This window comes from Acanthochromis polyacanthus, chromosome 9 (genome assembly GCF_021347895.1).
Source record: "Acanthochromis polyacanthus isolate Apoly-LR-REF ecotype Palm Island chromosome 9, KAUST_Apoly_ChrSc, whole genome shotgun sequence".
Lineage (NCBI taxonomy): Eukaryota > Metazoa > Chordata > Actinopteri > Pomacentridae > Acanthochromis > Acanthochromis polyacanthus.
Window position 1 is genome coordinate 40,811,307 of NC_067121.1, and position 109,519 is coordinate 40,920,825.

General features: G+C 39.8%; 4 protein-coding genes across 11 annotated transcripts; all 4 read left to right on the forward strand.

Moving 5' to 3' along the window:
• The first annotated feature begins 9,971 nt into the window (after positions 1 to 9,971).
• Positions 9,972 to 67,286, forward strand: c9h5orf22 (chromosome 9 C5orf22 homolog). 5 transcript variants are annotated; one of them, XM_051952966.1, is made up of 11 exons: positions 9,972 to 10,236; positions 13,340 to 13,485; positions 14,332 to 14,481; positions 15,299 to 15,432; positions 16,329 to 16,642; positions 18,244 to 18,306; positions 29,149 to 29,270; positions 29,958 to 30,024; positions 30,600 to 30,739; positions 30,830 to 31,027; positions 66,026 to 67,286. In XM_051952966.1, the coding sequence occupies exons 1-10, from the start codon at positions 10,168 to 10,170 to the stop codon at positions 30,984 to 30,986; spliced, it is 1,362 nt and encodes a 453-aa protein (XP_051808926.1). In that variant the 5' UTR covers positions 9,972 to 10,167; the 3' UTR covers positions 30,987 to 31,027; positions 66,026 to 67,286. The 5 variants fall into 5 exon arrangements, 4 of the variants coding, with proteins under 4 accessions (XP_051808926.1, XP_022054450.2, XP_051808925.1 ...); XR_007944176.1 differs by lacking the exon at positions 30,830 to 31,027 and adding an exon at positions 64,692 to 65,052 and having other exon boundaries at positions 9,974 to 10,236; XM_022198758.2 differs by lacking the exon at positions 66,026 to 67,286 and having other exon boundaries at positions 30,830 to 32,246.
• LOC110954287 (interferon-induced very large GTPase 1-like) lies at positions 32,636 to 57,455 on the forward strand. Its single transcript, XM_051952961.1, has 10 exons — positions 32,636 to 32,694; positions 34,441 to 34,560; positions 34,688 to 34,707; positions 36,926 to 37,025; positions 37,184 to 37,765; positions 44,188 to 44,219; positions 47,388 to 47,493; positions 48,287 to 48,436; positions 51,189 to 51,226; positions 51,338 to 57,455. Exons 2-10 carry the CDS (start codon positions 34,497 to 34,499, stop codon positions 56,225 to 56,227), a joined length of 5,982 nt encoding a protein of 1,993 aa, XP_051808921.1. The 5' UTR covers positions 32,636 to 32,694; positions 34,441 to 34,496; the 3' UTR covers positions 56,228 to 57,455.
• Positions 67,287 to 68,160: 874 nt separating the features above from the next.
• Positions 68,161 to 81,515, forward strand: LOC110972540 (interferon-induced very large GTPase 1-like). 4 transcript variants are annotated; one of them, XM_051952963.1, is made up of 10 exons: positions 68,161 to 68,444; positions 69,247 to 69,350; positions 69,981 to 70,018; positions 70,401 to 70,500; positions 70,664 to 71,245; positions 72,267 to 72,398; positions 74,786 to 74,826; positions 74,997 to 75,072; positions 75,226 to 75,263; positions 75,374 to 81,515. In XM_051952963.1, exons 2-10 carry the CDS (start codon positions 69,284 to 69,286, stop codon positions 80,261 to 80,263), a joined length of 5,964 nt encoding a protein of 1,987 aa, XP_051808923.1. In that variant the 5' UTR covers positions 68,161 to 68,444; positions 69,247 to 69,283; the 3' UTR covers positions 80,264 to 81,515. The 4 variants fall into 4 exon arrangements, with proteins under 4 accessions (XP_051808923.1, XP_022078613.2, XP_051808922.1 ...); XM_022222921.2 differs by having other exon boundaries at positions 69,981 to 70,012; XM_051952962.1 differs by having other exon boundaries at positions 68,162 to 68,444; positions 69,978 to 70,018.
• Positions 81,516 to 82,000: 485 nt separating this feature from the next.
• On the forward strand, positions 82,001 to 93,241 carry LOC110954289 (uncharacterized; the record flags this gene model as incomplete). The annotated part of the gene is made up of 7 exons (XM_022198763.2): positions 82,001 to 82,166; positions 86,419 to 86,563; positions 86,642 to 86,737; positions 89,071 to 89,215; positions 89,294 to 89,439; positions 90,863 to 91,002; positions 92,774 to 93,241. Coding segments are annotated over 7 exons (987 nt in total), but the record flags the coding sequence as incomplete, so codon positions are not given.
• Between the last annotated feature and the right edge of the window lie 16,278 nt (positions 93,242 to 109,519).

Sequence of the window (109,519 nt, forward strand, 5' to 3'; positions counted from 1 at the left end):
CGGTCGTCGGATGCAGCGCTCCGTTACTCGGTCAAACAGAGACTGGAGGTGTTCTGGCTCATTGTCCTGCTGAAAAACTAATGATGATATGATACCATCAGAGCTCCAATCACATGGGATGGTGTGTTCCTGCAGGATGTTGTTGGATTTTGTTCCCTTGAATTATGATTAAATCTTCAAAGGTGTCATCAATAGGGATGTCTTCACTGAGAGCCGATTAGGGGAAATTTAACTCCTCAGTGTCAGCATAAACCTCTGTCTGATTCTTTGTTACAGCTGCTGTCACACAAACATGAATAAAGCCAGAGAAACAGACATTAGATGCTCTGCTGGAACGTAGAATCACTGTCCCTGTTTAACTGAATGTCTGAGGTCAGTAAGTCTGAAAGAAGTCTTCATAGCAGTGCTCCTTTACCAGCTAAACTCCCATAATGCTCTCTGTTTGCCTAAACAGATGTGACAATTTGAGATGGAAGCATCCTTCTGTTTCTTGTGTTTCGTCGGTCGGTGGTGGTTTCTTTGCAGAGCTTCTACCGTGAAGACCTGCTTCAGTCTGAGATGTTCTGCTGCTGCTGAAAGCTTTGCTCTGAGCTTTAGTGTTAGCTGCTGCTGGTTGTTGATTTCTGACACTTCTAACTCTAACGAACTTCTTCCCCACACCAGAGGGAACACTTGGTCTTCATATGCCGGTTCACTCCTCATGAAACCCAGTTCAATCACAGTATTTCATGTTTTTCTTTCAAGGCTGACTGGCCTTCATGTCTTTGAAGAACTCTGTCAGTCCTACCACAACATGGTAGCCTAGCCACGCTAGACAACCCACGGCAACGAATTTAATTCTCTGCCAGGGTGGGTCCAGTTACCCTCCATAAGGCTCGAGGCTGGATTCTCCTAAAACTGGCCGGACCAATCACCATGAAGTGTAGAGTCAGAAGGCGGGCGTAACTAAGTGACGACAGAGGCGCGACGATTCTGACAGAAACAACCGGAAACAATAAACAGTTATCTTTGGACTCGGCTTTGGCCACAGCCCTTAAAGATTTGAAGCTAAAATTCAACTTGAAAGATAAACAAAGGACGGCACTGAAGTGTTTCATTGAGAAGAAAGACGTATTTGGACTTATGCCGACGGGATATGGCAAATCCTTAATATACCAGTTGGCTCCGCTGGTTGGGAAGCTAACGGGACTTAGCCACAATCCGCCGGCGCTCTAGGAACTCCGTCAGCCTATTCGTTGCGCTGATTGGTTGTATACCTACCCAATTGCTGCAGAGGGATTTGATAGACAACCTTTTAGCCGCCTCCCTCCCTGTCGAGCGTTCCTAGACCCTTGTGTCTTCAGAAACATGGGGCTAGCACGGCTAGCCTAACAACATGGATTACTACAACTGAAAAAAAACTACCTGTCCCAACAATGAAACAATAACCAAACTGAAGATCTCAAACGCATTACAAATGCAAAAAAGTCCACCAGTTTCCTTTTGCCAGGACTCACCTGTTAGCTGTAAACCATTCTCAGTGACCTGAATGAATCCTTGAATGACTGTCCGGTACTTTGACTGGTGCCACAGACAAACAGAGAAAATGAGCAGATATGATGCATGCTCACATGAAGGTTAGCAGCATTCTGAATCTTCAGTCAGTGGCTTTGCAGTGATCTGCCTGTAGGTCCTTACAGCGAATGTTCTGATATATATTTGAGTGTGAGATCAGCGCTGGATGCATGTGGTGTTTGTGCTTTGTATTCCCCACAGTAGCTGTGTCTGCATTCTTTCATTTTTCTGTCTGATACACAGTGACTTTGAGCTGTTTTATTTACTGTGTCTCGCTGTGTTCATTCATTCGTGCAGCGCTACAATCACAGTGAGCAGGAGCAGGTTTGCATTGAAGTCACTCCGTTCATTACGTTCATTAATGACTTTCTTTCACCTCCATCTTGTTGTCTTCAAACTTTCCCGCTGTTAGAAACATGTGAAGAAAGCACAAGCAGCTGATCACAGTTCTGCAGCTCCAATGTGTGGCAGTGTTTTTGAAGAACTGCATGTCAGATGCTGCACAACCTCCACAGAAGAGTATGAACGTATGTCTGCTGGCTCACTGTTTGTCTCATAGATAATGACCTGATGCAATGAGTTTTATACTTCTTTTTGTTTATTTTCTTTTGTAATGTGCACGTGGCTACACAAACCAGGTCTGCTCCGTTGATCTGCTTAACACAGAACAGAATACGACGTTAAAGTTTGCTTAAAATGTGCTGAAAGTCTTGAGAAAACTTCTGTAATCCTCAGCATCACAGCTTTCAGTGTTCTTGGACGGTGCTGTTTACTTTTGCAGAATCTTGTTTGCAGTGATTTGATCCTTAGAAAATGCAATTATTCACAATGGCAACTGGAAATACTTAAAATGACCCCTGCACTGACACAAACGGTTGATTAAGAGACCAGAAAGAATCCAAGGATCACCACCAAAACCATCCTGATGATCTGGGCAATTCTGGCATCGGCGTCTCAAAGCAGACACTGCAGCACACATTGAACAAGGCTGGACTTTGTGTGCAAGGCAGACACACAAAAGCTTCTCTAGACTTTGTAAAAGCTCACCTGGCAAAGAAAGAAAGACAGAAAGAAGAAAGCTGCTGGTCATCAGTTTTGTGGTTGGATGAGATGAAAATGGAGTTGTTTGGACACAGAGACGTGGCTTTTGTTTGATGAAAGCGAGGAGAAGCGTTCAGCGCCAATAAAAACCAACCTTCTGGTCAGAGTGTAGGGAAAAGGACAGGAAAACTTGTCAAAGTAAATGGCATCATGAGAAACGATTTTGGAGCAAAACATTAAACAGTCTGCAGAAAACCTTTAACAGCATTGAGTCTTCCAGCAAGACAATGACGTGTAACCTACACATGGCTCCTACCATAACCCTAACCCTTGAAAATAAAACTTTTAAGGGAAACTTTGAAGGAATTATTGGAATTTTCTTCCTAAAATTTTTTGCAAATTTTCAGAAATTTGTGGAATTTTTTTGGCTGAATTTTTGGATTTTTTTTTTCAGACAAGGAAACAATATTTTTTGTTGCCTGTAAATGAAGACAGCAGGAGGGTTAAAGTCAATCCTACCTTAATGAGAAGGATTTTAGAGCAGTGTGTAGAACAATCGATGGGTTTGGTGGAAGGGCCCACCAATCCCAGGATTACTGACAATAACACAACTGATAAGCAGGTAATGTCACCATAAGTGCTTGTTGTTGTTGGTAGAATGACACTGGGTTTAGTCCATGTCATGAAACTAATAAACACGTCTCCGTACACCAACTAAAATCATTTCTGCTTCAAATGGTCTATATTTATATAGTGCTTTACTAAACCTGCAAGGTACCCAAAGCACTTTACCTGATACATCACATTCACACACTGATGGCGGAAGCTGCCACACAAGGCTCTAACCACAACCCACCAGGGAGACCTCAACATGAGCACGACGGGACGAGGATTGAACCGGCAACCCTCCAGTTACAAGACAGCCACTCTACCCACTGAGCCATGCCGTGCCTCTGCAGTGCATGTGTCCCAAGAAGCAAATGTTTGATTTTATTTGTGTGACCTGCAGGAACACAGGCTGTCATATGCGAGCTGTGTGGCACTCAGTGGGCCAGGTTCTATTTTTATTTGAAAGACTGTACATCCTGGTATGGTTCTCTAAGCAGAGGTGACAGCCCAAACATTGCACCAGCAGACAAAAAGTGAATCAGCCAAGGCCTCCATTGAAATCCGTCCCTTTGAACCCTGATGCCTGATGTTATTTTTCAATGGAAAATGATTCAGGAATTTCCAAATCTATGTCGCTCTATTCACTTCCAATCTAATGCAATCAGCAAAGCCAAGCATATCCCTGCTTTCATCCTTTTGATCAGAAGGAAAAACAATTTACACTTTTTCATTTCAGAGGCAGTGTGAAATGAAAGCAGAATAAAGGAGAGCCAGCAGAAAGGGCAAAAGACAGAGAGAGATGGGAAACGGTGGGGTGTTAGCCAACGGATGAAAAGCACTGAGCAAATTTCATTAAAGTGATCCATCACAAACGTGCCCGGCACACCACACACACACAGAATTACATGCCTCAGAGAGCCACTCAGTAGCTTCTAGGAGCAGATAAGTTAGTCGCTTTTCCTGTAGAGTACAATTGAATTCAGTCCACAGATTAAACACCAGCTTCAAACCTGGAAAGGACATGCAGGTATCATCATATTTATCCTGGAGCTTAGCCATGCGCTACGAGAACACCTGCTGGGAAGGGACCTTATGGAAAAAGGGTTTCTGTCTACATCCTACAATTACCATGACAATTATATGCTGTGGATTTAAAACACTACTGCATGGAAATTCAACATGATTCAACTTGAAATAGCACAAACATCCATTTTAGACACATGAGTAACTCAGGTCAGTTACGTAATTCTGTACAACTTTCTGCAAACAACATGGTCATCAGGTTCCACATAATTAGTGCAAACAGAAATGTTTTAAGTTCTTCACGTGCACACACAGTCTAATGCTTTCAGACCGCTGTGTGCACACATAGGACTGTCTTTGGGACATTTTTTTCTTCCCCCAGAGATGATTCTCAGAATAGGTGGTTGGCTATTTGGAACAAAGCAATGCAAGACTTATTATTTCTATCAACTGTCCCAGGTGTAAAGATCACAGAATTACCATATAATGTCTGTAATGTCCAGTCAACAAGACAGCAGGACTGGCCGTGGCTGATGTGAGGGTTAATACCGGTGTTTGATGCTGCTCTTTGTACCCCATCTGTCCATTTAGAGCAGCGACAAAGATCCCTCACCTGGACATGAAAAGAGGCCCCTCTGTTTCCAATTCCATCCCAGTCCTCAGCTGGATTGGGGTGGCTGCCTCCCACTCATTCAGATGCAACACCGTCTGAAGAAAGCCGGCCAAGGACACGATTTAAAAGCAGTGAAGTGACCCAGCTAGCCATCAGTTACCAGCAGTCAGGGGCCCTTTCCTCAGAAACGTTTTTGAGCCAGCTATCAGTAGAATAGAGGAGCACTGCCTGAGACAATGCTTGAGTATAAATGTTGTCCTCTATAAAATCCACCACAGATATTAGATCACATCCAAAGAGAAAAACCAGAACATGGCTGTAGACCCTTGGATGCTCTTAAACCTTGTGCAGCCTTTGTTTGTCAGACATGCCCTCCTAGACTGTTTTTTTTTTTTTTTTTGCTGTCTCTGTAATAAAAGGTGTACCTGAACGTTCTGTAGCAGGACTCTGCTTGCAAAGTGTTTATGTTCTACCATCAAACGTCCATCCAGAGTTTAACCCTCCTGTCGTCCTGTGGGTCAAACTGACCCGTTTTTAAAGTTTGAAAATGTGGGAAAAAATATATTTTCACAGTGAAGCTTCTGATGTCCACATTTTCAACATTTTTGGGAAATTTTTGAACATTTTTTGGTGGGAAAAAAAGAAATGTTAAAAATGTTTTTATAAGAACATTCACAATAAAATCGACCAAAATCCAGTGAAATTTGCTGGATTTCGAAAGGTTTTTTTTTTTTTTTTTTTAAAAATCCGAAATTTTGGCAAGAAAATTCTTGTAAATATTTTCAAAAAATGAGTAAAAATCTTCCCCAAAAAATATCTGAAGTGATTCCATAAATATCAGTAAAACTGCTAATATTTTCTTTAAGAACATTCACATAAAAATCAACCAAAATCCAGCGAAATTTGCTGGATTTTAGTTGATTTTTTTATGAAAGAGCTTAAGAATCATTTTTAACGTTTCTTTTTTCCACCAAAAAAAGCTCAAAGGTTTCCCAAAAATGTTGAAAATGTGGACATCAGAAGTTTCACTGTGAAAATATATTTTCTTTCCACATTTCAAACTTTAAAACGGGTCAGTTTCACCCGCAGGACGACATCAGGGTTAAGGTGCTCGATTGTGAACCAGAACAATTTTGTTGCTTTGTTTTGACCAGAAGAAATCGTTGCTATAAAAACCCTCTGCAAAGTGTTTGTTGGAGTAATGGAACAGCGTTTCTGGAAAGAGCTTTGCTGTTGTTGTTTTGCTCTGAGCGTCAGACACAAAATTACACTCACCTCCACTGTGTTGGGGTGAAGGCAGAGACAAATATCTCAAAATGTGCTCAAATAAAAACCATTTGTGAGGATAAACACCACTAAGACTGGAAGAGAGAGTCGAGGTTTCTTACTGGAGTAATTTGGTGAACTGACCCTTTATGGCAGATCTGAAAATGAACCCAGCTGAAGCCCAAATACTTCAGCACAGAGTTAGCGTCACCTCTACCCTCAGCTGAGCCTCTTTTTCCTCACATTCCCTGCCTTTTCTATTTGCTCCCATTACTTTTGTTCTTTCATCTCCAGCAAACCTCCTGCTGTGTTTTTGTTCGCCTCCTTCGGCCCCCTCACTTCTGCCCTCCCCTATCTACACCCACAGCGCTGCTATCCCTCCAATTTGCCCCCTTTTCTCTCTCTTTCGTTCTTCCTCGCTCCACTCGTCCCTCCTCTGTGTGTGCTGCTACCTCCATCCTCCTGCTGTCATCTCCTGTGGGCTGCGGTCCAAAGCAAAGGAAGAAGATCAAAGCTTCCCGTTTCTCTCACAGGCCACCGAGATCAAAGGGTGGATCTATAAGCAGACGGATAAATCCCATCACACATCTATACGGGAACGCTGGTCCACGATGAGGCGGTGAGGTGACAAAGAAGAAAGTGCTCTCAGAAGCTGAATCTTCATGTGTGATGAGTTATTGATGACACAAGCGGACGTCTTTTTTTCTTTTTATGAGATATTTATGTACGTTCTACCTGTTCTTGCCATGCAGCCTTATCATTTACACATCATTTATTTTCTGTGACCCTCAGAAACTTTCAGGCCATCAGTGAGCGTTCTTTTCTTTGTTCTGGTCCCTTTGGTTGCAGTGGAACAAGCTGTAGACACGACGCTGACATTTCTGGAGTGTCCGACCTTCACCAGATATCCACTCCCAGAGAGAAGAAGTGCCGAGTTTGTGGACGCTCACAGGCGTTAACCCTCCTGCTGTTCTCATTTACGGGCAAATTCCTGATTTCTGAAAATTTGCATAGCCTTCAGGAAGAAAATTCCAATAATTCCTTAAAAGTTTTATTTGAAAAAAAAAATTCCCCCAAATTTGGCCTAAAAATTCTTGTACATATTTACAAAAAATTAGTAAAAATCTTCCCCAAAAAAATCCTAAAAATATATAAAGTGATTGCATATATAACAGTAAAACTTCAAATAGTTTCTTTGAGAACATTCAGGAAAAAATCTATCCAAAAAATCAGCAAAAAAAACGTCCAAATTTAGAAAAATTCACAAAACCTTCAGGAATAAAATTCCAATAATTCTTTAAAAGTTTTCCTTAAAATGTATTTATTATTTAAAAAATCTCTCAATTTTGGCAAGAAAATTCTTGTGAATATTTTCAAAAAATGAGTAAAAATCTTGTAAAAAAAAAAAAAATCCTAAAAATATATAAAGTGATTACATAAATATCAGTAAAACTTCAAATATTTTCTTTAAGAACATTCACATAAAAATCAACCAGAATCCAGTGAAATTCGCTGGATTTTGGTAGATTTTTTGTGTGAATGTTCTTGAGAAACATTTTTAACATTTCTTTTTTCCACTAAAAAATGTTCAAAGATTTCCCAAAAATGTTGAAAATGTGGACATCAGAAGTTTAACTGTGCAAATATGTATTTTTTTCCCACATTTTCAAACTTTAAAACGGATCAATTTGACCAGCAGGACAATGAGGGTTAAAGCTACCATATGTAACATTTCTGTCTAAAACTGACGTGGAATAGCTCATTTTTTGTACAAACTCTAGGGCAGCAGTGCATGCTAAGCAGTGGTGTGCATGCAGGAATACAGGACTATGTAAATGTCCTGCACATGTTTTTATTTGCCAGTCTGCTGTTTCTCACTGCAGTCTTTGATTGTTATTATGATTATCATTATACTGTTGTTTATTGTTGCTATTGTTGCTTTACTGTAAGATGTGTGCTGCTGTAACATGGGAAATTTCCCCGGACACGGGAAGTAATAAAGGATTATCTTATCTTATCTTATCTTATCTTATCTTAACTGATGGGATCGAACCTAAAACCTTGTTTACCAAATGCCAGTCAAAAGGAAAGAAGAGGAAGAACACAAACCCAAATCTTACCCAGAAAGGCTTTGAGTGTATCAGGGTTCAGGCTGGTCTGATGTCAAACAGTCAAGAGCATGGAGGCTGTAAAGGAGACTTTTCACTTCTACAGATGGGGCCTTTCTGTTGGTCTGTGTATCTGCAGACTATTCTCAGGGTGTTGCCTTTAGGTTGTGGTGTCGTCACTGAAGCATAAAAATGGTCGTTGCACTCCATCATGTACACAAATCGAGCATGGCTGATGCAGGGAAGACCTCGGCTATTAAGCTTATCTGGAAGTGACGTCGTCTGGCTGCTGAATATTGTGTTTTTTTATCACGCATTTGGAGCGTTGTGTGTATTTTCAGTCAAACATCAGCACTGGCTTTACAGGTGTGTGTGGTTTTATGAAGTTTTGGTAGTTTGCTAAACATCCACATTCATGTTTTTTAATGGCAAAATCTTTTCTACTGAGCAAACAGTGTGTCTTATTCCTCCTTTTCTGCCCTTATCTCTGTTTGGCTGCAGGGTGGATGTTGGGTTTGGGTCTTTGAGGAGGCTTCCCACTGTCAGACCATCAGGTGCATGAGGGCTCTCTCACTGATGTTTTCAGCTCTTTGTGTGCACTTTCTGGAAGAGTGTATTTCTGCAGTGTGCCTGAGGGAATTACCCACAGTTCATAGTCTTGCGACATTAAACAAAGAGTTACCAGGGGAAGCCCGGAAGCATTAAAAATATAAGTAAACAAACAAGCATGGAGGAGCAAATAAATCTCAACTTTACAAGAAAAAAAGTTTACATGTCAGTAGAAACACAGCAGCAGTTTGTCCTGTGGTGGATGATGATGAATTCCTCATATGGTTCCCAGTTTAGTGGCTTGTAAAGAAAGTAAGTCCCAAACCTAAAATGGTGTCAAACATGCTTTGTACGCGTCATAGCAGTATATTTGGACATCAAAAATAGAAATTGGTTTTGAAAATAAAACCTAAATTGAAAAATAAAACACTGGAATTGAAATATTTGTATTGGAAAAATGTGGCATCAAACTGGAACCAAAAAAAGCCAAACATGGGATACATGTGCTTTATTTCACAAACCCATGCGCTAAACTAATTTCTATCATGTAGGAATGCGTAGGCAATTTTCTGACTCCTTTACTGAAAGGAAAGGGAAAACATCACTATCTTTACCTCCCTGTTTTTTTCATGACGTTGTGACTTTTTCTTACTTCTCTATTGTTTTTAGAGTGTTCTTATGTTGTTGCACAGCCTCGAGGAACAATCACTTTGCATCTCACTGCACACACTGTATGAGGATATGACTGTGTGTGTGTGTGTGGATTTAGTGAATAATAATAAAGAAATTCATATTTACTATACATTCACCTCTAAAGGTAAGTTTTTTCGTACAAAATTTATTTTTCTTCCGCTATTACATGTACATAAATAAGTGTATAATTAGAATTACAGTCAGAAACTTTATTGTCATTATAAGGCAGTGCAAAACATTTACTGTGTAAAATGTGTGTGAAGCAAAGAGTTCATAAGTACCTTGCAAAAAGTAAAAAACGATACAAAAAGACCTTGCAGAAAGGTCTATATCCTCTAGCAGCCTCAAAAGGTTACCAACAAGATAAGATATCTACTCAAAAAAAAAGAAAATAAAAGCCCTTACTAGGTGATGTCGGTTACATCTGTCAGATTTTAATGATCAGGATTTAGGATGGAAACTGGAAGTGGGTGAAAAAGAACGCTAGGAACATTTCACTCTTGACTCTTGTTTCCATCCGGACATAAAAACATTGCTGGTATTATTTCCGGTGCTGTCAGCTCCTGCATGTGTTTGGTGTTGAGATGTGACTTTTTCTGACCACAAAGTTACCAGAATGAGAGCCGGAGAAGGAACCGGGAGAACACGGCGTTAGTTGGGTCCAGTCAGACCGAATATTCCCGGTTAACGGACCGTTAGCTTCCTGTTAGCATGAGCTGCGTCCCTGTGAAGAGGTTCTACCAGGAGCTGCCTGTGTGGATCGTAGAGGACCACCACGATGTAAGAACACGCTGTGAAATATGTATTTATAACGTAATGTGATTTTAAGTTGCTTCTGAAGCCCCACCAGGCTTAACTAAACCACTGATTACAGGTTTACAGACGCAACTAGCTACAGCTAAGTGGTAGTTCCTAGCTTACCGCTGAGTTAACAGTAAACAAGTTGTGTTTGATTTGTTTGTTTGATTTAAACACACACAGTTTTGCATTAGTTGATTTTAAACGAAATTCAAGTTGAGGAAACTTAATGAAATTGTCTAGATAAGTCCCCTTTTTACCATGTGTAGATGATATAAGACCAATATTTAAAAATGCTTTTGATTTAAGAGGAAAATCTGTTTCCTTAACTCAGTGTAGTTTGTTTTCTGATCATTTCATTAGAGGTTGTCATTACTCAGAAAGATCTGTGTTTTGTAGCCTTAATATTATTTTTACAGCGCAGACACTAGAAATAGGAACCATTGCTTCAGCAGTCGTACTTAAAACTGTACACATGTTCTGTGGATTTGGATTATTCAGAGAAAGAAAGACGCTGTTTCTCCAAAAACACGTGGAAGCTGAATTTTCTGAATGTCGCCTTATACCACACCAGACCATGTACCTCTGATACCACAAACTAAACTCCAGTGCAGTGTTGGCTTTTCAAAATGTCTCAATATCCAAACTCATCCAGATAGAACCCAGAGCATTCTCATTTATATTTAAATTGTGTCCCTTGGATTAAACAGTTTGTTAAATGAATCTGAAGAAACAAACTAAAGCATGGTGAAGATCCAAAAGAAATGTAGTAAAGCCTGTACACAAATCCACTGCAGTGGCAAACGGTATTATTATTATTATTATCATGTTGTCAGAACTGTCTTTACATTGAGCCAGTCTGTAGTCCTTATAGGCTAGTATAATAAACAGTGTTTTCATTGGTGCTTTTTATGTGTTTCAGTGACCACATCAGGTCATGCTTCTACCACTTCTGAAAATCCTACTGCTAATACTGCTCCTGATAATAATCTGCTTCATACTGCTGGTAATGAAAACGTCTGGCCTCATGACGCTGAATTTATCCTGAGCAGTGATTTCCTGTAGAAACTGTGAATCTGTGCAGCCGCTCAGCTTTTTGTTTTGTGGAGAAGCATTAAAGAAGCCATGAAGGTAAAATATGTCAGTGACATGTCAGAAGGTGGAAATAATCAGTGAAGTCGTCTGCGGTGCCACAAGCTGCACACCACCACTCTGTTAGCTTTGCAGATGTTTGGATGCTGCTGTTTGTTTCCAGTGTTACTCGGTGTCTGAAGTAGAATTTAAAGAGTTTTCTGGAAACTGGTCAGTCACCATTTTTACAGAGACGGATGTTGTCACTTCACTAAAGCGTCTTGGCAGACTCTGTGTGAAGGTTCCAGCTGAATATCTCTGTAGCTTTTAGCAGATCTCAGAAAGGATTCTGGCTTTCTTCTGGATTAATTGTAATTTTGAGAGAAACATTAGCATGCTACCTGAGTTCAAACGCTGCTGAATAGTAATGACATTACACTGGGTCCAAATGCACATGGCTGTCATCCTTAGTGGTGTTTTTAATTCTATTGGTGCTTTTACTGCTGCTAAATGTAAAATATCTGCTTTAAAAGGGGTCTGCTTTTCAAAAACCGTATTTTTTATGTTAATTTTTAATTCCTCCTATGAAGGACTAATGGAGACCAGTCTCACATGTGAGTTTAACCCTCGTGTCGTCCTGTTGGTCAAATTGATCCGTTTTAAAGTTTGAAAATGTGAGAAAAAACACATTTCTACAGTGAAAGTTCTGATGTCCACATTTTCAACATTTTTGCAAATCTTTGAACATTTTTTGATGGAAAAAAAATAAATGTTAAAAATATTTCTTAAGAACATTCACAAAAAATTCACTGGATTTTGGTTGATTTTTATGTGAATGTTCTTAAAGAAAATATTAGAAATTTCACTGATATATATGGAATCACACTAGATATTTTTAGGATTTTTTGGGAGATTTCTATTCACTTTTTGAAAATATTTACAAGAATTTTCTTCACCAAATTTGGGGATTTTTTAAAAATTAAACTTTTATAGGAAGCTTTTAAGGAATTATTGGAATTTTCTTCCTGAATGTTTTGCACATTTTCAGAAATTAGGGGATTTTTTTTGTGGAATTTTTGGATTTTTTCAAATATTTTTGTAGCCTGTAAATGAGGACAGCAGGAGGTGAAGAAATAATCTTTGTCATGTTTTACAAACATTTGGTTTGTCCATTAAGGCTGCAGCTTACAAATGTGTTCATCATCAGTTAATCTGTCAATTAGTTTATTGATTAATCGATTGCTTATTCGGTCTAGAAAATGTCAGAAAACTCTATAAAACATCTATCAATGTTCCCAAAAACCCAATATGATGTCGTCAAATGTCTTGTTTCATCCACAACCCAAATATACAGCAGGGGAAAACGTTTCTTAAAATTTTACACAGCCTCTAATATTATCATGAAATATTTGTGGTTTTCTGCATTACTTTCCTTTTTATAATAGAAAAGTGAGCAGCTTTCCACTTTTTCACTTTTAATTTTACTGACAAAACACTGTCAGCTGATTGAGAACACTGTGAGTGAAAAATCATCAAAGTAATGATTAGTTGCAGGTTTATTTGAGGAAGCTAACCACGCAGAGACACGGCAGAGGTTTGAACTAATCAGTGGCACTAACGAGGCAGATAACGAGGATCTGCAACCGACTCGTTCTGTGCCAGGAATCTGAAGCGGTTTTGGGCAGCGAGCCAGATTTCTCCTCCATTAGTTGGAGGTAGAACATCCTGAACCTGCAGCAGTCTGAGCCCTCAATTACTCCATTAACCTCTGCAACCAAACTGCAATTTCTGCTTTGGCTAATTTCTGCATCTTGGATTGTAAGTGCTGCTTCTGCACCACGGTGTTGTAATTTTATGGCTGCTGGAGTCATTTCCATAGAAGTTTGTGTTTCCTGATGGCTGGGGACAGATTAGCTTCAAAGTGAGCTGCTTCACAGCTGTTTGTTCAGCTTTGTCCTCACATAACGGTGAGTCAAACGGCTGAAAATTGCTTCTTTTCCTGCATGTCGAGCAGGTGGTGTGCCACATCTACAGGGCCATTGCATCGAGGCACCTTCCACTGAAAAACATAAAGATGGTTCATTTGGACTCCCATCCCGACCTGCTCATCCCCGTCAACATGTCTGCTGACACAGTGTTTGATAAGGAGAAGCTCTTCAGGTACGCTTTGTGTCCAGCAGCTCGTCTCCTTCAGGCTTTTCCCTTCAGTTAAATCGTGAAGCTGCAGCTGTGAGTGTCCAAGCTGCAGCGGCTGATAACCGGAAGAAAGTGTGGAAAATTAGGATGAACGTGTTTTTCGTTTTTTTGCCATAACTCAGCAGAATTTATTCATCAGCCACGCTTTGGGCTCCGTTCATTGAGACAGCTGTCACCAGCAAAAAAACATCTGAGACCGCTTTTCCAAAAAGCATCTTAAGGCTGAGACGGTGTGAACTTCCCTGTTTGGTTCTAGAAGTGTTTCCCAGAAACAACCGAGGAAGCTCTTGGAAATGACTGAAGATGAACCACTGCTTTCTATTTATTTTAGCTTATTTTTTACATGAAGCCAGTGTTCTTTGTTAGTGTGATCTTTAAATTAGGAAATAAAACCACACATCAATTAGCCGCTGATTTTTAGGTTTGATGTGAGTTAAAACATTGAGCATTTTACTGAACTTCTGCTTGTTGTCTGCAGCTGTTTGCATGTATGATGGCTTCAGTAAATCCCTGCAGCATCACATGTGTGTTTCCACAGCCAGAGAAGAGCTGTTGGTGTTTTCCCACACGGCTCAGCAGCTCTTACCTTTTTATGGGTTACTGACTAGATTTAAAGTTAGCAGACAATGAGCTGTGCTGCAGTGAACAGTAAACTCCGAGGTCGTCCTCGGCACCCAAGAAAGTGAAATTCTGAACCATTTTACCTGGAAGTCCACATTGAATCTGCCAAATAAGAAGGTGTTGGTTCCCGCTGAGGGATGGATGTCTAACTGCCACATCCTGTTGGGTATTTCCTCTTTTCTCTTTCAGTGAGTTGAGCATAGAGAACTGGATCATGCCCATGGTGTATGCGGGTCACGTGTCCGGTGTGGCGTGGCTGCATCCATACTGGGCCCAGCAGATCAGAGAAGGAGAACACGTGATGGCCGTGGGCAGAGACTCCTCCACCACCACCATCAGGTAAGAACAGAAACAAGAAGAAGAAGAAGAAGAAGAAGAAGGCTGTTCACTCTCTGACCTGCTGGAAACATTGTTTCATAAGCTGTGAATGTTAAAAATGGATCTATAAAGTTTAGATTGATTTATTCAGACGTTTCCAGGATAAACTAAACAAACAGCACACTTTCAGCAGGACTTTTTGGGACTTTGAAGCTTGGTTTGGATTAGAAAATGAAAACTCTGTTATGTTTGGAGAACCAGTCTTCTGCTCTGCTTGGATTAGACGAGCTACAACTGTTAATCATGTTTTCTATCAGTTATGTAAATCCATCAAAGAATAACTTTTTTATTTGTTTTTTAGGTTTTTCTGTTATTGTGACACACAGCTACATTTGGCTCAGAAAATATCACGTTTTCATCTGCATTATTATTTTTATATTCATTTGTGGCCAAATATGAGACTTTGAATGGCAGCTTTAATTTTTTTGTCATATTTAAACTCATAATTAGAGATTATTTGATCTACTGGTCCAGTATGGCAGGTTTTAAATCAATGGTGATAAATATTAGTGAATCAGTTCAGGTTTTATCTTTTAGTTCCTGAAGTATCGTCATTCAAACATAACCTTGAAATTTTAATCTGCAAAAAGTGGCTCAACCAAGTGTGGAATATCACAGATACAGTTTAAACATCAGTAGTTTCTTATAATAAAAGTTTAAAGGAAATCAAAGATTGGTGCAGTAAAGGCCCTTTGAGATGGAATAAACCATTGTTTAGCATTCTCTCTGCTTTCTTTGACCCTCTGTCCTTCGTCTCCATCCTCTGGTTCCTGTGCAGGGTGACCAGTACAGACCACTACTTCCTCAGTGATGGTCTGTATGTCAGTGAGGAGCAGCTGGAGAACTCCAAACCTCTCCGACTGAACGTGGTCAGAGTCAATCCTGTCAAACCAGGTCTCAGCTCACTCACAGGTACGATGTATAGACGGCTTCCAGGAGGTGGTTTGAACCAGAAATAAGCTCATTTTGGAGGAAGACTAAACTGTGAAAGAAGCCAAAGTAGAGAATCAGACTCAGAAAAGCCTTTACTGCCGACTGAGAACACACGAGGAATTAGACGAGGTTTATAGAGTTACAGGATCTAGTAACAACAGCACACAGTAAAAGAATAAATATACAATTCTAAGTCTGAGAATTATACATAAAAATGTTGTAAGAAGTACAGGAAGTGCTGTGTAAAAAAAAAGAAAGACGACCAGGGTAATAAATACAATCTGGGCTTAGGAACCAGTTTGTTATCGGAATCCTCTGAAAGCACATTTTAAAGTATTTCAGTTGATCTGTGGACATGTGTTCATGTTTAGCCTAAAGGTGTGGCACAAACTGCACAGCTGGACCTTTAGTCCTGGTCTGTCTGTGACCCAGCAGCAGAAAAATGATTCTGATTCACTCATAAACTCATCATTCCATGTTAACATCCTATTCAAAGAAAGAACAGAAGTGTAGCTTTGTTATGATGCTGATCACATGTTTGTACTGACACAAGTAATAAATAAAGTCGTATCTCTGCTAACTTCCTCAGCAGTTTTCACCCCCTGCCTCTATCGTATATTCCAGATATATCAGTAAAACTAATATTTTCTTTAAGAACATTCAGATAAAAATCAACCAAAATCCAGTGAAATTTCCTGGATTTTATTTATTTTTTTTACTGTTGGTCAAAGTGCTTCAGTGTTCATGCTGTTTTTCTTCTTTTCTACAGCTTCTATTTTATGTGTTTTGTTTATATTGCTTATTATTTATATTGTTTGTGGTCTCATTTCCATCGTATCTAATCTGCTGCTTCTCTGTCTGACCTTTCATTGCAGGACATAAAGCAGAGGTGGACACAGACAGATGTTCTGCTAAGAGATCCCGAACAGACTGGAGTGGATGTGAGGAGGCCGGCTGCTCTCAGCTCCTCTCAGCAGGCAGTGCAGCTCTTCAGCCAGCAGAGGGCAGCAGCTCCACAGAAGAAGCTGGCAGCTGTGTGACCGGCCTGACAGATGAAGAAGATGAAGGATCAACCAGCTATGTTGTCCGGAGACTGTCTGCGTTTGTGAGCCAGGCTGAGCCTTACATCCTGGACATCGACCTGGATTTCTTCTCCTGTAAAAATCCCTTCAAGGAGCTGTACACACAGGTACTGCTGGTAGTTTTCTTACTTGTCTAACAACTAAAATCATGTATTTATTAAACATCTACAAATGCATGTCAGCTTCTCTGTGTATATTTCTTTTAATGTTGATTATTTTAATTATCTTTAAGGGAACTTAGCTTCCTGGAAAACAGAGTCAGACTAAAAATAGTTTGGAATCATTCATGAAGTCACAGAAAGTCCCTGTGGCCTTTAAAGGATCAGGCTTCTAAGTTCTGCACTGAAGCAAAAAGGGTCAAAGTTAAGACGGCAATAGTGGACATTTTTTAACCCTCTGAACCCCAAAAACCCTCCAGAGTGTTTGAAAAGGCGTGTTAGCTTTAAAACTGAAAACAGAAAGAAATGCTCGATGTGTAACATTGTGACTGGTTGAACAACTCTGATTTGTGGTTTTGTCTGAAACATCAACCAAAGCAAAGCTAAAATAGTGATTTCATAATGATGATCATTTCTGTGCTCCTCAGCACTAACGAGAAGTCGTACAGGACTCAGCTGTGATTAACTGACAGTTATTAGATGAACTGCAGGTTAAAAGCAGAGATGAGACATCCCAGCAGTAAACTGTAACATGCAGACTGTTTGTTCAGTGTTGCATCAGAACAATGATGGATGTGGGGATGGCAGCTTTATTCATTCAGTTTTTGTCAAATTCATCTTTTTTTCATTATTTATTCCATCTTTGTTATACTGCAGAAATAGCACACATCTTTAGTTCTCTATTCTTCTAGTCTTGGTTCTGCTGTTTCCATGGAGGTGCAGGACTTTATGCTGCAGTGACTTTTTTACAGTCAGTAGAAATGTGACAGGAGCAAAAACATGCCCAGAAAACGTTTGGTGCTCTGAGGGTTCATGTTTTCTGCTATTGTTAGATTAGATTTAGATCTTAAAACATATTTCTGCAGCTCTTAACCTGTAAATGTGTGATTCAGAGCTGCAGAGAGCAAAGATGAAGTCTGGGCAGATTTAACAGACATAGACTGTTCATGAACTGTTTTACTGAGACTTATGCTGCATTGAAAACGTTTTAATGTTAATTATAATCAGTGGTTATTTGTGTCATATGGTCAGTGTCTGGCCGTACTGTACGGTTTTCTGCAGTCAGCTGTAACTATGATTCAGTCTGCTTTGGCTTCAGAGGTGTTCAGACGGCTGACAGTGGAAGAGAAACACGTTCCATCTGACATTTGTGTCAGCGTCAGACAAGAGAAGATATTTAATCAGCGCTTCTTAGGACTTTGAAGACCTGCAACCAGCCTGTGATAAAGAAAGAACTGATGAGACGACTTTTTAAATTCCGTCATGCAGCAGACGGCTCCAAAGTGTTTAAGGGTTCCAGATCCACTCTGCATGTAAAACAAATGTTCTGTGATCATGTCTGAGGATGTTTAATACGAGTTTATCAGCACAGCATTCATATCTGCTGTGTTCAGTCTTTACCTGGATGTTCCCTTTTTACTAAAACACAGACTGAAGTACAGAGGATGTGTGCTGTATAAATCTGTGCATCTTCATAGAATCTCACTGTACTTGAACTGTGACATGAAGAATGTTTTCCTGGAATGACTTCAGCTCTGCGTTGTGTTCAGGAGGAATACTCCATCCTTAAGGAGCTCTACAACTTCAGAGGACCCGGTCTGAACGCTGCTCAGGTCAGAGTTTTTCTGTTCAAAGATTCCACGGCAGTCTGTCAGCTCAGGCAAACAGCTTCTAACATGTAGAGTAAAAACAGGCAAACAGCTTCTAACATGTAGAGAGTAGAAACAGACAAACAGCTTCTAACATGTAGAGAGTAGAAACAGACAAACAGCTTCTAACATGTAGAGAGTAGAAACAGGCAAACAGCTTCTAACATGTAGAGTAGAAACAGACAAACAGCTTCTAACATGTAGAGAGTAGAAACAGGCAAACAGCTTCTAACATGTAGAGTAGAAACAGGCAAACAGCTTCTAACATGTAGAGAGTAGAAACAGGCAAACAGCTTCTAACATGTAGAGTAGAAACAGACAAACAGCTTCTAACATGTAGAGTAGAAACAGACAAACAGCTTCTAACATGTAGAGTAGAAACAGGCAAACAGCTTCTAACATGTAGAGAGTAGAAACAGGCAAACAGCTTCTAACATGTAGAGTAGAAACAGACAAACAGCTTCTAACATGTAGAGTAGAAACAGACAAACAGCTTCTAACATGTAGAGTAGAAACAGACAAACAGCTTCTAACATGTAGAGTAGAAACAGACAAACAGCTTCTAACATGTAGAGTAAAAACAGACAAACAGCTTCTAACATGTAGAGTAGAAACAGGCAAACAGCTTCTAACATGTAGAGAAGAAACAGGCAAACAGCTTCTAACATGTAGAGAGTAGAAACAGACAAACAGCTTCTAACATGTAGAGAAGAAACAGGCAAACAGCTTCTAACATGTAGAGAGTAGAAACAGACAAACAGCTTCTAACATGTAGAGAGTAGAAACAGACAAACAGCTTCTAACATGTAGAGTAGAAACAGACAAACAGCTTCTAACATGTAGAGAAGAAACAGGCAAACAGCTTCTAACATGTAGAGAGTAGAAACAGACAAACAGCTTCTAACATGTAGAGTAGAAACAGACAAACAGCTTCTAACATGTAGAGAGTAGAAACAGGCAAACAGCTTCTAACATGTAGAGAGTAGAAACAGACAAACAGCTTCTAACATGTAGAGTAGAAACAGGCAAACAGCTTCTAACATGTAGAGAGTAGAAACAGGCAAACAGCTTCTAACATGTAGAGAGTAGAAACAGACAAACAGCTTCTAACATGTAGAGTAGAAACAGGCAAACAGCTTCTAACATGTAGAGAGTAGAAACAGGCAAACAGCTTCTAACATGTAGAGAGTAGAAACAGACAAACAGCTTCTAACATGTAGAGTAGAAACAGACAAACAGCTTCTAACATGTAGAGTAGAAACAGACAAACAGCTTCTAACATGTAGAGTAGAAACAGACAAACAGCTTCTAACATGTAGAGTAGAAACAGGCAAACAGCTTCTAACATGTAGAGTAGAAACAGGCAAACAGCTTCTAACATGTAGAGAGTAGAAACAGACAAACAGCTTCTAACATGTAGAGTAGAAACAGGCAAACAGCTTCTAACATGTAGAGAGTAGAAACAGGCAAACAGCTTCTAACATGTAGAGTAGAAACAGACAAACAGCTTCTAACATGTAGAGTAGAAACAGACAAACAGCTTCTAACATGTAGAGTAAAAACAGACAAACAGCTTCTAACATGTAGAGTAGAAACAGGCAAACAGCTTCTAACATGTAGAGTAGAAACAGACAAACAGCTTCTAACATGTAGAGTAGAAACAGACAAACAGCTTCTAACATGTAGAGAAGAAACAGGCAAACAGCTTCTAACATGTAGAGAGTAGAAACAGACAAACAGCTTCTAACATGTAGAGAGTAGAAACAGACAAACAGCTTCTAACATGTAGAGAGTAGAAACAGGCAAACAGCTTCTAACATGTAGAGAGTAGAAACAGACAAACAGCTTCTAACATGTAGAGAGTAGAAACAGACAAACAGCTTCTAACATGTAGAGTAGAAACAGGCAAACAGCTTCTAACATGTAGAGTAGAAACAGGCAAACAGCTTCTAACATGTAGAGTAGAAACAGACAAACAGCTTCTAACATGTAGAGTAGAAACAGACAAACAGCTTCTAACATGTAGAGTAGAAACAGACAAACAGCTTCTAACATGTAGAGTAGAAACAGGCAAACAGCTTCTAACATGTAGAGTAGAAACAGACAAACAGCTTCTAACATGTAGAGTAGAAACAGACAAACAGCTTCTAACATGTAGAGTAGAAACAGACAAACAGCTTCTAACATGTAGAGTAGAAACAGACAAACAGCTTCTAACATGTAGAGTAGAAACAGACAAACAGCTTCTAACATGTAGAGAGTAGAAACAGACAAACAGCTTCTAACATGTAGAGTAGAAACAGACAAACAGCTTCTAACATGTAGAGTAGAAACAGACAAACAGCTTCTAACATGTAGAGAGTAGAAACAGGCAAACAGCTTCTAACATGTAGAGTAGAAACAGGCAAACAGCTTCTAACATGTAGAGTAAAAACAGACAAACAGCTTCTAACATGTAGAGTAGAAACAGACAAACAGCTTCTAACATGTAGAGTAGAAACAGACAAACAGCTTCTAACATGTAGAGTAGAAACAGCAAACAGCTTCTAACATGTAGAGTAGAAACAGACAAACAGCTTCTAACATGTAGAGAGTAGAAACAGGCAAACAGCTTCTAACATGTAGAGTAGAAACAGACAAACAGCTTCTAACATGTAGAGTAGAAACAGACAAACAGCTTCTAACATGTAGAGTAGAAACAGACAAACAGCTTCTAACATGTAGAGTAGAAACAGGCAAACAGCTTCTAACATGTAGAGTAGAAACAGACAAACAGCTTCTAACATGTAGAGTAGAAACAGACAAACAGCTTCTAACATGTAGAGTAGAAACAGACAAACAGCTTCTAACATGTAGAGTAGAAACAGACAAACAGCTTCTAACATGTAGAGTAGAAACAGGCAAACAGCTTCTAACATGTAGAGTAGAAACAGGCAAACAGCTTCTAACATGTAGAGTAGAAACAGACAAACAGCTTCTAACATGTAGAGTAGAAACAGACAAACAGCTTCTAACATGTAGAGTAGAAACAGGCAAACAGCTTCTAACATGTAGAGAGTAGAAACAGACAAACAGCTTCTAACATGTAGAGTAGAAACAGACAAACAGCTTCTAACATGTAGAGTAGAAACAGACAAACAGCTTCTAACATGTAGAGTAGAAACAGGCAAACAGCTTCTAACATGTAGAGAGTAGAAACAGGCAAACAGCTTCTAACATGTAGAGTAGAAACAGACAAACAGCTTCTAACATGTAGAGTAGAAACAGACAAACAGCTTCTAACATGTAGAGTAGAAACAGGCAAACAGCTTCTAACATGTAGAGTAGAAACAGACAAACAGCTTCTAACATGTAGAGTAGAAACAGGCAAACAGCTTCTAACATGTAGAGTAGAAACAGACAAACAGCTTCTAACATGTAGAGTAGAAACAGACAAACAGCTTCTAACATGTAGAGTAGAAACAGACAAACAGCTTCTAACATGTAGAGTAGAAACAGGCAAACAGCTTCTAACATGTAGAGTAGAAACAGACAACAGCTTCTAACATGTAGAGTAGAAACAGACAAACAGCTTCTAACATGTAGAGTAGAAACAGACAAACAGCTTCTAACATGTAGAGTAGAAACAGACAAACAGCTTCTAACATGTAGAGAGTAGAAACAGACAAACAGCTTCTAACATGTAGAGTAGAAACAGACAAACAGCTTCTAACATGTAGAGTAGAAACAGGCAAACAGCTTCTAACATGTAGAGAGTAGAAACAGGCAAACAGCTTCTAACATGTAGAGTAGAAACAGACAAACAGCTTCTAACATGTAGAGTAGAAACAGACAAACAGCTTCTAACATGTAGAGTAGAAACAGGCAAACAGCTTCTAACATGTAGAGAGTAGAAACAGGCAAACAGCTTCTAACATGTAGAGTAGAAACAGACAAACAGCTTCTAACATGTAGAGTAGAAACAGACAAACAGCTTCTAACATGTAGAGTAGAAACAGACAAACAGCTTCTAACATGTAGAGAGTAGAAACAGACAAACAGCTTCTAACATGTAGAGTAGAAACAGACAAACAGCTTCTAACATGTAGAGTAGAAACAGACAAACAGCTTCTAACATGTAGAGTAGAAACAGACAAACAGCTTCTAACATGTAGAGTAGAAACAGACAAACAGCTTCTAACATGTAGAGTAGAAACAGACAAACAGCTTCTAACATGTAGAGTAGAAACAGACAAACAGCTTCTAACATGTAGAGTAGAAACAGACAAACAGCTTCTAACATGTAGAGTAGAAACAGACAAACAGCTTCTAACATGTAGAGTAGAAACAGGCAAACAGCTTCTAACATGTAGAGTAGAAACAGGCAAACAGCTTCTAACATGTAGAGTAGAAACAGACAAACAGCTTCTAACATGTAGAGTAGAAACAGACAAACAGCTTCTAACATGTAGAGAGTAGAAACAGACAAACAGCTTCTAACATGTAGAGTAGAAACAGGCAAACAGCTTCTAACATGTAGAGTAGAAACAGACAAACAGCTTCTAACATGTAGAGTAGAAACAGACAAACAGCTTCTAACATGTAGAGTAGAAACAGACAAACAGCTTCTAACATGTAGAGTAGAAACAGACAAACAGCTTCTAACATGTAGAGTAGAAACAGACAAACAGCTTCTAACATGTAGAGTAGAAACAGACAAACAGCTTCTAACATGTAGAGTAGAAACAGACAAACAGCTTCTAACATGTAGAGTAGAAACAGACAAACAGCTTCTAACATGTAGAGTAGAAACAGACAAACAGCTTCTAACATGTAGAGTAGAAACAGACAAACAGCTTCTAACATGTAGAGTAGAAACAGACAAACAGCTTCTAACATGTAGAGTAGAAACAGACAAACAGCTTCTAACATGTAGAGTAGAAACAGACAAACAGCTTCTAACATGTAGAGAGTAGAAACAGACAAACAGCTTCTAACATGTAGAGTAGAAACAGACAAACAGCTTCTAACATGTAGAGTAGAAACAGACAAACAGCTTCTAACATGTAGAGAGTAGAAACAGACAAACAGCTTCTAACATGTAGAGTAGAAACAGACAAACAGCTTCTAACATGTAGAGTAGAAACAGACAAACAGCTTCTAACATGTAGAGTAGAAACAGACAAACAGCTTCTAACATGTAGAGTAGAAACAGACAAACAGCTTCTAACATGTAGAGAGTAGAAACAGACAAACAGCTTCTAACATGTAGAGAGTAGAAACAGACAAACAGCTTCTAACATGTAGAGTAGAAACAGACAAACAGCTTCTAACATGTAGAGTAGAAACAGACAAACAGCTTCTAACATGTAGAGTAGAAACAGACAAACAGCTTCTAACATGTAGAGTAGAAACAGACAAACAGCTTCTAACATGTAGAGTAGAAACAGACAAACAGCTTCTAACATGTAGAGTAGAAACAGACAAACAGCTTCTAACATGTAGAGTAGAAACAGACAAACAGCTTCTAACATGTAGAGTAGAAACAGACAAACAGCTTCTAACATGTAGAGTAGAAACAGACAAACAGCTTCTAACATGTAGAGTAGAAACAGACAAACAGCTTCTAACATGTAGAGAGTAGAAACAGACAAACAGCTTCTAACATGTAGAGTAGAAACAGACAAACAGCTTCTAACATGTAGAGTAGAAACAGACAAACAGCTTCTAACATGTAGAGTAGAAACAGACAAACAGCTTCTAACATGTAGAGTAGAAACAGACAAACAGCTTCTAACATGTAGAGTAGAAACAGACAAACAGCTTCTAACATGTAGAGTAGAAACAGACAAACAGCTTCTAACATGTAGAGTAGAAACAGACAAACAGCTTCTAACATGTAGAGAGTAGAAACAGACAAACAGCTTCTAACATGTGAGAGTAGAAACAGACAAACAGCTTCTAACATGTAGAGTAGAAACAGACAAACAGCTTCTAACATGTAGAGTAGAAACAGACAAACAGCTTCTAACATGTAGAGTAGAAACAGACAAACAGCTTCTAACATGTAGAGTAGAAACAGACAAACAGCTTCTAACATGTAGAGAGTAGAAACAGACAAACAGCTTCTAACATGTAGAGTAGAAACAGACAAACAGCTTCTAACATGTAGAGTAGAAACAGACAAACAGCTTCTAACATGTAGAGTAGAAACAGACAAACAGCTTCTAACATGTAGAGTAGAAACAGACAAACAGCTTCTAACATGTAGAGAGTAGAAACAGACAAACAGCTTCTAACATGTAGAGTAGAAACAGACAAACAGCTTCTAACATGTAGAGAGTAGAAACAGACAAACAGCTTCTAACATGTAGAGTAGAAACAGACAAACAGCTTCTAACATGTAGAGTAGAAACAGACAAACAGCTTCTAACATGTAGAGTAGAAACAGACAAACAGCTTCTAACATGTAGAGTAGAAACAGACAAACAGCTTCTAACATGTAGAGTAGAAACAGACAAACAGCTTCTAACATGTAGAGTAGAAACAGACAAACAGCTTCTAACATGTAGAGTAGAAACAGACAAACAGCTTCTAACATGTAGAGAGTAGAAACAGACAAACAGCTTCTAACATGTAGAGAGTAGAAACAGACAAACAGCTTCTAACATGTAGAGTAGAAACAGACAAACAGCTTCTAACATGTAGAGTAGAAACAGACAAACAGCTTCTAACATGTAGAGAGTAGAAACAGACAAACAGCTTCTAACATGTAGAGTAGAAACAGACAAACAGCTTCTAACATGTAACATGTAGAGTAGAAACAGACAAACAGCTTCTAACATGTAGAGAGAGAAACAGACAAACAGCTTCTAACATGTAGAGTAGAAACAGACAAACAGCTTCTAACATGTAGAGTAGAAAACAGACAAACAGCTTCTAACATGTAGAGTAGAAACAGACAAACAGCTTCTAACATGTAGAGAGTAGAAACAGACAAACAGCTTCTAACATGTAGAGTAGAAACAGACAAACAGCTTCTAACATGTAGAGTAGAAACAGACAAACAGCTTCTAACATGTAGAGAGTAGAAACAGACAAACAGCTTCTAACATGTAGAGTAGAAAACAGACAAACAGCTTCTAACATGTAGAGTAGAACAGACAACAGCTTCTAACATGTAGAGTAGAAACAGACAAACAGCTTCTAACATGTAGAGTAGAAACAGACAAACAGCTTCTAACATGTAGAGTAGAAACAGACAAACAGCTTCTAACATGTAGAGAGTAGAAACAGACAAACAGCTTCTAACATGTAGAGTAGAAACAGACAAACAGCTTCTAACATGTAGAGTAGAAACAGACAAACAGCTTCTAACATGTAGAGTAGAAACAGGCAAACAGCTTCTAACATGTAGAGAGTAGAAACAAGCAGTTCTAACATGTAGAGTAGAAACAGACAAACAGCTTCTAACATGTAGAGTAGAAACAGACAAACAGCTTCTAACATGTAGAGTAGAAACAGACAAACAGCTTCTAACATGTAGAGTAGAAACAGGCAAACAGCTTCTAACATGTAGAGAGTAGAAACAGACAAACAGCTTCTAACATGTAGAGAGTAGAAACAGACAAACAGCTTCTAACATGTAGAGAGTAGAAACAGACAAACAGCTTCTAACATGTAGAGTAGAAACAGACAAACAGCTTCTTAACATGTAGAGTAGAAACAGACAACAGCTTCTAACATGTAGAGTAGAAACAGACAAACAGCTTCTAACATGTAGAGTAGAAACAGACAAACAGCTTCTAACATGTAGAGTAGAAACAGACAAACAGCTTCTAACATGTAGGAGTAGAAACAGACAAACAGCTTCTAACATGTAGAGTAGAAACAGACAAACAGCTTCTAACATGTAGAGAGTAGAAACAGACAAACCAGCTTCTAACATTGAGAGTAGAAACAGACAAACAGCTTCTAACATGTAGAGGAAAAAAATGTAGATGTAAACAGACAAACAGCCTTCTAACATGTAGAGTAGAAACAGACAAACAGCTTCTAACATGTAGAGAGTAGAAACAGACAAACAGCTTCTAACATGTAGAGTAGAAACAGACAAACAGCTTCTAACATGTAGAGTAGAAACAGACAAACAGCTTCTAACATGTAGAGTAGAAACAGACAAACAGCTTCTAACATGTAGAGTAGAAAACAGACAAACAGCTTCTAACATGTAGAGTAGAAACAGACAAACAGCTTCTAACATGTAGAGGTAGAAACAGACAAACAGCTTCTAACATGTAGAGTAGAAACAGACAAACAGCTTCTAACATGTAGAGTAGAAACAGACAAACAGCTTCTAACATGTAGAGTAGAAAACAGCAAACAGCTTCTAACATGTAGAGAGTAGAAACAGACAAACAGCTTCTAACATGTAGAGTAGAAACAGACAAACAGCTTCTAACATGTAGAGTAGAAACAGACAAACAGCTTCTAACATGTAGAGTAGAAACAGACAAACAGCTTCTAACATGTAGAGGTAGAAACAGACAAACAGCTTCTAACATGTAGAGTAGAAACAGACAAACAGCTTCTAACATGTAGAGTAGTAGAAACAGGACAAAACAGCTTCTAACATGTAGAGTAGAAACAGACAAACAGCTTCTAACATGTAGAGTAAAACAGACAAACAGCTTCTAACATGTAGAGTAGAAACAGACAAACAGCTTCTAACATGTAGAGTAGAAACAGACAAACAGCTTCTAACATGTAGAAGTAGAAACAGACAAACAGCTTCTAACATGTAGAGTAGAAACAGACAAACAGCTTCTAACATGTAGAGTAGAAACAGACAAACAGCTTCTAACATGTAGAGTAGAAACAGACAAACAGCTTCTAACATGTAGAGTAGAAACAGACAAACAGCTTCTAACATGTAGAGTAGAAACAGACAAACAGCTTCTAAACATGTAGAGTAGAAACAGACAAACAGCTTCTAACATGTAAGAGTAGAAACAGACAAACAGCTTCTAACATGTAGAGTAGAACAGACAAACAGCTTCTAACATGTAGAGTAGAAACAGACAAACAGCTTCTAACATGTAGAAGATAGAACAGACAAACAGCTTCTAACATGTAGAGAGTAGAAACAGACAAACAGCTTCTAACATGTAGAGTAGAAACAGACAAACAGCTTCTAACATGTAGAGTAGAAACAGACAAACAGCTTCTAACATGTAGAGTAGAAACAGACAAACAGCTTCTAACATGTAGAGTAGAAACAGACAAACAGCTTCTAACATGTAGAGTAGAAACAGACAAACAGCTTCTAACATGTAGAGTAGAAACAGACAAACAGCTTCTAACATGTAGAGTAGAAACAGACAAACAGCTTCTAACATGTAGAGTAGAAACAGACAAACAGCTTCTAACATGTAGAGTAGAAACAGACAAACAGCTTCTAACATGTAGAGTAGAAACAGACAAACAGCTTCTAACATGTAGAGAGTAGAAACAGACAAACAGCTTCTAACATGTAGAGAGTAGAAACAGACAAACAGCTTCTAACATGTAGAGAGTAGAAACAGACAAACAGCTTCTAACATGTAGAGTAGAAACAGACAAACAGCTTCTAACATGTAGAGTAGAAACAGACAAACAGCTTCTAACATGTAGAGTAGAAACAGACAAACAGCTTCTAACATGTAGAGAGTAGAAACAGACAAACAGCTTCTAACATGTAGAGTAGAAACAGACAAACAGCTTCTAACATGTAGAGAGTAGAAACAGACAAACAGCTTCTAACATGTAGAGTAGAAACAGACAAACAGCTTCTAACATGTAGAGTAGAAACAGGCAAACAGCTTCTAACATGTAGAGAGTAGAAACAGACAAACAGCTTCTAACATGTAGAGTAGAAACAGACAAACAGCTTCTAACATGTAGAGAGTAGAAACAGACAAACAGCTTCTAACATGTAGAGTAGAAACAGACAAACAGCTTCTAACATGTAGAGAGTAGAAACAGACAAACAGCTTCTAACATGTAGAGTAGAAACAGACAAACAGCTTCTAACATGTAGAGTAGAAACAGACAAACAGCTTCTAACATGTAGAGAGTAAAAACAGACAAACAGCTTCTAACATGTAGAGTAGAAACAGACAAACAGCTTCTAACATGTAGAGTAGAAACAGACAAACAGCTTCTAACATGTAGAGAGTAGAAACAGACAAACAGCTTCTAACATGTAGAGTAGAAACAGACAAACAGCTCCTTATTTGTACAGAGTAGAGAAGAAGAGTCAGCAGAGGAATCCTCCATGGAGCAGGAACAGCACAGGCAGTGGATCTGTTTGTTTTCTGGAGCTACACCCCAGTTACACAGCAGAAAAAAGACTTCAGTATGCAGTGGTGGATAATTTTATCATGAAATATTTGTAGAAGAAACTTTTTGTGTTTAAAAGGTGTGGCTGCATCAGACAGACACAAACATTACAAATTAGATTTTTTTTTATTGTTTACAAGAAAACTAACAAAACTAAATTCTGACCGTTTCAGTCTGTCAGCTCTCAGCATCTGTATCAGAGTCAGCAAATAACAGAATGTGTTCAAAACTGAACAATAAATAAATCATCAGATTAATTATGTAGACATGAAACACGGCAACAGAAACTGTATTTTAATAAAAAGAGCGACCTTCATTAGTGGATCTCTGGAACCAAAATGACCCAGTACTCACAATTTGTTCTGTGTTTTTATGGAGCCAGTCAATGTTAAGCTTTAAATGGCTTTTTTAGCATTAGTTTCACATTAAGTGTGTGTGTGTGTGCAGGAGGAGCTTGATGAGTGTGTCGATCGTCGTATACGTCAGCTGGAAGACCTGGAAGCAGCTTTTGCTGATCTGCTGGAGGACGATGGAGAAGAAACGGTGACACGCTGGGCCAGCAACCCCGGGTAAACTTCAGTATCACAGCTTAGACATTTACACACACTTTACCCTTTATGAGGGTTAAATGATGTTTTATCCATTAATGTCTCAAGTTTGCATGTTCTCCCTGTGCATGCGTGGGTTTTCTCCGGGTACTCCGGCTTCCTCCCACAGTCCAAAAACATGCTGAGGTTAATTGGTTACTCTAAATTGTCCGTAGGTGTGAATGTGAGTGTGATTGTGTGTCTGTATATGTAGCCCTGTGACAGACTGGTGACCTGTCCAGGGTGTCCCCTGCCTTCACCCGAGTCAGCTGATAGACTCCAGCACCCCCCATGACCCTAGTGAGGATAAAGTGTTGGATGGATGGATGGATGGATGGATGGATATTTGTGCACTTTTAAAGGCTTTTCTAGCAGTTTCAGGAGCTCAAATTTTCCAGAAACTAAAATCCAAGAACATTCAGAAAGGCCTGAAACCAGGAAACAAGTTAGTCTGCTGACACTGCATCCAGATTCCTCCTGACTGTTGTTCTCTGCAGATCAGCGTCTCTTCCTGATTATCATCAGCTCCATAAAATGCTGCAGAAAACACCACCACACGTTACCGCTCTGTAAGCCTCAGCTGGTTTTGGTTCCTAGTGATGCAGACATCAGTAAATGAGTGAATCATAGTCATTCACTGTGTCTTCATTTCTGTTTGTGTTCTTTCAGCATGGCTTCATTAGCTCAACTAGTTTCCAGTTTGAAGACAAGAACTCCAAGTCCTGACTATGAAATGGTGAGAATAATGTTCTGTACCTGTATGTGCAGCTAACAGTGACTTACAGGAGGATTACATCATCAGAGGCCTTCTGCTCCACCAGCTCTGATCAGCTTTTTATTATAAACTACGATCCATTTATCAAGTACTCCTCAAGATCTTTTATAAATGCCCATCAACCCACTAAGACTGGACCCGAACATCTGAATTTTCAGTCGTGACGGTGGTATCCGAATGTTAATTTTGAGATCTGAATATTCGCCCCCCCCCACGGTCAGACATTACATTATTGATTGAAGCGAATCTTCAGATATTCATCATTAATTGTTGCTGAATATCCGGAGCTGCTATTCAGCCCATCAACCCACCGTCAGTAAAATATTTTGCACATTGAAATTTGAGACTACGTGACAACATCTGAGGAACTAGTGAAGATAAATGCCTGAAAATGTCCTCATTGAACAAACTTATTGCTCATTGGATCAGGTCTGTAGAACACAGATGTTCAGCAGAACAGATCCAAACAGTGAATAAAAACCTGCCGTTCTTCTCCTTTCTCCTGTTCCATCTGTGCTGCTTTAACCCTCTGTCAGGTCCACCAGGCAGGGTTAACCTGTGACTCCGTGGAGCTTCCTCACCACATCAGCAGCGACGAGGAGATCGACAGACTCCTCTCAGCCGTGCAGCTCTTCCTGAAGGCTCTGCCCACTCCCACTCTGGTCACTATGTCCAGGTGAAGAAAGCAGCAGCTCAGATTCCACAGTGAACATCCTGTCTGTCTGTGAATGTGGAGGTTCACTGCTTTGTTCATGTGTGTTTTCAGGTCTAGTCTGGATGAATACTGTCCAGTGGAGCAGGTGGATTCAGTCCAGAGCAGAGTACTGGCTGTACTGGAGGCCCAGTATGGAGCTCTGGATTTACACAAAGACTATGAAAGCAGCAGCTCAGAGACTCAGGACTGCCAGCCACAGGCCTCCTAACAGACACAGCACGACGCTTTAACATGTAGTTTTTATAACAGGTGAAGACGACACGCCGGATGCTGCTGCAGTCGCTTTAAAGCACACATCTGTCTGATGTCCAACAGCTGGATCCTGTTCACTGGAGCTCTGTCATCATCTCTGAATGGGACGTGTTGAAGTTGGAAGTTGGACGTAGTTTTTGTAGAAGGCTCTGATCATGTTTACATCCAGAACCAAATGAGTGTTTTCTGTCCTCTGATCCCATGTAACAGGTTCTGTGTGTGAGTCAGAGCCTGATGGTTCTCATTTACTTTTACCACAGAGCTCCACTGGAACTCACCAACGAGCCACACTGTTGGACTGAACGATGACTTCCTTCATTCTGCTTCAGTCTACAGACACCAACCTGCTGCTCAGAGTTTGGATCCATCCACAGCTGAAAATAGTCCCCAGTAAAGTAGAACTGTACTTTTATGAGCTGTTAATTCAAATATTTACATTTAAAGTAGAAACCAACCGGCTGCAGACAGACGAGGAAAGTGAAGAGAAGCAAACAGACACAGTGTTGGTTTTGGTCTTTTTATGAGATTTATCATTTATATTTCCGGCCTTATTTTTCAGAGCAGGATGCTTTAATATGAGTTTCTTTGTTTTCTACAGAACTGGGTTGGTCCTAGTACTGATGGTGCAGGGCGTCATATTGTGGCTGAGACTGTACTTTGACCCTATCCTAACAGGTTGGCATGTAGTTGTACTCTGTGTGTGACATTGAAGTTGATTCTTATCTTATACCAACAAAACCACCAGTCATGCAGCTACATGCTGCTTACACTCACGCAAGAACAGAATCCAGCTCTTTATATGACTTTATAAGACATTCAGCAGCATAACTCCATAGAGGCCAGTACTTTGAGACGTCTAGTAATCAGACCACTTTTAAATATGCTTTTTGTCTGATAATTGATTTTTTTTTCAGGCCTCTCTGTACAGCATGTTTCCCACTGAGAATTCACACATTCAAATTAAATTTCAGGCAGTACATTTGTGCACTATAGAGGCTTTTTCAGTTGTTTCAGGAGCTTTATTTTCCAGGAACTAATGTTGAGGAATGTTCACACCTATCTGTAATCCAATGACAATAAAGACTAATCTCATCTGTCAACAAAGTCTGATGTCTGCAGAGAACATCTTGTGCAGCAATAAAAACTCATTTCAACCCAATAAATGTCTTTTGTTCAAGCTTTTGTACACCTTTATTATTAAACGTTGTAAAGATCAGACTTTGGTAGACTCCTGTTCCTTAAATAGAACTGGCTCCCACTTCATTTGTCATCATTGATTGAAATCACTTGACTCTAATTCCACCTTCAAATTTAAAGCTTATCCTACAGACTCACATGCTTCTGGCATTTACAGATATATGAGAGTTAATGCTGGACCATGTTCATTGTGTTTCTCAGTATTAACTTAAACCATGATCCTCAATTAAAATTTCACAAACTTTTGAACACCACTGTGGTAGTGTCCACTGGAGAGAGTTTAACTAGGTTGGTTTGTGTTCTTCAAAATCATGTGGTTTCTGGGAAATGAAGCTGGTTTACTTTCACTTTTCCTCTTTATAAGTGAAGGGAGGGGTTTGGCAGATCCACAATCAAACATTGTTTGTCTCTATAAAGGGCAGACACACTGACATGAACCAGCAGAGCTCAGAAGACTCAGAGCAAAGGTAAGTCTATTTTTATTGTCAAACTTTTCTTCTTCAAATGTTGTCTTTAAATCTAACTTGTGTGAATCAATTTTTTTTTTTCCGTTTTCTTGCTGTGCACTGAGTTGGAACGTTGTAGTTTTCAGACCAGAAAAAAATGTTCACATCAAGCGGCCTCTCCTTGGAGATATACAATCAGAGCCAACTGATTCAAAGTTTACTGTCTGAAGTTTCATGTTTACCCTTTTTATTCTTACTAGACTGATCTCTGTTTTCTGCACACAGAATGCAATGTAACAGCAGCTAATAGTATGTAAAGCAAAGTGTTGAATTTATGAACTGTGCTCATCTGAACATCTTCCACCTTGTCTGGGTGTCAATGCTTCAGTGCTCTGAACAGGAATTGTTCCTTTTTCTTACCCCTCTAAAGAAATGTACGCTAGTTAGTACAGAAAGTCCAGCTGGAGACTTCAAACTAAAATTTATCACAATGCACGGAAAATCTCTATAATTTTTTTATGGAAGATGTCAGCAACAGCACTTTGCTGAGGAGGACAGTCAGTCATTTTGTTGTTGTTGATGATGATGATACAAATTCATTTTAAAAGTCCCTACAATGTCTTTACCGCCTACCAGGCCTTAACCATCAGTGAGAGGGTTTTTTTAGTTGTAGTCTGTGACAGACAGAAGACAGGTGTTGGTGTCTCATGGGTGCATTTTCCACAAACACTCCAGATTCGATGGGTTCTACTTCCATCCTGGTCCTGATCAATCAGAGACTGATCCCAGATCATCACCAAGTGATGCTGCATTTCCTTAATGTTCTGATTTCACTCCATTCCTGCATACCAAGTTCTGTGTGTTAGGTAGGAAGAGCAGAAGGTCAGCATGCCAATCCTCTTCAGCAGAGGTGGGGTTTTCCTCACAGTTGACACTTTATGACCCTTATCAGATTCTAGTGGAGGTAGGAGGCCTCCTGTTGTCTCCCAGAGAGCTGCTGGTGGTCCTTTAGTAGTAAACATCTGATGAGCAGATGTTCCATTTGGAGGTGAATTTTGAGTTATCTGTCTTCTGAAATGGTTTCTGACCAAATTTACAGCTTTGGGAAAAGGTCTCTGAAATGTTCTGCTCCTTAGTGCGCTACATCAGTTTTTATTTAATCAATTACATTTTTTAAAGAGGCTATTTGGACAGAAAAATCATACAGCTGCCAATTCCTGGCAATTGATGTCTAGTTTTAATTCTAATTGAAATATTTAAAATCTTCATTTAAGAAATTTTGCACATTTCTTCTGATAGGAAACAGTATATTACAGTATGTGAATGCAGTTGGTGAGAACAATGTTAATAACAGACCCTCTGTCACTGAGAAACCTAAAAGTGAAGGTTATAGACCCCATCAGAGCATACGTCATCAACAAGCTGCGTGCACATCATGGAGCCGGAAGTACTCCTTCATATCATTTACCCGGCATTGTTCGCACCACATGAAGTAGCAGAACTAAAAGCTAACACTGAACTATCGGCATCACAATGTTAGGTTGTTGTGTTTTTGGTTGTATGAACCCAAATACTAAAGAAGGACTTAAGTTCTACTGCATACCAAGGGGCTCTTGACAAGCCACTGCGAGCCGCCATGCTTCTGGCTCCAGGGTGCGCGCGCAGCCCTCTTTATTTACCAACAGTAAATGGGTCTATTTACTCTGAATAACAGAACTGTCCAACATTTTATTTTATTTTTAGTTTGCTTGTTTCCTCATTTGACAGGAAGCTGAATGACTTGATGGTACATGGACCTTTCATAAAGATGTGGAGCTGCTGAGATGGAGAACCCACATTCTGAAAGTGAAATCAAATCTGCAATTCCATCTGTGGAAAGTGATGAAGGTAACATGAAGAGACAAAACTAGGCTTTATTACTTAAGTATAGTTAGCAAACTAAACTGTTTCACTGCCAAGCATAAATACTGATCTTGTGCAATCTGTTTTTTTCCCTCACACGTTCCTACAATAGATGACTCAGAAGAAAGTGAGGTAATCTGCCATTTTCATAACAGATGTCATGCAGCTTCCTCTTCTGCTTTAGCTTTTAAAAGGATCTTTACTTTTTGAACTGAACGGCTTGTGGTTTGTTTGAACAGTGAATAAGTAAACTTGGTCAGATTTACCAATGTTAAGGTCATCCTGTTATCAGATACACATCCTTTACAGACCCATGGGGCCTCATTTATAAAACATTGCGTAGGATCCATACTAAAGTTTGCGTATGCCGAACATCTGAAATGGGCGTATGCCCTTCACCTCTGATTTATAAAACTGTGCGTAAGCACAGCTGCATGCAATTTCTTGATAAATCAGACACCAGCTGGAAGATTGCACAGGTGGATCCTCCTCACATTCCGCCCACAACACACCCACATTTTACCATGAATGGTCAATGCAAAGTAACTCATGAATGTATCTGTATATAAATAAGCTGCTGATCCACGGCATTTTACACAGCGCCCCCTGCAGTCTTTTCACTGCTGTGCATCAGGATGAATGAATCATGTGTTGACCCAGGCCCTATGGAGTTAGAACAGTCTCATAATTCACAAATGCACACAGAAGAATTCACACGTGAACTGGGATTCACAAATGTAAACTGCAATCCACAAATAAATTAAGAAAGTTCACAAATGTATTTCTGCATTCACAAACTGCTTTTGTGTGTGAATCTTTTTTGAGACTGCTCTGCCGTCAGCTCGATCCACAAATGCATTTTTTTCAACACGGAAGTTTCTGTAGCCAATCAGATGTCTCCCTCCTTTCAGCCAATCACAAAAACTCTCCCCACGTGGGGGTGGGTGTACTGTTCAGCCAATCATATGAACGCGTCCGCACAGCGTTATACTTGACCGTGTCATTGGGCTGAAGAGTGAAGCTGCCCGTCGGAGAGACCATGGCGTCTGATGGGGACAATAGACCCTTTATTTGTTTACGAACATTGTGACGTTTTTGTGGGCGGGGCTTATGCTGGAGGCAAAAGCTGAGCGAGAAGTCAAGCGGGACTGGGAGTATATAGTTTGCGCTGCAAACTCGAGCATTTTTAATCAGGCTTTTAACTGACCTTTTAAGCCTTCTTATGTTCTGTTGTTCTTATCATTCCTTATTTATCATCTTATGTATTTTAAGGTTTTTTACTTCCCATTATTTAGTTATTACCACATTTATTTATTTGTTTATTTTATTTCTTTCAACTCCAGTGTTTCCTCAGGGGGTCCTCCACACTGGGGGCTGTGTCTGGTCTGCTGCTGGGGGTGTTGTCCTCGGGTCTCCTCGGCTCGGCTAGTTGGGGGGCTCCCTACCTCGGTGTGGGGTCCCTGTGTCTGTCGTGGTCGGGGAGTCTGGGTGCCGGCGCCTCCGGCGGGCACGGCCTGGAGCTCCTCCCGGTGTGGACGGCCCCAATGGAGGCGTTTTCCACCATACAATCGTCAGTGCCACGCCATGTCTTCCTATAGCCATTGGTGAGAGTGTGTGCGTGTGTGCGTGTGTGTGTGCAGTTGTGTGCCTATATGGAGGGAGGGCGGGATGGGTATTCTTATTTTTAATGTTTTTAAATGTTGTACAGCACTTTGCGCTGCTTTTTTTGTATGAAAAATGCTTTATAAATAAAGTTTGATTTTGATTTGATTGTCACAGGCCTTTTCCAAATTAGTAATCAATCAGGGCCACTCACCGCTCTATATCATTTGAAGATGGAAGTTTGATATATGAACATAGTTCTGCAAATACAGTCGTAGGCCGAATGGCGCACTATATGAACATCTACAACAATGAGGGTTTATGATTATCCGGCTCTACAAGTCTAATATGTGATAACAATAAAGGTTTGAGATCAATCTGGTATCAATTCACCACTTCACCCTCCAGCACTGCCGTTCCCTCTGTCTCCAAAATGTGCTTAAGCAAGCATCAAAGTTGGTGCACCGGTGCGCACATTCTCACGCAAAGTTTTTTTTAGAAATCACAACGTACACAGCGTACGCCACTTTCTACGCAAAGGTTGTGATTTATGCCACTTTCTAGCCCTGTTTTGTGCGTATGCAAGCTTTATAAATGAGGCCCCAGTACTCTACATGGATGCTTTGTGTAATGTAGTAATGCAATGTTGCAGCAAAACATCTTGTTTTCCCAGTTTAAAAAGCATTCTTGATCTCAGTTGGTCTAACATGGAGAGCTTTATGTTGCATAAAATCTCTTGTTTTCTCAGTATGAATCTGTGTCTGAACCTGAAGAACTTCAACACCAGGAGCAGAACAATGGAAGCAAAGAACAACAGTCTGAAGACACATCAGCAACCAGTGACACAGGTAATATTACTGAACATTTTAAACTCTATATTTGATTTGAGTTTCAGACATTGTAAAGAATTACTAAAACTTATCAGTCTTTACCTTTCAACCAACTCAGACTAAACTTTGGCACTGATGCTTAAAGGACTTTTCACTTATTGCTGTTTTTGTTTCAGGGATTTCTGAACTCACACTTGTGTTAATTGGTGACACAAATTCCATCGAGTTTGGACCAAATAACATCTTACTTGACCATGACGACCAAGCAAACGTGGAACAGTTTTCATCTAAAGTCTATGACTTGTGTGGTCGGTACATCTCTGTCATTAACTTGCTTGGTGTCCAAAGCAAGGACCAAATCCCAGTGAATCAGAGAATCCATGCCTTTGTCTTACTGCTGCCAAATGGTCTGCATAACAGCCATTACAGCTCAGGAGTGCAGTGGTTGGAAAAAGCTTTCGGCAGAGAGTCACTGGCTCATTTAATCCCAGTTGTGACTCATCAAACAGGTGAAACATGTGAAAGTGCATTAAATGACCTGAAAGCTAATCACAGTTTTGATGAAAGAAGATACCACACATGTAGAAGAAGTATGACAGATGGAAAAGAGATCGCAGATCTCCTGGAAAAAGTAGATGTCATGGTCTCTGAAAATGATCCCCACTGGTACAGAGAAGTGATACGTAGAGAGAATAAAGAGCACCAGGAGCACAAAGAAGAAAAAACAGAGCCTTCAGTGATTCAGCAAAACCAAACAGGTGAGATTTTATTGCTGCTCTTCACAGTTTACACCTGCACTACTTCATACATCTCTCCAATCCAAAACATGTATCAGCAATTGTCCCAGATTTTACTGTTATTATGAAACATGTTGTTAGTTTTCATGGTCAAAATTTTACATTAGAATCTATGACTTTCTTTGCACTAGAACTGAAACATGGAACATAATTTGTGTTGTAAATAACCAGCATTTTCCTTTTTCTTTTTAACTCATACAAAGTTTACATTCAATATTAAAATGCCGTGTAACTGTTTGTAGGAGTTCCAAATGGCTGGAAGTTCACATAAGTATCTACAGGATGCAGTATAGATAGTGAACCACAGTTTTCCTCAGTTCTGACAGCATAAATTTATTCTCTACATGCTGCATTCAGAAGTTTCAAGACTGAACATAAAAAGTTCACCACCTTCTGCTGACCATCCCACATTGCATTTGATAGCTGCAATAATGAATGTTGCACTTTCTTTTGCATGGACTTCATTATAATAATTGGTAGTGATGCATATTCAGATGCAGAATCTGTAAGCTGGTAACCCTGTTCTGATGCTAATTTTTGTAAATTGCAATAATATGTACGGGTCATTCCCCCTCAATTTACCAAATGCTCCATGCCTGACCATCTTTAATTTGGCTGATTTTTCAATGTGGTGAATACTGATTGAGTTGACCATGTTCAAAATCAAGGGTCATAGGTGACATTTTTAAGTTAAAAATTCTTAAAGAAGTGTGAGATTGTGTCTTCAGATGTACAACCCTCCTTTGATAGAATAATACAGTTACAAAGATGCAAATGTGATGAACAAATGTCCACATTGTTCTCTATTCCAATATTCAACCAACTATGAAACCTAGAATTTTCACCCTAAGAGACTGATTTTTTTTCTGTGATTGGCACCAATAGCAGCTTTTAAAATGTATTGTATGGTGTCAGTCAGAGGTATAGTTTATGATAAAAAATGTAATAAAGTTTTTAATATTTAATAAAATATTTGAACATGCATTGGGCAGGTATGACGGTGAAACCACCCTGAAAGTGATCCCCACTATGTGAGTGATATAATATTGTTACTAGGTCAAAAGAAAAATCAGTGGGTTTTTTTCAACCTATATAGTCCTTCAGATCATTTTATAAAAATTGCCACCATAAACAATCACAAGTATATGTCAGATGTATTTTTTAACTTGTTTTTTATTTCTCCATCAAGATTTGTTTAATTCTTAATAACCTTGTTTGCAAAGAGTGGGTCACAATGAACCCTTGTGTTGGGAAAGTTGGAAGCAAAAGTACATGGTGTACTAGTGTCAGCATTAAAGGCATTAGAGGAGATTTAATTTCCTACGACTTTGAACGTAGCATGCGCATGTGCACATACAACCTCTCCCTCACCCCCCTCTAACATCCCCCCTCTTAACATTTACGAAGAAACTTCCGTAGGACTCGTGAAGTTGCCTACAGCCGCAGTATAATACAATAATACATTTTACCTGTCCAGAAGGAATTTAGCAACCAAGGCATCTGTCTTTAGGTCCATTTGTTGCTTGAGCTGACGCCATCGCCCAAATGACTCGCCAATAATCACTTTTGTTTTTGCATTCTCGCGATCCAGTCGTCTTTTATTTTCTCTGACCTCAAAAAATGACTTTCTTTTACGGCTGGGTCCCCCTGGATCTTTATCTGCCATTATGTAAAAAAAGATGAGCAAAACAAGTCTCCAGCTAACTACGAAGCTATTCCAAAGCAACACATACAGAAAACACGTAAGTCCAAGGCGTACGCAATCTACGTAACTAGGCCTGAGCCGGAAGATTTTTGATTGACGGGAAAGGGAGCAAACCAAACGCCTCGGTCTGAGCGCGTTGATTGGCTGATGTTTCTCAGGTCCTGCCATGTCCACAGTTTTTTTTTTTTTTTTTTTTTTTTATTCTTTTAGAGACCATACATACAAGTCCACTAAAGGTCAGTATATTCATTTTATTTGAATCAGACAAATTAAACAAAAAAAAACATCCTCCATAATGCCTTTAAGTGGTACTACAAGGAATCATGTCCAAAACAACACAAAAATCAACACGTCTCCCCACTCGTCTTTAGAATTTTTAATTCAAAAACTAATGTTACCTACAGCCATGGCCATAAGTTTGGACACAAGTACCATGACGCTTGTGAATCTTAGAAAATACCACAAAATTGTCACTTACAATATACAGCCATGGCCATAAGTTTGGACACAGCATGACTTATGTCTGTTTTGATGTCTATTACAGAACATAAGTATATTGTAAATGACAATTTTGTGGTATTTTCTAAGATTCACAAGCGTCATGGTACTTGTGTCCAAACTTATGGCCATGGCTGTATGACCTCAGATTGTACATATGTTGTACTGAATAACATACAGAAAGAAAATCTGGCAAATATGAGATGATCAGATTTGAACTTTTATAAAATTTGGTGGAATGAGGTGGAATGACCCATATGTTGCACAAAGCTAGTTAGGGTCCGAGGACCAACGGTGCAAAGACCTTATTGGAATGCTAGAGTTTGGGTTTTTTTCTGGAGGAACGACTGCATTTTTGAAGGCCTAAACATGCTCAAAAAAACTCATGAAAATTTGCACACACATCAGCACTGGTGAAAAATTTTAGATTTTAAAGGAAATGTGGAGGTGTATGGCCAAATGGCTCCATAGCGCCCCCTACACTTTCCCACGGGCAGCATGTTTCACCTACAGCTACCAAATGTGGTACACATATGCAGCACATCAGGCTGAACAAAAAAGTCAGTGACAGCCACATTCCAAACCCAACAGGAAGTGAGGTATTATGCATTGAATGTCAGATTTTGCCCATTTTTCATGTTTTTCTAGAGCGAACTCCTCCTAGGGGGAAACTCCAATTCACCTCAAATTCTACCAGTACATACAGGAGGCCTTAATGAGCAGAATTTATCAAAATGTTTTGCAGAAGCCAAAACGTGTGGCTGTGGCTGCCTCTGGAATTTTTCCTTCGCCATGAAACATTAAGTGCTGTGTAAATGCCCTGAACATGCTCCAATCTGCCTGAAACTTTACATGTATGATCAGAGTCCTGGCCTGATCACATCCATATGATGAAATACATTCACAGTCACAGCGCCACCTGCTGGCAACAAGAAATGTCATTTTTTACACTTTGATGTACTATTCTTAGCCTGTTGGCCATATTCACCTCAGATGTGGTGACATAAGCCTAAACTTGTTGATGACGATTCACAGTGAAAATGGTTTTGTGTCATCAAAAGGCGTGTCTGTGGCGGCGTGGTGAATTTCAATGCCTCGCCATGACTACTTAAATGTTTATATCTCAGCAAATCCTGATCCTATCTGCCCCAAACTTAATGTGCTGGACACCAGGCTCAGTCTGAGGACATCCATGCTCAAAAATTTAGGAAAAGTCATAGCGCCACCTATTGGTAACAAGAAGTTTAGACATTACATTTGCAGGTATCATTGCTCCAAACTTTGTCATATCATTCTGGAAATTGATCAGCTGATTCTTCACCCCCTAACAATGCCACAGTGTGAAAATTTTGACTTTTGATAAAATGCTGTTGCTGTGGCAACGTGTTGTTGTTGTGACAAACAAGTACTTTTTGACAGGTTAGAAATGCTGAAAACTTCCCCAAAATTGCCACACACATAACATTTGGATAAAGGAAGGACACTGTGTGCATCTTAGCACTGCATGTGCTATAGCGCCCCCTGCAGCAATATTAACAAATTTCCCCCGCAGCCCATTTCACCTACATGCACGATATTTAGTGGGCTGTGTAGCACATCAGGATGAACAAAAAAGCCCAGGGAGCCAAAACCCTAAACCCAAAAGGAAGTCCGCCATCTTGGATAAATTGTGAGATTTTTGGTAATTTTCTCCATTTTCACTGGTTAACTACTCAAAGGGGATAACTCCAAGAGATCTGAAATTTGACCAGTACATATAACAGGTCATAATGATGACAAATTCTCAAAATCATCTGCATCAGTCAAAGGCTGTGGCCATGGCGACCCCCTGAACTTTGATGCTTCGCCATGAAACGTCAACTACTGTCTGTCCCCACAGCAACTTTCACTGATGTCTGTGAAATTTGGTATGAATATGTAGCACATTAGGATGAATAAAAAAGTCTCTTGAACCCATACTCTAAATTCAACAGGAAGTCCGCCATTTTAAAGTAATTGTCAGATTTCGGGTGTTTTTTTTTCATTTTCAGTGATTTATTCCACACAGGCTGTAGCTCTAAAAGACCTCAAATTTGGACAGTATATACAACACGATGTTAGGATGACAATTTGTCAAAATCGCACACAACAGTCAAAGGGCGTGGCCATGGCGACTGAGTGAACTTTGATGCTTCGCCATGAAATCCCCTGTACATGCTGCAATCTGCTAGCCTAGCCGCGCTAGACCCCATGTTCTGAAGGCACAAGGGTCTAGGCACGCTCGACAGGGAGGGAGGCAGGCGAAAAGGTTTTCTATCAAATCCCTCTGCAGCAATTGGGTAGGTATACAACCAATCAACGCAATGAATAGGCTGACGTAGTTCCTACAGCACCGGCGGATTGTGGCTAAGTCCCATTAGCTTCCCAACCAGCGGAGCCAACTGGTATATTAAGGATTTGCCATATCCCGTCGGCATAAGTCCAAATACGTCTTTCTTCTATTCAATTCAATTCAATTTTATTTATATAGCGTCAATTACAGTCAAATCGTCTCAAGACGCTTTACAGAACCCATATGCCTGACCCCCAGAGCAAGCCCAAAGGAGACAGTGGCAGGAAAACACCCTATTAACAGGGAAGAAACCTCTCAATGATAATTCTCAATGAAACACTTCAGTGCCGTCCTTTGTTTATCTTTCAAGTTGAATTTTAGCTTCAAATCTTTAAGGGCTGTGGCCAAAGCCGAGTCGAAAGATAACTGTTTATTGTTTCCGGTTGTTTCTGTCAGAATCGTCGCGCCTCTGTCGTCACTTAGTTATGCCCGCCTTCTGACTCTACACTTCATGGTGATTGGTCCGGCCAGTTTTAGGAGAATCCAGCCTCGAGCCTTATGGAGGGTAACTAGACCCACCCTGGCAGAGAATTAAATTCGTTGCCGTGGGTTGTCTACAATCTGCCTCAAACTTTACATGTTTAACCACTGTCCTGTCCTGATAACATCCATTTGCCAATATCCACTCACACTGATAGCGCCACCTTCTGGAAAGGAAATTACTTGTTTCACACTTTGATGTGCTATTGTTAGTCGATTGCCCACATTCATGTTCGTTACTCTTTCATCCTCTTTATTTCAGCTTCCAGTTTTACTTTGTATTGTTTCCCAGTGTGTTTCAACCTTGACAAACTCCTTCCTGATATGTTTTGTCCTCTTTCTACTGGGGCTATCAGTATGTTTCAGCCTATTTAAACTGACTCCCAATATGTTTTTGTGTTGTTATATTGGCTCCCAATGTTTAAGTCTCTTTACACTGGCTTCAGTATATTTTCTCTCCCGTTTAAAACACCAGTTTGAGAGTTACTATTTCTCAAACTCTTGTCTGTGTCACATTACCTCCTTATAAAGCACACTGTAACTCTGACAGATGCTCTATTTTCGCACATACCATTTCTACAGACTTTGTGAAAAAATCACTGAAATTGGCCAGCTACATCTCAACACATTCATTTTTGTGTCACACTCAGACGTACGCCATGCATTGACATGCAGTACTTCCCTACGTGCGTGGGTGTGCGAGGACCCGTTCAACGCTGCTTGCAGCTTTAATTTACATTCTTTCTTCTCTATGAGCAGCCTGGTGTACCTTTGTGAAATCGGCCTGATTCATTTCCACTAACTGTGATACCTGCAAACATCACATTTCCAAAAAAAATCTGACAGCAAATTGCTTTAAAGTATGAGAAGGAATTTGCTTGAAATGAAACATTGATGTGTTACAAGATCTGCAGTTCATAAGCTATTTCCAGTATGTTTGAGACACTTTAAAGATTTACTAAATAAGCATGCACAGTCATACAGATAATTAGAAATGCACTTAATACATTTTAATGTAAAGCATCACTGGATATTTGGATGGCCTATGGATTTAAACTTACACATTTGACTTGTGTATGAAAGCAACAAGAAATCTCTTAAATGTGGTTTGAAAATGTAGATTTGACATTTGCATACAGTGTTTTTAGGACTTTAAATTAATTTGACAATTGTGGCAAAGCAACAACAAAAGCCTGAAGAGTCTCTCCCAACGCTTGTAAAATTCTGTCCATAAAAAACAGAATATATTACATAAATCTGCAAATGTAGTCTACATAGCATGGTTGTTTTGATGTTATAAAGTGTGTTATAAATTGTGTTTTCTTGCAGAGGAAAGGGAGGATAGTGCAGCAGAAAACAAGGTAAGATTTATTCACCTTAAAATTATGATCATCATTACACAATCATCTCAGTTTTCTAAAACCATATGGACTACAGAATGATTTTGTGTATGTGTATATGTAGTAATATATGTATCTTTATGTATATATACACATACATATATATGTAAATATATGTATATAACTATATATATACAGTGCCTTGTGAAAGTATTCGGCCCCCTTGAACTTTTCAACCTTTCGCCACATTTCAGGCTTCAAACATAAAGATATAAAATTTTAATTTTTTGTCAAGAATCAACAACAATTGGGACACAATCGTGAAGTGGAACGAAATTTATTGGATATTTTAAACTTTTTTAACAAATAAAAACCTGAAAAGTGGGGCGTGCAATATTATTCGGCCCCCTTGCATTAATACTTTGTAGCGCCACCTTTTGCTGCAATTACAGCTGCAGGTCGCTTGGGGTATGTCTCTATCAGTTCTGCACATCCAGAGACTGAAATTCTTGCCCATTCTTCCTTGCAAAACAGCTGGAGCTCAGTGAGGTTGGATGGAGAGCGTTTGTGAACAGCAGTCTTCAGCTCTGCCCACAGATTCTGGATTGGATTCAGGTCTGGACTTTGACTTGGCCATTCTAACACCTGGATACGTTTATTTGTCAACCATTCCATTGTAGATTTGGCTTTATGTTTTGGATCATTGTCCTGTTGGAAGATAAATCTCCGTCCCAGTCTCAGGTCTTTTGCAGACTCCAACAGGTTTTCTTCCAGAATGCTCCTGTATTTGGCTCCATTCATCTTCCCATCAATTTTAACCATCTTCCCTGTCCCTGCTGAAGAAAAGCAGGCCCAAACCATGAGGCTGCCACCACCATGTTTGACAGTGGGGATGGTGTGTTCAGGGTGATGAGCTGTGTTGCTTTTACGCCAAACATATGGTTTTGCATTGTGGCCAAAAAGTTGGATTTTGGTTTCATCTGACCAGAGCACCTTCTTCCACATGTTTGGTGTGTCTCCCAGGTGGCTTGTGGCAAACTTCAAGCCAGACTTTTTATGGATATCTTTGAGAAATGGCTTTCTTCTTGCCACTCTTCCATAAAGGCCAGATTTGTGCAGTGTACGACTGATTGTTGTCCTATGGACAGACTCTCCCACCTCAGCTGTAGATCTCTGCAGTTCATCCAGAGTGATCATGGGCCTCTTGGCTGCATCTCTGATCAGTCTTCTCCTTGTTGGAGGTGAAAGTTTAGAGGGACGGCCGGGTCTTGGTAGATTTGCAGTGGTCTGATACTCCTTCCATTTCAATATGATTGCTTGCACAGTGCTCCTTGAGATGTTTAAAGCTTGGGAAATCTTTTTGTATCCAAATCCGGCTTTAAACTTCTCCACAACAGTATCTGGGACCTGCCTGGTGTGTTCCTTGGTGTTCATGATGCTCTCTGCACTTTAAACAGAACCCTGAGACTATCACAGAGCAGGTGCATTTATACGGAGACTTGATTACACACAGGTGGATTCTATTTATCATCATCAGTCATTTAGGACAACATTGGATCATTCAGAGATCCTCACTGAACTTCTGGAGTGAGTTTGCTGCACTGAAAGTAAAGGGGCCCAATAATATTGCACACCCCACTTTTCAGGTTTTTATTTGTTAAAAAAGTTTAAAATATCCAATAAATTTCGTTCCACTTCACAATTGTGCCCCAATTGTTGTTGATTCTTGACAAAAAATTAAAATTTTATATCTTTATGTTTGAAGCCTGAAATGTGGCGAAAGGTTGAAAAGTTCAAGGGGGCCGAATACTTTCACAAGGCACTGTATCTATCTATCTATCTATCTATCTATATATATATATATATATATATATAGATAGATAGATAGATAGATAGATAGATAGATATCTATATATATATATATAGATATCTATAGATATAGATATAGATATATCTAGATATACATATATATCTATATATATAGATATCTATATCTATATATATAGATATAGATATAGATATAGATATATATAGATATACATATATATCTATATATCTATATATATAGATATCTATATATATAGATATAGATATATAGATATAGATATAGATATATCTAGATATACATATATCTAGATATACATATATATATACACATTATAAGAATAAAAAATATATGTATGCAGATAGATAGATACAGCCATGGCCATAAGTTTGGACACAGCATGACTTATGTCTGTTTTGATGTCTATTACAGAACATAAGTATATTGTAAGTGACAATTTTGTGGTATTTTCTAAGATTCACAAGTGTCATGGTACGTGTGTCCAAAGTTATGGCCATGGCTGTAGATAGATAGATCTTGTTGGGTTTTGACTTGGAAAACACAGATACACAGCACAGGAAGAAGAGACAGTACACACAAACTTTGATTTTTACTTGCAAGGGGAGACAGACCAGTACGCACCGCTGCTACCATCTTCCTTCTCTGGCTAGTCTGTCTCGTTCCAAGCGTTTTATTAATTCAGAAAGTTACACAGTATAGGCAGTGTCATATTTCACAAATACAGGTTGACATTATTAAAAAAAAGGATAAAACCAAACCCACTAGAGCAGGAGAGAACTCTCAGTGAAAATGTACTAGCAGATAAACAGATGTGAGACCTCGTCTTTATTTTACCTCACAGGACAGCTTGTTTTGTCTGCTCTGTTCTCCCACACTAAAACAAGGTGCCACTAGCATGCAGACAAACCCAGCATTATGCAGAGGCAATTCTTAGAATGAACATGCAAGAATACTTCACTCAGTGATAACTTTAATAAGTTTTAATAAACACAGATGAATGTAGACATATAATAAGCTTTAATAAGCACGGATGAATGATAATAATTTTTCCAATGATCTCTATCTATCTAGATATATAGATATACACTGCCAGTCAAAAGGTGTAGAACATCAGTAGAAGCTGTTGTCCTGTGAGCTCCTATCTCCAAGCTGTTGACTCTCACAAACTTGTCTTCTGATTCTGTTGTGGCTTTGGGTCTTCTCGACCTCTTCCTGTCAGAGTTTTCCCCCAGTTTCTGAGTGACCATCACCATTCCATAAACTTCTCTTAGCATAGTATCATATATTTGTGAAGATCTTGAAGTAGTCATGTGGGCAGTCCTATCAATCATGTGTCTTCTCAGAATGATCCAGTGAATGAGGCCAGTGATGCTGAGAAGTCAGAGAAGATCGATGACAACACTACACCAGGAGGAGAACCTGAGATCCAGCCTCTAGTACCACCCGCAAGTAATGAAAGCTTTTATTGTACAGCGTCATACATTTTTACAACAGTATCAGACCTGCCAACCTGTACGCATTTTGCGTAGCAGGTACGCAATTTGACATCAAAATACGCTGGTACGCTCCGCCTCATTAAACTACTGAAAAAGCTGCAGACATCTGTGAGTGCTGTTAGAAATGTGGACGTGCATACACGATGCAGCAGTGTAGTGGTGCAATTTCAACCAATCATCATAGAGTAGCGGAGAATAACGAGTCTGCAGAACCCTTGTTGGCCCACTCTCTCCTGTCTGCCTCCCTCCGCCTCTCTCCCCGTTCCCTGTGCCCCCACCCGCAGCAGCTGGCGTTTAAAACGGTAAAATGGTGTGTGTGTGTGTGTGTGTGTGTGTGTGTGTGTGTGTGTGTGTGTGTGTGTGTGTGTGTGTGTGCGCGCGCGAGTGTACGTGTGTGTCTTGGCAAATATGTACTGTTAATAACGTTACTTTCACGTTGAAAATCCGATGTCATATCGGAGAAATAAGCACCGAGAGTTTTTTTTCCTATCGACATGAGCGCGAGCTGTGTTTGTGTGTGTGTGTGTGTGTGTGTGTGTGTGTGTGTGTGTGTGTGTGTGTGTGTACGTGTGTGGGCGCGCGTGTGCGTGCGCGTTTGCGCGTGCGTGAGATTAAGTGGTACGCAAAATATTTCGCCAAGGTTGGCAGGTGTGCAGTATGATTTCAGTTTCCATTTTACTGTAAGTTTTATATATTGCAATGAAACAGAGGTACTAACGACACAAACAAATGTGTGATGTTTGTAGGCTGTGACCCTTCAACAGGAGAGGCTGATGAAGGTAAAGAGTTAATCAGTGAAAGCAGGGAGAACAGGAGTGAACAGTCCATGAAGCAGAATGATACAGTGGAGGACACAAGTCCAACATCTCAGACTGTTTCATCAGATACCACAGAACGTGAGTAATGGTCTATTTGCGTTTCTTTTTAGTCTGGATGACTAAAAAAAATACACATCCTCTCTACTACTGCATGGTGGGTGCACCACCTGCAGGGATAGACTTTGGGGTCAGGTGTACTGTAAAGCCCAAGACTGCTCTGCAAATGTCCACATTTGGGACAAACTGACTGTGCAAACTGTCCACATGACTGGTGGGCCTTCTGCACACGTGTCAGAAAAACAAGTGGTGCTTAAAACAAATGTTTGGTTTAAGGAGAGCCTGTGTAAGGGGATTTCCTGTCACTCACATGTTTATAGTTTATCATGTTGCAATTAAAGTCGTTGTTGCTGAACTTTGGAGGTGCTTTGATTTGTAAATGCTTTCTATCAGCAGAGCCCAAACACAGTAGGAAGTCCTAAGGCCTCCAGGAATCCTGTCTAACATCCATCCAGTGTGCTCCTTACACCTCAGCAATAATCACATTGACAGCATAATCTGTAACCAGCTGCTGTATTCTTGAGTGTTTTTCTGTGTTTGGTATGAGGAACATGCAACCGTCCATGTAGCAAACCATCATACACCTGTAGTAGTATGAATTGAACCACGTGGGCAACCGCTGTCAGCCACATTAGTCCATGCACATGGACTCTGTGAGGCTCAAAACTGGGTGCCAGGTGAAGGCAGGAACATGGGTATGATGACTTTTGACAGTGTAGACTAGTCCTAGTGCAGCTCAGCATATCTGTCCTTTATGGAGTCTCTGGGTGGTGACCTGGTAGGGACTCAGAAGACTTCAGTGATCATGTGGGCAATGATAGAGAAACTTGGAGGTTTCCTTACTGGTGTACTGTTATTGGATGTTTGTGCTAGGCATAGATTGGACATAACAAACTATATTCAAGCATGTGGTAGATTCATAAACCTATTTGGTACCAAAGCACTGTCAAGCTGAAAAAAGAGGCTTTCAAGCTTGGCTCTCCTGAAGCAGCAGAGAGTTACCAGGAAGTCAGAAGAAACTATTTTCATCCATCCATTCTCTATCCACCGCTTTATCCTCACTAGGGTCGTGGGGGGTGCTGGACTCTATCCCAGCTGACTCTGTTCATCTTAATTCTGAATCAGAACAATCATTATCTAATGAAAAAATATTAATACACATACAAGGAGTGATCAAAAACAGACTCTCCTCGGGGGTGCCTGTATAGCTCAATGGGTTGAGTGGGCGAACCATCTATAGGGGCTGGTCCCCGATGCAGTGGCCTGGGTTTGATTCCCGCCTGCGGCCCTTTGTTGCATATCTTCCCCCCATTTCCTGTCTGTCTCTGACTTTGTCTATCTAATAAAGGACCAAAAAAAACTTTAAAAAAAGAGACTGTGGGGCCGTTTATACGAGGACCATCCTAACAGAAAACGCAAAAGTGGCGTCTTGTCATTTCACGTTTAGACGAGCGGTTTTGAAGGAAATCTGCGTATATACGGTGACTCTATAGTGTGTAGAATTCGATTGGATATGCATGCCAGGCAGCTGGGTGGTGCTGTGATAAAACTCTGCCATGTCTACGTGCATGCGTGCTATCTCCCTTTTCGGATCTCCGCCGCGGTAAATGTTCATGAATGGAATGTGTACAGATTCTGTACGTTTGTTGCTACGACTCCTGTAGTGAACATAGAGCTGCCAGAGTTGCTTGAAGGTAGGAAGGATGGAAATAATCACACATCTTTGTTTACGTCCTTGTACCGGCTGGCAAACCAAAGCACGTATGTGACGTAATCGCGTACGCGACGTGGTCAGATCTCAGCAAAGTTTTGCGTTTTGCTGTTTAGACGGAAACGTAACGGCGGAGCGTTTTCTACTTTTCCACTCTGGAGGCCGGTTTCAAATTTTTGCGTTTTCAAGCCCCCAAAACGCCGTCCTCGTATAAACGGTAGGGTGTTTTGTTGAAATATTTTGCTGTTTTCACCTGCAAGCGTCCTCGTGTAAACGGCCCCTGTGCCTGTATAAATCAAGAACAATCCCTAATTTCAGCATGGCCTCCATCCCATTTGAAACAGTCTGCTTATGCAGTAATTCTCCTGCCATGTTTGTAATTCTCTCTGGAAATCACATTATATAAAAACTGTGTTGACTCTAAACTTGAATTTCATTTTAGATAAGTCTGTTTGTCTACTGAGTAGAGTCGGCAGATAGTAACAATTGTGTCCTTGTGGCCAAAAAAATCCAGTGTGTTTTTTCTGTGCTGTCAGCTGGTGTATCACACATCGTAGGTCTTACATGCAGTCATGCCACAGTTCAGGTTGTTTGCACTAAATTCTCTCCTTCGTACATCTCCGGACATTACAGTAGACATCTGCCTTGACATTCTGGTGGACTAATTCACATCAAAACAAGGTGAATGTTCAAGAAAACAACAAGCATTCTCTTGGTGCTCCTGACCTTATGCATCTTGCCAGGTTATCTTGTTGTTAGATCAGTCTGGAATGATAGGTTCCCCCTTCATTTCTCCTTCCTTGTAGAAGAGCAGGTCTTAAATTAAAACAGCTAAATAAAGCTGAAGTTAGACAAGAATCAAACCATATATATGTACCATATACACTATATAGCTATAATTACGATTTACAGAGGTATTTTTTAAGGAATTATTGTAAAATAATCACAATAAATAGAAAGAAATGAGAATATAACATTCACCAGCATCCATAACAGTTATTTGAAAAATGTATCAGTTCAATAATATGTTCATTTGTCCCTCTGGTTTTTGTTGTCCTACAGGAACCTCAGATGAAGACTTGAGTTGGAACAAGGAAAAGGTATTGAAGTCCACATTTGTTTAATAAGAATTTAGAATATTTACTCTTTCCAGTCACATGACGTTATATTTTTTTACATACAGTATGTGTTTGTTCACCTATTTATTGCAGCAAGAGAATGTTTCTGAAGAAATGAAGAAGATGAATCAATATCAAAAGGACACTGAAGTATTGTTCAGCAGACTTCACCTTCAAGACCAACAACAGCAGAAGTGGTCATCATCAGAATTTCTTCAGTTAGGTTCATCCATGAAACAGCAGCATGAGGTATCTGAGAAAGATCTTCCTCATGCTTTTCTCCACAGGCTGATGATGTTAGATTACAGGGCCAGATATATTCCTGTAAGACCAGACAGTTCCAAAGTGGTCCATCCAAAGCTTGATCCAGTGTTTAACACCACTGAGACAGATGACAGCGATTTAGAGGCTTTTTTGAGCATCAAAACAGATAAACATGAGAAAAAAACAACCCATGTGCATCCAATGGATGTTCAGATGGCAGTATTTCACTGCTCAGACAACGTCCTCAAGCAGATCATGATTACAAAACTATCACAGTGTCAGTATGCCTTACCTTTGCTTGTTCCTGACCCGTTTACAATGGAGATAGAGTGTCCTCTGTGGACATTTAGACACATAACCAAAACCTGGAAAGTCAAACTCAAACCTCAAATCAATGATGATTCACAGATTGTCATCACGAAGAGTATTCCCATCTGCAAAGCTGAGACACCCTTGGTGTCCTTTTTCAGACTGGGTTCACTATCGGTGTCTAAATCTCAGCTGATGAACACTCTGATCAACGACCGTCACAGCACCTTCTTCCACAGACATTGCCCAGGCAGCACCAAGTCTCGCCATTTGATGGATGGTGTTGCAGAGATCGCTTGGTACTGTCCTGCTGGAAAAGCCAACGATGCCTTCTCTGACTGCATTGCCTTCTGTAATCTTCATGGTGACGCTCTGTCGATTGAAAAACAGCGCGACATACTGCTTGAAAAATCTTCAGTTAATGTTGTTCTGGTCCCAACTTTGCAAAAAGACGACAAAAGTCGGTCACTTATATCAGCCTTGTTTAAGTCTCAAAAACCTCTCATTTGTCTTGTTGATGACAGTTGTGATGCTGTGCAGAGGATAAAGGGAAAATACAAAATGGGGCTCAAAGACAAAAGCCATTCAGATGTATCTGAAGAACTGAAAAGAATAATTGGAGAAGTTTTGTCTTCCCTGGATCCTTCCAGCCTTAAACCAACCTTCCAGCTTGAAACCATGGCTGAGGTCTCTGGAATCAGAGTGGATGAAAGTGACCCAGTCTGTCAAAGAGGAAAGTCTGTTGCTATGGAAATAATGATTTTGCTTGAGAAGATGGAAGTTTCAAAAATCAAAGACAAATTTCTCCCTTGTCAAGGCCGTCTGTGGCATGAGTGGTGCAGAACAAACAAAGAACTGTATCATCTGAAAGGAGACATTGAAAATGAGAGAAGTAAAAAACTAAGACACCTGGACCAAATACGGCAAAGACAGTGTGATGCTTCCTGCAGTAAACTGATGAAGTTGTTCACCAAAAGCCTCATGTCTTTGCCATCAACAGAGAAAGAGTATTTCCTGAACTGGATTCAGATCCTAGTAGATGCCCTCTCCACAGATGATCTGTCTTCAATTCTCCAGAGCTATGATGAAACGTGGTCTGAGGTCTTGGCTTTGAAAAACAAGAAGGAAGATAGAGATAAAAATTCTGTTGAGCTATCAAGAAAGCAAATTGAGCTTGAACATATATCAAAAAAACTACAGTCTGCAACTTTTGGCCTGGAGCACATCTTCAGAGAAATGGGACAGATCTATGAAGCCCATAAAACAATGAAGTCAGAGAGCAGCCGGACGGACTGGTCTAAATACCCTGAACTGGCTGCAGATCTGATGATATCAGGACATCCGATGGAGCTGATGGATGGTGATGCAGGCCATGTGCCCCTAAAATGGATCTCTAGTCTTTTAGATGAAGTCATCAAGAAACTGGGTGACCAGAGAGTTTTTGTGTTGTCAGTTTTGGGCGTACAAAGCAGCGGAAAGTCAACGATGCTGAACGCCATGTTTGGACTACAGTTTGCAGTGAGTGCTGGCAGGTGCACCAAGGGTGCCTTCATGCAGCTGGTCAAAGTGTCAGAGGAGGTCAAGAAAGGCTTTAGGTTTGACTACATCCTAGTGGTGGACACTGAAGGGCTGCGTGCTCTGGAGTTGGCAGGTAACGCCACTCTTCACCATGACAATGAGCTGGCAACGTTTGTTGTTGGTCTGGGAAACATGACGATCATCAACATCTATGGAGAGAATCCAGCTGATATGCAGGACATTCTGCAGATCGTTGTTCAGGCTTTCATGAGGATGAAGGAAGTTAAACTTTCTCCCAGTTGTGTTTTTGTTCACCAGAATGTCACAGACATTACAGCAACAGAGAAAAACATGGATGGGAAGAGACGTCTCCAAGAAAAACTGGACCAGATGGCTAAACTAGCAGCCAAAGAGGAAACTTCAAATGAAGAATGCTTCAATGATGTCATTGAATTTGATGTGAAAGACGATGTGAAGTACGCAGCCCAACTCTGGGAGGGCAGTCCACCGATGGCTCCTCCAAATCCAGGTTACAGTGAGAGCATCCAAGAAGTGAAGAACATCATCCTCTCTAAAGCTTCAGTGTCTGCTGGGATCACTCTCTCACAGCTCAAAACCAAAATTCAGGACCTGTGGAACGCCCTCCTGAATGAGAACTTTGTCTTTAGTTTTAAAAACACTCTTGAAATCGCCATGTACAGAAAACTAGAAGTTCAGTATGGGAACTGGACCTGGACCCTGAGGAGCAACATGTTGACCATTGAAGACCAGCTTTACACCAGAATTAAAAATGGAAAACTTGACCAAATTGAGCAGAGTTACCTTCTCAAAGAAACAAGCAAAACATATGAAGAAATCAAAAAAGCAATGGAAGCACACTTTGAGGATGACGAAAATAAAGAAACACTGGTTCAGTGGCAAGGCCGATTTGAAAGCAAAATCAAGGAGTTTCATGATGAGCAGGTGAGAGGAGTAAAAAGAAAACTGGATGGTGTTATCGAGCAGAAGAAAGCTTGTAAAAAGATGGATGAAAAGAAGACAGAGTTTGAGAACAAGCTGCTAAAGAAGAGCAAAGAGCTCGCTCAGCAGTTAAAGGATAAAGTTCATGATGAAGAGGAGCTTGAAAAGCAGTTTGGCTCTGTTTGGGACAGCTTGGTTCATGAATTAACAGCAGATGCAAAACCAGTTGAGGACATCAACTTGAAAAACGAACAGTTAGCTGTCCTTCTAGAGCTTGGTATTGAATGGGATCACGTCAGAGAATCAAAAAAGAGTTGGCGATACAAACACATGTCAGAGCTAGGTGATTATTCTGATTATGTAAACTTCCCAAAGAACCGAAGTCTCTGTGAAACTAGTGCAAAAGGAAAAGATAACAGGACAGAAAGCAAAGACACAAACACACAAGTAAGGTCTTTTTTTAGATTTTTTACCGTGACTATCCCAGAATTTTTAAAATCTGGTTCAACAATCCAACAAAAGGAACAACACAAATCACATCGTGTTTTATCCTGTGAAGGACAAGAACTGATCAGAGAGCTCATCAACAAAGTTGAGAAAGAGTCCCTTGATGAAATCCAAAGCAAACCTGTGGCTACAAAAGGCTACGTATCAACTTACTTGCTAGAAGTGGCAAAAAGTGTGAAAGAGAAAGTGACCAAATTTCAATCAAAGTATACATGCCGTTTAAAGAATGAGTTCACAGTCGATCTTTTACTGCATGTGTTTGACAGGATGGAGAGTTGGCTTCTAGAGTCCCAGAAGACATTCAAAGAGAACAATGATGCACTCACTTATCTGAACAGCAAGAAAATGCAGTATTACTCCATTTTCAGAAGCTTTTGTAAGGGAAGCTCATCTGCTGTTGTACTTGGAGAACTGATCCGTGAAAATCTGAGAGACTCTGCTGCTGACGCCGTCTATAACAGGACTGCTCATGGTCTCGCTGGCGAGATGAAGAGTAATTTCCCAGCATTCAATGGAAACAGGCTGAACTTTGAGAAACATCTGCTGAAGTCGCTCGCTGAGAACGAAGACTTTAATGGTTTCATAAAATACATCAGAAAACCAAGGGCCCAAGCAGAAGCTTTCATAAAAGAGGAAGTAGAGAAATACATCTTCAGGGATCACAAAGAAAGAGCAGAGAATATATTCAAGAAAAATGTTGATGACATCAACACCCTTGTCAGTCAAGCTTTATCTGATGCGACACAGAAAGTCCAAACCCAGAGAGGAGACACAAACATGTGGCTGTCAGAGTTTACTGGTTGTCTCAGTGATGTGCTGAAGTTTGAAGCCATTTCTTCTCAAAACTTCAGAGACATAAACGATTTTCAGTTTCTCCAGGAAGAAGTAAAAAAAGGACTGAAGGCAATCTTTGAGGAGATGAAGGAACTCTCACTGGATAAGATCAAGGAATCCAGGAATAAGCCTGATGAGATCCTCATTGATCAGCTGTGTAAGTGCTGCTGGGTGAACTGTCCATTCTGTGCAGCTGTTTGCACCAACACCATGGAAGATCACAGTCCTGAGGACCACAGTGTCCCTTTTCATCGACCCTCTGGGATCAATGGGTGGCACCACAGAGGCACGGTGGAGCTCAGTATCAATTTCTGTACAACAAATGTTGCAAGTGATCGCAACTTTTACCCCCATCATGATTCAGAGAAAAGTATTCCCTACAAACAGTACAAAAGTGCTGATGGAATGTATGCTAACTGGAGGATCACTGCTGATGACTCCAAACTGCCGTACTGGAAATGGTTTGTGTGTAAATTTCAAAAGCAACTGGAAGACCACCATAAAAAAGAATTCCAGGGCAGAGGAGAAATTCCCGCTGAGTGGAGGTCTATCACAAAAGACCAAGCCATTGAAAGTCTGGACGAAATGTGATTGAATCAACAGAACCAGTAACTCATCAATCAAAGCCTGAAAAACCAGTTTTTAGATAGTTTGTGACGGTCACTAAATGAAAAACCTCTCTAGTCTGATTTCAAGTGAACTCACAAACCAAAAGAAGTAAAAAGACCAATAATCTTCATCACATCCACAAAGTATCTTTCAGTAGGATTTGTAGAAATAACAACACGTTCCTGCAGATAAAGATGAACACAGAACTTGTCTTTCACAAATCAATCACTGCTTCATTGAATCAGATTGAAATATTATTTTTTCTTTATATCTTTACCATTTTTAGGTTGTATGCAGTTCAGCTTTTATTCTTACGAGGGTGTTTTTTTTGTTAAACGTTTGGTTTCAATATGCATTAAATATGTTTGTTAAAGTTGTTTTAAGGAGCTTATTTTTAATAGTTGGAATTTGTGTGATGACCTGATTGACTGTGATGTTTTATTTTCATTATTTTCTTTTATCATGTTATGGATTTAACAGCATGCAGTTTATCACCTCTGTACTCGCATTGCTTTTGTTAGAGAGAAAACATTGATGAAACTCTCCGGTGTAAGACGAATCTAAACCATATTTTTCATATAACGAGTTTTCTTATAATTACTTGATGATCACCAAAATCACATCTGGAAATCATGTCAGCACACATTGTCTTTTGCATTTTAATTCTAAATGTTTCTGTTAAAGAATATTATCATTATGGATGTTTTATGTTTCTATTTCTTGAAGTGTTTGACTGTATTATAGTAATATGATTTGAATTAATCTGTAGCTGATCCATATTAATGAATTTGTTCTCTGTCATAACTAACGTGATATCCAGAATTAATGTAAATATTGTTGTCTTTAAGAGAACAATCTATTTCCATTTGATCATTTACTTCACTGACCCTTTAGCTAGGAACAGATCCAAACATCTGAGATAAACTTTGAAGTTGTTCATATGCAAAATGGGTCATAACAATAAATGTTACAGATTTACTGAAAACAATGTTGTTGGTGAGTGATGGTAAACTGATGAAGTCAACTAATCTGATGTAACACAGTTTTAGATAAATTCAGTCTCTTCATGGTTCTCTTTGGTCAGATCAACATTTTTCCAGTCTGTAATGTGCAAGTTAGTGCTGCTGGACTGAGATCTGATGTTACAACCAAACCTGATGTAATTTATAATGAAGTCGCAACAATAAAAAGAGCAGAATTTGGAACAATAGAGCAGGTGTTTATTTTTCTTTTTTAAAAATCAGCTGAGGGTTACATCCATCATCTTTACACCGCTTAATCTTCACTAGGGTCATGGGGGGTGGAGTCTATCCCAGCTGACTGAGGGTGAAGGCAGGGGACACCTGGACAGGTAACAGTCTATCACAGGGCTACACATAGAGACAAACAATCACATTCACAAAGAGACAATTTAGAATCACGATTCACCTCAGCATATTTTTTGACTGTGGGAGGAAACTGGAGAACTCACACACAGTGGAGAAGGACCATGCTTTTCCACTTCCTAGGATTGAGGAGACCCTGACCTCGATGACCCAGGCAGAGTGGTTTTCCACCTTGGATCTCACCAGTGACTACTGTCAAGTAGAGTTGGATCCACAGGACTGTGAGAAATCTACGTTTACCACCCCATTAGGTCTATTGGAATTTCAGTGCATGCCCTTTGGCCTCTGCAATGCCCCAGCGACATTTCAGCGTCTAACAGAGCAGTGCCTCAGTGGCCAAATCACAGACTCCTTACTAGTCTATTTAGATGAAATCATTGTTTATTCCCCAGATTTCACCACTCACGTTAAAGGGGAACTTTGGTTTTTTTCAACCTGGGGTCTGTTTTCATGTCATTTCATACATGTGAGTGATGGAGAAATGAATTTTCAACATAGCTCCAGTATTTAGCCAGGCAGGCAGCTTAGCAGCTAAGCTAGCAGCTCAGCTAGCGAAAAGTATGGGACAGCTGGCCCCCCCGCATCAAAGTCCGCCCTAACGTGCTTTTTCCCCCACACTGACCGGCTCAGATAGTCTCAACGAGTGTCCCACAACATACTAGAGATGAGAAGTGAACGAAAACCTCCACATTACCTGGCGATCGCTCTTTGTTGTGATCTGTATCCAAATCTTAGGACGCTGGAAAGCAAATCTCATTCCAAAATCGCGCGATAGCTCGCGCCAAAACCGGCATTTTGGCGCGAGCTCTCGCGCGACTTCGGAACAATCTTTGGAGTTCCTGGCATTAAAATGGGCAATTGCAGAGAAATTCAAAGATTACTTGACTGGAGCTGAGTTCATTGTATACACAGACAATAACTCTGTCAGTCACTTACAGTCTGCCAAGTTGGGTGCAGTGGAGCAATGCTGGGTAGCCCAGCTAGCCTCGTTCAACTTCGAGGTCAAGTACCGCATTAGGAGAGAGAACTAAAATGCAGACACCCTCTCTCAGTTCCCTGTAACTTGAGCCTCACCAGAGAAGCCGTCAAGCAGCACTGCAGACGTGGTTATGTCAGCAGCAGTGGGGCAAGAGGAAGGTTCCCCAGTACAGAGCAACCACTGGGTGGTTGAACAACAGGCTGATCCTGACATTCTGGCTGCAAAGAGGTATGTGGAGCAAGGTTCATGTCCCAGTGGCCCTGAACAGAGTGCCCTCACCGCTGCCACTGAAAGACTGTTAAAGCAATTCAGGGGGCTCTGTGTCCAGGAAGGGGTCCTGTGCCGTAGATTTATTGACCTTAACACCCAGGAGCAAATGTTCCAGATTATATGTCCACATCCCAAGCATCAAGAGGTGTGGAGGCAACATCATGAGGCTGCAGTGCATGTGGAGCAGAGAGGACATAGACCACCTGGAGATGGTGCTTCTTTTATGTCGACATGGAGAGTAAGGTGTGGGGTTTCCAGTCTGGGTGTGTTGTTAGCAGGCTGTAGAAGGATAGAATAGAACAAAGAACCCTATTAATCCACATCCATGTCTCCATACAGTCCGTGGTGAGAGTGTGCACGTGTGTGTGTGTGTTCTTGTACTTGCTACATGGTGAGGACCATTTTCTGCATTTAACTATCAAAGTGAGGACATTTTTACAAAGTGAGGACATTCTGGCCGGTCCTCACTTTGAAACAGCCATGTTTGAGGGTGAAGACTTGTTTTTAGAGAACAGGTATGAATTGAGGTTTGGTTAGGGTTAGGGTAAGGATTAAGTTTAGGCAATCAGTTGTGATAGTTAAGGTTAGGGTAAGGCTCTAGGAAATGCATTACGCCTATGGATGTCCTCACTAAGATAGAAGTACAAACGTGTGTGTGTGTGTGTGTGTGTGTGTGTGTGTGTGTGTGTGTGTGTGTGTGTGTGTGTGTGTGTGTGTGTGTGTGTGTGTGTGTGTGCAGGTGTATATATACGTACATACCAGGGCCGGACTGGGAAAGAAATTCAGGCCGGGAGATTTCCAATCAGTCAGGCCACTTCCGCCACTGCAAGGGTTGTGTCACATGGGATAATGCACCAAAATTTTGTTTTTTTTCCTTCCGAAAATATGCCTTTTACAGTTATGTTATAGCAATTACAACACTACTAAACAGACAGTAAGTCTGTTAAACACAACCATAACGACAGCTCCATACAGTCCAGTACTTTTCTCTTCTGTAATCTCTTCACTACCCTCACCAATTCTTCCAATGTTTCCTTTTCCTATTATTTATATAACATGTGGAATTAAAAAAATATATATTATTTTTTCTCAGCAAATCATTTAGATGTCAGCTGGTCATAGCTAATAGTATATGCAAACACCAATGTTCATTTTATAACTGAAAATTGTAAGTCAACTGCCTATCCTACCTGAAGAGGGGGTCTCAAACGTTTTCAGGCTTCCTGCAACTCACCTGACACCTGTGGAGCTTATTTGGGCCAGACATTTTTTATTATATTTTGGCCTTTGAAGTCTGATGATGCATTTGTGAGAAGAACTGACCGTTTGTAAACTTACTTGAAGAGGGTGCTCCATAATCTTCTCTCCTTCCACTCTCTGGCCTCACTCTCATATCACCGCTCTGCAGTGCATGCTTCCCCGTTGTCGCTACGAAGGGGCGGGACATAAAGCAACTAACCAATCATGGCACGGTTCTTCTAAAAAAAATGTCACTGACCAATCCCTATCCTTCTGATTTAGAGCTCAGAGCACTTGCTTTGTGTGAGTGACAGGAGGGTGGGCGTGTACTCTGTAAGGCTTCTGGCGCTGCTGTCTCTGGCCTGTCTGCCAAAAAGCCGATCAACTTTTTTTCATTGGCCTGCCAGTCCGTGGCTGGCCTGTCCAGGCAGGCCAATAAGGAGGCAGGCCACCAGGAAAAGTCCCGCCTCTCCCGATTGCCAGTCCGGGCCTGGTACATACCCAGGGTGGGAGGGAGGGTTTTTCTTGTTTTTATTTCAGTGTTTTTAATTCAATGTTTTTAATGTTGTAAAGCACTTTGTGGTGCAATTTCATTGTATGAAAAGTGCTACACAAATAAAGTTTGATTGATTGATTGATTGATTGATTGATTAAACCTGGTCCCTGTTACTTACCCGTTAGAGGTAGTAGCCCTTGATTTCCTCTTCCTCAGTAGGCCTAGTGACGCGTACTGAAATATTCTTGTCATGTCAGACATGTTTACCCGCTCTTCCTGGGCTGTGCCCACTCGTGATCAGACAGCCAAAACCACAGTACGTGCCATCTGGTCCCATTTGGCTGCCCTGACCCGTTCCATTCTGATCAGGGCCCAAATTTTGAATCTGACTTAATGAAAGCTAAAAGTAAGACTACGCCATATCACCCTGCAGGTAACGGGCGGGTAGAGAGGATGAAGCTGATAACAGCACGGTACATACTGTCACAGGGTATGCTCCATCCTACCTGATGTTCGGCCAACACCTCAGAATTCCGGTAGATGTTGGGTCACGTGTTGTACAGGAGAAGCCAAACCATGGGGTGGTAGGCTGGATACAGGACCATCATCAAAAGTTGACAGACATACGCATACAATTTGGCACGCAAAAAGATGACCAAAGCTGCTGAACAGACAAAATGCCGCTATGACTGGAAAGCTAATGCTATCCCCTTATTGACAGCCAAGCGAGTTTGGGTTAGAAATCGAAACAGACAGGGCCAAGGGAAGCTGCATGGCGGTTGGGACCCTGAACCTCACATTATACTAGCAACAGTGGGAGACTCGGGGCTAGTGTACAAAGTGAGACCAGAGAAGGAAGGAAAGCATGAAGTCTTTCACAAGACTGCTCTTAAACTGTGTACAGGCCCCCTACAACAGCACCGCCCCACAACTGTAGCAAGACTGCAAAGACCCTGGAATTCCTGAGCTGATCAAAACTCAGATAAGCTGTCCCTCTCTCCAGCACTGACCAACACCCATCTCTATAGGAGGATTGAGACATTTGTATTTCTGTAGGTTTTCATTCACAGAAGGATGGAGCTCCTGTGAACATTTAAACCCCTGGAATAACTTCTTCTTTTTAAAAGACAGTGACTTTCAATTATATGCTATGGATGTTTGTTTAATGAACTTTCATGCTAAAATCCCTTTTCAGCTTTAGGAGACCCTCAGCCGGAGACGTCTCTGCATTCCACAGATCAGATAACAAGTCGTAAAACTTTATGGCTGAAGGCTGGAGTCACCCTCTCCCTCTCTTTGACTGAAACAAAGAGACTGGAACTGAACTTAAAAACCTTGCCAAATTAATCTTTCTGGAATGTATTTTGTGTTTACAGAATTACCAATGTCAATGGAAATCATTCATCGTTAACATATCCGAAAATCACGATTCTATCTTTCACAGAAGCTGATTTATTAATTTGTGATGTTTAATCTGATTCCTTCTTTATTACTCCTATTTAGGTATAAAGGATGAGTCACTGTATTTACCTGTTACCAAATCTCTGACTTGTTGTTATATTTTCACTGTGATACATATTTTTAATGTCATAAACATAAACACATAGTTATGAATGAAATGATTCACATCATATGAACGTATGTAATAATCTACACATTTAGGAACATGTTTCTCTTTCACACAACTGAAATATGGTGGAGAGATAGACAGATCGTGTTTTAATCGTTTAATATCCCAATGTTTTAATTCCTTCTGGAGTAGTTTTCCATCTCTCCTCTTTGAGACAAAGGAAGGGGTCATGTTACCACCCAGAGATTCACGCCGAAGCTTCCCTCCGCCTTGGGGTCCTCCCATGGACCCTTTGGCCTGATATAAGCCTAAGCAGCCCCCACCTTCACTTCTTGCCTTCTCTTACCGACCCCTTCTCTTGCTCTCTCTTACCGCCTCTTACCTTCTCTTTCGTCACTACCTGAGGAATCCATGACAGAGATTCCCATTATTTTCTTACCTAAAGCGCGTTTTTCCTATCTTTGAAATTCCCTCACCATCTAAGTTTGTTAACTATTTATCTTTTAACATTTTTGTAACTTAAGGAGACATTTTGCTCGTTATTCGTTTTAATCTGAAGAACCGATTCAGAACCAGCATTTATTTTTCTTAATTTTGACCGTTTTTCATCAACACCCGTTTTTCTTGGCTAAAGCCTGAGAACCATCATTTTTAAGCCAAGCAACACTCAGCTGAGAACTCCGGAGACCTGCTGGACCAGGTCTTTGCACAGAATCGATCAACCCGCGGCAGGACATCAAGGCGTGGCCACAACAACGACGACACACCGCTCCGAACCTGCCGGTCCAGACCGTGTGCATAATCTGAAGGCCCCGCAAGTCCCAGCCCCATGACGGTTCACTTCAATAACTCCAGCTGAGTTTGCTCTGATTCCATTCTATGGGTGATGTACTAACAGCTTGGTCAATTAATTCATTTAATCAATTTATTCTTTTACAAATCATTAGAATTCTTAATCCAAATTACCGATTACCTCGTCAGGTTAGCTCTGGCTAATCCTCACCATATTTCCTTCTCTCACACACACACTCCCACATTCCACACACGCACGCACACACACACATGTAGTCCTGCACGCACACACACACACCATATCTACATTGTATATAGTTCACTTGTCATTATTTTCATAGAATAGTTAATAAATACCTCATTATAGACCAAATTACAGTCTTGTGTTTCTTTGTGTAGAATGTGGTCAATTTAACCGAGGATTCAAGACTTTTTGATATGAGATTGATCAAAATTTTTATGAATATTAATTTTTTAAATTAAAATTAATATTTTCCCCTAGAGATCTAGGGTGTTGCCCCAATTATTAATAACGAGAGCTATAAATCATAACGTAGTACCGCTACACAACCCCACAGCCCCCTGGAGAAAAACTTGCAGAATTGCCCATAGTTTATTGTGTTCCTGCACCTGGGATGCCTACAAGTGTCCACGAAGAACCGGTGTGACAGTCTTCCAGATCAAATCAGGGAGTGCCACCAAAATGCTACAGAGTGTAAGAACTGTTGCAGAGACTGACAATGTTTAGCCATGGGGAGATGTGACGGGGTCGGGTTTTTTTTTTATGGACAAACACGTTTTTATTCTTTTATCCTAACCTGTTGCTTTTGTGGTTTTTAGTGAGTTTTTATTGCATGAATTTTTACATGACTGACCCTGAACGCCTCACAGGCAGGCTACAATCAGCAACGTTAGCGTCAGGTGTGGAGATGGTGCCTTTTACACAGCAGCAGGAAAGCAGTACGGCAGAAGAGATGCATCGAAGGACGGACATGACGGAGGACAGGAGATGCCACAGAGGCAGATACACCACAAAGTGGGGAGCTGACGAGCTCTCAAGAGGAGAGGATTGCTATAGCCACACGAGACCCGAGGGGAGGTTAGCAGGACGCTCTCTCCAGGAACCGGTAGAACTCCGACTGGGCAGACTTGACAAGATGAGCGGAGCCAAGGAGGCGGATGCCCGGCGTCAGCAGAGAGAAGGCACTGCATCACTGTCTGGAGTAGAGGGGTGTTTTCGCGATGCACCCCTCTTCGAGCTGAGTACCCTCTCCATTCATTTTTACAATATGTTTTATCAGTAGAATTTATCATTTAAATTCTTTTAAGGAATTATTAGTTTTACCCTACGAAGCCCTCGTGAACAGTGGAATAAGATCATTTAGGCATTGCCAGCCTTTTACATATTTTTATAATCTTATTTTAAATTGAATTTCAATTGTTAAACCTCGACACTGCCACACATGCACAGGGAGAACATGCAAACTCCATGCAGAGCAGTCCTGGGAAAGCCGGGATGTGAATTAGGAATCCTCTAACTGAAAGGCGACAGTGCTAACCACCTTTGTGGTTAGCATCCCGGCCATCTGTCTGTGTGGAGTTTGCACCGTGGGTTCTCATCGGGTTCTCCGGCTTCCTCCTGTAGTCCAAAGACATGCTGAGGTTAATTGTAACAGAAAGGAGGTTCAGAGCTTTGTTCATGTGTGTGTTTTCAGGTCCAGTCTAGATGAATACTGTCCAGTGGAGCAGGTGGATTCAGTCCAGAGCAGAGTACTGGCTGTACTGGAGGCCCAGTATGGAGCTCTGGATTTACACAAAGACTATGAAAGCAGCAGCTCAGAGACTCAGGACTGCCAGCCACAGGCCTCCAAACAGACACAGCACAACACTTTCACATGTAGTTTTTATAATGGTAGAGTCTACAGATACGGACCCGTAGCCTGTGGCCTACGGATACGGCACTTTCCCTTATCATAAATATTAATGAGCCGTACATAAATATTAATGAGCCGGCTGATGAACGCGCTTCGTGATTGGCTGGTAATCCGAGTGATGAAGGCGCTTCCGTGATTCGAGGTGAATCTGCGTGCCGAGCCTGTCATGTCAGTCATCTGCTGTTCTCTTTTCTATTATGCATAATATCATATAAATATGTGGGTTCGTGGAATTTGAACATCAGTATTTAATGATGTAAACACATTATATAACACTGTATTGAGAAATATTTTGCAATCAGTGTGCTGGGGTCATCGTTGTCTGTGGAAAAGTCCAACATCACTATCTGACTTTTTCACGGACAGCGATTTGGGGGTTGAAATCAGCACTACTATTAAAAATAGCAAAACTTTTTATTCACGTGACCCTGTTCTAATAAAGCACAAACAGCAAACAAAACAAATGGCGGAACTAACAGCCAGCAAACTACAAGTATTTTTTACCTTCAAAAGTAGCGACAGACTATTACATATTAACAACCTAAACAAAACCCTGACGTATTTTCTACGTCTGTCAACACAGACCCTGTCACAGTCACTTTAATGTTAGCGGACTCTGTTGAATGGCTAAGTTACATAACCACAAACAAATCTCACAATATCACAGTAAATCGAGTTTGTGGGTTTTTTTAAATTCATGCCGAATTAAAGAGCTGCTCCTCACCATTCACGAGTGTTTGTTTCATATTCGACATCCTTCACTTTATCTTGTAAATTAGCGTCCGAAATTAAATGGGAACATTTGCAATGGAGTTCGTCAGCCGCTTCCACCACTGAACGCGGTAAACTAATTAATAGGAACTGGACTTCAAACAATTTAGACACGGCGTCTAAAAGCGTAAAAACTGCAATGTCTAAAGTGTGAGAGGAGACGGTGTATTTTTGGTTAAATTATACAATGTTCGCCGTCAAAGTCATTCATATAAACTGCCTGTAATGTGCAGCAAATAGTAGTTAACCGGCGCCAGCTCTTCAGTGACCTTAACGGGTCCGTACCTCTAGTACAGATGCTACGGGTACGGGTCTGTACCTGTAGCATCAACCTTTTATAACAGGTGAAGACGACACGCCGGATGCTGCTGCAGTCACTTTAAAGCACACATCTGTCTGATGTCCAACAGCTGGATCCTGTTCACTGGAGCTCTGTCATCATCTCTGAATGGGACGTGTTGAAGTTGGAAGTGGACGTAGTTTTTGTAGAAGGCTCTGATCATGTTTACATCCAGAACCAAATGAGTGTTTTCTGTCCTCTGATCCCATGTAACAGGTTCTGTGTGTGAGTCAGAGCCTGATGGTTCTCATTTACTTTTACCACAGAGCTCCACTGGAACTCACCAACGAGCCACACTGTTGGACTGAACGATGACTTCCTTCATTCTGCTTCAGTCTACAGACACCAACCTGCTGCTCAGAGTTTGGATCCATCCACAGCTGAAAATAGTCCCCAGTAAAGTAGAACTGTACTTTTATGAGCTGTTAATTAAAATATTTACTTTTAAAGTAGAAACCAACCGGCTGCAGACAGACGAGGAAAGTGAAGAGAAGCAAACAGACACAGTGTTGGTTTTGGTCTTTTCATGAGATGTATTTGAATTAACAAAAATCTTGAATATTTCCAGCCTTATTCTGTAAGACAGAATGCCTAAAATATGCTGCTGGTGTCCATGGTGCAATGAGAGGCAGTGTGTGCTGCTCTAAACGTTCTAATTATGTTCTGGGAAACTGATTTGTTTAATGGTCAAATTTCACCTTGATGACACAAAAGGTTCAATAAAGTTTTATTCTGTTAAACTCTAAATCTAACTGTTGTAATAATAATACATGAGGACAGCACTGTGGTGGTATTTATTGAAGTAAAGCTTAGAAACACTTCAAACTGTGTTTATCCACTACTGTGAAAGAAAAATACTCTTGTCAACAGCAGTCCCCTTAAATCATACTGTAGATCCTACAGGTCAGCTCAGATTAGCTGAAGGGTTTTTATTTTTGAACCCTGTTCCTGTTTGCTGTTCTTAAAGCTGTGAGCACATGCAGGCCTTCTCTGCCTTTAATATGACTGTGAGAAAGAAAAAAGAGTTTGTCATGAGGAAGAAACAGCTGTTGTAGAAAACAGGTATTGTTTGATGTTCTGTCGTGTTACTCTTTTACAGACCAGTTGTCTCCATATTGAACTGTAATCTAAATATGGCTTTCCTCCCAAACCAACATGTACCCAAGGTTGGAGAGAATCCTCACATTGATGCTGTGATGCTCTCATCAGTGTGCTGCTTGTTGGATCACTTCTCCTGAATTCAGTAAACCTTATTCTCTAAACTATCTGAGAGTCTCTGAATCTGCCTCCTCATCCTCTCTCCACATCACACAATCTAATGAACAAATACATTTACATCCCACAGCACAAATCCACAGCGGTGTTTTGAACCCTTTAGAATTCTTTGTTTTTCTGCATAAAACAGTCCTAAAAGTAGATAAACGGAACTTAATTCAACAAATGACAGAGAAATATTCATTTCATTGGAAACTGAAGTGTGTGTGAGTCATAAAGTCGGTGAACTTTATTTTCAGTTTCTGGAGAGAAGCCCTCTCACAGAAAACTTCAGCCGACAGCTCGGTAGCAGATACCCCTTGGGTGGGGAAAGGCTAAGAGAGTTGCACTCTGACAAAAACAACAGCCTCTTACCAGCTGTAAAACGGCAAGTTAGCGTCAGAAAGGGCATACGGCTGTAAAAACCCTGCTCCAACTAGTAGTATGGTAGATCATAGTATAGTTAGGAAGAGACTGTGAGATGCCAGAAGACCGTCCAACACCCTGGAAGGGGTCCAACGGACATAAAATGCATGATGATGATGGTGTGAACGTATGGTGCAGCAAAGTCATTTCAGTCCAATAAACCTCCTTTGTTCATGCTGTCACACACCTCCATAAACACTTTTTAAAGCTCAGACGTTGATAGAAATGCTCTTGTTCTTTAAATCACACAGAAACCCACTTCCACTCATAGGGACATTGATGGAAGTCCCTTGACTCTAACTTCACCTTCAAATTAAAAGCTAATCCTACAGGCTCACATGCGTCTGCCAGTCACAGATTTGTAGTAATATAGAATCATTTTCTGCACTAAATAACTCACCCTAACTCTAAATGCATGGCCAATTACAATATATTTGTCTTGTATTCAAATGGCCTCTCTTGAAAGTTGAGTTGTTTTAGGTCATATTTACACAAAAATATATAAAATTCTACAGGTTTCACAAACTTTAAAGCACATCAAGGAGCTTAACTGGTTCAGTTTCATTTTCCTGCAAGTGACGTGGTTCATAGGAAATGAAAGTTACAGCTGGTTTACTTTTCCCTCTTTTTAAGGGAAGGGAGGGGTTTGTGAAGAGCACATTCACAATCAGACGTTGTTGGTCTTTATAAAAGGGCAGAGACATTTACATGAACCAGCAGAGCACAGAAAACTCAGAGCAAAGGTAAGTCTGTTTTTATTATGAAGTATTTCTCCTTTAAGTCTTGTCTTTAAATCGGACTTCCATCTGTTTGCTTCCTGTGAAGGGACACGCTGAGTTGCAACATGTGGTTTGTAGAGTGGAAAAAAAAAATCTCTTATCAAGCAGCCTCTAAAGTTACACAGTCAGGTCTGACGTGGATTTATAGTTTACTGTCCAATGGAAATTCCATGTTTACCCCACGTCTTACTCAATTAAATCACCGTTTTCTGCACATATATAATTGAAAAGTGAACTAGTAGTATATAAAACAGCATGTTAAAGTTGCATTTAGGAGCTGTGTTCGTCTGAATAGGATGTGTCAAATCTCTTTTCTGGGTGTCCATGCTTCAGTGCTGTGAACAGGAAATGTTCCTCACTCCTGCCCCTCTATGGAAGTGTGTGCCGGTTGGTAAATGAACTCCAGCTGTTTCCCTCCATGATCAAATATGTGACACACTTTAGACCTCAACATGAAAGTCATGACAATCTACTGAAAATATTAAGCTTTGTGTTCAAACAACCTGGTTGTACTGCATTTTTTATATGTATGAGGTCAGTCAGAGCATGTTTGTGACTGAGGAAGACAATAAAACAATTTTTAGTGGTTGTTTGAGATCCTGTGACCAGAAGTGATTGGCCAAGAAGATCAACATCAGCATCTGTTTAAATACTAAAAACCTTTCTTATTATCATAAGGTCCTCATTCAGGTGTTTTTATTCTGGTTATTTAATTTTGTTCACGTTGTGATGCTGACAGTTCTTATTTCTTTTCCTCTTTTGATAGATAACTGAATGACTTCACACATGGACCTTTCATACAGATGATGATGATGATGGAGAACCCTGATTCTAACAGTGAAACCAAATCTGTAATTCCATGTGTGCAAGGTGATCAAGGCAATATAAAGGGACAAAACTAGCATTTATTTAAGTGTACACCGATCAGGCAGAACATTATGACCACCTGCCTGATGTTGTGTTGGTCTCCTTCATGCTGCTGAAGCTCCTCTGACCCAGTGGGACATCAGGACCTCTGGGGAGGTCTGTGGGAGTGGATTCTGTAGGTCCTCAGGGTGGGGCCTGCCTAGATCAGGCTGATCCTGGACCATCCCACAGATGCTCAGTAAGATCTGGAACCCAAGGGAACAGCTTAGCTCTGTTGTGTTCCCTGGGTTCTCCTGAGCAGGTTTTGCAGTGTAAGGGTGCATTGTCCTGTTGAGGGTGGAACCTGGTATCAAGGACAGATGTTGCCCTGGGGGGTGGGGGGTGGGGGTTTGCTTGGCCTGCAGTGTTTAGGTGGGGAAACATGTCAAACATCTACATGAATGTCAAAACATTGCATTATAACAATTTGATCAATATTAATCACTTCATCTGCCAGTGGTCATGATGCTGTGGCTGATCGGTGTAGTCGGCAAACTAAACTATTAGACTGATAGCTTTATGCTGAAATCTTCTACTGACATGCTTAAATACTGATCCTCTGTAATCTGATTTTCTCACATGGCTGAACAGTAGATGACTTGGAGGAACGGGAAGCTATAACCAAGGTAAATGTAAGTATTTTGAGGTGACAGTGTTGCTCCATCCTGGTCTTAGCATTGTGCAAGACAACTGTGATCAGTTCAAAGACATCAAACAAGCCAGAGCATTTTCCCTCTTATAGCATAATGATACTGTTGGAGTCAGATCATTGTCCTGTGGAGATAAGTCTGACCACACTGCAAAATGTGCTTTTAAAATTATGTTTACTTCTAGAACTAATCATATTGTGGTTTCTTTGAACAGTGAATATGTAAATCTGGTGAAATTTACCACAGTTAAGGCAGGCCTTTTTGCAGATGCACTGTTGAGGGAAAATGTGTATGGTGTATTACTGTTTGTCAGTTGGTCTAACATGGAAAGCTTTATGTTTCATAAAATCTCTTGTTTTCTCAGTATGAATCTGTGTCCGAACCTGAAGAACTTCAACACCAGGAGCAGAACAATGGAAGCAAAGAACAACAGTCTGAAGACACATCAGCAACCAGTGACACAGGTAATATTACTGAACATTTTAAACTCTATATTTGATTTGAGTTTCAGACATTGTAAAGAATCACTAAAACTTATCAGTCTTTACCTTTCAACCAACTCAGACTAAACTTTGGCACCCATGCTTCAGAGACTTTTGTCCTTTAACATTGCTGTTTTTGTTTCAGGGATTTCTGAACTCACACTTGTGTTAATTGGTGACACAAATTCCATCGAGTTTGGACCAAATAACATCTTACTTGACCATGACAACCAAACAAACGTGGAACAGTTGTCATCTAAAGTCTATGACTTGTGTGGTCGGTACATCTCTGTCATTAACTTGCTTGGTGTCCAAAGCAAGGACCAAATCCCAGTGAATCAGAGAATCCATGCCTTTGTCTTACTGCTGCCAAATGGTCTGCATAACAGCCATTACAGCTCAGGAGTGCAGTGGTTGGAAAAAGCTTTCGGCAGAGAATCACTGGCTCATTTAATCCCAGTTGTGACTCATCAAACAGGTGAAACATGTGAAAGTGCATTAAATGACCTGAAAGCTAATCACAGTTTTGATGAAAGAAGATACCACACATGTAGAAGAAGTATGACAGATGGAAAAGAGATCTTAGATCTCCTTCAAAAAGTAGATGTCATGGTCTCTGGAAATGATCCCCACTGGTACAGAGAAGTGATACGTAGAGAGAATAAAGAGCACCAGGAGCACAAAGAAGAAAAAACAGAGCCTTCAGTGATTCAGCAAAACCAAACAGGTGAGATTTTATTGCTGCTCTTCACAGTTTACTCCTGCACTACTTCATTAAGTGATGCATATCAAAATTTATCCTAAGCATGACATGTACACCGCCTTCAGCTGGCAATCCCCCATGCAGTGAACCACATTTGATAACTGCAATATTGACTGGTGAACTTCCTTTTGCATTTACTTTTTTAAAATCCAAGAAATAATTAGCAGTGGTCCATATTCAGACACTGAATCAATGACTTGTTAATGTTTGATCTGATGCTATGATAATGGAAATAATAAATAGTTAGTTTAAAAAAAACTACAGCTTTCCCTTTGCTGTTGCTATGAGATGGAATTTATTTAGTCAGTCAATCAAAGAAGAACTAAGAGGAATTAAAAATATAAAACAATGGTGAATCTGTACAGGTTAAGACAGCTGATACCTGCCTAAACATCACTTCTCCAAACTGAGTCTGGCAAATTTTTACAAAAATATGAGGATGAATTTGCTAAAAAAAAAAATGTAAAAATTCATGCATTACAAAATCTGCAATCTATAAGCTATTTACAGGCTATTTGAAATCCACTTTAGAAATAAAAATATAAATGCAGATAAGCATGCAGAGTCATATAGATAATTAGAAATGCACTTTAATATATTTTAATGTAAAGCATCACTGGATATTTGGATGGTCCATGTATTTGTACTTACACATTTGACTGAATAAGGAATGTATTAAATGTGTGAAAATGTAGATTTGAGATTTGCATACAGTGTTTAAAGAACCATAAATTAATTTGACAGTTGTGCCAAAGCAACTACGAAAACTGAGAAAATTACCTTTGGTCCGGCCTGAAGACGATAATATTATGTCTCTCTCAGTCCTTTTAAAATTATGTCCAGAAAGTATCAAATATATTACAGAAATCTGCAAAAACAGTCAATATAGTTCAGTTTTACTCCGAGTTTTATATGGTGCAATGAAACACAGGCACTAACTACATAAACTAACGTGTGATGTTTGTCGGCTGTGACCCTTCAACAGGAGAGGCTGATAAAGAGAAAAAGTTCATCAGTGAAAACAGCTGGAACATGAATGAACGGTCCATGGAGCAGGGTGATACAGTGGAGAATACAAGTCCAACATCTCAGACTGTTTCATCAGATACCACAGAACGTGAGTTATGCTTCATTGTCTTTTCTTTATCTATTGTATGTTTGCAAAATATGGAAAATTTTTGTAACAGACGAACATGCACTCTACCACTGTACTGTGAGCCTTCAACCTGTAGGGGGAGACGTTGAGTTTAGGTGCACTGTAGAGGGTAAGACCCTTATGTGCCTTTCCACATGCATCACAAAATTTGCGGCTGTGCAGTCTGTCCACATGGCTTCTCGTCCTTCTGTGCACTAGTAAAACAAGTGATACCTAAAATAAATGTTTGGTTGAAGGAGAGACTGTGTGAGGTGAGTCTTGGTCATTCACTCATTTACAGTTCATGATTTGGTAATTGAAGTAGCTGCTACCAAACTTTGAACACGCTTTTATTCGTATATGCTTTCTTTCAAAGGAGTTTAAATGCAAATCACATTAACAGTGTAATCTGTAACCAACTGCTATATTCTTGAATGTTTTCTTTGTTCAGTATGAGGGACAGTGCAGCTGTCCAAGTAGCATTCCATCATGCACGTATTGTAGTATGAATAGAACCACGTGGACATCCGCTCTCGCCCACATTAGTCTGTGCCGATGGACACTGCAAGCATGAATTGGTCTAAAACTGGGTGCTAGGCAAAGGCTGGGAGATCCCAGGAATCAGCATACCCAGATGGGTATGCTGATTCCTGGCAGTGCAGACTGGTCTTAGGGATGTGGAGTGTTCCCTCTCTGGTAGGGATGAACCCAGATTTGGTGCATGAGATGGTGTGGTACCAATTAGATATAGTTGGGCTCATCTCCATGCCTACCATAGATTCTGAACCCAAATTCCCAGAGAGGATCTGGACTTTCTCCTTCCAAGAGTTGGCTTGGATGACCCCGGCAACCTCCTCACACCCAGTCCTCAAGGCCTTGGAACACTGCCTTATAGGTTGAGCTCCTGCCAAACCCGCTCACGCTAAGAAATAAGAGTTAACAGCACTTTAGATTTAAAATCCCAGTTCATAATAGTGGATAGCTTAGCACAAGTGGAGTGTGAATGTGGTCTATGGCATGGATATGCAAAGTTTCTTGATGTTCCCAGAAAGCAGGAGAGAGACAGGAGCTGTTCTCGGGTGGACTTGAGCTAATAGTTGGCCATGAAGAGCTCTGACATTTATTGGTGACTGGGTCCCACAGTTCCACTATCCCTCACTGCACAACCAGTTTCCAATCAATTAAATTCTCCTTAGCCCCAGACTCTACAAGAGCCAAAGAAAGCAGGTAGACCTGCGGCATGTGGTGGCATGGCTCAGTGGGTAGAGTGGCCGTCTTGTAACTGGAAGGTTGCCGGTTCGATCCTCAGCCCATCAAGTTCATGTCGAGGTGTCTCTGAGCAAGACACCTAACCCCTAATTGCTCCTGATGGGGTCGTGGTTAGCACCTTGCATGGCAGCTTCCACCATCAGTGTGTGAATGGGTAAATGTGACATATCATGTAAAGCGCTTTGGATAAAAGCGCTATATAAATACAACCATTTACCTGCTGCCTGGCTGTGGCGGCAAACTGGCATTCCGGTCTCTCTGGCATTCACGGAGTTGGTTATCAATGCATATGGGACAGGAACTCGGCTCATTCAAAGTGTTTTGCTCATCCAGGCATGCCAACTCATCCTTCAGAGGGTCACAGAGGACTGTCAGAAAGTCCTCCTGGAGGGCCCTGTCTTTCCAGCCTCTCTCAGCGGCTGGGGTTCTGAATTGCCATTTTAGTGACATAGGGAAAGAAAACACCTAGCGATGTTCTTGCCTCAGACTGGGTGGTCAAACACTTTACTCATCTCCTGAGTGAAGGCTTCATATGAGTCACAGAACTCTGATTGAATCTTCCAGACAACTGAACTGCAGTCAAGGGCTGCACCCTTCGACTATTGCATCAAATAAACTATACAACAGTGGTCAGTGGAATAAGACACTGGCTGCTGTTCAAAAGTTAAAGAGCAATGAGTAAGGAAACTCTTGCATGTACCTAAATCCCCATCATAAGGTTCAGGCACTGAAACAGATGGCTCACAGGGTGACTGAACCAAAGTAAACCCAGGTCAGGTGCCACAGAGGGGTCAGATGGTGAATGCACAGGCTAAAAAGGCTCTGTGGACTGACCTGGACTGAGTTGAGCTATCTGGGTTTAAAGAGAAGCTCTTGTCTAGTAAGTAAATTAATCTGACTGTGTGTAGTCTGGCTAGACAGGAGCTTCCTCCATTGCCAGTGCTCTGGTGCCCAGAAGAGATAAATCTTGTAGAAAAATACACTTTTAAGTGGAAAAAAAACAAAATTGCTAGTGCTTTTTATTATGCTGCATGAAACCCTTCACAAACACTTTCTTTTGTTTGATCCTGTAATCTGCTTGTTGTCAATTGACTGTACAGGACATGATCAAGAGGGGAGCACAGCTACAACTGAAGCAAAGGTGAGGTCTTTCTATCATTCTATGCAATCATTGCCATACAGCAGTTTTCTGTGTTCTAACAAATTTTGACAAGTCTTGTTTATAATTGTGGTTCGCTCATCTTTTTGTCATTGTTTATAACTGTCGGGGTCTAATAGATCAAATATTATAGAAAGTATTTGTTCTCTCAGAGTGTTCCAGTGAATGAATGCAAAGATGCTGAACCGTCAGAAAAGAGCAACAACAGTGTTATAACCAAGAAGAAAGGTAACTTTTTCAAGGAACTATTGCAAAACAATATAACAAAATAGCCAAAAATAGAAAGAATTGAGCATATAGCATTCAAAAGCACCTATCACAACGAACATATTGATTCAGCAATATGTTGATTTGTCCCTTGGGTTATTTTTTATCCTGCAGGAACTTCAGATGAAGACTTGTGTAGGAACAAGGAAAAGGTAGGGAAGCCCATATGTATTTTATGAGATTTAAGGATAATTACTCTGTCCAGTCACTTGACATTGTTTTTTTTACACACAGTATGTGTTTGTTCACCTATTTATTGCAGCAAGAGAAGGTTTCTGAAAAAATCAACAGGAAGAATCAACATCAAAGGGAGACTGAAGCACTGTTTGGCAGACTTCACCTTCAAGACCAACAACAGCAGAAGTGGTCATCATCAGACTTTCTTGAGTTAGGTTCATCCATGAAACAGCAGCATGAGGTATCTGAGAAAGATCTTCCTCATGCTTTTCTCCACAGGCTGATGATGTTAGATTACAGGGCCAGATATATTCCTGTAAGACCAGACAGTTCCAAAGTGGTCCATCCAAAGCTTGATCCAGTGTTTAACACCACTGAGGCAGATGACAGCGTTTTAGAGGCTTTCTTGAGTATCGACACAGATAAACATCAGACAAAAGCAACCCATGTGCATCCAATGGATGTTCAGATGGCAGTATTTCACTGCTCAGACAACTTCCTCAAGCAGATCATGATTACAAAACTATCACAGTGTCAGTATGCCTTACCTTTGCTTGTTCCTGACCCGTTTACAATGGAGATAGAGTGTCCACTGTGGATATTTAGACACATAACCAAAACCTGGAAAGTCAAACTCAAACCTCAAATCAAAGATGATTCAAACATTGTCACCATGAAGAGTATTCCCATCTGCAAAGCTGAGACACCCTTGGTGTCCTTTTTCAGACTGGGTTCACTATCAGTGTCTAAATCTCAGCTGATGAACACTCTGATCAACGACCGTCACAGCACCTTCTTCCACAGACATTGCCCAGGCAGCACCAAGTCTCGCCATTTGATGGATGGTGTTGCAGAGATCGCTTGGTACTGTCCTGCTGGAAAAGCCAACGATGCCTTCTCTGACTGCATTGCCTTCTGTAATCTTCATGGTGACGCTCTGTCGATTGAAAAACAGCGTGACATACTGCTTGAAAAATCTTCAGTTAATGTTGTTCTGGTCCCAACTTTGCAAAAAGGTGACAAAAGTCAGTCACTTATATCAGCCCTGTTTAAGTCTCAAAAACCTCTCATTTGTCTGTTTGTTGATGACAGTTTTGATGCTGTGGAGATGATAAAAGGAAAATACAAAATGGGGCTCAAAGACAAAAGCCATTCAGATGTATCTGAAGAACTGAAAAGAATAATTGGAGAAGTTTTGTCTTCTCCGGATCCTTCCAGCCTTAAACCAACCTTCCAGCTTGAAACCATGGATGAGGTCTCTGGAATCAGAGTGGATGAAAGTGACCCAGTCTGTCAAAGAGGAAAGTCTGCTGCTATGGAAATAGTGAGTTTGCTTGAGGGGATGGAAGTTTCAAAAATCAAAGACAAATTTCTCCCTTGTCAAGGCCGTCTGTGGCATGAGTGGTGCAGAACAAACAAAGAACTGTACCATCTGAAAGGAGACATTGAAAAAGAGAGAAGTAAAAAACTAAGACACCTGGACCAAATACGGCAAAGACAGTGTGATGCTTCCTGCAGTAAACTGATGGAGTTGTTCACCAAAAGCCTCATGTCATTGCCATCAACAGAGAAAGAGTATTTCCTGAAATGGATTCAGATCCTAGTAGATGCCCTCTCCACAGATGATCTGTCTTCAATTCTTCAGAACTATGATAAAATGTGGTCTGAGGTCTTGGCTTTGAAAAACAAACATGACAAATCTCATCTATTAGCAAGAAAGCAAACTGAGCTTGAAGACATATCAAAAAAACTACAGTCTGCAACTTTTGGCCTGGAGCACATCTTCAGAGAAATGGGACAGATCTATGAAGCCCATAAAACAATGAAGTCAGAGAGCAGCCGGACGGACTGGTCTAAATACCCTGAACTGGCTGCAGATCTGATGATATCAGGACATCCGATGGAGCTGATGGATGGTGATGCAGGCCATGTGCCCCTAATATGGATCTCTAGTCTTTTAGATGAAGTCATCAAGAAACTGGGTGACCAGAGAGTTTTTGTGTTGTCAGTTTTGGGCGTACAAAGCAGCGGAAAGTCAACGATGCTGAACGCCATGTTTGGACTGCAGTTTGCAGTGAGTGCTGGCAGGTGCACCAAGGGTGCCTTCATGCAGCTGGTCAAAGTGTCAGAGGAGGTCAAGAAAGAGAAAGACTTTAGGTTTGACTACATCCTAGTGGTGGACACTGAAGGGCTGCGTGCTCTGGAGTTGGCAGGTAACACCTCTCTTCACCATGACAATGAGCTGGCAACGTTTGTTGTTGGTCTGGGAAACATGACGATCATCAACATCTTTGGAGAGAATCCAGCTGATATGCAGGACATTCTGCAGATCGTTGTTCAGGCTTTCATGAGGATGAAGGAAGTTAAACTTTCTCCCAGTTGTGTTTTTGTTCACCAGAATGTCACAGACATTGCAGCAACAGAGAAAAACATGGATGGGAAGAGACGTCTCCAAGAAAAACTGGACCAAATGACTGAACTCGCAGCCAAAGAGGAAACTTCAAATGCAGAATGCTTCAATGATGTCATTGCATTTGATGTGCAAAAAGATGTGAAGTACGCAGCCCAACTCTGGGAGGGCAGTCCACCGATGGCTCCTCCAAATCCAGGTTACAGTGAGAGCATCCAAGAAGTGAAGAACATCATCCTCTCTAAAGCTTCAGTGTCTGCTGGGATCCCTCTCTCACAGCTCAAAACCAAAATTCAGGACTTATGGAACGCCCTCCTGAACGAGAACTTTGTCTTTAGTTTTAGAAACACTCTTGAAATCGCCGTGTACAGAAAACTAGAAGTTCAGTATGGGAACTGGACCTGGACCCTGAGGAGCAACATGTTGACCATTGAAGACCAGCTTTACACCAGAATTGAAAATGGAAAACTTGACAAGATTGAGCAGAGTTACCTTCTCAAAGAAACAAGCAAAACATACGAAGACATAAAAACAGCAATGAAAGCACACTTTGAGGATGACGAAAATAAAGAAACACTGGTTCAGTGGCAAGGCCGATTTGAAAGCAAAATAAAGGAGTTTCATGATGAGCAGGTGAGAGGAGTAAAAAGAAAACTGGATGGTGTTATCGAGCAGAAGAAAGCTTGTAAAAAAATGGATGACAAGAAGACAGAGTTTGAGAACAAGCTGCTAAAGAAGAGCAAAGAGCTCGCTCAGCAGTTACAGGATAAAGTTCATGATGAAGAGGAGCTCGAAAAGCAGTTTGGCTCTGTTTGGGATGGCTGGGTTCATGAATTAACAGCAGATGCAAAACCAGTTGAGGACATCAACTTGGAAGACGAACAGTTAGCTGTCCTTCTAGAGCTTGGTATTGAATTTGGTGATGTTGAAGAATCAAAAACAAGTGGCGGATACAAACACATGTCAGAGCTCGGTGATTATTCTGATTATGTAAACTTCCCAAAGAACCAAAGTCTCTATGAAACAAGTGAACATGGTAAAGATAGCAAAACAGAAAGCAAAGACACAAACACACAAGGAAGATCTTTTCTGAGATCTGTTTTCAAGACTGTTCAAAAACATCTTGGACTTGGTTCAACAACCCAACAAAAGCAACAACAGAAATCACGTAGTCTTTTGTCATGTAAAGAAGAGGAACAGATCAGAGAGCTCATCAACAACGTTGAGAAAGAGTCCCTTGATGAAATCCAAAGCAAACCTGTTGCTACAAGAGGCTACGTATCAACTTACTTGCAAGAGGTGGCAAAAAATGTGAAAGAGGAAGTGAAAACATTTCAGTCAACGTATAAATATACTTTGAAGAATGAGTTCACAGTCGATCTTTTACTGTATGTGTTTGACAGGATGGAGAGTTGGCTTCTAGAGTCCCAGAAGACATTCAAAGAGAACAATGATGCACTCGCTTATCTGGACAGCAAGAAAATGCAGTATTACTCCATTTTCAGAAGCTTTTGTAAGGGAAGCTCATCTGCTGTTGTACTTGGAGAACTGATCTGTGAAAATCTGAGAGACTCTGCTGCTGACGCCGTCTATAACAGGACTGCTATTGGTCTCGCTGATGAGATGAGGTGTAATTTCCCAGCATTCAATGGAAACAGGCTGAACTTTGAGAAACATCAGCTGAAGTCGCTCGCTGAGAACGAAGACTTTAATGGTTTCATCAAATACATCAGAGATCCAAGGGCCCAAGCAGAGACTTTCATAAAAAAGAAAGTAGAGAAATACATCTTCAGGGATCACAAAGATAAAGCAATGAATATACTCAAGAAAAATGTTGGCGACATCAACACCCTTGTCAGTGAAGCTTTATCTGCTGCGACACAGAAAGTCCAAACCCAGAGAGGAGACACAAACATGTGGCTGTCAGAGTTTACTGGTTGTCTCAGTAATGTGCTGAAGTTTGAAGCCATTTCTTCTCAAAACTTCAGCGACATAAATGATTTTGAATTTCTCCAGGAAGAAGTAAAAAAAGGACTGAAGCCAATCATTGAGGAGATGAAGGAACTCTCATTGTATAAGATCAAGAAATCCAGGAACAAACCTGATAAAATCCTCATTGATCAGCTGTGTAAGTGCTGCTGGGTGAACTGTCCATTCTGTGCAGCTGTTTGCACCAACACCATTGAAAATCACAGTCCTGATGACCACAGCGTCCCTTTCCATCGACCCTCTGGGATCAAAGGATGGCACTACAAAGACACAGTGGAGATGAGCATCAATTTTTGTACAACAGATGTCGCCAGTAATGGCAGATTTTACCCCTATCATAATTCAAAGACAAGCATTCCCTACAAACAATACAGACTTGGTGGTCCAGAGTATGCTCAGTGGTGTATCACCGCCGATGACTCCAAACTGCCGTACTGGAAATGGTTTGTGTGTCGATTTCAAAAGCAACTGGAAGACTACTATAATAAAGAATTCAAGGGCAGAGGAGCAATTCCTGCTGAGTGGAGGTCTATCACCAAAGACCAAGCCATTGAAAGTCTGGACGAAATGCGTTAGTGAATCAACAGAACCAGTAACTCATCAATCAAAGCCTGAAAAAAGAGCTTTTACAGATACAGTTTGTGACAATTACTAGATGAAAAAGATCTGTAGTCTGATTTCAAGTGAACTCAAAAACCAAAAAAAGAAAAAAGACCAATAATCTTCATCACATCCACAAAATATCTTTCAGTAGGATTTGTAGAAACAACAACACGTTCCTGCAGATAAAGATGAACACAGAACATGTCTTTCACAAATCAATCACTGCTTCATTGAATCCGATTGAAATATTATTATAATATTATTATTCTTACGAGGGTGTTTTTTTTGTTAAACTTTTGGTTTCAATATGCATCAAATATATTTGTTAAAGTTGTTTTAAAGAGCTTATTTTTAATCGTTGGAATTTGTGTGATGTAATGATTAACTGGGATGTTTTATTTTCATTATTTTCTTTTATCATGTTATGGATTTAACAGCATGCAGTTTATCACCTCTGTACTTGCATTGCTTTGTTAGAGAGAAAACACTAATGAAACTCTCCGGTGTAAGACGAATCTAAACCATATTTTTCTTATAACTAGTTTTCTTATAATTACTTTATGATCACTAAAATCACATCTGGAAATCATGTCAGCACACATTGTCTTTTGCATTTTAATTCTAAATGTTTCTGTTAAAGAATATTATCATTATGGATGTTTTATGTTTCTATTTCTTGAAGTGTATGACTGTATTATGGTAATATGATTTGAATTAATCTGTAGATGATCCATATTAATGAATTTACTCCAGTAAGTCTTGTTGTGGGATTTTGAGATTGATCAAATGTTAAAACCAGGAGAATGGGATGTTTAAATCAGATTCTGTTACAAACGATGATAAAACTGGAAATCCCAATAATCCTGATTGGGTTTGAAGACGATGAGTTGTGATTTTCCAGGATGGAAGAGGAGTGTTTAGAATAAATTTCGTTAAGTATATAAGATGACGTAACGCTTTGTGCAGTTCATAAAAATCTCTTTGTTCTTACAGCCTCTGTATTGAGTAAATATTATTCTCATCAGACTCTGGAGACTGTTTGAAGACTTGTTCTTGAAAACTTTTCTGAAGATTCCAACTTTTGATCCATAATGTAGATACTCTTGTCTTTATGAGAAAAATCTGTTTTGACTTGATCATTTACTCAACTGACCTTTCACCAAGGAAAAGAAAAAAAATGTGTTATGTAAATTTATTTTTTGCAAAATAAAATTATGTTCCTTTATTTTCATAGCACATACAGACTGCTTACTATTGTGTAAAAAAACTTTAAATGAAAGTAATTTCTTTATATTTCTCATACAGACTACTGCTGAATATTTTTTACATGGTATGCAAATGCAGAGGACAGTTCTGCATACATAAATAAATAGTTTTTTAAAAAATTGGTAAAATAAAGTGGATTTTAAAGCAGCTGAGCGGTGCTGTGTTCAATTCCGCTCTTCGCCTGTAGATGTCGCCACTGCGTTTCAAATTTCACACACTCCAAATAGTTAAAAAAAAAACATAAATGCAGAAGAACACACTTTCCTGCTTTTTTTTGTCCAATGAGAATTTCTGACAATATCAATGACATACATATTGATTTATATACACATTAAATAAAGATTAAACCTCCAAATGAGCTCCGGGGCTGGGGGCGTTTCCTTGGAACACGTGAAGGCACCACTGAGTCAACGTGCGGGTGTGTTTGTGTGTCCGCCTCCCTGACGCTCCCTGACGGCCTCCGACAGCCCGACGACCCGGCCAGACACACGGAGCAGCCCACCAGCGAACATGAAGCACAACAGTTTGTCTCGTATTTTTGTCATTATCTTGTGTGCGGTGGTTTTTGTCGCGGTTTTAGTCGTTAACGCGTTGGCCGGAGCAGGACGAGGTGAGTTTAATAACCGACATATTTGAGTCCCCCCACCCCCCATCATCTAGCTTAAAAGTTTACCTTCTGTGTGTAAAAGCTCATTTTTAACGGTCTTTCTCGCATGTTTAGCTTGTTTTTAAGACACATGGGTTCCGTTTTCTACTTACACAACTGTGTTTTCGCCGGTTACGAAACAGTTTTTTCCCCTACGGAGACTCCCAGTTAACTAATGGAGCATCCTGCCGTCACTTACCGTTACACCGAACAACGAGTTTACATGTTAGCATCGTTAGCATCATTAGCAGCTACTTATATAATCAGCCTGTGTTGTGCTAACAGCAATTCAAAGAGGTACTGTGTGTTTATAATAAATTACAGAGATTTTATTAAAATGCTCTTTTTGATCTAATTTTATGTGGTTTCTGGTGCTCACAGCAGTATTTGTTGCCTAAAGCCGGTTTTATTAGAGCTACTTCATATCAAAAGTCCAAATGAGCTTAACCCTCCTGTTGTCCTCATTTACAGGCACCAAAAATATTGTTTCCTTGTCTGAAAAAATACCAAAAAATCAGCAAAAAAATTCCCCAAATTTCTGAAAACTTGCAAAAGGAAGAAAATTCTAATAATTAAATCAGAGTTTCCCTTAAAATTTTAATTTTAAAAAATCCCCCAAATTTGGCAATAAAATTCTTGTAAATATTTTCAAAAATTAGTAAAAATCTTCTAAAAAAATCTGAAAATATCTAAAGTGATTACATATATATATAACTAAAACTTCTAATATTCTCTTTAAGAACATTCACATAAAAATCGACCAAAATCAGTTAATTTTGCTGATCAAAAAATGTTCAAAGATTTCCCAAAAATGTTGAAAATGTGGACATCAGAAGTTTCACTGTGAAAATGTGTATTTTTTCCACATTTTCAAACTTTAAAACCCACAGGACGACATAAGGGTTACAGAATGGTAAAACTATCCTCAGGTGACCTCTACAAGTGGAAAAAGAAAATCTGCCATCCATATGCAGGGTGTGGCTCCTAACCGAGAGGATATTTTCCTTCCTCAGTGTGCTGGCACAGTGAGGCAGTGCATTTTTCTTTTATTATTATTATTATTTTTAGCCATCTACTTTAGTTCCCAGAAATGGACTGGTGGAGTTTAGATCATCAGGCAGTATGTGGTTGACAAGTTTATTTACAGAAGTGCGTTGAATTAAAGAGAAAAGGAACTACGCAGACAGTGAATAAAGACAAAGGGGTTTTTGTTGTTTGGATGCTGGAAGCCAGACTGTCCCAGTGATGTTTAAAAGCCTTAATTTGTTGCATGCTCTTTACATTACAGAGACACCAGATGTTGCTTTTCTGTTGTGCTTGTTGTCGTTAGTTTAGCTTTTTTCCTCCATTGTGATTAGGTTTAGCCATTACATCATTTTTGTGATATGCGGAGTCAGTTAGTGATGATTATTTTGGGCTCCAGGCTGACTTTTAGCATTGCAGCAGCCACAATTTATCACTGCGTTGTTCAAAAATGTTTTACTGGCGGATTCCTGGATTCTGTTGTTATGATGAAAATGTTGTTAACCGCTGTGATCTCACACAAGAGATATGTTTGTTCTGACAGTAAGTAATAAAAATAAAGCATTATGCAACAAGCTGCTTGTTTCAGCTCCTCTCCCTCAGGAGAATAACACAAAAGGGCTGAGAATGTGCATGAAGCTACCAGCAGCGACTAGGCAGGGCTTTATTAGTCACTGGTCAGCGGTACATTCCTTGTTACTGGGAGCTGCTGGTCTGTTCCTCCCAAATGAAACCATTTGATGACCTCCATGGAGCAAAAGTAACCTGAGGGCCCACATGGTTGAACTCAGACATGGAATCGACCGTTTCTATCAGATGAGATGACAGAGCAGAGAAGATAGCAAATAAAATGACATGTAATAGTAAGAATAATTTTATTGATACAGCAGCCTGAAGAACAGCGTTCACACAGAGCTTTACAGTTAGAACATGCAAACACAGACAAAGAAGATCCAGCAGACAAACCAGAGCATTCAGTGATGAAAAATAGTAAAACTGATAATATATTAAAGCAATACTTAGCTAGATTAAACATCATAACAAACAAAGGAACTAGGCAGCTAAAAAAAAATCAAAGAATAAGACTGAGGGTTAAAATTAGAAATAAAACATCAATAAAATATCAGAGACGACATCAGACCAAAGAACCAGGCAGCTAAAAGTCAAATAAAACCAGAAAGAGCATCTAAAATAAACAGGACAGAATACAGAATAAAACTAAGTAAAGCTAAAGGTAAACCTCACATAAACACAGGTCTGTAAAGAGGGTTTTCAGAAGTGATTTAAAAGACGTTAGAGACTCTGCAGGTGGTTCCACAGTGGAGGTTCTGATGGAGAACACTCAGCCTCCTTTAGGTTTACACTTTGGAACGACCAGAAGGATCACACGGGGTCAACAGATCATAAATGCAGCTCGGGTTAGACCCTGATGAGCTTTAAAAGTGATCAGTAAAATCTTACAATCAATTCTGAAACCAACAGGGAACCAGAATAGGAGTGATGTGATGTCAGGTGATATAGTAATATTTAGTAACACCAAGAAGGTGCAAAAAGACCATTAAATGATTTAAAAAGACACTCAAGATTTATTGTTGTTACAAAAAAGAGGAATAAAGAAAATGTGTCACTAATATATGCAGTACTCCGCTTGTAGACTAAATATCACAGAAATTCAGCGTCAGACTGAGGTGACGATCTTACAGATCAGCTCCAAACTACAGAAACACTCCTGAGTCAAAGCTCAGTTCTCAGAACGACGATTTAACGGATTCAGTTGTTAGAAAATGTCAGGAAGCTCATGAAAACATTCAGCCACTCTCTGGAGCCCAGTAAGTGATCTCCAGAAAACAGAAAAGAGGTTAAATTAAACGTAGTGAATCAGTCTCTGCCGTTTGGTTTAACATGCAGGCATTTTAATTCAATCATTTTGTCGAGAAAATAATCCATTTCTATGTCATTAGAGTGCATACAGTAAAGTCTAAGCATCTGTTTACTGCTGTATTCTTTGTGTGACGGTCCTGTCTGTATTTTATACATCTAATATCTACTCTGATGCAGGTTTTGCTGAAAATGCTGCAAAAACACTGCATTCTACCCGTTGTTCCTAAACTGTGAGGCTGTATGTACCTCACAGTAAAGCAGGGTTAGAGTAGGTTTTCTGTCATTAAAAGAGACTCCTCTTCTCTGTTTGTCACATGGTTTCATTAGCAACTGTTCAGGGTGTAAAGGGTTCAAATGATCCAGCATTCCATAGAAAACAAGGTTAGACGAGTTAAGTAATTATAGTGTGTCTGTGTGCAGATGTTTTCCTCTCCCTCCCTGCTCTCTTAGTCATCTCCTCAGTGACTCACTGGAGAAGCCCAGCGACTCGTCTGACAATGTTTACACTGAGCTTTCTACGTGCATAGCAACCAAAGCAGTAAAACAATGAAATACTGCTTCCACAGTCATCGTTTCTGCAGAGGGAGAAACGAAACTTAATACCTAACTACTTTTTGCTGGTAATCGTGCAGCTTTATGAGAATAGGACTTTAAAATGCAGGATTGTTGTGCTTTTATGCACTTCCTGTAGCAGTAGAGGATTTAAGGTAACGTCTTGTTTTCTTAGTTTGTGTGTACAAATGATTTGTTGTTGTTTTCTCCTGATGTCTCTTTAACAAGTCTTTAAAAAGTCCAGCTCATTTAGAACAGTCCATGTGTTCTCAGAGAGCTCCTAACCCTCCTGTTGTCCTCATTTAAAAATGGTTTCCTTATCTGTACAAAATCCAAAAATGCAGCAAAAAAATCCCCAAATTTCTGAAAATTTACAAAACCTTCAGGAAGAAAAATCCAATAATTCCTTAAAAGTTTCTCTTAAAAGTTTTAATTAAAAAATGGCGAGGAAGTTCTTGTAAACGTTTTCATAAAATGAGTAAAAATCTTCCATTTTCAAACTTTTAAAAAGGGTTAAAATCAAGCCGTTTTAAAGACGACACATTAAATCCATGTCAAATAGTCCTGCTGATCTAAAACACCGTTTTTGTCCACATTCTGATCTGGGCTCCTTCGCTTTAGATGAAGAAAATGTGAAGTTCTTTTTAGACCGTCGTGCTCTTCCAGCTCAGTGTCTGACCATGTTCTGATAGAACGATGGACACAGCTGGGTCATATTTTAGTCCTGCTCTCATATCTGGATGTTCTTGTTGTTTTCCAGGTCCTTTCCGCTCCAGTACAGGCAACGTGTCGGGCCACTATGAGACGGGCATCACTCCAGCCGGCTGGACCTTCTCTATCTGGGGCGTTATCTACACCTGGCTCACCCTGATGGTCGTTTACATCACTTCATACATATGCAGAGGGTGAGCTAGCATCGTAGCAGGCATACTGAATATTTACTGAAGCAGAACTGAAACTGATATCCGTCTGTCTCTGAATAGATCCTGGGCTCAGTGTCTGCTGCCGTACGCCTTCTATTTCTGCTGGCTGTCCAACATGGTGATGAACGTGGCCTGGCTCCTGGTGTGGGACAGAGAGTACGTCTTCTCCTAATCATTGCTTCAAAAGCATGAAAACGACACTGAAAGCAAACAGTCATTGATCAGAATGTACTGACTGGATTCACTGACAGTTAATAATGTGATATTTTGATGAAATTTGTTTGCTTCAATAATTAAAATCACGTTTTAGGGTGATAATATTTATATCGCTTGCAGAAAGAAACACCTTATGTCTGATTGATACACAGCAAGCAGAAAGTCAGTGCAACAAAAGAGACGTCCTCACTAACACCAGGCTCAGACGTCTGTGAAACCAAATGAAGCACATCAGTAGCTTTCTGTCAGACTGAACATTGTTCTAAAACCAGCTGTGACACGATGCGTTTATCTGTCTGCATCACGGCTCCACGTGGAAAAGAATCCCAGTGAAACAGAAAAATGTGAGACGTCACAAAGATGCAGGAAGATCATGACCAACTAAAAATGTGTACAAACACAGCTGTAGCAGTAATCAGGAGGAACACAGTGAGCCATAGGACCAGTAATCAAAGCTACAGTAGTCATCGTCCTGAAGTGGTTCCACCGTTTAGCTCAGATGGAATACGACCAGGACAAGCAGAAAGACACTTTTCATAGCATCAGCCTCTATAGATAGAGCATGAAACATCGGTAAAGAACAGGAAAAGAAGCACATTCTGTAGTCAGATGAGTTTGTGTTGTTCAGATGGAGCCCAGCATGTTTGACCTGAACCTGGACAGACTGCTGCAGTGAAGCATGGGGGTGGAAATGTGGTCCTATAACGGAGCAAACAGTGTTCATAGACGACAACACAGGAGGAATGTTCCTGCATGGTAACGATCCTACTGCCAAAACCACACAAAACTGCTCTCTAAAGAAGAAGCAAGTGACCAGGTCAGCTGTGTCAGCTGACCTGGTTCCAATAGAAAGCCTTTGGGGTGTTTTAAAGAGCAGCTGGAACAAATGCTGCTGAATGGATTTCAGACACTGCAGAACATCAGAAGGTTGTCCTCACTGATATCATCCATGCTGAGGAGGACTGAGTCTGTCAGCAAAAATTAACGTGGACACATGAAGTATTGATAAAATTCTAGATTTACACTCAGTACAGTTTTTGTTGCACTGACTGCCTGCTGTGGAGCCAGTATTTTTTCTGTTGTAAATCTAATCTGTTACGTTTTGATTCGACAGAAGAGCAGATGCCTGCTGTTTAACTGAGAAGTAATGAGATTACTGTAAGGTGATGTGATTGTGAGTCAACGTTTGAGTGATATCAGTGTAGTTTACTGTATGCTGCTGGAGAAATGTACACAGCAGTCCATGCTGTAGCGTGTTATGACAGCAGAGGTCCTTTACCCCTCCTGTTGTCCTCATTTATGAGCACCAAAAAATAATCTGAAAAAAAGCCCAAAATTCAGCAGTTTAGTGATTTTTTTAAAAAATTTTTTCCAGCGAAATTTACTGGATTTTGGTTGATTTTTATGTGAATGTTCTTAAGAAACATTTTTAACATTTCTTTTATTTCCACCAAAAAATGTTCAAAAATTTCCCAAAAATGTTGAAAATGTGACCATGAAGAGGCTTCACTGTGAAAATATAGATTTTTCTCACATTTCAAACTTTAAAACGGCTCAATTTGACCCACAGGTTAACCCTTTAAGCTTCAGTGTACCGCCGGCGGTACACCTACTAATTTGCATAGGAATTTCAAGAATGTCCGACGGGTGCAAACGCGATTATACAAACACTATACGCCGATGGAAAGCTTAGATTCTCATGAATCCGCCGGTATAAACCACTTTCAGATGTGATTACCACAGCGGGTGAGAAAAACACATTTGTCCGACAAAAACAAATATTCATCCATCCGTTCTCTGTACACGGCTTCAAAGCACACAGCGCGACTCACATTTCCGGGTTTATTATTACACACAAAAAAAAGATTCCACAAAAAACGGCCATAATCCAACCTTTTACATCAGATGACACAAGCCAGTAAACTATTTTGTCCAAAACATGTCCTGAAGTCGTATAAAATCCCCGAATCGGTCGTTTTCAAGGAAATGCACCTCCCGATGCGCGTCCAATATTCCCCGTATTTTTCGTAATTTTTTTTATTTAAAAATAGAATATTAGCGATTTTTTGTACTGAAAACGGCTGGAATTGACTGAAGCTTAAAAGGTTAATCAGTTCTCTGTGTTCTTATGTGGTACAGGGCTGACCTTATGACTGCTGATACGAGGCCTTCATGGTCTCTCTCTCTCTCTCTCTCTCTCTCTCTCTCTCTCTCTCTCTCTCTCCCTCCCCCCCCCCCCCCCCCCCTTCTCTCTCTCTCTCTCTGTCTTTTAGGTTGATGCTGGCCGCTCTGGTTCTGTTAATCCTGATAGCGTTCTCCAACTACAGCGCCCTGTTCTTCGTTTGCTATGCCACAGATTACTATGGACTGTGGCTGCAGACGTACCATCGCAGAGACCTGGCCTGTCTCAGAATCCTGGTAGGACAGAGTGAGAGTGTGCACGACGTCAGCTCTGCTTCATGGGAGTAATGTGTGTTTTCCTGTCGCCGTGTTCAGGTCCAGAACGGTTTGGCCGTCTACACCACATGGACCTCCATCGCCTCTCTGATCAACTTCTCTCTGGTTCTCCATCTGTGGGGCGTCAATAAGAGCACAGCAGCCACCGCCTCTCTGTGCATCCTGTTTCTGGAGGTGGTGGTTTGGTGAGTGACTGTATAAGGTTAAGTTTTAAAAGTAGAAAACCGCCCTTTGGGTAGAAACAGGTTACTTTGCTTATATTTGCATGTATTTTGCAGTAAGAATCACTCTCAGGTCTTCAAGTGCAGTTTTTTTTTATCCTAAAAAAGCCATTAAAAATGTAAACCTGATTGGTTCCATAAAAATAATATATTTTTAGCATTGGGTCATTTTGGTAGAATTTAGTTTTGTTTGTTTTTCTTGTAAACAGTAAACAAACATAATTTGTGTTTGTTTTTGTCTGTCTGATGCAGCTACAACTTTTGAAACACAGCAACGATTTTTCCACAAATATTTCATGATAATATTTGAGATTGTGTAAAATTTTGAGGGTGTCTGAAAACTTTTTCATGCTGCTGTGTTTCACCTTCAGGTCAGAGATGTTTAACAAATACGACGCTTCACTGAAAGAAGTAAAAATGTTTTTTTACCATAGATTCCATTCTACACTCCGTTTAGCTGATCAGCATTAAAACACTGTCACACATTGTGCAGGTTTCCAAACATGCTGCTAAAACAGCTCTGGATTCCACAGACCTCTGAGGATGTCCTGTTCCATCAGAAACCAAACCTTTCCTGAGCTGTATTTGTAGTGTGGAAGAGCATTATCCTGCTCAATGCAAGCATTGTTCAGGGATGCTTGTTGACTTCCTAGATCTCAATCTGAGATGTCTGCAATCAGGGAATATGACTGACTCAAAAAGGTTCTTATGTCTGCAGCAGCATTTACGTAGGTGGGAAGTGTTAAAATAGCATCCACAAAGATGCCAGGATCCAAGGTTTCCCAGCAGAACGTTGCCCAGAGCACCACAAGGCCTCCACCCTCTGGCCTTCTTCTCATTCATTAGACCAGTCCATCTTCTTCCATGGCTCCATGTTTCTGATCCAACGCTCACAGGCCCGTTGTGGGTGTAGTGAGGGTCAGTATGGGCAGCAACATTCACCAGGTTCAAACTGTGAGGGTCCCATCATCTCCAAAACAGCAGATCTTGTGTGGTGTTCTCTTTATGTCTAAAACCAGAACAGACCATCAGTGAACCAGCCTCAGAGTCACTGAGAGTCCAGGAAGAGCAGCTTTAGCATAAACTGACAGTAAAAGGTCAAAACACACACAGTCCACCACGTTTCAGATCGTCATGCTGCCCCTTTTTTAGTGCTTTTTAAACCTTAAAGCTTAAAGAGCTGAAGGTTCACTTCCTTTATGTTTTCAGGTGTCGTTGTAATGAGTTCATCAGTGTTTTTGACGTCACTTGTTCACTTTCAGACGAGGATTTTAGGACCTTTTAGTACAGAAATACTTTAGTCGGTATCAAGCTTTTACTCTCACAGTCAGGCTACCAGTGACATCACGTGAATCTTAAATGTGTCTGCCGGTTGTTTCCTGTTCAGGTTCATCCTGGAGAACTGGCTGCTGGACCGCTGGGTTCGCTACATCCTGACCGTCTACCCAGTGGTGATCGTGGCTCTGGTTGGAAACGTCTACAAGCATTTCAACCTGGATGATCCCACTCCAAACTCAGTGTTCATGGGTGAGTTTAACATTACTTATGTTTTTTAAACTTAAAGACTAAAACAAACCAAGCCTTCCTGCATTCGTCTCCTCAGTAGAATTTAGTGTTTATTAGACAGGGCAAATCTGTAGACGGACAGAACAAGGTGTAAAACCAACAGTTGGTTTGCACTGGAGTCAGTTCCAAGCCCAGAATTACAGCATACCATTGGTGACCTTCCCAACAGAAGGTTTGTGGTGTTGCCTTTGGCTCTCTGGAAACACCAGCTTACTGAAACACTGGTCTGCCCACATATGAGCTAACATCAGCTGCTTGAGCTGTGTTGTTCCAAAAGGCCTTCATCCTAATCAAGAACATTAAACTGAGATGTCCAAAGACGTTTTGTGACGACATCCTGTCAGGGTTTGTTGGTGTAACGACTGAATGACACACAGCACATCTATGAGTCTGTAGAAGATGTGTTCATTATTAAACAGAAGCTGGAACAGCTGGAGGCTACAGAGAAAGAAAACAGCCTACTGTCCGTGACACTTCCTAACCAACAGCCACATGTCAGACATCAGAGCCTAGAATCTCATTAGTAAAGCAATCATTTCCCAAATGAGTTACAGTTTAGTGATTTTCAAGATGCCTCATTAAAGAAACTATTTGACTCCATTTCTGGGGAAAAAGTATCACTTTGGAAGGGACCGGGTGTTTCTGATGAAGTGGAAACTAAGTCACTAATCAGACCATGTTCAGATGTTAAAGATCTTCAAAAAGCCACCAGGAGGAATCAGGATTTATTGTCCACAAAAACTCAGGAGTAGATCTGAGCAGTGATAACAGCCTGAGAAGAACAGAGACACTGAGCTGTGTGAAGGCTTTGTACTCATTTTTAGGAGTGACAGTTCTGACACCATTAGACTTTTCTAAATCTATTGATCAGATCATGATGTCCGGTCGTCATATTTCACACCTACATCCCTTTACAGAGGACATCAGGTGATCATCAGGTCATGTTTCACAGAGTTAATGACATGTTCAACCTTTGCCCTGTTAGTCTGAGACAGACTTCATGCATCCTACAGGTTATACAGAGTATAATGCTCAGTGAAAGGCACCGTGCACCTGTTCCAGACCAAAATAAGAATAAATGAGAATATTACCTCTGTGTATTATGTTTCTGATAGCCCTCTTTTAAAGGTGAGGTTGCTTTAAGCTTAAACTGCAATGTTATGAGTTCTGCACATATCGTTTTCTATAAAGCATCTATGTTCACACCACAGTCACAGGGTGTGTGTGTGTGTGTGTGTGTGTGTGTGTGTGTGTGTGTGTGTGTGTGTGTGTGTGTGTGTGTGTGTGTGTGTGTGTGTGTGTGTGTGTGTGTGTGTGTGTGTGTGTGTGTGTGTGTGTGTGTGTGTGTGTGTGTGTGTGTGTGTGTGTGTGTGTGTGTCCGTGTCCACAGACACACTCACAAACATCAGTCATTACTAGAATCTTCATCATTGTGTGTTTTCTACATGTTTTACCTCTGGTCTTCAGTCTAACAGCATTTGCTGTAATTCTGTCATATTTTACTTTTAGCTCATCATACCCAAAAACATGACACTACACCAGCATCTAGTGGCAGTCAGTGAGATTTAAGGTGCTTTTGCTCCAGCTACAGCCCTGAAAGAAAACATTTAATTTATCTAGAGACTCTTATGGAGGTGATTTTTCTTTGTTCACCTCCAACAGTAACTTTCCAAAGCTACTATAAAACTACCAATGCCATGCTGTCCTTCTGGTTGTTTTTCCGTCTCTGTAGTGGTGCTGCTGGTGTTGTCCTGCATCCTCTTCATCTCTAGATTCTTCACGGTCCTCTGGAGGAACAGGTGGCGGCCTCTCTACTCTCCCGGCTCGGCTCGACTCATGGTGTCACCCCTCGACGGCAAAAAGTTCAGAGTCCTTTCCTAAGTTGATTCTGTAAAGTCTGAGCCCAGACTCACTCTGATTTATGCGTTCACACGAGCCTCTGCAGTGTTGGAAGGCAAATGTCAGTTTTAAAATGAGGCCTGCAGACAGACACATAAACAACTGGAATAGGAGCTGTGTTACTTTATGTGGAGGAAAACTAGAGTCTGCGATGGGAAGGCAGGAAAATGTTTCCTCATCTTTTCTCCAACAACATTACAACAATACTCTCTCATCTGAAACACTTTTTTTGAAGTACTCATGAACTATTACAGACCAGCAGTTAACTGCTGCATATACAACATTAATACAGTCTGTTTTTTTTAACAAATAAATGCATGTGATTTGATTCAGAATGTTTTCTAAAATACTTTTTCATTGTTTTTGCACTAATTGTTTTTTTATTGTGGCAATAGACTACAATGTATATTATGGATGTATGATGACTCTTTGCCTTCTGTATTGAAGCATTTTCAGCTCTGTTGAACTTTCTGTAATTTTCCAATTAAAGCACTACTTTCACAAAAAAGGAGAGAAAACCAAGATTGTTTGTCCAAAAATCTGTAAAATGCAAAACAAGAGTGTATGAGGCGAATGGGTTTGAAGTGTTGGCTTTTAAAAATACATCAACACATTTGCTGAAATTACATCTTTTGTCAGAGTCAGAAACTGTACAACTAGTCCAGTAGTCTGTAAACACATCCTGGTGGATAGGCTGTTCATTTTTTTTTTTAGGTAGAAATTTGGGGAATTTAAAAAAAAAAAAACTTAAGGAAGTATTGGAATTTTCTTTTTGAAGGTTTTGCAAATTTTCATAAATTTGGGGATTTTTTTTCTGAATTTTTGGACTTTTTTCAGACAAGGAAAGAATATTTTTTGGTGTCCCTAAATGAAGACAGCGGGGGGTTAAAACCCTTTACGCTTCAGTGCGTCGTAGGTTACCGCCGGCGGTACACTTACTAATTTGCATAGGAATTTCAAGAATGTCCGACGGCTGCAAACACGATTATACAAACACTATACGCCGATGGAAAGCTTAGATTCTCATGAATCCGCCGGTATAAACCACTTTCAGATGTGATTACCACAGCGGGTGAGAAAAACACATTTGTCCGACAAAAACAAATATTCATCCATCCGTTCTCTATACACGGCTTCAAAGCACACAGCGCGACTCACATTTCCGGGTTCATTATTACACACAAAAAAAAATATTCCACAAAAAACGGCCATAATCCAACCTTTTACATCAGATGACACAAGCCAGTAAACTATTTTGTCCAAAACATGTCCTGAAGTCGGTATAAAATCCCCGAATCGGTCGTTTTCAAGGAAATGCACCTCGCGATGCGTGTCCAATATTCCCTGTATTTTTCGTCATTTTTTAAATTTAAAAATAGAATATTAGCGATTTTTTGTACTGAAAACGGCTGGAATTGACTGAAGCTTAAAGGGTTAAGAAAAGATTGTAGTGAATAGATTCAGCTCCGTTGTAACAAACTGATGAATCCAGCTATGAAGTAAAGTCTAAAGATGCTCTACTTTGCACTCGTTTATTAGGGCACCACCTCTCATTAATTTAAATTTGATCAACCTCATATCTTAAAGGCTGGAATTCTCGGTTAAATTGACCACATTCTTGCACAGAGAAACACACAAGGCTTTAATTTGGTCTAAAATGAAACTTTTATTGACTATTAAAATGATGACAAGTGAGATCCTATGTACAGTGCCGATACAATGTGTGTCACACAGTGTGTGTACGTGCATGCATGACTGTGTGTGTGTGTTCAAATCAGCATATTATGGTGAGGAGGAGCCAGATCGCTACCCTGACTAGATAACGGTAATTTGGACAAAAATTAATGATTTTTTATTTTTTATTTTTTGCCAGAATACCACGACTCTGTATTAAACAAAAGTGGGGAAAAGAAATGGCCATTACAATATCGGATGGTACAGAATGTGTGAGTTGGCACAGTCCTCAACAATTTCACTAAAATGGAGGGAATTCAATTGGAAAAATTTTGTTTGCTTCTTCATTACTCCTCGCATAAAGAGTAGAAAGCTACTGCAGGAACAACTGTGCTGGCGACAACGTCCAAAGACAAACACCGGATCATACTCACATCTTCTGGAACTGTCCTCAGATTGTTGCGTTCTGGACTTCCATTCATTTTACTCTGGCAAAGGTATTGAAATATTCAGTCCCCTTTGCACCAGCAGCACTGTACCTGGGTCATATTTCTGATGTAGTAGACATTAAGGATCAGTATTTAATGAAAATATTGTTAACTGCAGCAAGGAAAGCCATAACAAGGAGGTGGCTCAACCCTGAGCCACCGACCCTTTTTGAATGGATGGACTTTGTAAAGGAGGTTTATAACATGGAAAAAATGACATTTATCTTGAGACTGAAAGAAGAAGAAATAATGCAGAAATGGTCCAAGTGGCTCACATACCAAATGCACAAGGAACCTATTATTGAAAGTGAATGGTTGCTGACTTGCTGTTTTGTTCTTTGTTTGTTTGTTTGTTTCTTTTGTATGCTGATAACTGTTAATATTTTTAATTTCGTACAACTTCGGATATTGTGAGATTGTATTTTGTTGTTCAAAAAACAATAAAACATTTATTTAAAAAATTAATGATTTGTAAACGAATTAAATGAATTTGGGTAATCAAGTGATTAGTAGTATCAACCCAGAAATCAGAATCAGATAATTTCAGCCGGCCTTACGGTAACAGAACCATCTGTCTGAGCTGACTCCTGGCTGGGACAGCGGACGCTTCACAACACACCTGGACTTGCTGGTTCTGTGCGTAGTATTGTCGTTATGGCAAAGCATTGATGTCCTGCCGTCAGTGATTGATTCCATGCATGGAAATCTGGGCCAGCAGATTTCCGGTGTGGTCAGCTGAATGCAGTCGGTTGATCGGGAGTCACTTGATTTAAAAAGGCTGCTTCTTAATCAGTTCTTCGGAGTAAAACGAGTAAAATTCGGGTTAAAAATGAGCATAATGTCTAGCTTTAAGTTACAAAAAGTAAAAAGGATAAAATAGTTAAACTTTGAAGCGAAAAACTTCTGAAGATAGAAAAAAAACGCGTCTTTAGATAAGAATAGAGAGATGCTTTGGCCTTAAGCATTCCCCAAAGGAGACAGAGGGAGAAGAGAAGAGAGAGAGGAGGGGACAGCAGCTGAATGTAAGGGTTAGAAGCCACATGTTCCTAAATGTGCAGGGTAACACGTATATGAATTATTTAATTCAATAACTATAAGTTTATGTGCTTTAGCATTAACAATATATGTCACAGTGAAGATATGATGACATGTCATACATATGGCAAAGAATAAACACAAGAATTCATCCTTTCAATCTAAATAGGAGGAATAAAGAAGAAATTAGATTAAATCTCACAAATCAATAAATCCACTTCTGTAAGGCATAGAAGTGTGAATTTTGAATATGTTAGCGATGAAGCACTTTTAGTAACTTTGGTAAACCTGAAAGAACAAGATACATATCAGAAATATGAATTTTGAAGACGTTCAGTTGTTCCTTAAGAAAGTCTCTCTCTGTCCCAGTCTTCAGCAGGTCGTAAAAGTTTTTATGACCTGTTATCTGATCCCGGTGGAATGTGGAGATGTCTCCGGAGAGAGTCTCCTAAAGCTGAAAGTTCATTAAACAAAACATCCATAGCATAAAATTGAAAGTCATTGTCTTTCAAAAAGAAAAGGTTCCTCCAGGTGCAGGTTCAGCAGGGAGATCCATTTTTTTGTGGATGAAAACACACAGAAATACAAATGTCCCAAACTTCCAGTAATGAGTGTTGGTCAGTGCTGGAGAGAGAGAGAGAGAGAGAGAGAGAGAGAGAGAGAGAGAGAGAGAGAGAGAGGGAGAGAGAGAGAGAGAGAGAGAGAGAGAGTTTTGGCTTATCTGAGTTTCATCTCTGGAATTTCAGAGACCTTTTCGGGGCACCCTACAAAGCCACCTGTCTTAGTGAGAGGAGGAGTGTTGGTTTACGTATTCTGTTGGTCAGATCTTTGCCAGTTTCTCAGTAACTGTGGCTGTGAAACCTCCAGATAAAGTCTACTAGTATTTGAAGGCATCGATCAAACTAATGTTACCTTCTGATCTCCACAAACTTTACTGTTCAGTGAAGAGAATCAAAGTTTGTTCAGGATTTCTAAAGAACCCACAGGTGAAGAGCTGAGAAGAACTCAGATGGATGGTCTAAATGTGAAATCAAGACTCATGGTCACAAGTTTTAAGGCTTCTGTTCACCACAAAGTTCAAACTAACACAGAAGTACTGAGAAACTTTTAAAACTTCAGTCCTCAGACTGTCTGAAGGTTCAAACTAACAGTGAACTACTTAGGTACTCGGAAGATATCAGTCCTTGGACTGTCTGAAAGTTAAATCTCACAGAGATCTACTGCGGGACTTAGAACATTTCAGCCCTCAGACTGTGTGAAAGCTCAGGTCCTGAGGACTGGGGAGGTGTGGAGGCTTTGGAAAGTCTTGGAACTGAGGGTTCAACCCTCCAGCACAAAGGCTGAAGTCCAACCTCCTGAGAAAAACTCAACTTAAAAAAAAAACGAAAACAACAAAAATACATCCCACCACCGGCATTTTTCTTTCGTTGTCTCTGTCTAAGTTTTTAAAAAAATTGAAGAAAGGTCTGGTCTTGAACCAGCTCCATAAGCAAATCCTTAACTCACTGAGCTACAGATCAGATAAAAAGAGGTAAATTCGTCCTCCCTTTGACATCGTAGTTTCCAAGTGATGGTATGGGTTAGGGTGGAGTCAGGGCAGAGAGTAGGAGGGGATGTGGGTGGCAGCCTCCCCCCTCTACTCCCCCACCACCCTCCACACCTTCCCCTGCCCGAACAGTTTTTCGAAAATCCCAGTCTTGACGGGTTTCCCCGAGTTTCTGGTGTTTCCACCAGGTCAGAGGCAGAACAAGTTGTCATGAAGAGGTGTTGAAGTCGGCGAGGATGGAGTGACTTTTTACAGCGACTAGAAGGAAGATGACTAGAAGAGCAGGGGCCTCATTTATGAAACATTGCGTAGGATCCATACTAAAGTTTGCGTACGCCGAAAATACGAAAAGGGCGTATGCCCCTCGCCCCTGATTTATAAAACTTTGCGTAAGCACAGCTGCATGCAATTCCTTGATAAATCACACACCAGCTGGAAGATTGCACAGGTGGATCCACCTCACATTCCGCCCACAACACACCCACATTTTACCATGAATGGTCAATGCAAAGTAAGGTTCATGAGAATGTATCTGTATATAAATAAGCTGCTGATCCACGGCATTTTACACAGCGCCCCCTGCAGTCTTTTCACTGCTGTGCATCAGGATGAATGAATCATGTGTTGACCCAGGCCACCCTGCCACTGAATTTGTTATGATCATGTCCGATGTACAAATAATTTGCACACTGATTGAATGTACATTTTTTCGGTTCACATAGACAAATTCATTTTCACTCGGGGGTTGTGGTGTGAAGCATGTGTGCCTGTACAGGGCTGATTAATGGTTGGACGCTCATCCCATTCGGCCGCATATGGATAAATAAACAAAATTCTTTACTTTTTTTGCCTTTTTACTGTGATAGTTGCAGTGAAGAGTGACAGGAAATGGGGAGAAGAATAGGGGGAAGACATGCATAAAAGTGCCATGGGCAGGAATCAAACCCGAGCCACTGCGTCGGAGACCACCCCTGTAAATGGGTCTTCTGCTTTCTCCGATGAGCCATACGGGCGCCGGGTGATCAGTAAGCAAAATTATTTAATAAAGATCACCGCACCGGCCCCAGATACCGGCCCTTCGGTTAAATGACCGAATGAAATAACGTTCAATCCGCTCCTGTTAATATATGAACATAGTTCTGCAAATACAGTCGTAGGCCGAATGGCGCACTATATGAACATCTACAACAATGAGGGTTTATGATTATCCGGCTCTACAAGTCTAATATGTGATAACAATAAAGGTTTGAGATCAATCTGGTATCAATTCACCACTTCACCCTCCGGCACTGCCGTTCCCTCTGTCTCCAAAATGTGCTTAAGCAAGCATCAAAGTTGGCGCACCGGTGCGCACATTCTCACGCCAAGTTTTTTTTAGAAATCACAACGAACACAGCGTACGCCACTTTCTACGCAAAGTTTGTGATTTACGCCCTGTTTTGTGCGTAAAGAAGCATCAAGAATCAAGGTTGGCGCACCGGTGCGCACATTGTCATGCCAAGTTTGTTTTTATAAATCACAACCTTTGCGTACGCCACTTTCTAGCCCTGTTTTGTGCGTACACAAGCTTTATAAATGAGGCCCCTGGTCTTTAACCAGCATCCCTAAAATCCATGGAGTCGCTCCAGAGAAATGAAGGGAGGTCAACTTTTATCAACCTCCATCCAGATGTTCAACTTGATATCTTTACTTTCAGATTTTTAGCACCACAAACCTTTAGTGTCACACTTTATGATCATTTATTAGGACTTTAATGGAATCCAGCAGCAGATTTAGTTTTTGTTCACAAACTTTATTCTTGTCTTCGTGGGACTGCAGGATTTAAAACTGTTCCTTCTATTTGACCTCATGTTTATTAGTTTTAGTGGAGAAAGTTATTTTAATTGTCCATTAGTCTCTTTAAAACCAAATAATAAATTGGATTAGTCAAGAGGTTTAAATTTCTTAATTTGTCATATTTTAAATATGACAAAAAAATATAAAAATAAAATGTCTTGAGACAATTTGACCTGTAACTGGTGTTATATAAATAAAACTGAATTTAAATTGTGTGTATCCTGTAATGTTGGAGGAATTCAGCCATATATGTTGGAAAACACATTTTCTTTGTCCATTAATCTGTTGATTGTTTTCTCCACTAATTCATTTCTTGTTTTGGTTTATAAAATGTCAAACCCAAATATATTCAGTTTACTGTCATAAAAACCAAAAAGATTTACATTCATGATGCAGGAATCAGACAGTTTTTCACTTTTTATCTTCGTTTAGTCAGAAAGATAGTTGATAATGTGTGAATTGTTGCAGCTTGTGAGCCGTAGAAGGTTTCAATCTTTGGGGCCGAGTGTCAGAAAACATTTAGAAACCAACATCAACTAAACACTCAAAGATTTGAACATCATTAAAGGGAAATCCAACTTTTGCATGACAATGTCTAATTAAAGGACATTTATTTCCAATGTAAATGTGTGATATTCATTGTACTGTTCCACCCAGCGTGACTCCTGTCCTGTACTGGGATTCACAGCTAAACTCTCCTCTGTACTGCATCCTCCAAGGAACAGGCCAGTGTGGTAGTTGAACAGATTTTAATAGAGAGAAGTGTGAAATTGAAATAAACATACAGAATACACTGGTCAATAACAGTACAAATTGCTGAAGACTTCAAACAAATCAGTATTACAGGTAAGTATGGATTAATTTACATAAGGAAACTGCTGCAGGTGACTGGTAAGCAATAAGGTACGTAAGTTGAATCAAAGCTAAAGCTAAACTACCCTGAAGTTACCCCAAAGCCTGAAACCGTGACTATTATTGTAAACGTAATAACAGACTGACACTCACAACGCTGCAAATATGCCACGGCAACTATAAATGTACATTCCAACAATGTCATCAGCATCTCTTCTCACTGATCTTGCCACTCAGAGGGCTACGAACGAACCAGCAGACGGTGAAACGAGGCTAGCATTCTCGCGCTAATGAAGCTGTTAGCGCTTCCTGTCGAGCTGGTCATTGGCCGAGGCAGCGCCTTCATACAGCCACTGACTGCAAAAGGCAACGCCTGAGACAATTATGCCCCCTAGGGGCGTGGTGGTTCAAACAAGTGAGTGACAGTCAGTCACAATGCAGTCCCCACCCGGCATTATTATGAAATGCCACAGTAACTTATAGACCGAAGATATTAATATCCGATCTCCTGGAGGCCGTGGAAGCGCGTGCTCTGATGTGGGTCTGGAGACCGTCTGATTTTGTAAATAAATAAAAAAAGACAAAATCAGACGGTCTCCAGACCCATAATGCTGTCGACCTACAGGGTGCTGGTGGAAGATGGGCGACTGTTGGTCGAAGAAGGTGGGGAGGAAGGTGTGTTCATAGCAAGAGATAGTAGAGGAACACCAAGAGTCTAGGACTGACAGTAGGGACTTTGAATGTTGGAACTATGACAGGAAAAGGTAGAGAGCTGTTTGACATGATGTAGAGGAGGAAGCCGGACATATTGTGTGTCCAGGAGACCAGGTGGAAAGGTAGTAAAGCAAGAAGTTTAGGAGCAGGGTTCAAGTGGTTCTATCATGGTGTAGATAGGAAGAGAAATGGCGAAAGAGTTCTGGTGACTTTTCGGACGACATACGAAACTATGACATTAATGATGAGTTTTTGGACGACGTATTAAACTATGACGTTTTTGGTGACTTGTCGGACGACATACTAAACTATGATGTTTTTAGTGACATTTCGGATGACATACTAAACTATGATGTGTTTGTTGACTTTTCGGACGAAATGCTAACTTATGATGTTTTTGGTGACTTTTCAGATGATGTACTGAAATATGTCGATTTTGGTGACTTTTCGGACAATATACTAAACTATGACGTTTTTGTTGACTTTTCGGTCAGCATATGAAAGTATGACGTTTGTGATGACTTTTTGGACAACATAGTAACCTATAACGTTTTTGGTGACTTTTCGGACGACAAACTAAACTATGACATTTTTGTTGACTTTTCGGACGACATGCGAAGTTATGATGTTTTTGGTGACTTTTCAGATGATGTACTGAAATATGTCAATTTTGGTGACTTTTTGGACAAAATACGAAATTACAATGTTGTTCGTGACTTTTTGGACAACATACGAAATGTGACGTTTCATGTGACTTTTCTGACGACATACTAAACTATGACTTTTTTGGTGACTTTTCAGACAACATATGAAAGTTTGATGTTTCTGATGACTTTTCGGACGACATACTAGGCTATGACGTTTTTAGTGACTTTTCGGATGACAAACTAAACTACGATGTTTTTGGTGACTTTTCAGACAACACTTTAAACAATGATGTTTTTGTTGACTTGTCAGACGACATACTAAACTATGACGTTTTTGGTGAGATTTCCAATGACATACTAAACTATGATATTTTTGGTGTTTTTTCGGATGACATACTAAACTATGACGTTTTTGGTGATTTTCGGATAACGGACTAAACTATGATGTCTTTGCTGACTTTTTTTCCAACATACGAAAGTTTAATGTTTTTGATGACTTTTCGGATGACAAAGTAAACTATGTTGTTTTTGGTGATTTTTCGGACGACAGACTACATTATGACGTTTGTGGTGACTTTATGGACGACATACTAAACTATGACGTTTTTGGTGACTTTTCGGACGACATAGTAAACTATGATGTTTTTTGTGACTTTTCGGACGACATACTAAACTATGATGTTTTTCATGACTTTTCGGACGACATACTAAACTATGATGTTTTTCATGATTTTTCGCACGACATACTAAACTATGATGTTTGTGGTGAGATTTAGAATGACATTCTAAACTATGATGTTTTGAGTAACTTTTCAGACGACATACTAAACTATGATGTTTTTGGTGATTTTTCAGACGACATACTAAACTATGACAATTTTGGTGACTTGCCGGACAAAATACTAAATTACGATGTTTTTGGTGACTTTTCGGACAACATATGAAATGTGACGTTTTTGGTGACTTTTCGGACGACATACTAAACGATGACGTTTTTGGTGAGATTTCCGACGACATACTAAACTATGATGTTTTTGGTGTTTTTTCGGATGACATACTAAACTATGACGTTTTTGGTGACTTTTCGGATAACGTATTAAACTATGATATCTTTGCTGACTTTTTTTCCAACATACGAAAGTTTAACGTTTTTGATGACATTTCGGACGACATACTAAACTATGTCGTTTTTGGTGATTGTTCGGACGACAGACTACATTATGACGTTTGTGGTGACTTTTTGGACGACATACTAAACTATGATGTTTTGAGTAACTTTTCAGACGACATTCGAAATTATGATGTTTTTGGTGAGATTTCCAACGACATACTAAACTATGATGTTTATCGTGATTTTTCAGACGACGTACTGAACTATGACGTTTGTGGTGAGATTTCCAATGACCTACTAAACTATGACGTTTTTGGTGACTTTTCGGACTACATACGAAATGTGACATTTTTTGTGACTTCTCGGACGACATACTAAACTATGACGTTTTTGGTGAGATTTCCAACGACATACTAAACTATGATGTTTTTGGTGTTTTTTCGGATGACATACTAAACTATGACGTTTTTGGTGACTTTTCGGATAACGTACTAAACTATGATGTCTTTGCTGACTTTTTTCCAACATACGAAAGTTTAACGTTTTTGATGACTTTTCGGACGACATAGTAAACTATGATGTTTTTGTGACTTTTCGGATGACGTACTAAACTATGACGTTCTTATTGTCTTTTCGGACGACATACTAAACTATGATGTTTTTGGTGACTTTTCGGACGACATGCTAAACTATGATGTTTTTCATGACTTTTTGGATGACATACTAAACTATGATGTTTTTCATGATTTTTCGCACGACATACTAAAACTATGACGTTTTTGGTGATATTTCCAATGACATACTAAACTATGATGTTTATCGTGATTTTTCAGACGACATACTAAACTATGACGTTTGTGGTGAGATTTCCAACGACATACTAAACTATGATGTTTTTGGTGATTTTCAGACCACATACTAAACAATGATGTTTTTCATGATTTTTTTGGACGACATACAAAACTATGACATTTATGGTGAGATTTCCAATGACATTCTAAACTATGATGTTTTGAGTAACTTTTCAGACGACATACTAAACTATGATGTTTTTGGTGATTTTTCGGACATCATACGAAATGTGACGTTTTTGGTGACTTTTTGGACGACATACTAAACTATGATGTTTTTGGTGACATTTCCAACGACATACTAAACTATGATGTTTTTGGTAATTTTTCGGATGACATACTAAACTATGACGTTTTTGGTGACTTTTCGGACGACATACTAAACTATGATGTTTTGAGTAACTTTTCAGACGACATTCTAAATTATGATGTTTTTGGTGAGATTTCCAACGACATACTAAACTATGACGTTTGTGGTGAGATTTCCAATGACCTACTAAACTATGATGTTTTTGGTGATTTTTCGGACGACATACTAAACTATGATGTTTTTGGTGATTTTTCGGACGACATGCTAAACTATGATGTTTTTCATGATTTTTCGCACGACATACTAAAACTATGACGTTTTTGGTGAGATTTCCAACGACATACTAAACTATGATGTTTTTGGTGATATTTCCAATGACATACTAAACTATGATGTTTATCGTGATTTTTCAGACGACATACTAAACTATGACGTTTGTGGTGAGATTTCCAACGACATACTAAACTATGATGTTTTTGGTGATTTTCAGACCACATACTAAACAATGATGTTTTTCATGATTTTTTTGGACGACATACAAAACTATGACATTTATGGTGAGATTTCCAATGACATTCTAAACTATGATGTTTTGAGTAACTTTTCAGACGACATACTAAACTATGACGTTTTTGGTGATTTTTCGGACATCATACGAAATGTGACGTTTTTGGTGACTTTTTGGACGACATACTAAACTATGATGTTTTTGGTGACATTTCCAACGACATACTAAACTATGATGTTTTTGGTAATTTTTCGGATGACATACTAAACTATGACGTTTTTGGTGACTTTTCGGACGACATACTAAACTATGATGTTTTGAGTAACTTTTCAGACGACATTCTAAATTATGATGTTTTGGTGAGATTTCCAACGACATACTAAACTATGACGTTTGTGGTGAGATTTCCAATGACCTACTAAACTATGATGTTTTTGGTGATTTTTCGGACGACATACTAAACTATGATGTTTTTGGTGATTTTTCGGACGACATACTAAACTATGACGTTTTTGGTGACTTTTCGGACAACATAATAAACTGATGTTTTGAGTGACTTTTCAGACGACATACTAAACGATGACGTTTTTGGTGACTTTTTGGACGACATGCTAAATTACGATGTTTTTCATGATTTTTTGGACGACATACTAAACTATGATGTTTTTCATGATTTTTCGCACGACATACTAAATGATGACATTTTTGGTGAGATTTCCAACGACATACTAAACTGATGTTTTTGGTGATATTTCGGACGACACACGAAATGATGTTTTTTTGTGACTTTTCGGACGACATACTAAATTATGACGTTTTTGGTGAGATTTCCAATGACATACTAAACTATGTTGTTTTTGGTGATTTTTCGGACGACAGACTACATTATGACGTTTGTAGTGACTTTTCGGACGACATACTACACTATGACGTTTTTGGTGAATTTTGGGACGACATAGTAAACTATGATGGTTTTTGTGACTTTTCGGACGGCATACTAAACTATGACATTTGTGGTGAGATTTCCAATGACATACTAAACTATGATGTTTTTGGTGATTTTTCGGACGACAGACTAAACTATGATGTTTTGAGTAGCTTTTCAGACGACATACTAAACTATAATGTTTTTGGTGATTTTTCGGATGACGTACTAAACTATGACGTTCTTATTGTCTTTTCGGACGACAGACTAAACTATGACGTTTTTTGTGACTTTTCAGACGACATACTAAACTATGATGTTTTTCTTGACTTTTCGCACGACATACTAAACTATGACATTTGTGGTGAGATTTCCAATGACATACTAAACTATGATGTTTTTGGTGATTTTTCGGACGACAGACTAAACTATGATGTTTTGAGTAACTTTTCAGACGACATACTAAACTATGATGTTTTTGGTGATTTTTCGGACCTCATCGTAACTTATGATGTTTTGAGTAACTTTTCGGACGAAATACTAAACGATGACGTTTTTGGTGACTTTTCCGATGACATACTAAACTATGATGTTTTGAGTGACTTTTCAGATGAAATACTAAACTATGACGTTTTTGTTGATTTTTCGGATGACATACTAAACTATGATGTTTTGAGTAACTTTTCAGACGACATTCTAAATTATGATGTTTTTGGTGAGATTTCCAATGACATACTATACTATGATGTTTTTCGTGATTTTTCAGACGACATACTAAACTATGACGTTTGTGGTGAGATTTCTAATGACCGACTAAACTATGATGTTTTTGGTGATTTTTCGGACGACATACTAAACTATGACGTTTTTGGTGACTTTTCGGACGACATGCGAAATTATGATGTTTTTCATGATTTTTCGGACGACATACTAAACTATGATGTTTTTCACGATTTTTCGCACGACATACTAAATGATGACGTTTTTGGTGAGATTTCCAACGACATACTAAACTATGATGTTTTTGGTGATTTTTCGGACGACATACTAGACTGTGACGTTTTTGGTGACTTTTCGGACAACATACTAAACTATGACGTTTTTGGTGTCTTTTCGGACGGCATACTAAACTATGATGTTTTTGGTGATTTTTTGCACGACATACTAGATTATGATTTTTTGGTGAGATTTCCAACGACATACTAAACTGTGATGTTTTTGATGATTTTTCAGACCACATACTAAACTATGATGTTTTTGGTGATTTTTCAGACCACATACTAAACAATGATGCTTTTCATGATTTTTCGGATGACAAACTAAACTATGACGTTTTTGGTGAGATTTCAAAGGACATACTAAACTATGATGTTTTTGTGATTTTTTGGACGACATACTAAACTATGACAATTTTGGTGACATTTCGGACAACATACTAAACTATGATGTTTTTGGTGATTTTTTTTGACGACATACTAAACTATGATGTTTTTTATGACTTTTCGGACGAAATATTAAAATATGACGTTTTTGGTGACTTTTCGGACGACATACTCAACTAAGACGGTTTTAATGACATTTCGGATGACGTACTAAACTATGACGTTTTTATTGTCATTTCGGACGACATACTAAACTACGATGTTTTTCGTGAATTTTCAGACAACATTTTAAACTATGTTGTTTTCGTTGACTATTCGGACGACATACTAAACTACGATGTTTTTGGTGATTTTTTGGACAACATACTAAACTATGACAATTTTGTTGTCTTTTCGGACAACATACTAAACTATGATGTTTTTGGTGACTTTTCCGATCACGTACTAAACCATGACGTTTGTGGTGACTTTTCGGACGACATACTAAACTATGTTGTTTTTGGTGATGTTTTGGACGACATACTAAATGATGACGTTTTTGGTGAGATTTCCAACGACATACTAAACGATGACGTTTTTGGTGACTTTTTGGACGACATGCTAAACTATGACAATTTTGGTGACTTGCCAGACAAAATACTAAATTGCGATGTTTTTGTTGACTTTTCGGACAACATACGAAATGTGACCTTTTTTGGTGACTTTTCGAACGACATACTAAACTATGATGTTTTTCATGACTTTTCAGACGACATAATAAACTATGATGTTTTTCATGATTTTTCGCACGACATACTAAATGATGACGTTTTAGGTGACTTTTCGGACGACATGCTAAACTATGATGTTTTTCATGACTTTTCAGACGACATATTGAACTATGATGTTTTTCATGAGTTTTCGCACGACATACTAAATGATGACGTTTTTGGTGAGATTTCCAATGACATACTAAACTATGATGTTTTTGGTGAGATTTCCAACGACATACCAAACTATGATGTTTTTGGTAATTTTTCGGATGACATAGTAAACTATGACGTTTGTGGTGAGATTTCCAACGACATACTAAACTATGATGTTTTTGCTGATTTTTCGGACGACATGCTAAACTATGACGTTTTTCGTAATTTTTCGGACAACATACTAAATGATGACATCTTTGGTGAGATTTCCAACGACATAGTAAACTATGACATTTGTGGTGAGATTTCCAACGACATACGAAACTATGACTTTTATGGTGACTTTTCGGATGACGTACTAAACTATCACAATTTTGTTGTCTTTTCGGACAACATACAAAAGTATGACGTTTTTGGTGACTTTTCGGACAACATACAAAAGTTTGACGTTTTTGATGACTTTTCGGACGACATACTAAACTATGATGTTTTCGGTGATTTTTCGGACGACATACAAAACTGTGACATTTTTGGTGACTTTTCGGAGAACATATGAAAGTATGACGTATGTGGTGACTTTTTGGACGACATACTAAACTATGATGTTTATCGTGATTTTTCAGACGACATAGTAAACTATGACGTTTGTGGTGAGATTTCCAATGACCAACTAAACTATGATGTTTTTGGTGACTTTTCGGACGACATGCTAAATTATGATGTTTTTCATGATTTTTCGCACGACATACTAAATGATGACGTTTTTGGTGAGATTTCCAACGACAAACTAAACTATGATGTTTTTGGTTACTTTTTGGATGACATGCTAAATTATGATGTTTTTCATGATTTTTTGGACGACATACTAAACGATTATGTTTTTCATGATTTTTCGGACGACATGCTAAACTCTGCCGTTTTTCGAAATTTTTCGGACAACATACTAAATGATGACATTTTTGGTGAGATTTCCAACGACATAGTAAACTATGACGTTTGTGGTGAGATTTCCAATGACATACGAAACTATGACTTTTTTGGTGACTTTTCGGATGACGTACTAAACTATCACAATTTTGTTGTCTTTTCGGACAACATACAAAAGTATGACGTTTTTGGTGACTTTTCGGACAACATACAAAAGTTTGACGTTTTTGATGACTTTTCGGACGACATACTAAACTATGATGTTTTCGGTGATTTTTCGGACGACATACAAAACTGTGACATTTTTGGTGACTTTTCGGAGAACATATGAAAGTATGACGTATGTGGTGACTTTTTGGATGACATACTAAACTATGACGTTTGTGGTGAGATGTCCAATGACCTACTAAACTATGATGTTTTTGGTGACTTTTCGGACGACATGCTAAATTATGATGTTTTTCATGATTTTTTGGACGACATACTAAACGATTATGTTTTTCATGATTTTTCGCACGACATACTAAATGATGACGTTTTTGGTGAGATTTCCAACAACATACTAAACTATGATGTTTTTGGTGACTTTTTGGATGACATACTAAATTATGATGTTTTTCATGACTTTTTGGACGACATACTAAACGATTATGTTTTTCATGATTTTTCGCACGACATACTAAATGATGACGTTTTTGGTGAGATTTCCAACGACATACTAAACCATGATTTTTTTGGTGATTCTTCGCACGACATACTAAACGATGATGTTTTGAGTAACTTTTCAGACGACATACTAAATTATGACATTTGTGGTGAGATTTCCAATGACATACTAAACTATGATGTTTTTGGTGATTTTTCAGAC

Excerpts from the sequence above, each read along its gene's own strand:
- c9h5orf22 (XM_051952965.1), top strand. The coding sequence starts at position 10,168 with ATGAGCTGCGTCCCTGTGAAGAGGTTCTACCAGGAGCTGCCTGTGTGG. Across the intron at positions 13,486-14,331 it reads GATAAGGAGAAGCTCTTCAG|TGAGTTGAGCATAGAGAACT; the intron begins GTACGCTTTGTG and ends TTTCTCTTTCAG. Across the intron at positions 14,482-15,298 it reads TCCTCCACCACCACCATCAG|GGTGACCAGTACAGACCACT; the intron begins GTAAGAACAGAA and ends GTTCCTGTGCAG.
- LOC110954287 (XM_051952961.1), top strand. The coding sequence starts at position 34,497 with ATGGAGAACCCACATTCTGAAAGTGAAATCAAATCTGCAATTCCATCT. Across the intron at positions 47,494-48,286 it reads GCCTCTAGTACCACCCGCAA|GCTGTGACCCTTCAACAGGA; the intron begins GTAATGAAAGCT and ends TGATGTTTGTAG. Across the intron at positions 48,437-51,188 it reads TTCATCAGATACCACAGAAC|GAACCTCAGATGAAGACTTG; the intron begins GTGAGTAATGGT and ends GTTGTCCTACAG.
- LOC110972540 (XM_051952962.1), top strand. The coding sequence starts at position 69,284 with ATGATGATGATGATGGAGAACCCTGATTCTAACAGTGAAACCAAATCT. Across the intron at positions 69,351-69,977 it reads TGTAATTCCATGTGTGCAAG|TAGATGACTTGGAGGAACGG; the intron begins GTGATCAAGGCA and ends ATGGCTGAACAG. Across the intron at positions 75,264-75,373 it reads TGTGTAGGAACAAGGAAAAG|CAAGAGAAGGTTTCTGAAAA; the intron begins GTAGGGAAGCCC and ends TATTTATTGCAG.